This window comes from Vulpes lagopus, chromosome 10 (assembly GCF_018345385.1).
Source record: "Vulpes lagopus strain Blue_001 chromosome 10, ASM1834538v1, whole genome shotgun sequence".
In the NCBI taxonomy this organism is placed as follows: Eukaryota; Metazoa; Chordata; class Mammalia; order Carnivora; family Canidae; genus Vulpes; species Vulpes lagopus.
The window spans coordinates 91,792,758-91,932,960 of NC_054833.1; the positions used below are offsets into that span (position 1 = coordinate 91,792,758).

At 53.7% G+C, this 140,203-nt stretch overlaps 4 protein-coding genes across 11 annotated transcripts in view; all 4 read left to right on the forward strand.

Moving 5' to 3' along the window:
• The first annotated feature begins 4,120 nt into the window (after window positions 1-4,120).
• Window positions 4,121-38,118, forward strand: CA5A (carbonic anhydrase 5A). Of its 6 annotated transcripts, none has more exons than XM_041772112.1 (7): window positions 4,121-4,350; window positions 9,132-9,329; window positions 23,940-24,058; window positions 25,184-25,279; window positions 25,445-25,507; window positions 28,954-29,109; window positions 35,479-38,118. In XM_041772112.1, exons 1-7 carry the CDS (start codon window positions 4,194-4,196, stop codon window positions 35,503-35,505), a joined length of 816 nt encoding a protein of 271 aa, XP_041628046.1. In that variant the 5' UTR covers window positions 4,121-4,193; the 3' UTR covers window positions 35,506-38,118. The 6 variants fall into 6 exon arrangements, with proteins under 6 accessions (XP_041628046.1, XP_041628044.1, XP_041628042.1 ...); XM_041772110.1 differs by having other exon boundaries at window positions 37,666-38,118; XM_041772108.1 differs by lacking the exon at window positions 35,479-38,118 and adding an exon at window positions 31,277-32,247.
• Window positions 15,385-16,164, forward strand: LOC121500417 (ATP synthase subunit d, mitochondrial). Its single transcript, XM_041772114.1, has one exon. The coding sequence runs from the start codon at window positions 15,608-15,610 to the stop codon at window positions 16,091-16,093; it is 486 nt and encodes a 161-aa protein (XP_041628048.1). The 5' UTR covers window positions 15,385-15,607; the 3' UTR covers window positions 16,094-16,164.
• A 9,437-nt stretch (window positions 38,119-47,555) lies between the features above and the next one.
• SLC7A5 (solute carrier family 7 member 5) lies at window positions 47,556-80,484 on the forward strand. Its single transcript, XM_041772784.1, has 10 exons — window positions 47,556-48,114; window positions 60,176-60,301; window positions 70,920-71,025; window positions 71,542-71,586; window positions 72,008-72,131; window positions 73,057-73,160; window positions 73,557-73,653; window positions 74,905-75,054; window positions 76,784-76,961; window positions 78,034-80,484. Exons 1-10 carry the CDS (start codon window positions 47,571-47,573, stop codon window positions 78,087-78,089), a joined length of 1,530 nt encoding a protein of 509 aa, XP_041628718.1. The 5' UTR covers window positions 47,556-47,570; the 3' UTR covers window positions 78,090-80,484.
• A 41,116-nt stretch (window positions 80,485-121,600) lies between these two features.
• The window catches only part of KLHDC4 (kelch domain containing 4), a 56,671-nt gene continuing 38,068 nt past the window's right edge, over window positions 121,601-140,203 (forward strand). For all 3 annotated transcript variants that reach the window (XM_041771430.1, XM_041771431.1, XM_041771432.1), the window contains exons 1-5: window positions 121,601-121,760; window positions 123,709-123,800; window positions 127,820-127,898; window positions 128,615-128,713; window positions 139,568-139,704. In XM_041771430.1, coding sequence (XP_041627364.1) covers window positions 121,665-121,760; window positions 123,709-123,800; window positions 127,820-127,898; window positions 128,615-128,713; window positions 139,568-139,704 — 503 coding nt within the window. In that variant the 5' untranslated portion in view covers window positions 121,601-121,664. The remainder of the gene's footprint in view (window positions 121,761-123,708; window positions 123,801-127,819; window positions 127,899-128,614; window positions 128,714-139,567; window positions 139,705-140,203) is intronic.

The window sequence follows — 140,203 nt, forward strand, 5'->3', positions numbered from 1 at the left end:
TTCTCCAACCTTCTCATCCCTGGATTCAGTCTTCTCTCCATTCTTGGGCAAGATCTGAGGAAGGGTTCCCAGCAACTGCATACAGTGCATATCTTACCAGTTTAATGATCATCACGGAGAGATGGTGCCTCTTTCCCTATAATTGCAGCAAAACCCTCAGGGCTAATGCTCACTGGCAAGCTAAGCTTACCTGTAAATTCCTTTCTCTCTGATTGGTCAAACATGAGGTACATCAGGGACAGGGGTCAGCTTGAGCATGGACAGCCACTCAGGGAGGGCTAGTGTCCCAGGGAAAACTCTGGCGATTGTCAGGTGTTATTAGAGGAAAGTGGCCAGGTGTCAGGCAGGCATACACAGCATTTGCCCCCAGTGCGTGTGACACAGGGCTCTCACAAGACCCAAAAGAGACACCGAGCACATGTGAACAGTGATGTCAACGTTGATGTCTGACTAGTGGTGCAACTTTGTTCCCTGGAAGCTCTTGATTCATACTTTCTGAAGGAGAGGCTGAATATGTTTAAGCAAAGGAGAAAATGTTTCTTTTGGGCTCCCAGGCAGTCGTGATTCATTCTTTTCATCTGACTCAGAATATAGTGTAATTAAGCCAGGCAGGTGATGAATATCACAAAAGCACTGCTGGGTCTTAGCATCCTTATGAACAAGAGGTTTCCACTATAAAACATCCCCTTGGGCTCTTTGGGTCAGGGAAACAGGTTTATAAATCCATTAGATCAATAAAAGTGTGTGCCCAAAACTGTACTATGAAAAATCCATGGAGAACAAAAGAAATTGCTGCGAATGAAATGCACATTGAAACGTACATATATTTTCAATATTTTTGTCCAGAGTTTCTCCTATTTCCTCTTTTTTTTCTACTGGAATAGAATTTCTTTATGGACAGTGTCTGTATCATTTGGAGATCTTAAATTACTTTGGAGAGCATTCAGTTGCATTTAGGAATGGATTTGAATTTCTATCATATAAGAATAAAGCCCCATTTGGCAAGAGTGATGCCAAGAAATCTGAGGGGTCTCACAGAACAGTGAGCTCCACACTCTGATCACACACTCAGTTCAGTAAAAAACTTTTGGCATGCCCTTGCAACACATGTATACTTATGAATAAATCATACTTTCGTATTAGGTATGACACTGTGTGCTCTATGAAACATGTAAAATAGACACTATAACTGGTGTGAGAGAGAATAAAGATAGAAATCCCTACCTTTTCTTCCTCCATCTTGAAGGACAGTCTGGAATTGGCTCATGTGGCTGGAGGCTTTACAAGTCCAAAATCTGAGGGGGTGGGGGGTGGGGAGATCGACAGGTTAGAGACCTAAGGGAGACCTGCAAAGCCCAGAGGCAGAGTGCTGACAGAACTACCTATTGCTCAGGGGAGGTCAGTCTTTGTTCTAGCCAGCCCTTCAGCTGATTTGGTGAGGCCCACCCACATGTGGAGGATGATCTGCTTTACTTACAGTCCACTGATTTAAGTATTAATCACATCCAAAAACACCTACACTGAAACATCCAGAATAATGTTTGACCAAACATCTTGCACTGTGGCTCGGCCAAATTGACACAAAATTAACCATCATGACTCCCGTGAAAAATGTTCAGTTCTAGCAGATAATTACAGATCATATGGAGCCCACTGATTGGTATTTCATGTGCAAGGGAGATACTAAGGAATTAGAAGGTGTTGGGTTGAATAAACGTGAGGCTCTTTGGCTCAAAATACAAGAAGCATGGGCAAGAATAGAATAGAACATGGTACACTGTCTCAAGAGAGCAAGTTGGCACATGTATCCTCTATTCCAATACGTGTATCCATTAACCCATAGATGTCAGACCTGGGAATTCCATTCAAAGATGCTCAGTACAGTGTTATTTATGAGATAAAAAAAAAGAGGCCATCTGTAAAGGGAGTGATTTGATAAATTATGGTATATCTTTTAATGGAATATTCTAAAGTTCAAAAAAAAGAGCAAGAAACACTGATGTAGGGGTTCCTGGGTGGCTCAGTTGGTTGAGCATCTTCACGAAGCCCAAGTGATCTCAGGGTCCTGGATCGAGCCCTGCATCATGCTCCCTGCTCAGCAGGGACCCTGCTTCCCCCTCTGCCGCTCCCCCTGCTTGTACTCTGTCGCCCTCGCTCTGTTAAATAAATAAATAAGGTATTTTTTAAAAAACACTGATGTAAAAACTTCTTCATCATAATTATTAAGTGACTATACGTATATACATATATAAATATATATACCCTTTACATGATATATGATTATTTCCTGTATTCAATTAATGAAATATATATGTAGGATTATTTGTCATGGAAATTTCCAGAAAGAGCCACAAGAAACTGCTATCAGCAGTTCACTCTAAGATACTCACTTTTCACCTCAGACCTGCTTCAAGTATTTTCCATAACTTGCATATAGATGGCTTTTTAATTTCTTTTAATGGCAGAGATTTCAGTTTGTACATAAAGTGAAGCAATGTTTGTCAGCTGTGAGGTGTATGCTGGCAATATTCTCTAAATAAATCTCTAAAGAGCCCCGTCATGTGGCTGCGGGGGGTGATGGGGAGACCCTCAAACTGCAGGGCTGGCCAGCCAGGCAATCTCTGTAAAATAGGTGGAGAAGATGACAGAGCAGCCAAGGACTTGCCCTTGAGAGCACGGCGGGGCAGGAGGCCACCTGCAGGGTGTCACCAACTGGCCCACTGATGCCAGGAATCTGCGTGCATCCAGGGCTCAGCCAGGGCTTGGAACGCTGAGCTGGGCGTGCGGTGATGGAAATGCCTCTATCCTAAGAGCTTCATTGGCATCAGGGCATTGAACACTGACAACAATACACAGAGCTGGAGCTCTTGTTCTCCTACCTTACAGATGAGGAGACTGAGGCAAAAGTCAACAAATGAATGAATGAATGAGTGAACAAATGAATGAATGAGTGGATGAAGCTACCCCAGGGTGGATCCATCTAACATAACTCTGGGGAAGACAAGCACGTATACTCCAGAGTTGGTCTCGGATGCTTGTAGGTGAGGCAGCCAAACCCTCAGGCCATCAGAGAATTGGCTCCGGCTCCCGAGCAATCTGAGCATGGGACCCACAGGGTCCTCGGAGCCCACACGTGGACCCAAGGTTCATGACCCCTCTTCTGAGGACGGGGTGGGGGGCTGCTTCCCAGATCTAAGATTCCAGGATTCTATGATAAGTCATGACATCCCTGACCCTTTGAAGTATATAAGCTTAAACCTCACAAACACACACACACACACACACACACACACACACACACACACAAAAAAAATTAAAATCATTCTGTATGAACCGTCCAGTGTCCATTTCACAAAAAAAAGTGCATCTGGAACAATAAACTACTGCTTGGTGCAAAGTAGGGTGTTTTTGTTATCTGGCACTTGGGAGTATTGCCAGTTGTATAGTCAGGGTGACCACGTGATTCTTTGTCCAAATGTGGACACTTTGGGCATGAAAGGAGCATCGTCAATACTTACGATGAGGCAAGAGCCGCCTCCTGGTCATGCCCCAGGCCAGCCGGGACTTCTCATGTCAGGCACAATGAATTTGTATCAAATCACGTCTGTTTGTGGCAAGCGGGCAGTGGCTGCTATTCCAGGAGCCCCGGGGCAGAGAAGGGCCACCTGATCATCCGCCCCTCCATCCCAGCAGCGCTTTGGCTAATTCCTGTCCCTGCACTTTTGAACCTGCAGTGCATTTCCTGTGTGCATACACAGTGTAGTTTTGTGCCTGGCCTTGGGTGGCCTGAGGCCAGAGAACAGCTCGGCTCCAGACTAGTGGTCAATACCCATCAACAGGCACTCTGCTCTCTTTTTTGCCTCTCACCTTCTTTCCAGTCCTGGCCCTGGGCTCTCCATAAGGTCCTCCTAACCCCCTGGCACTCTCTGCTGTTTACCAGATCAAAGCTCAGAGATCCCAAGGGGTGGCCACAGTGAAGGTCACTGAAGGCACCCACCCCTCAGCCAGACTGAACATCATCCAGGATGCTGGGGCGGGCATGAGTTGAAATTTAACCATCTAGATCAGGGGGTTGGGTGAGTTTCTACAAAAAGAGGTGAGCCAAGCCAAGCATGGTCAGCCCCATCAAAGTGAGAGCAGATAGCCAGAAAATCACCCTCTTTTTATTGGGATCTGTGGGGAACATATCCAAGATGTTAAGGACCCCGGGGTTGGGCAAGAGCCTTTGGAAGTCCACTGGTTTCTCCACCTCTTCCAAGCAGACATGGGGGACCCTCCACAGTCATCTGCTAAGGCTGGAGCGATGGTGCTCACAAGGTCCCTGTGCACAGAGACCTCGGAATGATGCCTGTAAGTAGACCTTCAGTTTTTCCCAGATGCGGCTTGACTCTTGGCTGATTCTGTAGTGTCTTCCAAAATGGGAGGCAGTCAGACCAGAGTGCTTGGGTTCAGGTTTCCACTTGTCTCTTTTCCCGTGGATGATCTTGAGCATTCTGTGGGTGACCTTGAACAATTCCTTTAACCTCAGTTCCATGGGGCCATCAAGAGGGGGAGATCCTCAGAAGAAGGTAAGTAGCAAGTGCCCCCCAAGATGAGCTGCTCTTAGGAACCTGCAGCCTGGCTGCAAGACTCCTCCAACAGAGAATATATTCAGCAAACATGCAATAAATAGATGATCCGACCAACTCCGTCCAAAGACTGCCCCAGGTCAGCCAGTCACACTGTGGCAGCACCCATCCTCAGCGCCCTGTGACCTTGGACTCATGCCTCTCTCTTTCCGAGTCTCAGATTTCTCCTCTGTCGAAAAAGAAAAAAGACTGGCTGATAAGGCCACTCCTGGTTTTCATTTCTGAAGTATCTGCACTTTCCAGGTTTGGGTGGTGGAAAGAGCATGGGCTTCAGAACCAGTGGCTCCTGAGTGTGGGCACTTGGGACAAGTGACTTGTCAGAGGTGAGAGCGGGGCCAGCGGCTTTACCTCCCTGAGCCTCAGTCTCTTCATCTGTAAAGAGAAGGACTAGATGTCGCACGGGGTCACATGGAGATGGAATGGCATGTATAGAAAGCCGGCTCTCAATGAACATTATGGACTCTGAGAGCAGGTCCCCAGACATGCTGACAACAGCATCACCCCCAGGAGCCTGCTAGAAATGCAAATCCTTGTGCCCTACCCTAGACCCACCTGCAAATTTCAAAGCACACAGTCACTCAGAAAGGCCCTCCCATCTGTACCCCCTCCTGCCCCAGGTCCCAGAGGCCATGCTACATCGAGCTGAGCTCTCAGCCTTCTGACACATTCCTCCGTGCACAGAGAATGTGTCTACACATTCACAAGACTCTTCAAGAAATAAAAAGTGACCCCACTGATACATGTTGGTCTACATCTTGGCTTTCTCTACTCTCAACTGGGGATCTGGGGATATCCTTGTAAGTGTCCTCGGCACCTATCCCCTCTTTTATACTTGGTGCGACCGTGAAGAGCATCAGACCCCCTAGACTGGGATCCTGGCCTTACCACTATGGGGCTGTGTGCCCTTTGGCACGTATCTTAACCTCTCTGAGACCCAGTCTCATCGCCTATAGCAGGTGGGTAATCACAGTACTTATCCTACAAAGCTGTTGGAAGTAGAAATGAGGTCAGGGATGGAAAAGCTGAGAACAGCGCCTGGCACCTTGCAGACAACTGCCACGTGCTAATTGTTGTTATTATCACCTCGGGCCACCATGTGGGTGTCTCTGTATTTAACCATTGCCCTGTTGGAGAACATCAGGTGGTATCCAATTTTTGAATATTACCAACCACATTCTCACACATCCTCACACACGTGTATGGGACCGAGCAACATTCTGTGCTGGGCGCCTAAATCAGTTCCCGCCGCCATCTCCCAGCTACGTTCAGGGAAGCCAAGGGCTCTGCAGTTCCTTCAGAGCTCCATGACACACAGAGCTCCATGACACACATCTCTATCTGCCAAACAGGGAAGGCTGGAGCTTCCTGAAACATCGATGCCTCCAGGTTAGTGTTTTGTTTATTGGTGTCCAGCAGTGCATTTCCCTTGGGGGAAAAAGAAATTTTGTTCCTAAATACAATGCACCCCCTTAGCCCTCGGGGATCTGTTCCAGGACCCCCAGCAGGTGCAGGAAAGCATAGATGGTGTCAAACTTTATACCAACTGTTTTCTCGTATTCACACATACCTAAAACTAGTTTGGTTTATAAATCCAGCACCGGAAGAGATTGACAGCACAACTTACACAAAATAGAGCAATTGTAACACAGACTGTAGTAATGTTATGTCACTGTGGCCTGTGTCTCAAAATATCTTAGTGTTCACCTTTCTGGCACTGATGTGAGATGATAAAATGCCCACATGTTGAGATGAAGCGAGGTGAATGGGGTGACCTAGTGTTGGGGTGACCTAGCGTTAGGCTGTCAGTGACTGGACAGTGACCCAACAGTGTGGCAGGAGGAAGATCACCTGCTTCAGGTCTGCGGTGGACCACCAGCCACAGAAAGTACAGATAGTGACCCTTTGGGGAAGCAGGGCCTTCTGTGTCTCTGGAAATCACTGCGGCTTGGCCTAGAGAGACAGGCCACGATGCTTGAGGAGGCTCCAAAATCATCCTGGTCAGGTGTTCTTCGGCCATGCTCCAGGACATGCAGGGGCTCCCTGCCACCAGTGATGTGCGTCTCTTCTTAAGCCTGTGATTGGTAGCAGCCACCCTGGCAGCTGGCTGCTGGCCATGGCAGGAGCATTTACACCATGGCAATGGCAGACGCCACCTGTGGGGACGTGCTATTCCTCGAGAGAGCTGGTTGTTGCACCACTGTGTGTCCCTGGACAGTCCCATGGGTGCTTCTCTCTTGTGCATCTGCCAGGAGGCTTGGCTCAGCCCGGCCACAAGGTGGCCCCGGGTCTGCCCAACATGGCTCTCATCCTCCCCTGCATTTGGGCCAGTACCTGACCCACAGAAGGAGCCTTAAGTATGTGTTGAGTGATCAACAAGAGGATACTATTGATTTGGTTAAGTTAATTTAATATCTCCTGGATACGTGTACGTGATCACTTTTATCACTTCCCCCAGAGACCTGAGATGGTTGAGGCATAGACTTTGTGGCACAGAGGCATCACTGTGGAGGTCCGCAGCCCCCATGAGCAAGCGTGGGAAGCCTTTTCAGGATTCGAGCAGCCTCTCCTCACTGCATGCAGTGATGAACAACATGCTTTTACTCAGGGGCAGAGACTATGTTCAAGGCTGTTGGCAGCCCCTTGGCGCAGCTCAACACATGTAGCCTAACATATGCCCTCCTCCACACCACGCACCTCTGTGTTGGGGGCCGAGGTCAGCCTCCGCATAAGACCAGAGCCACCTCCATGACATCCAGTGGCTCCTGAGTTCTGTGTCCACGTCAGGCCCTGTTCCATCCCAGTTCCCCACAGTGAGGCTGGAGGCTGGGGGTTTGTGAAGCTGTACCATGTGTTAAAAGTCACTTTGCATCAGATGTGGTCATGACCTGTGCCAGCTCAGTGGGGCTTTGCGGGAGGACAGACCCACAAGACCCAGAGCTTCTGGTACAACATTGATTTAGAGCAGAAGGAGCTGGGACAGAGGACATGCAGCCCCGAGTTTGTTGTCATCCATGCATCCATCATGAGAAAGAGGCAGCAGGAGTGCAGGATGTGCCTGCAGAGCACAATGAGGCATCATTTTGGGGTATGGGAAGGGCCCTGCATGACAGGTGGCAGCATCTGTGCCCAGTGGGCGGATGCTAGTCGGGAGCCTACAGTCAGTCTGTGCGCTATCTTGTCGGGTCTTGGCCAACCTGGCTTTGCTGCACATCGTATTCTTATGTTTACTGATGCAGCAGCTAGGGGTGGGCGGGGAGAAGAAACGAACCTGCCCCGTAGCTCAGAGAGTGAGGAGGGAGCATGAACACGTCTTCCCTGTGTGGACTATCTGGCTCCACTTTAACATCAAGAAACGTCACGTGAGAATCTGTATTCTTATCACCTCTTGGAAGATGTCAAGATCCCATAAGAGCGCTTACACTCCCTCCATATGTGTCTCCCCGCTGCCCCCCCCAGCCCTGAGGCAAGAGTCATGTGGCTACGTGGCCTGAGCATCCCTAGTCTGCACCCCAGGTCTGGAGGGACACGGCCAAGCCCGATATCCCAGAATAGCCCCCCACTTCCCTGATCCCCAGAGAGCCTGGGCTCTCCCTGGTGGGTGTTTCTCGCCCACCATTCGCCCAGGTGGTCACCTCCCCATTGTGCACAGTGGGCGCCCCTTCACCCAATGCTCTGGCTCCTGGCTCTGCCCGCCCCCCCAGCTCACCCTCAGATCCATGTATCACTTATCTTTCCTTAATGGTCCCACATATGAAATGTTCTCTAACAACACATCCACTTTACTAGGGAAGCCAGACACACCAGTGTAATGGTGGCATCTCAGGCCTTGGGCGGCCGATGGCAGAAGGGTTGGGGGGGGCGGTCCTCATCCTGGGTCTAAAAGGAACAAAGAGAAACAAAACCCTGCCAGGCCGGGAGGCAGCCCAAGGAGCAGGAACCTTAAGGAAAGGGCAGGTAGCCACTCTGGCTTAATTTTCTGGCCCCTGGAGTGGTTTCTCCTTCCTCTTTGTGGGAGAGGCTGAAGGAGGAGGTGTGCATTGGCCTCAGCATCAGGTGCATGTGAGGCACGGGGGAGAGGTCCCAAGCTGCCCCACACCACCGGTCCTGCCGCCCACTGGCCTCCTCACCTGCAGCCGCATCATCCACAGAAACCACGCTGCCCAGCTTCAGCTTCCCATCCTGACCCTGGAGCCCAGTGGGATGCAGCCTGGTGGGGGGCAGGCGGCACAGGCTTCCTGTGACCACGCCGTGATAATGACTGTGGATCAAAACCAGATCAGATGGCGCCAGAAAGTCGGTGTTGGGGGACGCTCCAGAGGGGAGATGGAGCAAGGGCCCCGCCTGCATGGACAGATCTGCTGGGCGGCCTGGGGCCCCAGGCTCCAGGTGGGGCTGTCTCCAGGAGGGCTGTCTCCTCTGGGGGCTCATTTGCGAGGGTCGCTGCCTCCCCATGAGGTGCCAATACCAGGTCAGTGAAGGCCTCCTCTTCCCTCTCTGCCCCAGCGCACCCACTCTGGAAGGGCCTGGCCTCTGTGCCGGGGGGTACCCGGCAGTCCCCCATCAACATCCGCTGGAGGGACAGTGTCTACGACCCGCGGCTGAAGCCTCTCCAAGTGTCCTACGCCGCGGCCAGCTGCCTGCATGTCTGGAATACCGGCTACTTCTTCCAGGTGGAATTCGACGACTCCACTGAGGGGTCAGGTGAGCCTGGGCCGGGCACAGCCTGAGAGTGGGCTATGGGGCGAGCAGAGAAGGGGCCAGGGCTTTACTGACACACAGTGTTCAGGGGGCAGGGAGGTGCCACTGAGTTGAAGGATGATAATACCCACCACCGACATTTGCACAGCTTTACTGGATATTCCAAGGGCTGGAGGCGGGTACCTGGTTTCCTTCGGACTGTGTTGCCTGCACCGTTTCCCTTTGCAGATCTGCTGGTGTCATTTCACTGTAATAAATCTTAGCCACACGTACGGCTGTGCACTGAGTCTTGCAAGTCCTCCCAGGGAATCTTGGAGCCTGGGGACCTCCGACCCAGCCCCCAGTGCCAGGTCCTTTCTGGGCCAGCCCTCAGCCCATCCCCTTCGTACACCCAGTTGTCTTACTCTCTCACCCGCTGCTCCGCGAGGATGCCCTGCAAGGATGCAAACCCCACGAGGCCAGGACCATTATTTTACACTGAGCATCACAGGTGGTTAGTCAATTGATGGATGAAAATCAATGAAACGTTAAAAGAGCAAAGGAGTCTCCGTTTCTTCCCCTGGGAGTGGAGAGCAAGACGCCCATCTCAAAGGCTGTTAGGAAGAAGTGAGACCACCCCAGGGAAGCGCCCTGCATCCCACAGCATCACCTGGATCAGTTCCCAACATGGGGTGCTGACCCGGAGCCCACCTTTCTATGTTGTCAACAACAGGACACTGGAACAGGAACTCGCGTTCAGCCTTGCTCTTGTGCCCGTCACTGGGGCAGATGCAGAGTCTCTGAACACACGCTGCAGGGCTTTCAATCTGCTTCTCCCGTCCAGGGAAGGTCCACCCAGCCCTGCATCTTGGCTTTGTCAACATGACCCTGACACCCATGCTTGCACGTCCGCCCATCAAAACTGCACTGTCCTAGTGGACACTCGGTGTCCCCCAGCCTGGAAGACATCTGAGCAGGTGCAGCGCCCACTTCGGGCACCCTGAACCACATGCAGGCCACGTACCAGCCTTCTTGGAGTCCAGGGAGAGGCTGGATGGTGAGCAGAGACCCAGCCACAAGCGCCCTGCCTTGGATGGATGGGAACGACAGCGGGGTAGAGGCTTCTCCCTGTGCCAGGCCCTGCAAAGCACTTCTCAGACAGCAGGGCTCACTATTCCAGGGGACTCTCCCCTTGTCCCACAGGTAAAAAGGAGCCACCTTTCCTGAGCAGCTGCCTACGTGCCCAGAGCTGCTCATAGCTGCTCCAGGTTGGTCTTCACAGAGACCCTCAGGGATGCTGCTCACACAGGGCTCACTGAGCGCCAGGGACCAGAGCGCCAGCTCTAGCAGACGTTTGCACAGAGGAACTTCTTTGAGGGATAAAAGAGCACAACTGCATACCCAGATCCTGGAAAGTGCAAGGACCAGCCCAGTGCAGGGATACACATACTTATTTACTCAATGTGCCTGCCAACTTTTCTTCTGCCCTTGTTGGTCTGTTCCAAATTCAAATTCCCAAGGAGCAAACTAAAATTAGGTTTTCAGGTTTGATGTGGTTTGTATCATTTTTTAGAATTTTATGCAGCAATTTTATAAGATTGAATAAAAAAATAATAGCTCCTGGGGCACCTGGATGGCTCCATAGTCCAGTTGAGCATCCGACTCTTGATTTCAGCCCAGGTCATGATTTCAGGGTCATGAGTGAGTTCCAGCCTATAGGAGAGCTTGCCAGCTCCATGTTTAGGGGAGAGCGGAGAGTGTGGAGCATGCAGGGGATGCTCCCTCCCCTCTGTTCCTCCCCCACCCCCCAGACACACACTCTCTCTCCCCCTCCCTCTCTCAAAAAAAATTATACTTCCTGAACTTTTATTTTTTTTATTTATTTTTTATTTTTTTTTATTTTTTTGTTTTTTTTACTTCCTGAACTTTTAATTGCTTAGTTAATAGTTATTGAATATATAATAATTTTGAAAAAAGCAGATATGGTTGGGGATGAGTTACCATAGAATTCATGCTCCTCCCATAGGATTATTATGTGTCATTATGGGTCTTACTGATAACTATGTAATGGATTTATTTTCCCTTAAGTTATAAAATATGGAAATCTTTGAATTTTACTTTGGACTTCTGTATTGTGTATTGTTGAGATACATTTGACAGAATAATCGACATTCCCGGGGAATGGGTCTGGGGCTGAGCATGGCATTCATCCCATCCTCCATCAGGGGAGCCCCTGGAATGCTGACCAACGTCCATGCTCTGGGCACTGGTGGTCACGGGACATGGTGATGCTGTTGCTAGAAGGTGGGAGGTTCTCGGGACAGACAAGTGAACACCATCTTTAAAAGGTACCTCCATCTCGTGAATAACAGCACAGCACCAAACAGATACCATCGAGAGGCTCGGCGTCCTCCCTCCACTCAAGGATAGACCAAGACTGGGAGAAGCAGCTCACTCAAGGTCAAGTGGCAGCATGTGAAGGGTCAGGTTCAAGCCCGGTTTCTGCCATGGAAAGCTCCCATCGTGTCACCACATCCACCCTTTACCACCAGCCCCTTCTCCTATCTACACTTTGTTCGCAATAACTTGAGCCATCCTGGCAACAATTGTGTGAGATGGGTGTTAGCTCCCATTTTACCAATTAAGGAAAATGACAACGGGATTCTCTGCCCTCTAAAGAAGGAAATTTTAGGAGCGTGAACTTACTCTGGAAAAAATCTGCACCCAATATCTGCAGAGACCAGGTGTGAAGCCTTAGGCGCTGACCCTGCATAAAGGGAGGAATGCACTAGCTAGCACATGGGGAGAAAGTTCTGGGCTTATGGTCAGGTCCCCAGAGAGCCAGCAAGCTGCTTGGGGTAGTAGCCAAGCCCATGTCCGGTGAGCGCACCCCAGCGGAAGAGCCAGGGGACAGTGGGATCAGCCTGGGACACCCATCCCTAACCCACCAGCAAGAAGCCCACACCCAACTTTCCTGACAGGTGGAGCAGAGACATATCTGTGGTGCTTCCAGGGTGAAATAGCTGCTGTCATGTTTGCAAGGGCATCTTAGAACATGTGTGTCTTGGACTCTAGATGTTTCCATATCCCATGGGGGCTCAATGTCAGATCTGCAGGTCATAGTTATCCCTAGAATCACAGAGCAAAGCCTCCTTTTGGTTAAGAATTTCAGCCTCTTGAATTTTTACCCAAAGTATAGCTCATAGAATTGGGCATGGCCAGTCCAAGCAGCCCCCTCTGCTTCAGTGACCGGTCCAGGGGTAGGCATGCAACTGCAGTCAGACCACTGAGAGCAGGCATTCTCCTGGGACACATTGGAAAATAATCCCTTCCTGTCTGTGTTGCGCCGTAGTCAGCTACAAGCCTGGGCCCCTGGTCTTCAGGGAAGAGCAGAGCCAAGAGGTGGAGAAAAATTAAGGCCTGAAGCCATTGTTGGAGCCTCTAAATGCAGCTGTGCCTAAGGCCAAACCGTCCCTGGATCAATAAATCTCACTTTTTAGCCTTCATCAGTTTGATTAATGATTCCATCCCCTGTTTACAAGAGCCCTAGAACAGAAGACCAAAAACAGTGGCTGAGTTGAGAGAGAAGTAGAAAGGATGCACCTGGAGGATTGGCAGCCTCGTCCTTGTGCTTTCTGCCCAAAGGCAATAAATAGGGCTGGGTCTGGGAGGCCCAGGATGGAGGGGACACTGCGCCTGACCCCCAGAGGTGGAACCTCGGAGCGCGGTTCTGGAAGACTCCAGGTCTGTCCTCCAGGAAGCCAAGCCCACGGGAGCCTGGCCCTTCCAAGACTGGCTAGTAGACGACTGGTAAATATCAGGAAACTGGCCTCCAAGGACTTGGGAGAGGGACAGGAAGCCACTTGTAGCATTTGCCACTTTCCCTGGTGTAAATACTCCCACACAGCCGGCGTCAGTCTCCCAACACCATCACAGATCCCCAGGGACACGTTCTCTGTACTGGGTAAGACTTCTCTCTGACTTGCGTGTGGCAGAGGCTCAGCTCAAGCTGGCTTAAGCAAAGAAGAGGGTGAGATCCTGAGAAGTCCTGAGTGTGGCTGGGTCAGGTAGTGGAGGAGCCACCGAAGGAATGGAAGGAGACAAACACAAAGCAGGGGATCTGGATCCTCCCTGTGGGCTCTGCTTGCCCCTGCTGGAATCATCCTGGGCTGGCAAATCCCAAATGGGAGCAAAGTTGGGGCCTGCTGCTCTGGTTCACTGTCCTGATCAAGTGGCTCAGACAGACAGCGCCTCTGCCCCGACAATGGAAGCTCGGGCCTCAGAGCGGATCCACAAACCACAGCGTGGCCCCGGCAGCCCATCATGGTGACTGGGGACAAGCCCGCCCTGGAGCAAAGTGCCTGCCCAGAAGTGAGGGTGGTCGGGGCTGGGAGGCACACTCAGCGCTTTCGCCACCAGGCCTGAGGTGCACGCTGCTGACCCCGGGTTGACCGCGGCCCACCCCGGACACAAGTGGCTTTCAGAGTTCAAGACTTTTGCGCCCTGCTGCAGCCAGGCCTCTGTGTTGACCCGGTCCCGACCCCCACTTTTTGGCTTCTCCACCACCTTCTCAATCTGGTTCAAAGAGACCCGCCCCCAGCCCCGCCCAGCCACAGACCGAAAGAATTATCTGGGTGTCTCTCCCTGGCCATATAAATTACTAGATAATTCCCCCAGTGGCTCTCGTCCACACAGGCCAATCTGGTTTTACTTTACTTGTCATTCTCCCAAAACCCCAGTTTCCTCTCTCCCTCTCTCCTATCCGACTTCACACACCCCAAGCCTCCAACCCCAGCTCGATTCCCAACCTCTCACTCTGTTTCCACATCTCCTGTCTTCATGCACCTCCACTGGAAATTGGGGACCGCCAGGAGCAAAGGAAATTAAAAACGCAGCTCAGCAATGGAGCAAGCAAAACACATTTGCAGTAAGAAATTGAGAATAAGGAGACACACCCATAACCCCAAAAAACCCCTGGATAGCCAGCAGCCAAGGCCGCGCCTCATGAGCAAGAAGGGAAGTGAGCGAGGAGGGTACACAGGGTAGACTACAGAATCTGGGATCACACAGGTCAGGTTACTCCGACAGGTGACTGCCAGGAACTCAGAGCGAAACAGGAGGCCGAGGACATTTTCCATCAGCGTGGAAGCTTCCAGCAGTTTTTCCAGCGGGCGAGGGATACGAGTACTCAGAGATTAGAGCCAGCCAGCCAGCGATGATGAATAACAGAGGTGGAGACAGTGGGGCATTCCAAGGAATTCGAGAAAGTGGTGCTGAAGGCCAGGGAAGAGGGGGCTGGCGCAGGGGCAGGAGGGAGAGAGCTTCCTAGGAGGAAACTATGGAAAGGCAGCCTCCACCATCAGACTCCCCTCCCTGCGCACACACCATCTCCCCCGGGAAGCCCCATCGCCCCAGCCCGGCAGGGTGCTCCTCCTGGAAGGGGTGACAGGCCCACCTGCACTTGGAGGCTGCCAGGAGGTCCCGTTTCAGGAGGCACGTGTTCCATGGCCCTGATCCTGCCCTGCCGCTGGACCTGCTGGGCAAATCAGCATGCTGGGTGGGGTGCAGGTTTTATCTTATTCGATCCTCACAACTACCCCACGAAACAGAAGAATCTCCCACTCTGGGAAAGGAGACACCCTTATCAGCCCAGCGTTGTTTCCAAACCCTGTGCCCCGCTCACCATCCACAGAAAAAGAGCCAGTGCTCTGTAGCCCTGTAGGTGTACAGCCTGATGCCAGGGAGCCAAGGGGCCCTGCTGCCCTGCCCCTGACCCCATCCACCTGTGTAGGGGAATGCAGAGGGCAGACCGCCTCTGTCCTGCATGCTGGACCCATCTCCTGGTCTCCTGTGGGGTCAGGACCCTGCACTGCACCTCTGCACCCAGGGGCTGCTCCACTGGAGGTCCCGGGAGAGTACTGCATGGGGATGAGGGTCCCACTCTGGGGGAGACAGGGAGAGGGAGGGGAGAGAGAAAGCAGGAGGGGGAACGGAGGGGAGGGAAGGGAGAGAGAAGGAGGGGGAGAGGGAAAAAGGGTGTGAAGCCTGTCATCAGCTCTAGCAAGTCACCTAAACTCTCTGACCCTCGGTCTCCTCCTCTGTAAGGGGAAGATGTGACCCTGGGTCAGGGGATGTAAAGAGGGCGCTGGGAGGCTGAGCACCCTGAGCTAACACTTGGATGACAGCTTTGCCCAGTTTTAGCAAAAAAAGAAAAAAAAAAAAAACGGTCTCAGGGAGGCCTGGTCATGCGCGCTTCTAAAATCCTCCACTAGGGGCCGCCGGGGTCGGTGAAGGATCTCAAGATGGCTGGGCGAAAACTTGCTCTAAAAACCATTGACTGGGTAGCTTTTGGGGAGATCATACCCCGAAACCAGAAGGCCATTGCCAACTCCCTGAAATCCTGGAATGAGATGCCTACCTCCAGGTTGGCTACTCTTCCTGAGAAACCACCTGCTATCGACTGGGCTTACTACAAGGCCAATGTGGCAAAGGCTGGCTTGGTAGATGACTTTGAGAAGAAGTTTAATGCCCTGGAGGTTCCTGTGCCAGAGGATAAATACACTGTCCAGGTGGATGCTGAGGAAAAAGAAGATGTGAAAAGCTGTGCTGAGTTTTTGTCCCTCTCAAAGGCCAGGATTGAAGAATATGAAAAAGAGCTGGAGAAGATGAAGAACATAATTCCATTTGATCAGATGACTATTGAGGACCTGAATGAAGTCTTCCCAGAAACCAAATTAGACAAGAAGAAGTATCCCTATTGGCCTCACAAGCCAATTGAAAATTTATAAACTTGAGTTGAGGAGAAAGCAGCCCCGGCCCTCATATTGTAAACATTGGACATTAAAAATAATGATACGGTGTTGTGTGTCTCGAGGCTCCTTTGCAGTTGAGATAATTACAACTCTGAGATGCCCTCACTAGAAGTGGACTTTTTGTTAAAATGGAAAGATGAGCCTACAGGTATGTGCTGGTGTAGTTACCTAATGGTTAGGGTATGTAGGAGCCAGTTAGCCCTCAGGGCTGCTTATATCTTAACAACAATAGGGCTGATGACAGTGCATTTCGCTGAACTATGTTAAAAAGGAATCCTCTACTCTCTTGAGCTTCCTCTTTGCTTTCAAACCACTGGTTTCTAAGCACTGCTTCCTTGTACTTGTCTCTAAGTAAGTCACAACACAAGGACAGACAGATGGTCCAACTTGCAGATGTAACAGCAGGGTGAGTGGCAAGCAGGGATCTCCTTTTCTGTGCTTCAGTTCCTCAGCATAAATGTGGTATGAAAGGACATTTTGTTGCAGAGTTAAAACATTACAGTTTTGTATTCGAACATTGAAAAAATAAATAAAAAATAAAAAAAATAAAATCCTCCACTAGAGGGAGCAGGGTGGCCAGAGAGGCCGCCACAGGCCTGGCCAGGAGGACTCCTGATGGAGGAGGACTCTGCACGTTTGCGTGGCCCACTCAAATGGCTGAGGGAGAAAAGGTGGGGACTGCAGATGAGAAGGCTCCTCCTGACCTGTGAGCAGCCCCCTGGACGGTCACTCACTCGCAGGGACAGTACTGGACAGCTGAGGCGTCGGGCACTAAGGCCGCAGGTGCACTCGCGCTCCCTCCCACGTCTAAGCGAGTTCTAAGTCACTTGTAAAGTGGGGCCAATGACAGCTGGTCACCACCCCAAACGCCAAGAGGTGCCGAGGAGGGCTGGTTGCTGCGAGCCCAAGTCCATGGGCGTTCAGCCCGTGACCAGCACCCAGTGCACCCAGCAGGAGCTCAGTCCATGCTTGCCCCTGCCGTGGAGGCAGACTTGCAGACCAGCATGATGGTGAAGTCTGCAGGGTCACTTCCATCGGACTGGGGAGGGGGGGCCTTCAGGTGCCAGCCCACATGGAACTCCCGAAAGAATCTACAGGCTCCCTCCTGGAAAGGTAGGCTGGAAGTGGGGCCCGGGGATGGGTCACGGACACGGCAGCAGGAACAGCCCTGCCATTTCTCTGTCCACTCAGGACCCACATCCCAGGGCATCCTTCCACCTGCCACGTTAGGCCGGGTGCCTGCAGGGAGGCGTGAACCACTACTTCCTCTGAGCTTCCGTGCTGGGGGATGAGGGGGCTCTAGGAAGGGGGTTCCGTGCAGTCATGAAGAGGCCTGCGGCGGCTACGCTGGCTGACTGCTGACCGATGTCCGCCTTGACTGCGGGGAGAGAATGTGATCATCACCCTGTTGTCCCAGGGCAGTTCTTTTCTACCACAAATCTGTAAATGGTCAGTCCAGTTTCTATAACTGTATCTCTCCACCTTCGTTCCTGATTTCTGCTGACTCTTCCCCCAGGTCCCAGGCATGGGCATTCTGGGGGCAGAGGCATTAATGTGGAGGTGAGGTGGATGTGTGGCTCTCCGGGCCTATCCCTGGCCCCTCAGTGGGAATAAAATCCCCCGCCTGGAAAGATCCTCTGCCCAGGAGGCCCCCAAACCCACAGCCACCCCCCTGCCTACTCGTCCACTCCTCCTCCTTCCTCTGAGACCCTAATCCCAGGCTCCCACCCCACCCTACCAGCCAGTGTCCCTGTGATAACTCCCCCTGTGATGCTGCTGCTCAGAGACACACAGTCATCTACACGGTGCTAGGGCAGGCCTCCTTTCTCCTCCTCCTCCTCCTCCTCCTCCTCCTCCTCCAGCCCCTCCTCCCTCCTTGCATCTCTCCAGATGGCCTGATCCTTGGGGGGACTGGACCGAGTGCCCAGGGGCCCAGGGGAGCTCCCGGGCTAGGAGGTAAGACTGAGCCCCATCTGGTCCAGCACTGCCTCCACCACCCCCATGGGTCCATCAGGGCCTCTCCCTTAGTGTCGAAAATGGTCCACGTGACCAGGGTCGACTTAGAAATGGGAGGTGGATCGCCTGAGGGCCCTCGGAAGACGCCGCCACATGGTGACGCCCAGCATGGTAGCCGTCCTCCCTGTCTCGGGCGCCTTCCTTCTGAGGGCTACCCAGGAATGAATCACTCTGCTCCATCGAGGATCTGCAGGATCACAGCTTGTGCTGCTTTCCCGGCAAGTTTTAGGAGGCTCTCTGTGCCTGAGACGCACTCCCTGCTCACAAGCAGATCGCAAGTCGGGACACACAGGGAGGGAAAGCAGAAGGTAACTGACATTGGGGTGAATGCCAGCCTGGTGTCCATGCCCCCACCTCCCAGCCCCACTCGTCCTGCTGGCACCCCAGTCTGCAACCCTGCGTGGCCTTGGGAGCATCAAAGGAAGAAGGGCCCACTAAGCACAGTGTGTAGAACACGGTAGGCTTGTCAAGGTGGAGGAGGGTCTGCGGGAGGAGGAGGACGCGAGACCATCTGGGGTGGGGACAGGCCCATGGGGAGTGGGGAAGAAGAGGAGAGATTGGAAGGAGCGGTGGTCGAGGCCTTGGGAGGATGAATCTGAGGACCTCTGCAGGAGACACTGGTGGACTCACACTCAGGAGAGCCTGCCACAGACAGCGTTATTCCTCGGGGCTTTTAGTGTAGGCCTTGCACATGGAAAAACCTCAGCGGGCAACGCACTTCTCTGGCCTCCCTGTCCTAGCCGTGCCCAGGTCCCGGGTGCTCCTTGGTGGCAGAGCTGTCCCAGAGGGGTGCCACGGCCTCACACGGCGTTTCCTCCCTGCGCACCTGCCCACAAGTGGGCTTTGGGGTCAGGCCGGGGCTGCTGAGGGTGGCATGGGGTGAGCCTCATGTGACACATTCATTTTTAAAGACGAGGATATTTGGTCTGTTGACCAAGGCTCCGCTGCTTGGCCATGGCTGGCACCTGCGCCTTTTTGCCCTGCATGAACCCCTCGGACTTTCCATCTGTGGCATCGTGGTGGCCTGCTCGCCCTGCCTCCAGGCCTCTATGTTCAGTGGCTTTCTGCCTAGAACCATCTTTCTCTCCATCCACAGGGCGGAAGCCCCCCTCCTCAGGGAGGCCCCCGTGGCACTCAGTGTGGGTCCCGAAGAGCACCCCCTCCATGCCCCCGTGACACCCCCTGCTCACGCTCACCACCTGTGCGCTGCCTTGCCCGTCCCTCTGAGTCCACGCTCCCAGAGGGCAGGACTGCATCGGTCTCATTCTCTCTCCACCCCCAATGCTTAGGTGAAAGTGTGGCACATTCTAGGAGCTCACTGCATGTACCTGCAGAGTGAGTGAATGATTTTTCCTCTTTGACGCTATGTGGTCGGCCGCGCCCCTTCTGCAGACACTTTCTTCAGCTGTGTCTGTTCACACAGGTCCTGCCCTGGCTGTGGTATCGGCAGCTTCGGGTCTCTGCAGATCTCTGCTTTGATGATGTTGACGATGATGACGGTGATCATTTTAGTAAGGACGAGAACCAGTAATAGTAACAGAAATCGCAATCACTAGGGGGCCGTTCTGCATCCCAGGGGCTGTGCCAGGGAGTGTTTTGTAAGCGTGGCTGTATTTGACCCTCACCGTGTTCTGAAGACAAACGTGTCGTCGTCTTGAGATGAAGAGCTAAAAGGGCCCATGCAAAGCTAAGCTACATGGAATCAATGAGTCTGAATCCACCTGGCTTTCAAACTGAAGCTGACGTGGGATGATCTTAGAGCATAACTACCAGGGAGTGGGTGCACGTGTGGGAGAGGAGGGTGGCCTGGGCTGCTGGAGCACTGAGAGTGCGCTGACCATCAACTGAGGCCCTGGCGTTCCTGGGAGAATGAGAGAGAGCTTCCTGGTGCAGGGAGCACATGCAAACCCTTTGTCCTTGTGTGTCACAGCTTCAGGATGTTCATCAGCTCCCAGGGTGGCCCCAAGAACAGGCTGGAGACTTGGCTGCGCTGTGCTATTTGCAGTTTTAACTAATTAGAGCATCTCAAACTTCTCATGTATTTATTTTAAGCCTTAAAACCACCATGCCTGCCAAAAGCCTGCTCCATCTTGGTGAAAGCACTGAACTCACAAATAGATGGCCGTTAACAGTGGCTGTTGTAAGTCCAGACACAGTGGTATCGGGCACAGCACCTTTCAGCGTGGAGTCAGCCTCCTCGGCCTATCTGGAGGGTCTGGCCGTGGCTCGGGCACGTCCCCAGTTATGCTTCGATGCGCCGGCTCAGGGAGACAGCCAGCTGAGACACTTGCAGGAGCCCTCCTCGGCGGGTTGGGGCCTGGTCTGCCAAAGGCCCCCTTCTACCAAATCAGACTTGCCTTTTTAAATCGTTTTGAAAGAGGATTACACTGATGCTGCACTGTCATTATGACAAGTCACCCTGAGATTATCTTATCCCGGGGCCGCAGCCGCGAGTGGAGTTCCTACCTGTCCCGGGGAGAAGGCTGCCCAAGTCTGGCTGGAACTGCTGCACAAGCCCACGGCCTGGATCTTCAAGCAGGTCTAGGGTGGGGTTGCCAGCTGACCTAGGGCATTCCCAAATGTAGACGTTGTGCTTTCTGACCTGCTCTTGCACTCTTCCTGGGCTGCACTTAAAGGCTGAAAGGGAGACCACCAAACAGCTCAATTCTGAGCGTCTGCACCACTGACCTGCCCCACAGCACTGTTCCAGCCCAGCCCAGGCTATAAACTATCCTCCTTCCTCCTCATTTAGCCTCCTAGGAAGCTCACGTTTTGCTGATCTCCTTGTTTGTGTTTGCGTATGCCAAGGCTAGTCAGGTGCAGCAGCCTTCTGGGGGAGGGGAGTGGTGTTAGGAGCTCCCGTGGTCCCCAGCCCAGGATAACATTGTTTGTTTACAGAGGACCAGATGTCAGCGTGAAGGAGATATGAGTCCTGGAGGGCCCCACTGAGGTGGGCCAGAGCCCCAGGGTTCCAAAGGATGGGCTTCCATTCTTCATTCTCTCATGGAAGCAGATAGGCAGGAGTCTGGCTGGCCAGAGGCTGCTTCGTGAGCATGGATGGGGCTGTGTCCGTGGGCTCCAGTCCGGTGCAGAGGGTGACCTTGAAAAGGTCTTGTGACCTTGAAGCTCTACACCTGCAAAGGTAGGAGTAGTGGACGTGCCCACAAGCCCCTCCCATCCCAGCAGGTTCCCATCCCTGGCTCTGTTGTTGGCCACACCAGTAATAAAATAAATGCCTTTATACAAGGGCATTTTTGGCAGGGCTCTAGCAAGCATCCAGCTAGGGATGCATTTATGCTTCATACAGTTGGTATCATTCTTTTGGAGACCTTACCTACATAGAATTCTAAGGTGCTTGAGCAGGAAGGGAGCACAAGAACATTATAGCCGGTGATTTTTTTTTTTTAATAGATGAAGGGGCAGAGTCCTTGATAGTTTACATGAGGTAGAGTCACCAGCATCATCATGGTCATGACAGCCCTCCACCAGGCACCTCTGTTTATCCCACCAACACTCCCTACACAGGTGGGGAGATGGAGGCTCAGAGAGGCCGAGCAGCTCGCTCAGGGTCACACAGCTAGTTCGAGCCAGAGGTAAGCTGCAAATCCAAGGTCCACTCGTTGTTCCTGCCTCCTGGCGCTCTCATTCTAGAAAAGATGATGTTGGCCTGCGTGGGTGAGCACGCTGCCATCTCTGCCTTGGTGCCCAGGGCACCTCCTGCAGGAAAGTTGCTCAGACAAGCTGTGCACTCACCCCTTGGGCTTACCTCTTGATCACTAATGAGTGCATTTTGGTGGCACCAGGTCTCTGGTTGGCCAGTGTTACAAAGCCCCTTAGAATCATGGATACAAGCTGCCAGGTGGGAGGGAGCACAAAGATTTCCACTACCTGGGTTCATGGTCCTGTAATTTCCTGAGATTGTGTTTTCTGCTTGAAAGGATAAAGTGGAAAAGGCGTGGGTTTTGGTGTCAGATCTGGGTTTAAATCCTAGCTGCCCTTGCTGGGATTACCAGTAACCTGCCCAACCCCTCCTGGTAAGTCACAATGCAATGCAAAACTACAAAGGTCAGTGGGCTCAAGGATCATCTCCTCTCCAGGGAAAAAAATCATCCCCCTTTGTCATTTTAGCCACAGAAAATCTCCATTAAAGCCTTGTAATTGGAACTCCCTGGAGGTTCTCTTCTCTATCCTGCTTTCCCATCTGCGAGCATCTCCTGGCCCCTCACAGATTGAGGCTTTGTGACTTAACAATGCTTTTATATGCTTCTCTCTGTGTATTTTTAAAAATTGAGATATAAATGGGCAGCCTGGGTGGCTCAGCGGTTTAGCACCGTCTTCAGTCCAGGGTGTGGTCCTGGAGACCCAGGATCGAGTCCCATGTCGGGCTCCCTGCATGGAGCCTACTTCTCCCTCTGCCTGTGTCTGTGCCTCCCTCTCTCTCTCTCTCTGTGTGTGTGTGTGTCTCTCTCATGAATAAATAAATAAAATCTTTTAAAAAATGGAGATATAATTCATGAGTGTGTGCTCAGGGAAGTTGATTACCCCCATAAAACCATCGGAGTCTAGAGAACCTAGTGAGGTCTAGACCAACCACACTCATTTCCAAGTGAAGAAAGGCGGCGAGAGAGGAGCTCTGTGAGCTGGTCGAGCTCAGAATTGTGAACTAAATTTGTTTCCTATTTTACCATTCAGCACTTTCTGCTCCTTATACTTTTTATGGCAAATCCAGAACAGAGAATACTACCAGCCAGTAGCCTCTGATGTTGTCAATAGCATCCATCACACCGAGGAGTCCGTGTGGACTTGGCCACCCTGGGATCTCCGGGAGTAGGAGGGTGCCTCCAGACCTGCCCCCCAGCCCAGCAGCAGCGTGCTCACTTCAGTTCCAAGCAAGATGCATGAGAGTTACCGTTCTATCTGTAGCAATGTGGATGGAGATCTGTTAGCAAAGTGCAGCTGGAGATAGGCTGGCCTGTGTGCATGCGATTCTCAGCCTTTGCCCTGGACTTGCCCAGATCGCCACGGTTCAGAGTCAGAGCCCCCGTGACGGACGCTCCTGTCCGCTAACAGTGCTGGAGGAGGCCATGCTGGGTACTTAGGGTCACTTAGAAGAGATTCCACCAATCAAACCTGGTCATACAGTGAGATGACACCGAGCAGGGGCTGCACACAGGGCAGCACCCCTGGAGAAGGTAGGGTGTTGTTTCTCAGAATTTGTTTGTGTGAACGTCTCACTCATTACATACTAGTTCGTGAAATTCTTTGATGGTATAATTTAAGCTGCCACTTTTTCATTCAAAAGACATCATTTTATTATTTTTTAAAAGATTTTATTTATTCATGACAGAGAGGCAGAGATACAGGCAGAGGGAGAAGCAGACCCATGCAGGGAGCCCAGGATCACGCCCTGAGCCAAAGGCAGACACTCAACCACTGAGCCACCCAAGCGTCCTGAGGACATCATTTTTTTAAATTAAAGTCTGGAAGCCTCTAGGACCAGCATTCATCTCAGAAAGTTTTCTTTGCCTTCCTGCTGCACGGAAGAGGATGAGGTCCCTGTCGCCACCTGGTGGCCACACTGATCCCTGCAGTGGCTCTGGCCACTGGGACCTGCTGATGGGGACAGAGGTGGACAAAGGACAGGGTCCCACCTCTCACGGGGCCCACCTTGCAGTTTGTCATCTCAGCAGGGTGTCAATCTCTCAAGAGGGAAACTGTGTGACCTCAGGGTAGACAGATGCTGTCACAGCAAAACCCAGTCCAACAAATAGACTAACAACCCAGTTCCGCTGGTTTTGTTTTCCAGGAATCAGTGGTGGCCCCTTGGACAACCACTACAGGCTAAAGCAGTTCCACTTCCACTGGGGAGCGGCGAATGCGTGGGGCTCAGAGCACACAGTGGATGACCGTGCGTACCCGGCAGAGGTTGGTAGATGCCATCCCAGCAGCAAATGTGTGGGATCTTGCTACACCCCGGGCCCGCCTGTAGGGCGACTGGCCAGCCGGCTGCCCAGAAAAGGAGCATTCCAGGGGGTGGCTGGAAGGCAAATCCGGTTCCAAGGTGGGGCCCCTGAAGAAAGCAGCCAGCCTGCAGATGGGGCCTGGGGCCCGGCTATCTATTTCTGTGTGACCCACAGGGACAGCGGGTAGGGGATTCCAGGGGAGTCATGCATAGTGGGGAGACGCCGTGCCACCCTCACTGGTCCCCAGTGCCCATGGCTGGGAGCACTGGGGCTAACTGGCAGTCAGGCGCCACATGGAGTGTACGTGGACCCTGCACCCTAGGCAGAGTCCTCACGGTGCTGGCACCAGCAGCTGCATGGGAAGGTCTTGCTGACCATGAGAGGTTGGGGGGCTTTCTGGACTCTGTTGGTATGGACGTGGGGCTTGGGCGCCACTCAGAAAGGCCTCTAGCACAGCTCATGCCTGCAGAAGGACGCATGTGCCAACTCCCCGGCCCCTTCTCGGGTCTGGGCCAAGCTCAGCATCGACAGAATCAGGTGCCCCCGTCACACAGAACCCAAGCCAGGCCCGTGGCCCTGCCTCCCCTGCTTCCTTACCTTGTCCTCTGCCCCTTATTTAAATCCTCGTCAGCTGGCCAGTCCTGATGCCGAGGTTGGGCTCGGGAAAACGCAAGGAGGGACATGAAATGGGGACATAGATGAGGTTCAAAGGAGGGAGGCAGAAATAGGGGAAAAATGCAATTTGGGCATCGTGCTCACATTAAAAATGGTGCTTTGTTTATCTGAAATTCCAACGTAACTGAGCGTCCCATAGCAGGCCTGGCAGCCCTGCTCCGGGGTCTCTCATACACACGAACTATCCAGCCGCCGATTCCTATTTTACACCGTGAAGCCCCCTTCCCTCCCGCGGGAGGTGCCGAGGCCCCCACTTTCTGCGGCTCTCGCTCCCCCTGGGCAGGCAGCACCGCTCGGCTGCACCTCCATCCAGCGAAACCACGCAGTGGGCGGCCCGGCCAGGGGAGGAGGAGCCGCCGCCGTCCTTGGGGCATCGTGCGGACAAACCTGAGTCCTTTTTCCTCTCTTTCAGCTGCATTTAGTTCACTGGAATTCTGTGAAATACCAAAATTACAAAGAAGCCATCATGGGGGAGAACGGTGTGGCCGTGATAGGGGTGTTTCTACAGGTAGTCTTGCTTAGGCACGACTCCCCCAGGGAAGCGGGTGAACCGTGTCTGCAGGGTGCGGGGTGTGGGGTGCAGGGCGCGGGACATGGGGCGCAGGGCATGGGGCACGCTCGCCATCCTGCCGGCCGCCTTTTCCAACGGGCCTTTCTCGTCTATGCTGGGCAGCTGGGGGCCCATCATGAGGGGCTGCAGAAGCTGGTGGAAGTCTTGCCGGAAATAAAGCACAAGGTAAGCTGTGTAGCTTGAAGTTGAAGCACCTTTACTTATATTAATGACTCGTTTGCAAGGATAAGAGACCAATGGGGTGGAAGGGTATGGCTGAGGGGGCCTGAGTCCAGTTCAGGAACGGGTCTCCCTGTGGCTCACTCTCTGATGACCATGGGTCCCTGCTCCCCGTGGACCCCTCCCTCCCTAGTATAGTGGGTGTGCCAGACTCCATCCAAGTTTCCCAACATTCAGCCACTCGGGCAGCATCCTGAAGGTTTTGGCCACCTGTCACTGGTTGCTATCAGTCCCCTAGTAATTTTCCTTACACTGATCAGCTTTAAAAAATCCTTAGCCTGGACCCAGGCAACAACATCCACCAGAGATGATGCTTGTTTTAAAACTGACTGCAATAAACACCTAACTACCTTTAGGGGTGTCCACCCCCACGCTACCTGGCATGCTGCTGGAGCAGGGTCTCAGGGTCCCCCATCCCAGGAGAACAGAGAAGCTGAGGGCAGGGGGAAAGGCCTGCCAGCCTGTGAATGCACCCGCAGCGAGGGGATCATCGCTCAGCTCCCTTTGTGCACCTTGCTGCTTTGAGCTCGGCTCAAAAAGACGAGGACACCAAAGTAGGTTTTCTCCAACATCAGCCAAGAGAAGACTTTGATGGACAAATGGAAATTCCAAAGAAATGTAGTTTATTTGTTCAGTACCAAACAAAAGAGTTCCAGGACTCGAGGAGGCCTGGGGGTCCCTGGACATGGGAACCTGTCCCAACAATGGCCAGAGCGGCTCCAGATGAAAGCAGGGGCCTGCCCTTCCTTTGCTGCTCCACAGGGTCTGTTTGATGTGTGCCGTGTGCTCGCTTGATGTTGACCTTGAGGTTGGCCCCATGGGACCAGGACCACCTCACCCGCCACTGTCCCATCCGCCAGCGCAGGAACTCCTCAGGGTCAAGGTGCTGGGAGCATCCTCTTCCTTGCTGGTCCGCAGCCAGAGTAAACCCAGGATGTTTTCCCTGTGTGCACCCACCTCCCACGTGGCATGGCCTCCACCTCTTGGTGGGAAGGGAAGGACCTGGCCGTGAGGTGCTGTTTACTCTGGGGTCTGTTTTCCTCCAGCAGAAGCTCTGGAGCACGTCTGGGTAGCCCAGGGCCACCTGGGAGAGCCACGCGGGAGGGACTGTCAGCGAGGGTGGCGGAGGAGGCTGCCTGGGGCTCGCTGCTGCTCCTGACGCTCCTCTCTGGCCTCAGATTCCTAACCTGGAAAACAAGAGCGAGAGCCTAGGAGACGAAAGGCCCAGCCCTGCAGAGCAGGTGTCTGTGCCTCACAGGTTGGGAGGTGTGACCCAGTGGCCCCAATCTGTGCCTCATGCGGGTGCCCTCAACCTCTGGAGCCATTCTTTAAATGTGCCATGTCAGACACCATCTCCGTGGCCTACAGTTCTGTGGGTTTGACAATGCATAGTCGTGGATCCTCCCAAAACTTTAGTTGATGGAAACTGGTGGTGCATGCATCCAGCCACCCCTCCACATGGCTGCGGCCTTGACCCCACTCCTGCAGCCTCAGGGAAGGAGGGACAGCTGGCTTTAGGGTGGAGAGGCTTCCCGCAGCATCTGGGTTCTGCCGCTAGTCACGTGGCTTTGGGCCAGTCTCTTGTATCTAACCTACTTTCCTCTTCAATAAATAGAAATTCCTCTCGCAGGTGGATCTGGAGAACTTCATGGTAACAGCCTCGGATGGTATCGGGCACATCAGCCCCTCCCGGGCTGCAGTCTCAGGGACCAGGGGGGCACTGGTGCTCCCACTGGTGCTCCTTGCATTTTGTCCCAAGTGGGTGCATGACCCGCCTCCTCCAAGAATTCACTAGATCACAAGAGGTGGCGTTTCCAGCCATGGGAGGGAACAGGAGCTCCAACTTCCACCACTCAGGTGAACCTTGAAGGCACGACCCCGAAGGACATGCCACATCCCGTGGGATTCTGTGTAGGCAAAGCAGAGGAGACAGAAAGCAGGTCGGGGGTGGGGGGGCGGGGGAGGCTGGGCAGCAGGGTGGCTTAAAGAGCCATTCCGGGGGCTCTCTGCGAGGTGCTGAGTCCCTGAAACGGACGGTGTGGGCAGCGGCGGGCACCCATCTGTGCCTATGCCGAGAGCAGAGCCCTGGGTGCTCTAGACCAGTGGGTGCCGGGCTACGTGAACATATTGCCGTTCGGCTGTTTCTGAACCGTTAAGGAGACACGAATCACGCAGTGCATCGTCTGGCGCCGCGGGCAGTGGTGGCGGTGATGGCAGCGACCACGGGAAGCGGTTCCCGGCCTTGGGTCCTCCAGCTTGCCTCCGGACCGTGCGTCTAACTGGGGGGAGTCAGCAGTTAGGGGACAGCTGGGCCGCGGGCCCCCAGCTCCTGCGTCTGCAGGTGGCGCAGAGTCCAGGCGAACAGGGAGGCCTCCTTCCCCAGTCGAGCGTGTCCGCGCCGTGCCTGGACACCCTCCCGCCGTGCTGCCCGGGGCCGCTCCGCAGCTTAGGTACCTCGGCACTGGTGCGTGCAACATTGCTCCCAGGTCTCCACACCTGGAGAGACCCCAAGAGACCCTTTCACCACTGAGTGAAAGCCCTGCTGGAGAGCCTCTGGCTGGAGAACCAATAGGTTCTCTTTGCACCTCTACCTTGCCCTGCACTGTGATGAGCCCCAGTTTCCTGGCCCTGCTGCTGGACCTCTTCAGGGGTCCCCAGTACTGGGCAGAAGCAGGGGTGCCCCCCCATATCCTCCTTACTGCTTCGATTTCTCGCTCACTCCTTCCCACCACGTGGCCTCTGTGCTATTCCTCAAGCGCTTTGGGGCACACCATGCCTCAGGTCCTTTGCACTAGCTCTGCCCACTTCCTGGAAGGATCTTCCCCCAGAAACCTGCAGGCCTCTTCCTTCACCTCTTCCAAGTCTTTGCTCAAATGTCTCCTTCTCTATGAGGCCTTCGGGACCACCCCTCTTAAAACATCAGGCCCTACCCTCAGCATTTCTGACCTCACCGTCCTACTTAAATTTCCCTCCATCATGCTTAACCATGGTGAGAACTACTAGATATTTCACTTACTTATTCTGCTGTGGTCTGCTTTTCTCTGGTAAAAGGTAAGTTCCATGAATGTGGGTAATTTGTCCTCTCTGTCTGCTACTGCACCTCCACAATGTGGAGTTACACACCACACAGCTGCGGGCGAGTGGATGAAGGTGGCACCCCACCTGTGCCCCTGGCTCTCAGACAGGCAGCTTTCCCCCACCCTTTGGTGAAGCCTGCAAAGCAAGGAAACACGAATTCTGAACAGAGGCTCCCAAGCAGGGGAGGTGCAGGCACGATCCCCCCTCAGTGGCGGCACAGGGAGCTTGGCACATGAGGGGTGCCGTTCCCTCTCTTCCTGCATGCCCCCATCGCTACCTGAGACCTGACACCACCTGTGGTCTTGGTCTCTCAGGGTGCACGGGCCACTGTGGGCCCCTTCCAGCCCTCCTGCCTCCTGCCCACCTGCCGGGACTACTGGACCTACCCGGGTTCCCTCACCACCCCTCCACTCACTGAGTCGGTCACCTGGATCATCCAGAAGCAGCCCATCGAAGTGGCTCCAAACCAGGTAAGCTGCCCCTGAATCAGTGTGGCAGGATGGTACGGGAGCCATGTGTCTTGTCAGGGCAGCTGAGGTCCTGTGAGCAGGTGTCACGGGTTTTATTTTCTGGTGTGGTTTGGATGCTCCTGAGCAAGAAGCATTTCTTGAGCTAGGGACTTGAGAAATACACTCTGGTGGCCTCTAACATTCTGTGGCTTCAAATTGAGACCTTGCAGGTATCCCTAATGACAAACGCCTGCACACTGGTCAGTGCTTGCTCTGCAGTGTGTGTTGGACAAAAGTGACTTTAAAAGAAACAGAAGTGACATTATAACTGGGACACGGATGCCTGCCTAGGGTGGGACCTCAGTAGGTATTTGTAGGTGAACAAATTAACCGAGAAAAGAACATCATCGATGAATTTTAGAAAGCCATTAAGGAAGTGGGGTAATTGATGGAGACGAGAAGACTTTTAGCATTTGTCCCACTTCTTTAGATGATGGAATGGTAAGCAGTTGAGACTGAAGAGGTTTCTCTCATGTGCTGTCTTCAGAAGTTATGCATGCTGAGAGAAAATTTCAGAAGGATTGTGTCAGTCAGCTATTGCTACGATAATGCTGCGTAACAAACCACCCCAAAACTCAACGGCTCCTAACAAGCATTTATTGTTCTTGCTTTTGGGTCTGTGGGTTGCCTGTGGGTGGTAGGGTGGCTGGGGTTTGGGTCGGGCCCTGTGTGTCTCATGCTTCTTGGACTACTGTCTAACCCAGAGCTGGTTTCCATGGTGTACAACAGATATGCAACAGTCAAGTAAACCCCACATGCACACTGACAGCCTCTGCTCACAGGCCACCAGCCACAGCAGGCCCCAGTGGCCGAGGTCGGGGGGCAGGGAGGAGGTGAGTGAGTGCTCCCAGAGCCGTGCCCTCATCTCACACACAGACTTACACCAGAAGCTAGTACCTGGCTGTCCAGGGTTTTTGCATCGGTTCTAATTTCCTTCCTCTTCCTTTTCTAAATAGTCTTTTTCTCCCTGTAAAGTAAGTAGCTATTACTTGTTTACATTTTAAAGACTTAGAGTCTCTTTTTCCTGGAAATGTCAAGAATGTCGAGACATCTTGTGTGTGTCAGGCATTCAGAGCCCAGGGATGACAGACATGTGGCAAGTGCACTGCCATGGCCCTGATCCCTGCGCAGGCTGGACCTTCCTGGCCGGTCACACGTACACTTTCTGAGGCTCCAGCCTCACGATTCTGGGAATAGCTTCTCATGACAAAGTTGTGGAATGACACTGTTTGCTCTGGAAGGCAGAGCTATCTGCTCTTCTCCTGAACCAGAGTTGTCAGACACACTGATGGAAGACCCGGGTCGAGAAATGGGCCCCGGTCCCTGATACCCCTCCTGTCCCTCAGCACACAAGCACCTGTACATGTCAGGTGCAGTGGCCGAAGAGCAGGGGAGAGACTGGTGGCCGCAGACGGCGTGATGAGACCTATGAGGACAGTCTGCACACGGCTGTGCTCCATGCCCTCCATGCCCTGGGGGAGCCGCCAGCCATGCAGCTCTAGTTTGTGCAACACGTGGTCACTGTGTAGACACAATCCCAGCTCCACAGGTGGCTAAACATGTGAGCGACCCTCACAAGCTCCTCAATAAAATCTGAGGACAAACGAGGTGATTTAAAAATGTACTTTCAGCTCCTTCAGTGGGAAGTGAATCAAACATTATGTTATATTGTATGTGTTTATTTAGCTTTTATGTTACATATGTTCCTTACCTTGCTGTGGGGAAGCATACGAGGTGGTTCTGGCTTGGGGCCGCTGATGGTGTTACAGCCAGGTGTCCCCTGGGACTCTGAACGCTTGAGCCGGGCCACAGGCCCCTTCCCAGAGTAGCTCAGTGAAGCGACTGGCAAGGTGGTGCTGGCTGTTAACTCTGCTGGCTGGGGCTGCTAGCGTGTCCTCACAGCACTGCAGCTGGCTTCTCCAGAGCGGGGGATGCCAGAGACCAAGGCGGAAGCTGCAATGCCTCCTGTGGCCTAGCTCGGGCATCCCCTCTGCCACCCTATGCCGGTCATGCACGGCTGTCCCTGATTCACTGTGTCCGGGCAGGGACAGGGGGCACGACTGCACGAGGCAGGAGCTGGTTGACTCCGAACCGGCACCCCGCATACTCTGGTTGCTCTCCATTCCAGCTGGCCGCCTTTCGCACACTCCTGTTTTCTGCTCTTGGTGAAGAAGAGCAGATGATGGTGAACAACAACCGCCCAGTTCAGCCTTTGATGAACCGGGAGATCCGTTCATCCTTCCAGGCTGTGGAAGAGGGCTCAGAGGTTGGAAGCAACCTCTGAAATTAAAAAAAAAGAAAGAAAGAAAGATAGAAAGAAAGAGATCGTTGTTTCAGTCTCTGTGCTTTCCAGTTGCGAGGAAAAGAAACCACTTCAAAGAAGCTTTGGAATGGTAGGGAACGGAAGTGTGGGACGCACGGGGTATCTCAGGGCCCCCGGCGGGTGCCTGTCCAGCCCCGTGCACCCGCGCCTCCTCGTCTCAGACAGGCGCCCTCTGATTCTCCACGCGCATGGCCACCCCGTGCTTGCCAGACAACTCAGGGCCTGGGACCCACGTGCACCGTCTCCACCTCCAGACTTCTGGGTGCAGCAGTGTCCTGAGGCTGCTGGGATGAATGACCACTAACCAGAGGGGCGAAAGCAACAGAAATGTGTTTCCTTGTGGTTCTGGAGGCTAGAGGCCTGGTTTGCAGGTGTCAGCCGTGCTGGTTCCCTATGGAGGCTCCTGCAGATATGGTCAAGTGCTTTTCCAGTGGCTGCTCAGGACACGGTGCCCCGTTTAGTTGTGGTCATTCTGGAGGGCGTGGAATGGCTTCTCCCTGTGGGGTTTTGTTTTTTTGTTTAATTGTGGTGGAACACACATTACATGATACCCTCTCACCCACTTTTAAGTGAATGGGTATGTGGTGTTGATTGCATTCCCAGCATCATGCCACCGTCCCCACCAGCCAGCCCTGGAGCATTCCTTGTCTGGTGATGGAACCCTCCCCCCAGTCCGTGCTCATTGCCCATGCCCACCCCCGCCCATGGCGGCCACCATCCTGGTGTCTGCCTCTATGACTTTGACCACGCTAGAGTAAAATATAAGTGGAGCCCTATACAGTGTTTGTCTTTTTGTGACTGGCTTTTTGCACTGGGCATCACGTCCTCCACATTCATCCATCTTAGAGCATGTGTTGGAGAGCTTTCCTCCTTTTCAAGGCCCAGGGACATCCTAATTGAAAATGGCATTTTTATTCTTATAGCAACACGGATATTGCATCCTCTCTGGTGGGGGTGCAGCGCATGGACAACACAATCGTGTCATCTTCCGACTTACCCTGCTGTCAGGTGCACAGCAGGACACAGCATGGAGTCATAAGCATTGCATATTTTCTTCCTCTTCCTTTTCTAAATAGTCCTTTTCTCCCTGTAATGTAAGTAGCTGTTGTTTATGTTTTAAAAAGCTAAGATATCTTTTTTCCCTGGGAATGCCAGGAATGTGGAGACTGCCTGTCAATGTTGGGCATTCAGAGCCCAGGGATGACAGACATGCAGCAAGCATGTGGCCACGGTGCCCCCCCACCCTGCTCCTGAGCAGAAAATATGCTATTCACTGGGGTGCAGCAAAAAAACTCCATTTCATTTTGGGGAGATAAAGAATAAATAGACTTATTACAGCCCACAAGTAGCATTTCAAATCAGAGAGAACGTATGATATGGAGGTGGTTTGTTTTGGCGGAGCGCTCAGAGCCACCGCAGGTTACAGTCTGGCTTTGGGGGACTGGAGGTTCTGGATGCAGAGCTGCAGAGAAAGCAGTCCTGCACCTCCTCACGCACCCTCTTCCCTGGGAAAGAGCATGGTCATGGCGCCCACCCCACCGTGTCACAACGCCTCATCCGAACGCAGCACATCAGGCCCTCCAGGAGGCTGGAGCCACAGAGGCACCTCTGTTCTGCCAAGTGAGCGTGAGTTAGCCAGTGATGGGGTGATGGGTGCATGGCCTGGCCGTTAGCCTGAGGGTGGAGCTGCGGGAGGATGGTCAAGGAGGAGAGGGTACTTTAAAGTTTGGCTCGGACCAAGACTATTTCTTGTCTTCTGGGGCAAGGTCACCACTCCTGAGTCTTTAGTGAGGTGGGCTTTCGTGCACAGGGAGAGCGTCCTGTGGCGGAGAGGGTGAAGGTGCTGCAAACTCAGTGGCTTCCCACAATATGCATTTGCTGCCTTGGGGTCTGGAGGGGCGGTCAATATGTGGGCGGGCTGGTTCCTGCTGGAGGCTCCAGGACCAAGTGGTTTCCTGGCTTCCCCAACTGCTGAAGGCACCCGCAACCCCTGGCTCGGGGCCCCTCCTCCACTGTCCAGGCACATCACGCCCCCAGCCTCTGCCTCCATCACCACACTGTCCATCTGACTCAGACCCTCCACTTCCCTCTTACAAGGGCCTTGTGGATCCACGGGGCTCCCTTGCATCATCCAGGCTCATCTCCTCACCTCCAGATCCTTAACTTAATCCCACCTGCAAAGTCTCTTTGCCATGTGAGGTCACATACCCACAGGTCCCAAGGACGAGGACAAGGATGTCCTGGGCCATTACTCAGCCGTCCACACTGTGTGTGCAAAACTACATTGTGGCAACTTCAGGCTAGCAGCCCAGGGCTTCCTTGAGACTGGTCTCCCCTGGAGATGGGGGGAGGGGCAGATTGGGAAAGGTGCTGGGGAGACGCAGGGGTAGGAGGGAGACACCAGAGTTGCACTGTCCAATAACCCTTTCTCTAATGGTGGAATGTTCTAGAACTGTGCTGTCCTATAGCACTTTCTGGGATGATGGAATATTTCAGAATTGCATTGTCCTATACGGCAGCTCTTGGATACACATGACCACTGAGCACTTTAAATGTGTTCAGTGCAACTGGGGGACTGAATTTTAATTGTGTGTAATTTTAATTACTTGAATTCTAATGCCACACATGCCCGGCCAGTGGCCACCATGTTGGACAGCACAGCTCTTGAACTCAACCTGGGCAGGTGTATCATCAGTGAGCCCAGGTTTCTGAGGCCCTGTGGACAGGACGTGAGGCTGCCTGGGATTTCCATGCCAGTATCTCTGGGAGTAAGTAGAGCAGGGCAGGAAGGGGGAAGTGCCATGGGGCAGACAGCCCGCCCCCATGTTGAGGGCATCAAAAAACTCACTGCTGGTAGGTGACTGGTGCCACTAAGGGAAGACAGCTCTGGGTGCTGATAGGGATACAGGTAACTCATTTGCAATAAAATAACTTAAAATAAATGTGAGGTTTTTTGGGTTTTTCTTTCTTTTCTTTTCTTTTTTTTTTTTTTTTTTACTTTAAAAGGGCTGAGTTTGGTGGTGACACTGGGTGAGAGAGGATTGGCTTGAAGTTGTCAAAATGGATATGTTTCTGTACCACGTCTAAGCTGCTATCCCTGGTCACTTAATTCACAATGAACAGCAGGTCCCGCCACTGCCAGCAACTGGCACAGTGCAGGTGGCATTCCCGTCCAGCCCCTGGGCTGCTTTCACACCTGCTCAGCGATCCTCACCCACACCGTGTGTCAGACCACGTGGGGCCCAGCACTCACCCCAAAGCCTGCCATTCTCTTGGTTTGAGGAATGGTGTTTTGGAAAGCTCCCCTGGAGCCTGCGTGGCCGGGGACGAGACCCTTTTAATCCCATTAGCCTTCTTTTTTTCCATTAGCCTTCTTAACACGTTCCATGGGAGTTCTGTGAAATGACCCCCCCAGGTTTTAATGGGGAAATTGAGGCTCCTTGGAGAGATTGTGGCTCTTGCCCAGTTAGAGGCCAAGGCGGGAGAAAGAGCCATGCTCCAACGGGAGGGCCCAGGAAGCGTTTTGCTCTTGCATCCTCTGATGTGTGCAGGTCAGCAGGAGAAGAGGGCAGTCTCCCATCAGAAAAAGAAAGTCCTGAACTGTACTGTTCCGTGAAAGGTCCCATCCATGCTCTCGTGCCCTACAGGCGCATTCTGATGGGCACTTGCATTCAAACCGGCACCTGCTCAGACCTCCCACAGTTTCTGAGAATTATACTTATAGATAATGAAGGCATGTCGGTAATTGGAGATGGGGTCTCTGCACCGGAACTTGGAGTGGGGGTGGGGGGGTCCCTCTGCACTGGGGCAGAGACAGACCCAGGTGTGCAGAGTGGCCTTGCAAGAGGAAGACAGAGCCCCGGCGCCCGGGCTCGGTTCCACGTCACACGATAACATTGTGTCCCAACCAGAATTCCAAGAACAGGTAGGAGAACTTTCATCCTCATTTTTCATGTTGATGTAAATCTGCCCTTTGAGTGAACGGACATGTCTTGGTCTCCTGGTAGGTGTTCTCTTTTGTCAGTTATTTTTAAAAGCCGGCGGGAACCCTGGGACACCACGACTCTCCCGGGAACCACGCCGCGTCTGGATGCACTGCACTGAGACCACAAACAGCCTGAGAGGAAAGACGTGGATCTCAGCCCTCAAAGCAATGGTACAAAAAACAAACACAGACGCTCCCACTCCCTGTCCTGAGCGGCCGCCAGACACGGAGGTCAAGGTCCACGGGTTTGCGGGACGGGCTCTCAGTGTGGCGCAATTGTGGCTGAGGACCGTATTGTGGAAACTCTGGCCCAGACTTGAAAGCTCAAAGACTCCTCCCTGTGCTTTTATGTTATTTTCTCATTTTTTAGAATACAAATGTGTAAGAAGTACCGGTTCCTGGCATGCTGCCGTCCCTCCCTCCCCTCCCCTTCCTGACCCCAGAACCAGAGAGGCTGGGCTCCTGGTGGGCCACAGGCCAGGCTGAACCCCCTCCATGCTGCTGCCCCCGCTGCTCCCCAGGACGAGGCCCACTGCAGATCCTCTGCGCAGGCCCCTGCCCCCTCCCCCGCCACTCTGCACCAGCCAGGAGTCTGGGGCTCCTCTCATCCTGTGTTTCTGGCCTGGATACTCTGCTCTCCCACCCCCTAACCTCTGCTCCTGCTTCTCCTCCCTGAAGACACACCCAGAACACAGAGGCACACCTGGCCCTCAGCCTGCACCTGGGGTTCCTCGTCCTGCGTGCCTGTCCTCCTGCCAAAAGGCGCCTACTGACTCCCTCTCAGTAAACGATACCTCCGACACCTCCACCCCACAGCATTCAGACCGGCCTTGAGGAGGCCCCAGAGCTCCGGCTGTGGATCCTTGCTTCAGATCCTCTTCCCATCCCCCATGCTCGGTGCTGCTGCACCTGGACTGCCTCACTCCAGGCCAGAATTGCACCACTTGCCTCTTGATGCCACTCCTTCCTTCTAGGTCTCCCTGCTACCCCTGAGTGTGGGGTCCTCTCTGCTTGGACTGCTGTCCCACGACCGTTTGCATGGGTCCTCCTCTTCTTGCTCAGCCTCTGCCCTGACTGCGGGCCTCTCTGCAGTCCTCCACCCCTGTGCTCGGATGGGGCGCTCGGATGAGGTGTGCTCATGTGTGTCAGCTGGTCCGCAGCTGGCTTCCCTGAGAGGGTGGTATCCTCACCTACCTGTTGACTTGCAGTGCAGAATAAACACTCTTCATGGAGGCTAAATGAGGAGCTCCAACCCATAAAGCTCAGGTGCTGCCTGCTATCTCCATGGAAGCCACACATGCTCTTGCCTCAGTGCCTTGGGTCATGCTGTTCCCTCTCCTGGGAATACGCTTCCCCTCCCAGTTCTGCTCATAAACTTCCATCAAGCAAGGCTCAGCCCCAGTGCCTCTTCTGCAGTGACTCTTTCCTTGGCACCTCCCAAGAGAACTGTCTCCTCTGTGCCTACAGCATGTCCAATTGATGTGGGAGAAAGTGGGGGTGGGACATGGAGCAGCATGGAGAAGACATGGAGCAGCATGGAGCAGTTGGAGAAGACATGGAACAGGATAGAGCAGCATGGAGCAGCATGGAAAAAACACGGAGCAGCATGGAGAAGACATAGAGCAGCATGGAGAAGACATGGAGCAGCATGCAGCAGCATGGAGCACCATGGAGAAGACATGCAGCAGCATGGAGAAGCATGGAATACCATAGGGCAACATGAAGCAGCATGGAGAAGACATGAAGCAGCATGGAATAGCATGAAAGAGCATCGAGAAAACATGGAACAGCATGGAGCATATGGAACAGAATGGAGCAGAATGGAGAAAAGACTAAGGGCAGCATGGAGAAGACATGGCGCAGCATGGAGCAGCATGGGGCAGTATGGGGCCGTATGGAGAAGACATGTAGCACAATGGAGAAGACATGGAGCAGCGTGGAGCAGGATAGAGTAGCATGGAGCAGAATGGAGCAGCATGAAAGAACACGGAGAATACACGGAACAGCATAGAGCAGCATGGAGCAGAATGGATAGCATGGAGGAGACAGGGAGCAGCATGGAGCAGCATGGAGCAGCAGGGACAGCATGAAGTAGCCTAGGTTTTTGGCTCTCACCATAGAAAGCATTGTGTAGGGTGGTGAACAATATCTTTCTGGAGACTTCTGAAGTACAGAATTGAATTCTCACCTCCCCAAATCTATCTTTCAGCTCGGAGTCCTTTACCTGACCTGGTGTGTGTGGCATCTGCCCAGTGGCCTCTGTGCCCAAAACACAGAGGAAGAGCTAAGCAGCCTGAGTGAGCCTCTCTGAGAACCATGGCTCCCAAGAGTGTCAATCCCTCCAGACTCTGCAGAGTTATAAGAGCTACGTGCAAGGCACACATCTAGCCCTTGTACTGCTTAGTACCAGGTTATAGGATGCAGGATGAGTTCTCCCCACAATCCAGGGCAAGGTGGGAGCAGGTGAATGTGAGAGTCCGCTTGTCCGCACATTGACTAACACACAGGGTCAGCTGGCACGCCTGCTGCTGAGCAGTAGGGATGCCTGGCCCCAAGTCCATGGAAGTGTCAGAATGTATGTCAACAGGAAGAAAGCTCTTCTGTTTCCGCCATACTTAAGATATGTTCACCGACTGTTGCACTGAAGATTAAAGCTGTGTGTTTTTTCAATGTCAAGGTGATACTTTGTCAGAATTTCCTGTCAGTTCGGGATTTTTTTTTTTTTTTTTAGTAGCATTGAAACGGGGAAACTTTTTAAGTAAAGTGAAATCTTCTGATCCTTTTACTGAATTCTGGGAATTCAGAGGGACCACCCTACAGGTGTTCAAGGTCCCCGAACACATAAACACAAATCAAAGGTATAGACATCAAACAGCAAGCATACAGCTCAGGCTGCACACACATATCCGCAACTCCAAACACGCAGTTTCTCCAACCATTTACTGAACCCCTCCTGCCAGCGTGTACCAGTCAGTGAGCAAGACAGTAGGGATACGTCAGTGAACAAAACAAGAAAGCACACCGGGCCCAGCCCCTGCGGAGCGTGCATCGGTGGGAAGGCAGCACAGAGGCAGGGGATGTGAGAAGCAAGTGTGGAATACACTAGAGTTGGACCAGGGCTCCAGAAAGTGCAGGGTGGAGGTAGGAAGTCGGATGCCCAGTCAGGGTGGGCCTCATGGAGGAGGTGACATCTGAGCAAAGATTTGCAGGAGGTGAAGAGGTGAGCCTTGCAAATCCTGAAGGATGGTTCTGGAAAGTTCTAGAGGAGCAGAGATCAGCATGTCTGGATGCTGTAAACAAGGGGCAAAGTAGCAGCTGGGGAGGGCAGCGATCCGATGAAGGGGACCAGACCCAGAGGGACCTTGGGGGGGCATGCAAAGGTGCAGTTCATCCCCAAGGGGAGAGAGAGGAGAGGAACAGAGTGGGGTGCATGTCACACATGCTCCAGATGTATGCCTTGCGGTGACCCACGCCACAACGGGGGCAGGAAGCCCTGGATGCTGCAGATGTTCTCGCTGTGGCTTCCACCACCCTGGCTGTAAGAGCCAGAAAACGTGGGGTGTTGAGGATATGGTCAAGGCAATGATACACAGCTCAGAGGACAGGGTTTGCTCAGCTGGCCTGGAAGTTCGGGGCAGAGGTCAAGGGAAGAAGGTGGAGGGACCCCCACCCCTTGCAGCTCCGACTGTGCCTCCATGGCCTCAAGGTGTGAGAGCAACACTTTCAATTGACTTTTCCCTTTTTCTACTCACTTCTACAATCTTGGAAGGGCCGAGGGCAGTGACATGGACGCATGTGTGCACAGCACTGCTGCATGGGGAGGGTGAAAATGTCTGGGGTGAGACTCCCAGCAGGCAGGTCCAGCCCCAGGGGCCCAACCTTGGGGAACTGGGGCGGCATTGGGGCCCAGCAGGCAGGGCCTCATCCTAAGGCCGCCTGAGTCCTCCTAAGCTGCTCTGGTGTGGGGGCCAGAAGCAGCCCAGACCCTCCTGCCACTGTCCATGTCCACTTGGCTGGGAGCAGCAATGGGAACAGGATGGCCCTCCTTGCCACTTCCTGCTTGTGGGCCTGAGCTGGCTGCTGGAGGTGGGCTGACCACTGGGAGCTACCTCCTCCCCCCATTGCACTCCACAATCAAGGAAAATTCAGGGTGTGTGATGGCCTGCAGGTGGCCAGTCTGAGGAGGGTGGAGACCCTGCAAGCTCACATCTGTGTCCCCAGCAGGACCTCCCTGCCCGCACAGGGCAGCACAGCCTCCGTGCATCTGTCCCTCCTTCTACCAGAAGATGATTCTGCATGGAACTGCTCTCCCAGCTGCTGGCACTGTTGGTGTCCACAGGGAAGGCCAGCCCCCGCAGAGCTGGGCCCATGGGGACCGATGGGCGCTCCGTGAGTCAGGGACCCCGTGGGGATGCCATGTGGATGGATTAGGGCTGGATCTCCCTACACCCTTGACAGACTAGCATCACCGACCAGGTCAGAGAGGGGGCCCATGCACAGGTGCCCACCCTTTCTAAAATATTTCAGAAACCAAGAAGGACCCATCCGGCCTCTTCTGCCTCTGGTGTCAGCAGTGGTCCTCAGCCATCCTCATTATCACTGTGTCTGGTCTTCATAGGCTGGGACACCAGTCACACTGGGTCAGAGCCAGCCTGCTCTATCACAATCACACCTTCCCATACCTCTGCAATAACCTATTTCCAAATGAGATCACATTCTGAGGTCCTGGTGGGTAGGATTTCTGTCTATTGTTCTAGGAAGATATAACTCAACTGGTGTCAGTGAAAGAAGGTGGGGGGCCATGTCCCAAATGAGCCCGTGCAAGGACGTGCAGGATAGATGCCCAGCACTAGTTGCATATTATCCACGTGAAGAAATCAGACTACGACCCAAATGTCCAGTCAGTGTTCTGACTTGTCAACCCAGACCTTTGGGATAAACCCCCAAGAGAAGCCCAGAATCCCAAACCCAGACCCCTTGGAGGGGGGGGAAGACCTGAGTGGTTGGGTGGTCAAGGGTTTGGGGGATTAATTGTGCCAGAGACCTGTGGGGCTGTTGACACCAGCTGGTTATAGGCCATCAGGTCACTGGCAAGTGTAAAGGGTCTCCTTTAATTGTCAGTGGTCACAGGAGGGGAAACACGTTGCAGCGAGCAAGAGAGGTGCGTTTCCAGAGGCTCATCACCTGCCTGACATGGACATTCCTGCAGCTGAGACCACACCTGGACAAGGAGCTGTAGCCAGGCAAGTGACCACACCCAGACGAGTGACCACATCAGAAGATGCGTGAGTGTAGAACCACTTCTTTCCACATTTCCTCTGACACACATTCCAGCCCAGCACATGCTGGGAAAGAATCAGTCTGGAGGCTCAGCACCCCAACAGCCGGCCCGCCGCAAGGCCCTGGAGGCACACCTTTCTAGTGTGACGCTGATCCTCGCTGCCTCTGCTGCTCTGCGGGGATGCAGGATGCGGGGCTTCACCATCGGCTCCTCCCACCCGGCCTGCTTCACAAAGAGAAACGGAATCTCCAAAGTTGGGTGCAGCATTAACCACAGTGGCAGAGGCCACATCTGAACCCAGGGCCCCCAAGTCCAGGCTGGTACTCTTTTCTCTTGTAGGTAAAAAAAATACATAACATAAAGTTGGCCATTAGCTAGTTTAAAGTAGACAGCTCGGTGGCATTTAGCACATTCACATCGTCACGCAACCAGCACGTCTATCTGGTTCCAGGACATTTCGTATCCCCAAAGAGCACCCCAATCAGCAGTCACTGCCGTCCCCTGCCCCCCCCCCCCACAGCCGCGAGTGTACCTTCTGTGTCTGTACATTTGCCTTCCCTGCACATCTCACACACACAGAACCATACAAGCCCGTGAGCCTGCTGCTTTCCCTGAGCACGAGGCTTTCACCGTCCATGTGTTGGCGGCTGACTTTTTCCCCCATCTATCTGCTGACGGGTGGGCCCGAACTCATCCTCCCTGATCCCTGCTATGGCCTCCTGCGTGATCCTCAAGAGCAGGCGCTCTTTCCGAGCGCATCCACAGGGCCAAGCTCAGGAACAAAGCTGAGAAGTGACTTATGCATGAGCCCAGTGGCCAATGGGAAGACCGATGCCTGAAACACAGGCAAACTTTTTATTTTTTCACTGGGTTGTGCCCTAAATGAAAACCCAGCCCTATGATCTCTAACTTTGATGCTGTTACTCAGAAATTCCCCGGGGACTTTGGATGCCATCTGGAGCTACAAAGACTGGGACCAGCTCCACATCTACAAACTTGAGGAAGTTGGGTGGCCTTGCTGAGCATTCCAATGAAGCCAAAAGGATTCTGGGAAGGGAGGTCAGGAGAGTGCGGGATGATTCCACCTGAGGACAACGGAGCTGCAGGCAGCCACCAGGAGCAGCAGAAATAATGCTGCCCATAAACTGGAAGTATCTGTGTGCTTGTCCGTCTGGCACTGGAGTGCAGGTGGTAGGGCTGCCCGTGTAAGAGGTAGAGTTAGTGTGGCCACAGAGGCCTAGCTAGCACCCAAGACCCACCTTGTGGTGGCTGAAGCTGGGTTCGGCCACTTACTGAACTCACTGGGCCTTATTTCTCTAGCCACACACAGGGTCTCGTGATGTTGCAGAACTTAAATAACATACAACGTCTACAAGTCCTGGCCCGGGCCAGGCACTCAATATGCGGCTGCTGCGCACACACACATCCATTCAGAAACAGAACCTCGTTTCAGATATTACTGAGGGCAGTCCTGCCTTTTCAAGCGTGTAGACAGGAAAAATGAACAGCTGAGCGCAACAAAAGCATGGCTTTTAAAAACAAATTTCCAGAAGAAAGGACACTTACCTTGTGAAAAGGACACAAATATTTCTCGTGGGATTGAGAATACACAGACTGGGCAGCTGCACAACGGGGGCAAGTTTCCATATCAATGTAGGATTTTTGGATCCGCTTTTTCCTGGGAAAAAGAATGAGTTCAAAAGGAGAGCAAGGATCTGATAGAAGTGTAAATGCCCAGGCCCACCTCGCTGTGCGTGCGACTGAAAGCACAACCCTGGAGCAGCAAGCAAACTCTCATGGCACTAGCAAAGGATCACCTAATTTCCTCTGCTTCCAACTTTCTTCGGGCTTGCCATCCCACTGCTGTGGCTTCGAAGCAGGCAGCATCGTAATGCAGGTTAACCTATCGGGGCAGGCGGCTACTGAGCTGCATTCTGGCGCTCTGTGACCTGCTGTATACGCCTGATCTCATTTATACCCCCAAACAAGTGCTACTGCTTCCCCAGTTTTACAGATGTGTAAGCTGATCCCCTGGGGAATACCCAGGCACACCGCTGGAGGCTCCTTTTATTTATTTATTTATTTATTTATTTATTTATTTATTTATTTATTTTTAAAGATTTTATGTTTTATTTTTTATTTATTCATGATAGACAGAGAGAGAGAGAGAGAGAGAGAGGCAGAGACACAGGCTCAGGGAGAAGCAAGCTCCATGCCAGGAGCCCGACGCAGGACTCGATCCCCAGACTCCAGGATAGCACCCTGGGTCAAAGGCAGGCGCCAAACCACTGAGCCACCCAGGGAACCCCTGGAGGCTCCTTTTAAAGCCAGGCCCCTGGCCACGCTGCATGCGGTGAAACAAGTGTCATCTGAGTCAGCTAAAAGCAGGGGCACCGATGAGAACCACCCAGGGTGGCAAGTAAGCATTTTAAATCCTGTAGACAAAGTGAGCCGCTTGTCCATCGGAGCAAAGATTCCGTCTGCAAGGCAGAAAATCACCCTATGTGTCTGTTTTGCAAGTCTTATTTACCCTGAAGGGACAATAGGCTGGCTTTCAGTGAAGCACACCTGGCGATGACTTTGCTGGGAATATTTGTGAAAGACACTGAATCCACTTCTGGTGATTGAAGATTTATAAGGCCATTCAACTCTCCCTGGCCATTCAAGGGGGCCAAACCTTTCCCAAGACCAAAAGCATCAGGAGTGTGCCCGCAAACCAGCAATTTGGAGATGAAGCCCGGTGAGTGGGAGAGAGACTTCCCATAGATTCCCATCTCCCCCAGGGAGGAGTCGCAAGTCAGGCGTGGCAGAGTGGCATGCAGCTGGATTTGCAAGGGAGCCAGAACTCGGAAGTTGCTCATGTGTGTGCCGTGGGAAGTTTTCTTTCAACCTGGCGCTCTGTGAAATGAGGCCTTTAAAAAGATTGAGAACGTGAAGAAGTATATGCTTACTGTAGAAAGTTTAGAAACAACAGGGAAATATAAAGAAATTGTTGTTCATAACAACCCCCTGACCCCTACACGTGCACGCCTGCCAGGATATGGCTGCTGTCACCATGTCAGGGTTTAAGTGATCAAATTAGCCATTGTGCAGACCCATCACCACTACTGGTGGCTACTACTTACGGAGTTGCTCTTCTGTAACGACACTGTTCTTAGTGCTCGATGTAGATTAGCTCATTTGTAGTAGGAGCTCTGATCCCCACTGGGAGCATGGGAAACCCAGGCCCAGGGAGGGGCCAGATTTGCCCAGCTCCCTGAGCTGGTGACCCAGCAGACATGGGGCGCAGGGGTGAGCTCAGGAGCCTGAGCCCAAAGCCCAAGGATCACACAGCTGCTGTGAAATCCCCCACCCCCTCCCCACCCCCCAGGTTTGTGGAGATAGGATTGGCAGGTATACTGTATTAGTTTCAGGTGCACAGTGTAAGGAATCGACATGTGTATAAACTGCAGAGTGACCGCATGGCAAATCTACCTCGCACCTGTCACCTCACATAGTTACCAGTCTTGTTAACTGCAGTTCCTTGCTGACCCCCATCTTTGCCAGTTTCTACTGCTCCGAGTTTGTGCCTTCTGACTCCCCTCACCCATTCCCCCGCCCCTTCCCACTTCCCATTTCCTACACCCCTGCATCTTGCCACCAGGGCAGCTTTGGAGATGCCAAGAGCAGGCAGGAAGAGTATGCAGAGTGGCTACGATCTTGGCCCAACGTCCAGTCAGTCTTCCAGCAGCCAGGGGGCTTGCAATGGGTTCTCTCCTCCCAACATTGGCCCTAGTGCCTCTGAGACTCCAAACAGGACAGAGAGGCCACCCAAAAGGGATCATAATAACATGCAGCTCTGCCCTACCCAAGCACAGCGTATGCTTTCTTCAAGGCCAATTCTCCCTGTTCCAAGAGGCCCTAGGAAATGTTCCTCCCCAGAAGAAGCAGTAGCCTTGAGGCCTGGTTACACCCTATACCTGAGAAACAGGAACTGCTCTTCTTCCAAAATGGCAGGTTCCCAGATCTCGAAAAAATAGAAGTGAAGCCTCAGTTTAGCCAGACCACATCAAGAGTCCCCCAAATGGGGCTTTGGAGAGTGTCATATCCCATCCTCCTCTTCAGTAAATCAAGACTAGATTGTGCCAGGAAAAGGCTTTCTTTTTTTCTTTCTTTCTTTCTTCCTTTTAAAAAAGATTTTATTTATTCATGAAAGACAGAGAGAGGCAGAGACACAAGCAGAGGGAGAAGCAGACTCCCTATAGGGGAGCCTGATATGAAACTCAATCCCAAGACCCCAGGATCACAACCTGAGCCGAAGGCAGATGCTCAACCGCTGAGCCACCCAGGCGTCCCAGAAAAAGACTCCTTCACATCCTTATATTTAATGGTTCCCCTCTATTCCACCATGTGGTTAACAGCAACATCTACCAAAGCAAGTCTGTTGGATGTTTGGTTTATTTCCAATATTGGTGATTATGTTTTAAAGCTATAATAAACCACCGTGTAGCCAAGATATAGCTTACTCTTTACTTCCTTAGAGAAATTCCCAGAAGTGGAATTACTAGGTAGAGGGCACAGGGCTTTAAGGCTTTTGGCAGAAACTCCCGCAAACTTTCCTCTGTAGAAACGGTCCAGATATTCCACCCCCCCCCCCCCCCCCCCCCCCCCCCCCCCCGCAGCCTTCCTGAGAAATAACAACACAGCTTTTAATAAATTAGCTCTTTAATCGGGCCACCAGTAGATGGCACTCTTTGCTAAGATTTTAGAGTCAGATTTCAGGGTAATGGATTTTAAGGCCTTTCAACTTGCTAGAGAACTCTGAGACTCATCATACACGTGGGAGCAGATTTGCAGGAAGAAATCACGGACGTTATCGAATGAAAACCAGTCGGCAGTGTTGCGTAACCGTGGGATCCTGGGATCCCAGAGGATCTTGAAAGCACTGCTGGGGTGTTATAACTCAACTTACGAAGTCATGTCTCCTCTTCTCAGGAGCCCTACACGCAAGACACCAGTGCACCTGTGGGTCCCTCGGCCTCCCTTGTTAATTCTCATCCCTGGAAAGCTGAACCGGACCCGTCTGGTTCCTCCTGACCAGCTCTCCAGGTCCTGGCAGCACCACTGGCTTATCACAGCCGTAGTTTTGCAGTTCCACGTGTGATTATCGACCGGCTCTTTGGTTGTTGTTGGAGACCCGCCCCATCGTGTGCCTGGAGTCCAGTGCAGCGCTGGCCCAGGGGACAAATCCTGAAAGGCCTGCTATGTGGATGTAGGCGAGGTTATTTGGGACCTTGCCTTAGAGCTCGGCCACATGATCGCCTTCCTAGAGAACTTCTAGCCCATTTGGACACGGTCAAGTTTTAGCTACTATGGGTGACAGAAACAGAAATTTAGCAACAGTCTAGAGATGAATAAACCACAGGATGGAGGGCGACATAAGAGCTAGAAGTCCACACAGGCTCAGGGGTCCTCCAAGGACAGGTCCCAGCCCACTTACTGGTCAGACAAGCTGCATTGCCCAGCCTGCCCTGTTTCTCAGCTACAAAATGGCTCTAATCAGTATGTGTACGTTGGAGCCTCCACACAGCACCTGGGGCCTCACACGGGCTCAGTGAGTTTGCTGGGTCATTGGCAATCCGCGTTCAGGCCCGCCCACTCTGAAAGGACTGCAGGGAGAGCAAGAGCGGAGAGATTTTTCTTTCCCGTAAGCCACCACTTTACGGGCCTTGCCAGGGAACGTTTGTGTTGTGTGACCCTTCAGCTGCTGGGATTTCATTTAGTTACAACGCTGTGGATGTTCGGCCACCGTGTTGGGGATCCGCTGGCGGTCCGGGGGAGGAAAGTCCAGGGTGATGTGCCCTGACTAAACTCCCCAGGGATGATGGGACTCTGGTCTTTCCCTGTGCACACGTCAGCGTCATCAGCAAGTACTGAGGATCCTGTCGTGCTTCCAGGCCCAGGATAAATGGTGACCCGGGACCCTGCAGCCATTTTCATCTTGAGGAAACAAAGAGTAAGGACGCTTCACCCTACAGTCTGCTTTTGAACTTCTGCTAGATTTGGGAGCAGGGTCCTCAGGGTGCTGCTTCCAGGAACCCCTGCCCCTTCAAGTCAATAGAATCGAGCTCCATTTCTGGTTTCCCAGAGTCTAGGTCGCTGCTTCTAAAGCTGCATGGCCTGAACTCTGCTCCTTGGCAGGGAGAGTCCCCTTAGGATCACACGGTAATTGGCGCAGGAAGGAGCTCAGGCTGTGGCCTTGGCCCTCCCCTCTCCCGGGCGCTGCGCTCCATGGTGCTGTGTGTAACGAGCACCCCGGGGCCCCGCCGGGACAGCTCCAGCTCCCCCCGGGAGGGGCGGTTCTCCACGCTCACAGTTCCCAGGTCTGCGACAGGAGTGGGCCGGGGGCGGGGAGCCCATTACCGCGGCTCAGCGCGCCCCAGGGGCCTGGGCGCCGGGGCAAGGGGCAGGCAGGGGCAAGGGCTTGGGCAGGCGGGCCCGGCCTCGCGGGAGCCTGGGGGGGGGGCGCGCACACACCTCCTGTAGCCCCCCCGCCCCGCCCCGCCCCGCCCCGCCCCGCCAGCAGGTGTAAGTTGGCGCCACACTGCAGCAGGCGAGAGGAGACCTCGCGGAGCCGAACGGCGGGTACCAGGGGAGGCCGGGGGCGGGGCCGGGCCGGGGGCGGGGCGTGGCCGGGCCGGGGGCGGGGCCGGGGGCGGGGCCTGCGGCGGCGTATAAAGGCGCGGCGGCCGTACGGCCTGACGCAGCGGCCGGCAGCCGCGCGGGCAGCGGGTCCTCGCTGGGCGGCGGCGCGCGTGCGGAGGTGCGGCCCGGCGGGCGGGCGGGCGGGCGGCATGGCAGGCAGCGGCCCGAAGCGGCGCGCGTCCGCGGCCCCCGCGGCCGCCGAGGAGGAGGAGCGGCAGGCGCGGGAGCGGATGCTGGCGGCCAAGCGCGCGGACGGCGCGGAGGGCGCGGAGGGCGCGGAGGGCGTGACCCTGCAGCGGAGCATCACGCTCTTCAACGGCGTGGCCATCATCGTGGGCACCATCATCGGCTCGGGCATCTTCGTGACGCCCACCGGCGTGCTCAAGGAGGCGGGCTCGCCGGGGCTGGCGCTGGTCGTGTGGGCCGTGTGCGGGGTCTTCTCCATCGTGGGCGCGCTGTGCTACGCCGAGCTGGGGACCACCATCACCAAGTCGGGGGGCGACTACGCCTACATGCTCGAGGTGTACGGCTCGCTGCCCGCCTTCCTCAAGCTCTGGATCGAGCTGCTCATCATCCGGCCGTCCTCGCAGTACATCGTGGCGCTCGTCTTCGCCACCTACCTGCTCAAGCCGCTCTTCCCCACCTGCCCCGTGCCCGAGAGCGCCGCCAAGCTGGTGGCCTGCCTCTGCGTGCGTGAGTACCGGCCGCGGTGGGGCGTGGGGGCCCTCGGGGTGGGGGGCCGCGCCGCCGGCGGCCGCCTCCCCGCACGGCCCAGCCCACGTGGCGCCCATTCATCGGCGTGCGCCTCCTCTGGGGAGCGGGCGGTGAGTCAGCAGGGTCCCTGCCCCAGTCCGGGGACGGGGGTGGGGTGGGGTGGGGTGAGGGGTGGGGGGTGCTCCGCTCCCTCACCCTCTCCATTCACGTGTAGACGGGGAGGCTGAGCTCACGTCGCCTGCCTTCTGGGAGCCTCCGTGCCCGGTATGAACAGCGCATTTCCTGCCCGAGAGTCCCAGTGCCCGACTGCTCAGACCGAAATTGTAGTTTCAAAAAAAAAAAAAAAAATCATTCATTTCTGGCCCTGCAAAAGGGCTTATCAGGGATCAGCAGAGGCTGGCTGGTACAAAACCAATAGTGCCAGAATTCGGGGGTGCTCTTTTAGGCAGCGGTGTCAGAGTAAGCAGTAAAAGATGGGGTGTGGTTGGCTGCAGATTAAATTTGAGTGTTGGGGGTGGAGGGTGGGTTTCAGGGGGAGGTCCCACATTGTACTAAAAACAGCCCCTCGTCCTGTTGCTAGTGATGGGCATGGTCTGGGTGTGTTGGTGGATACCGTCCTGGTGAACTGTCTGTCAGTGGTTTGCAAAAACAGTTTGCTTCTGGAATTTCAGGGGGAAAAAAAAATCTTTTGTACCAAACGTCGTGTGATTTTCTTCTCTTTTTTGGCTGTTGGCACTGTTTACACCGACCCCTTGGCCAACCTCTAAGGAATCTTGCAAGATGGAAGTGTCCTGCTTTCAGAGCTGCCACCTGATGTGAGGATTTGCCTGAATGTTAATAGTGCATATAGGTCCAGAGCTAGCGGGGCTACATGTAGGGTTGGGGTCCCAGCCCAAAACTCAGGGACCATGTAGTTATTAGGAGTGGTTTCTGATCGGCAGTGCCTGCTGGCGCTGTGGGGATTTGGGCGTGTGTGGACCGAGTTTCCCACACGAGCCACATGGTAGTGTGGGGGCACGCACACTTGATGAAGTGGTGAAAGTCAGTGCAGCTCTGCTTGACTGCCTCACATCACACGCTTTTCCGAGACCCTGAACAGAGCAGCCACGCCGGTGAAGGAGCATTATTTGCCTTTTTTGGGTCGGTCTCAGTGATGTGGATCTCAGCTTTAGAAAAAACATTTGTCCAAACCTAGGAGGTTGATCTGCTTTCTGGTGGGGCTTGGGGATGAGGGTTTTATGGGCCGACATGTTGAACTGAGAAAGGAAAAGCCCCTCTAAGGGGAAAATAACTCATTAGGATACTATTGTGTTATAATATGATTTAATGTTTGTGTCCAGTATGTAGTGAAACAGATAAAGTCTTTAAAGCGCTGTTCTTTAGTCTGTAAAAATAAGTTCCTTTAGGAGCGGTGGGGAAAAAAAAGTTCCTTTTTTAAACTTTGGGGTTTAAGTAGACAGATTGCAGGGGCACTGCAGTAAGTACAGCCTTCCCCCGCCCCCCCCCCCACATGTCACTGTGTCACTCCTGGGCCTGGCCAGGAGCATGTTGGCAGTACCCCTGCCAGTTTAAGTTGTGAATGAGGGTGAGGTTTTCCATGTGCTGATCAGCCTTTGTGGCTGTTTTTTCCCTGAACCACCTTATGAGTGTGTGATGTGGGTTATGGGTGGCTTTCTCTGATGGAAAGATTTTCAGGTACCGAAAGGGACTCGGTGTCTGCAAGGGTAAGCGCTTGTCTAGGGCCTCACTCTCTGGGGAACAGAGGCTGGTCCAAGGTTCACAGAACTCAGAGCTGTTCTGAACTGGGCACGGGGAGAGGTTATGATGCCCAGGGAGGTAGGCCCACACTTGTTGGGGTGCCTGAGAAGGCAGTGAGGAGCCACAGAAGAGTTTCCGAGTGTCCTCTAAGTATGGCACAAAAGCTGGCTTCTAGGATTTCTACTTAAGAGGAAGGGCATTCTACCCCCTCTCCTGGGAGCCCATCCCCGCAATGGTACAGGCCCCGGGCTCCACAGCTCCCCATGGGAGGGCCTGGTGGCCCACGCCTTCCTGTGTCCAGTCACAGGGATGCTAGAGCAAAGTTCTCAATTGCTCGTTGGTCTTTTCAGTGCCCTGGACACAACCCACCAGTTTCTGCTTCTTAAGAACTGGTGCTCTGAAACAGGTATGGTCCTGCTGGTAAAACAAATGGGAATGAAAGCCTTGTCCTTTTTTTTTTTTTTTTTTTTAAGATTGTATTTATTTATTCATGAGAGAGACAGAGACATAGGCAGAGGGAGAAGCAGGCTCCCTGCAGGGAACCCGATGTGGGACTCGATCCCGGGACCCCAGGATCACGCCCTGAGCCAAAGGCAGACGCTCACCCACTGAGCCACCCAGGTGTCCCAAAAGCCCTGTTCTTGTAGGTCTGATGGCAATGAGGCTCTCGTGTTTCTCAGTCCACCAGGAAGATGAGAAAAACTTGTTCCGGGAGTCTTGATGGCTGTATGGGACTGGGCATGGGATAGCTTACGTTATCGCTGAACAAAAACTTGGTAGCATTTGCTTGAAACTGATGATGCTGGCTTTTATTTTGGGGCAAAAGTCCCTCAGACTGGAATCGAGATTCTCGCCAGCCTCAGTGTATCCAACCTTCCTGGGCCAGCTTTCTCCATAAAATGGGTCCCGCAGTAGGAGCACACAGTGCCAGCTGGCTGGCCCAAGTCCAGAAACCTGCTTGGGTCCTTTATGTCAAGAGAGAGGCCCTTACAAGGGTCAGAAAGGGCCATGTCCCTCATGGTCACTCCCTATCCTAGACACAGAGGGGTCAGGCAGGTGGCTGCAGATGGCTGGGCGCCTGCCCTCCTGTCCCCTCTCCCTGTTGGGTGTATGTGGGGTGCGACTGGGACAGTCACGGCTCAGACTAGCCAGGTGCTTGTAGAACTTGGGTTGTTCTCCTGGTGGCTCTTGGTCCCCTTCAGGGTGGAGGCCCTTTGTGGGGTCTGGAAAGCACATTCATCTGCCTTCTCATGGGAGACAGATGGGGTTGCCAAGGCTCCCCTCAAGTGGGTAGGACCCCACCATGCCCCCGGTTCGGGCAGATCCTTGTGTGGTGGGGGTGGAGGTTCCTCTGGGGACATATGACCTTAGATGCTTTCCACCTGGTGTCAGGTAGAGCCTGTGCTCTGCATGTGAACAGACCTGTGTTCTGCTCCCAGAAATTCGCGTGGACCTCTCAGCATAGTTTCCACATCCATGAAGTGGGAATTGGTCACAGCTCTGCCTGGGTGACTGCGAGGACTCTCGACCACAATGTGCTTGAGGACATGGCACGTGGGGGGCCCTGGCCACACAGTGGCTGCGATTTATTCTAAACACCACCCTCTGCTGTCCACTTCTCACATCTTGAGCTGCTCTAGAACTTGTTCTTCTCTGGTTTAGCAAAAAGAAGGAGGGAGAGAGAATGGAGAGAGGGCAGGAACGAGCCACAGGTGAATGCCAGGGTCTCCCTCTGGGGCTGGGGTCTGAGCTGCGAAATGCCTGTCACACAAGAAGTCGTCCCTTCCCACCTCGGGGCAGGAGCTTGGCTGTCCTGTAGGTGAGGGGCACAGATAGGGGTGGCTTTGGCTGGTTGTGGGTTGGGGCCAGCCCATGTGAGGCTCAGTCCGATGTGAGGCTCAGTCCGTTGGGGTGATGACCAGAGGGGGAGGGGAGGCCAGGACTGTACCCTCCCCTGCCAAGTCCTCTCCATCAGCTAGCTAGCTCTTCTCCATCAGCACCAGGTGGTCCTCTACTCCTAGGGGTGTGGGGCACTTGCACAATGTTACCACCCCTGGGCCTCCTGGTTCAGGGAGTCTGAATGCCTGCCAGCCGCCAGGGCTGGGCCCCTCTCTGCACGAGGCAAAGGCTTCGGGTGTTTCCAAGTTGTTGGCGACCCCAGAGTCACAAGCTGTGAGCTAAGTGCAGACGACAGCCCACTCATTAGTACTGAAATCCAACTTTCCCAGCCAGACGAGAACGTGCTCTGGCCACCGGGCAGGTCACGCTGATCACAGGACTAGGGCTCAGGCCTGGGGCGACTTCACAAAAGCACGTGACCTCAAAGGAAGCGGGACGTGCTGGGTGGGCATGTCTAACCCTTTTCTCCCTGGGTCACAGACCCTTGGTAATCCGATGGAATGTGCAGACTCGGCCCAGAAATGTGTGCCAGGCATATTAACTCCACAGTGTACATGGCCAAGGGGATCTCACGCCCGTACCCCCCAAGGGTTGCAGAAGTGGATCTGGCATCTCCCAGCTGGCGTGTGTGCCTGGACTCACACCTCTCCTCACATGCTCCCGCCCCAGCCTTTGAAACTAGTGCTATCATCCCTTTTCTGTGGCCAGGGCAACTGAGGCAGTGGTGGGATAAGGGCCCGGAGTTGGGACTGTGCTTGCTGAACTGCCTATTGTCATCACACGTGTGGGGACTCATGGTTGCATCTTTGGCGGGAGTGGCCCATGCCAGGGTCCTGGGGTGTCCTGGACACGCCTGGATACCACGTCCAGGCATCCCATCAGTCAAGGTAAGGAGACGTGGGGATCTGAGGTTTGTCCCATCCAAGACTTTTTGGGAAGAGTGTAGGCTTGTCCCCCGGACGGGGGTGCCAGACCCCTTATGCACAGCTGGCTGGAGAGCCTTTCGTCTTTCCTTTTTCTTTCCATCTAGATCTTTACCTTGCAGAGGAGCTCCTGGGGCAGGGTAGGGCCACAGCTGCCTGTTGGCACACCCCTTCTGTGCCCAGGCTGACCTCCAGCTCCGTTGGCCTTCTGTGACCCACAGCAGGTGCTGGGAACCAGGGGGCTGTGTGATTCTGCACCCCTAGGGTACGTGACCTGCCTGGGCCCTCTCTGGATTACTGGCCTACAGTGCTGCCCAGAGAACACTTGTCCCCACCCCGGGCTTTAGCCCGCTCACAGAACTACCCTGCCCTTTCCCGGACCACTGTCCAGTCCAGCAGCTTTTTGGCTCCTGGCACATGGTGAATTCTTGCTTGGAGGATGGCTATCCCGGGAGGCCCTCCAGTGCCCATGTGCCATAGGGAGGCATCTTCCCCCCCCCACCCCCCCGTCCCCGCACACCTCCCTCCCTGCAGGGCTGTTTTTGGGGCCACACCCGCCCTTCGCGCCATGTGAGGAATTGGCACCACCTCCCCTCTGGGCTCTTGGAGGGAGCACGGTATTCGCAACCTGATCTGTGCTCTAAGTTACCCTGACCTTGGTTGCTGGCCGACAACTGTCGCTGCTGAGACCAGCTGATTGTTTCTGATTGTCAGTTATTCAAAATGTAGCCGGTATAGGACTGAGGCACTGCAGGGAAACAGGGGCCTGAGGCCCACTGTGACCTTATGGCCAGCCTCGCGTGTCATCCATGCCACGTCCCAGGGCTGGCACGGGATTCAGCCTTCAGCACAGACTCACATCCTGCAGGGGCCTGGGTGGGGCTCTGTCCCGGGCCTTGTCCCCAGCCCTCAGGTTCTGTAAGTCCCTGGGGCTGTGTGACTTTCAGCGAGTCAGACAACTCTGAGCTCCATTTACCCAACTAGCAGATGAGGATCTGAGACTGGATGCTCCATGGTTCCCTCAAGCCGCAGGTACTGTGACCACAGCAGGTTTTCCTTCCTCCTTCTTCAGTAAAACTGCTGGAGGAGCAGAGGGAGTGGGGTGGGAGTCTCCAGGCCACAGGGGAGAGCCCGAAGCACCGAGTCTCTGAGCAACAGCCTGGTCTGTCCTGAGCAGATCTTCACGCTTGGCAGTGACTGGTCGGTTTATCAGGAGCCCTTGGTGGGGTGCTGGACAGTGCGTTCATGTGCTCATTCACTCCTCCAGCAGCTATGCAGAGGCACAATGTGTCCACCCCTGGGCCTCCTGGTTCAGGGAGTCTGAATGCCTCCCTGCCCAGTAACCTGCCCAGCGTCACACAGCATGTCAGGATTCGAGGTGACTTCAGAGCCAAGGAGGGGGCTCACTCTCCGGTGTGTCCTGGCCGTTCTTGGGGCAGGTGATCCCTGATCCCTGCTCTCCAGGACTGGTGCCTCAGAAAAGCCTGATGAAGCAGATGCCACTCTACGCGGGGTCTCCTGCTGCCCTAGGACTCGGGTGGCTGGCTGGTGGCTTTCTGAGCTGATGAAATCTACCCCTTGCTGGTGTGTTTGAATGTGTCAGCCCCTTGAATGTGAAAGCCTCCGGGCCTGGTGAGCTCCATGGTCACATTAAAAATGGGAAAAAATATGGAGACACATGTTCCAGGGCTGGTGGTGGGGAATTTGAAAATGTGACGCTGGCCTACCAGTAATTTGCACAGAGAAGCAGTGAATCCACAAGACTGGGGGCAGGGGGCTCGAGAGCCAGTGTTCCTGCTCGGCCTCTCCCACAGGCAGTGACCTCTTGGCTGAGGGAGCTTGGGCCCTGTCTGTACAACTTCCTGCCCCTGGGTGGGTCTGGAGCAGGGCCGTCGACCTGACCTGGCTCCGTGTTCTAACACGTTCTAGGGGGGAGGTTGGCCTGTCAGGTGCTCTGGGGTACCGTCAGGTCATGGACATTTGTTTCCTTGCAGCCAGCAAAGGTGAAGTCACCCTCCGGTTCTCCAAATGGGCTCTCTGGGCCAGCAGCACGGGTGTCCCTGGAGGCAGTTAGGAATGCAGACGCTCAGGCCCCACCCAGGCCTGCCAATCAGAAGCTATGGGGTGGGGCCCCACCAACGGTCCTGCAAGGCCCTCAGGGACTCTGGAATGCCAGGGAGTGTGAGAGATCCTATCTGTTCCTGGAATGGTGTGCTCGGTGAGGGAGGCCCAGATGATCATGGCTGTCTGGCTGCCTGTGCGGAGGGGGCTCATGGTGAGCCCAGTGGACCTCCAGGGGCAGGAAGGTGGTGCTGATGACTGGGCACCCACACACTCCGGGCCCCTGCGTGTGCTGGGTGGGTTTGCATAAGGAAGGGGAAGACAGGACAAGATCCTGCGGAGCAGCCAAGCACCCCCCGTTGGAGGCTGCCCTGCCAGCTGCCTGGGCCGTGCCAGCCTTTGCTCGGTGCCTGAGCAAGCCCACAGCCCCTGGCTGCTGCCCTAGGAGCCTGCCCACCTGCCACCAAGGCTTTGGGTCTAGACATAGAGTGAGCGCTGTGATGTTGACCTGGGGCAGCGTGGGGGACAGGCTCCAGGTCGTTAGGCTGCCTGGTTGCCTGGGCCTGGGTCTCGGGTCCTCTTGGACCCCGCTTAGGTCACAGCCGTCAGCTGGCATTGCTTTCTGGGGGACCAGGCTGGTGGAGTCTCCTGGAATCATGCTGCTGGGGGGCCACTTCCTCTCCCTGCTGGCGAAGCTCTAGGTCAGACAGCACTCATTTGCCTGTTGTTGCCATCTCAGCCCCATCTGGCCATCTTCTGCCCTGTGTGAGGTGGCATCGCTCACACGCCCGATTGTCTTTGCCCTAAAATCATACGCAGAAAGCACCCTTTTTAGAGAGACCCATTCCAGTGGCTCCTAAGCAGGACTCCGGCAGTGAGGTTCTAGGCCTGGGGTCTCTGACCCTTGGGCTCTTCCATCAGGGTGGGGGTGGCGAGGTGGACAGTCCCTGCAGAGCCCAGAGCCTTGGGATGGGGTGGGCTCCATCACTGCAGCCCCCTGGGAGGGGGGCATTGGACTGATTTCCCGACCAGTAAGAACCAGCCAGCACCTGGATGCTGTGTGTTGGGTGGTTCTGTCGGGCTTACTCGTGACCTTTCCCCTGGTGTGCTTGACCTCAAGTCAGCAGAGGGGGTAGGGTCAGCCTTCCACCCAGGCTGTGCCGAAGGCACTGAATGATAGAATGAGTCTGTGTCAGGTGCTCATACACTGCTCTTGTTATCAAGATCCTTGCTGATTTGGGTACCAGCATCCACAAAGTCCTGAGGAAGCACAGCCCTGGTTACAGGGTCTGATACATCCATCAGCATTTCACCCTCACTTGGTGTGGTTTTTGTGTTTTGTTTTGGTACTTTTAAATGAAAACAGGCTCCCCTTGCCTGTCAGCCCTGCCCCCATGGGTGAGTACATTCAACACGAGGCTGCTGTCTGGGGAGGCTGCTGTCTGGGAGAAGTCGGGTCTGTGGTGGATGATTGGGGTACCTGGCAGTGCTCGGGGGTGAGAGATCAGGTGCGGCCAGGCCAGGGAGGGAGCCTTCGAGTCCTGCTCAGAAAACTGCCTTCCCAGAGGCAGAGGCCAGGGCCCAGAAGTGGCTGGTGCCCCGTGTGCGGGTGTTGAGTGTGCCCTCCCTGCTCAGCACCTTGCTCTGTGCCCTGCTGTGCCCTTGTGAAGTCTGCAGCATGGGGGCCCTGCCTGGGATGGGGAAGCCACTGTGAGGGGTGTCCTGAGTCACGTATGTCAAGCACCACCCGTGGCAGCACCGCCGGGCACCCCACGCTTGGGGCTGGGGAAGGCATCTTGTCAAGGTCCACACCACGGTGGTGGGTGTTGCTGAGGCTACGCAGGGTGCTCCTCTAGCCGCGAGGTGTTCCGGGTCACAGCAGGATGGGGATGGGACACACACAAACCTAAAGGGCAGTGAGGCAAGCCCCAGGCCAGCCTGCTCCTGTGGTCCGCAGGCAGCCCAGCGCCAGCTTATCGACCTGGCCCCAGCTGTCACCACATGGGAACACAGTGAGCTTATCTGGGGGTGCCAGTGTGGGGAGCCTTCCCAACAGCACCTCTGCCTCTGTCAGTCAGAGGGCCCGTGCCCCGCTGTTACCTGTCCACCCCACCCCACTCATGCGGCATAGGAACTTTCTCCTTGTCCCTCGGGCGTGGAGGGCCCATGACAATACCGCTCACCCTCAGCACCGCCTGTCCTTACCCTCAGGATGCCAGTGTCCCCATCAGAAACAAGAGAGAGCCTCCCCTCCTGAAGGCATCTTGTCAAGGTCTGGGAGCTGCAGGCCAGGCAGCCAAGATGCACAACCAGCTTCTGTTGAGGCCAGAAGACAGTGGGTTCCTGATGAATGCATTTATTTACTTAAGATTATATTTCAATTTGAAACTTTTTGAGAAAGGAATACCGTGGAGGATACTAAAGCGTTTGTTTATTCATTGGCCAAAGTCAGTGAACATTAAAGTTTCATCAAATGTTTCAGTTCTTCTTTTTATAAAAGAAAAAAAGTGTTACAGGGTCCTCCCCGCCTTGTTCCGTGGCCGGGTCCCTGCCCCACCTTGCCTGTCTGTGACTTGGTTATTTTGAATGTGCCGGAGCTGCGTCAGAATGAACAGAGGCTCCCTGCCACCTGCTGGGCAGGGCCCAGGGTGCTTTAAGGGGAACAGCGGGTCAGGTCTGGGCATGGGCGGGGTGTGCACCACTTGTTGGACGGCAGTGGTGTGGAAAAGGAGGGACCCTGGGCCTCTGTCCTGGCCCATGACCACTAGGACGAGCGCAGCATTTGTGGGCACCACAGTAGGACAGACCATGCGCTGGGGGTTCTGGGCAAGCTTGCTCCCCTTCCAGGAACCTGAATTGTCCTCTGTGAAATGGGAGAAGGGGTGGAAAGACCCCAGAGGAGCACGTGGACCGGAGGTGGCAGGCAGAGCTGGCTGCGCAGGGCTGACAGTGCTGTTCCTGGAGCCTGTGGCAGTGGCAGTGGCAGTGGCAGCAGCAGCGTGCCGCCAGGAGACCAGCCTGCCGGAAGCCACGTTGGGCAGAGTGGCCAGCAGGCGGGGCGGGGGAGAGCTGCCTCCCAGCGCACAGGCAACGCCTCCCCGCCCGCCCTGCCTCCCTGAGGCATGAATGGGGGACTGATGCAATGAGCAGGCCTCTTGCCAGAGGCGCATCTGCGTCCAGAGTGCTAGCCACCTGTGCCTGGTGAGGAAGGGCCAGAGGCATCTGTGCCCCTGTGGTCGTGCTCACCCATAAGGAAGTTTGAGGCTGTCCCAGAAAGCCCCCAGCCTTGCCCTCTTGCTGTGCTGCAGCTCCTTGGGATCAGGTGGCAGGAAGGAACAGGCCCCCCGAGGCCCTTCCATCCCGATCCCAGCCAACGGCAGGTTGGACCAGTAGCACTGGACTGCAAGCATTCCCCTGGAAGCCTAGGAAAAGGAATTCTGCTACTTCTCTGCCTGCCCTGCACTTCGATCACTGTGGGGATGTCAGAGGGACCCCAGAGGCCTCCATCTCAGTCCAGGGTCTGCCCCTAACACCCTGGGACAGGGGGCCACTCTGAGCCTCCGTTTTCTCTTCTGTGCTGAGAGTGGCAGTGCTGACATGGTTTATACAGGACAGCCATGTCGCCGTTGGTTCTGAGGGCCTGGACTGAGCATGTGTCCCCTCCCTGGGGGCCACACAGTGACGGTCCCCCGTGCTGTTTGCCCTGCGCGCACATCAGCCCCTCATCCGAGCCTTTCCTGGCCAGGCTTGCTCCTATTTCTGGAGCCCCACCTCCCCAAGGCAGCTCATTTTACTGCACACCTGGCAGGTGCATATCACAGCCTTGGAGCCCCAGGGGCGCAGCTGGGGTCCAGGCAGCCGGGGTCCAGGCCGGCCCATGTGCTGTCACTCCCACTGCAGGGAACCCCTGAGTATTTCACCTCTGGCGTGGCAGCTGGAAGCCACTACTATCAGGGCAGAATGCAGTCATGGTCAGCCGTTGCATCAGCCAGAGCCTGGAGCCGCCGGGGAGCATGGCACGGGGGAGGGGTGCTGTTAAGGTGTCAGTCCGTTTCCTGGAGCAATAAGCAGGTGGCAGGGTGAGCACTCTGGGAGACTTCCTGCTTTTCTTCTACCTGCCTCTCCTACCGCCGGGTCTTAACCAGTTCATCAGTGCAGATTGATTTCTTTGGGTCTTACTCCTCAAATTATAAAATTACATTTATTTAGGTGGGGAAAGAAGCCACCTGGCGTCTGCCGGTCCTGGGTCGGTTCTGCGTGAAAAGAGAAGAGACGTGCAGACTTTCCCAGTTTCTTATGTTAAGGGTGGCCCTTGGAGAAGTGGCAGGTGTGGGGGGCCCGTGGACAGGTCCTTCCCAGGTCCACGGCCTGCCGGTTAGGGTCAGTCCCAGCCTCCCAGAAAGGCAGGTCTCCTGGTGTGAGCACTCCCCTGATGGCGGGCACCTGCCTTCCAGCAGCAGAGAGCACCTGAGAGCGCTCCAGGCAGAAACAGTGAATGGAAGGTCTGGGTGTCATGTACCTGTTGCCTTTGCTTTTGTACAGAATTGCTTCACTGTAAGTGGCTGTGACAGTCCCTGCTCACCTGACACATCAGCACGTGGATGGCTCTGCTCTGGCTCAGGGCCTGGGGGTTTCACAGGGGGCCTGCCTGTGCGTGTCCGGGCATGCGTGGAGCTCGGCTTAGTGGCCCACTGTGCCCCCTTGCACCCCCAGCCCCATGTCCACCCCCTACCCCCCCACCCCCCTGTCTGTGATTGGTTGGTAGCATTTGCTGTTCAAATAGCCCTGGGGAAAAAAAAAATAGCCCTGGGATTGGAGCTGGCCCAGGGAGCTGGCCGTTGTCCTGTACCTGCTGGGCCCACCTCACCCCCACCCCGGGCTCAGCCTCCCCTGCAGTCCCTGTTTCATGTGTCACGATTGCCCCCACGGTCCCCCCTCTTGGCTCATGCAATGGGTTCATGCTACACAGTACCTTCCTCACCGGTCTCCCCTGTGGGACTCTAGAAGGTTCTCTATACCAAAAGGAACCTGGTGGGCTGTGTGGACAGTTAAGCTGTGCTGAAATGGTGAGAGGTGCCCGCCTGGTGAGCACAGCTCTGTCCAGTGGCTCTGAGGTGCAGTAGGTGGGGTAGGGGTGGGGCGGGGGGTGGCTGGGGTCAGTGGGAGGCTCACATTCCTTCACTAAAACTCTTCATAGCAGCCAGGGGCATGTGGGATCATAGCTTTTTTGAGCCAAGAAGTGTGGTTCTCAGCCTCTGACCTTGAGCATGGAGAGCCATCGGTTATAGCAGAACAAGGCCCAGAAGGGAGAGCCGCTAGAGGGGCTGCCCCCCACCAGCCTGCCTGCATACCCTGTGGCCGCCTGTCCCACGGAGCTTACTGCTGCCCTCTCTCCACAGTGCTGCTCACGGCCGTGAACTGTTACAGCGTGAAGGCCGCCACCCGGGTCCAGGATGCCTTCGCTGCCGCCAAGCTCCTGGCACTGGCCTTGATCATTCTGCTTGGCTTCATCCAGATCGGGAAGGGTGAGTGCAAGCTCTGGGCGCCCTGACAGGTGTCCTGCGCGGCCCTGCTGGGCTGGGGGAGGCAGGTGGTCCCCGTGCCCCAATGCCCCTGGCCAAAAGTCTGCCGTGCCAGCAGGCGGAGTTTCACACAAGCCAGTGACACTGTCCGGTGAGAGGTGCTGACATCACAGAGGCTAAACATCACCCAGAAATTTAAATCCCACCCTGTCCCCAACAAACACCACTCCTACCCACACAGGAGGGCAGGGGTAGGATGGTGACACGGCGGTTCACAGAGGGACCTCAGGGCTGCATCCTGCACGTGGAGAGCAAGGCAGGATGGGACTGTTCCTGAGGCAGATCTCACACATGGGAGCACAAATCTCAGTGCCTGTTGGGCGAAGTGTGGCCGTCCCTGGGGAGGATGGAGGATATCCCAGCCCCAGCATTGGGCCATGCTGACCCTTCCCCCATGGTCCACCACTTTGTCTTATCCGTGTGGGTCACCCATGCTGTGGCACTTGGTGGCAGCACGTCCTCTCGGTGCTGGGAATGGAAGTATGGTTTCTCCAGCAGGGTGGGCGTCTGCTTGGCCTTCACAGACCAGCGATCCCACAGGGGCTGGTACCAGGCGACCTTCTGAGGGCCCCTTCACAGAGGGTCACCATGAGGATGTGCCACCGTGTGTGTGTGTGTGGGGGGGGACATGCAGAGGCACGGCCTCGTTCTGTGTCCCTTAGTGCTCTCAGAGCCCTGGGGTATGGGAAGGCTACATACTTTCCCATATCCTGTGCCCCCAGCTCGGCAGTGGCACCGCTAGCTGCTTCACCCTGTTTCAGGGGCAGCTCAGAGCAGCTCCCGTGGAAAGAGCCAGGACGTGGGCTGGGTCTGCATCCTCCAAGATCCCCTGCCAACACAGGGCTGCGTGCCCCTCTTGTGCTGGGGACCCCACACGGGCCTCTGTGGGCATCCTCACCCCAGCCACCCTCTTCCCGTGCTTCAGTGCTGGCTTGCTATGAATTGAGTGGGCGCAAAACCCGTGATGGCCTGTATCTGCGGTGTCCTCCAGGCATCTGCCTCTGGTACCCAGAAATCTGCTCTGTGGTTCCAGGCTCTCTCCTCCCTTTGCTGTAATGGCCACGCAGGGCCCCACACTTTGTATGAACCCAGCATCCACAGGCCGTGGGCCTCGATGCGGGGGTACTCATGATGCAGGAGCATACAGGCCCTCTGGGCCAGAGAGAAGCCCACTTGCAGGTCTACACTGACCTAGTAACATGGAAGCAAGAATCCAGATAACTCGGGCAGACGGTCTCTGTTGATTATTTAAACATGTGAAGCTTTGGCTCTGGCACCTAACGAGAACCCAGCACCCATGAGCCATGATCATCATCAGCATCGAGGGGGGAGTTCCACCTGATTTCTAGACCACTTTCCGTGGCAGATGGGTCACTGCTTCAGGAGCTGACCTTCAGCCTGGGAGCATGTTAGATTACTTTCCTGCCCCGGGTGAGCTGACCCTAGGGCTAAGAGGGGTGGGATCTGGCCTGAGTCTGTGACTTTGTTGCTCCGGGTGCTCCCCCAGCACCCGAAGGGCCTTTTACGGCTCCAGGGTCCAGCGTCCTCTGGAGACAAGACTTTGTCTTCCTGCTTATCTCTCGAGTCTTGAGGACCCTGGTCAGGCTAAGTAACCCTGCAGCACCGTGAAGAGGTTGGCCCGGCAGGACCTGGCAGACAAGACTGTGCAGCCAGGAAGCATGTCATCTGATAGAAAGTTTGCTTGGGAAGGTATTTGCTCGGCGAGTACGATTAGCTACAGACTGATGAGGAATGTGCAGGGGGTGACCTGACTTTTGTAAAAACAAATTTTGCTGGGAAGAGCAAAGAGCTTTTGTTCAACTAGAATACCTAATATGTTTATCATTCTGTTGCTGTCGAAAACATCCTCCCCTGAAGCAGTTCCTCTCTGAACATGGGATATGGCTCCTGGTTTTCTTGGGGAGATTTGTGTTGATCTCAGATGAATGCCTTCCCTTCTGGGGACACACCGTGGACCTCCTTCCCCAATAGAATCTGTGGTCTGACTCTTCTCCCCTTGGGCAGCTGCCCATTGCTATATCCCTGGGGCAGGAAGGCCCGGACCCTTGGGATGCAGGTGCGGCTCAGTGCTGCTCAGACTACCCTCCGCCTATGCCACATCATTGCACAGACCCTGGCTGCCCCGCTCCACCAGGCACTGAGGGGGAGAGTCTTCCTCCCCCACCGAGCACCCGTGGGCCCCGAGGGCTGCAGGGGGGTTTGAGCCCAGCTGGCCATCAGTCAGCCACCGGGCCTCTGCCGGGCTCATTCCCTTGAGACCCATGAGCAATCTGCATTTGTCCTTCCCACAATCTTTCACCAGAACCTTCTGAGGCCCTGAGTGTAATGCTATACTGAGCCCCAACTAGTACTTGGCCTTGTTGGCCAGAGCTCAGCTGTGGGGTGGGGATACCAGACGGCACATGAACAGGAGAATTTCAGACAGGCGGATGGGGTGCCAGCCCAGACCAGGACTTGAGGTGGGAGGGAGCAGCTCGATGAAGGCACAGAGTCGGGGACAAAGGGACTGCTCTGCATGGCCCTAGGCTGGGATCTTGGTGTGGGAGCAGCTCAGCAGCCCTGTGGCTGGGGGTGGGGGTGCCCACGGTGTCGGGCATGCAGGCCTGGCGCCATGTGAGGTGTTTAGATTTGCTCTCAGCATTTTCGGAAAGGGAGACAGAGCTCAGGTCAGCATTTCAGATCTGTGGGTGGGGTGGCCGGGCCAGGGAGGCTGCAGACAAGCAGGCAGAGAGAGTGGGAGGCTTGTACTTGCCAGCTGCCTCCCCCAGCTTTGTCCCTTTACATCTATTACCTCTTTACTTAGGATATCCCACAGGGGCCACAGCCTATGGTCAGGCTGTTCCCAAGACCAGAGATGGGAGTGGGGTGTGGAAGGTGCGTCCCTCTGCCTAGGTCTTTCCCAGAGGACACACAATGGCACCCTTGTGGCTTTGCTTCGCTGCAGCATCGGTGGGAGAGTGGTTACATGTGGACTGCCCAGTTGTACAGATAAAAACGGCCTATAGAGCGCTTCCTTCCTCCCACACTGCATCTCAGCAGGATATCCTCTGCGGAAGGAGGCCGTGGGAGGCCAGGTCTCTGTGCATCAAGCAGTCCTGCCCCCCAGATCCCTGCCCCCGAGCCATGCACAGCTCCCATGAGATCACCCTGCTGCTGGAACATTGGCCCCAATCGCCAGGAGACATGTGTGTGCTTTGCACTGCAAGAGGAGGCTCCTGAACCCCCTGTTGATTATATCCTATGTCCCAAAGTGACAGGGTCATCTCAGAATTGGGAGAGCACAGGAGACAGCCCAGCAGGAAGGGGCAAGCCCTTGCAGCAGGCAACCCTGTGAAGTGGACTCTGTGAGGGAGGGGACAGGCATCTTAGGTCTCCCCTTGCAGAGGACTTCAGAGCCCATTTCACAGGGGCTTGGGGTCATGTTGGGACTGCAGGGCACTCTAGCAGGAGGCCACGTAGGGCCAGGATTTGATTCTCCACACTGGTCACCTGTGTCCCAGGAGCAGGGATGGGGCCGTGGGGTAGGGTAGGGTCGTCACCTGGTGGCTGGTGCCCCGTGGCCTATCTGCTCCTCACTGAGTGTCCATCCAGAACAGCAGATCACAGGGCCACCGTGGGAAGACATCAAGGCAGGTTTGGTTGTTTCTTCCCCTGGATATTCTTTGGTAATTTTTTTTAAAGATTTATTTGAGAAAGAGAAAATGTGAGTGGGGGAAGGAGCAGAGGGAGAGGGAGAGAGCATCCCAAGCAGACTCCCCCCACCCGCCCGCCGCCCAAGCACAGAGCCTGACGGGGGGGCTCCATTCCACCACCCTGAGACCATGACCTGAGCCAAGATCACGAGTCAGATACTCAACTGCCTGAACCATCCAGGCGCCTCTGTTCTTTGATAATTTTTAATTGAGGCTTTTTTGTTGGGCCTGTGCACGCCTCTGCACTAATTCAGCATCCAGAATCATAACAGATTTGAGATCACATGCTTTGCTTGTGCTTCCCTGTGGCATGAAATCAGTCAGGAGAGTTGGGCTCTTTCCCACTGTGGCCCTCGGCTCAGCCCTGCAGCCAGCCAGGCGGACGGAAGTGCAGGGGGAATGGTGGGTGGTGGCCAGAGCCCTGCACTGGGCACGGTTAGGTCTCAGGGGTCTCCTGTAGCCTTCCCGGGGAAAGAAGGCCCTTTCCAATTGAATTGGAAGTTTGCTGGCTTCCATGGGGCCAGCTCCTCCAGGGACAGGTGTTGGACAGGTGAGCATACACTGACCTCCCATCAACCTCTCCAAACCCAGATTCTTACCCCATTACCATTGGCAGACATCAGGCAGAGCCAGAGGACGGGCAGCGAGCAGACACCTAGTGTTCCACCCGGGGTAGGCAGATGGGAAAGAGGAGCATCCTCTCTGAGGACAGAACCAGACACCCGTCGCCATGCTGGCTGCCTAAGCCTGTTAGAGCACCAGTCACACAGAGCTCACTCGCCAGGTGGGACTCAGAGCCCCAAAGCCTGTGGTCCCACACATGACAGCCCATTCTACAGAGCAGGAGCCTGAGGCCAAACACCTCCTCCCTTGGCTGGTGATTGCAAAGCAGGATCCAGGCCACACCTTGTCCTGGCCACATCCACACACAGTGGAAACCATGAAGTCTGACCTGGTGAGTAAGGCCCGGGGGTCTGTCTGCAAACAAAGTCCTGTTGTATCCTCATGGTTCTGGGGGACGAAAGTCCAATGTCAGGGCTGTACTCCTCTGAAATTCGTTGGGGGAATCTCTCCTTGTCAGCCCAGCTCCTGATGGTCCCCAGGCTTGTGCTACACCTCTCGGACCTCTCTGGCTCATCCCTGTGGCCCCTTCCTGTATCCTGTAAGGACAGTCATGGGCTTCAGGGCCCTCTCCTCATCTGTGATCTCATCTCCACATCCTGACGTTAACTCCATCTTCAAAGACCTGTTTCCAAACCAGGCCACATTCAGAGGTTCCAGGTTGACACGAGTTCTTGGGGGGACCCTGTTCACATCTCATGACGTAAATGAGCGTCCCATGGAACCCCAGAGGGATAGAGTGGGACCACGAGCAGAAGGTTCCAGCATGGTGGATATTCCCCCGTTTGGGGCTGACTTTCTCACAGTGTTCCTGTCCCAGGAGGGGTGCCCCAGGGCTGCTCTGGCTATGGGAAAGCAGTGGGTGGGTTGGGGCCTCGCCAGCCCCAAGGTTCTGGGATTTGCTGCTGCTGCCTCTACTGCCTGTCTCCAGATCGGGACGTTGACAGGCTCCAGGGGCCCTGGAGAAGCCCTGATGAGCATCAGACCAGGCCTTTTCCCCATGTAGAGAGGCCAGGCAGGCCATGTTGAGGAGGCAGGCCCTGTGGGGAGCATTGGTCCTCCCAGTTAGCAGCCATGGGGCTAGCACGCTCCCTGGGCAGGAAGAAGGCCCACTCCTGTCCCCACGTGCTCGGAGCTGCTGGACACCCGTTGATGGTTCCTGGGGCTGTGTCTGGGTGACACAGGAATTTGGGCTGGCTTCCCCGAGACGGTCCTCTGGGGCCTTGGAGCATTCCCACCCCAATTACCCCAGTTCTCTTTTTTTTTTTTTTTTTAAGATTTTATTTATTCATAGAAACACAGAGAGAGAATGAGAGGCAGAGACACAGGCAGAGGGAGAAGCAGGCTCCACGCAGAGAGCCTGACGTGGGACTCGATCCAGGGTCTCCAGGATCACGCCCTGGGCTGCAGGCAGCGCCAAACCGCTGTGCCGCAGGGCTGCCCTACCCCAGTTCTCAAAGGGGTCCCAGTGGGCAGGAAGCAGGCCCTGCTGTGACATTGCAGTTTGCCAACAGGCCCAGCATCTGGTAGTGTACTGGCATTCCCTTTCCCACAGCCCTTCTGGGAGAGTACTGTCAGTGGCTGCATTCTAGGGCTGGAAGAGGCAGACTTGAAGGTACAGAGGCTGCGGGGCACTTGCCTGCAATGCAGGTGAGCAGAGGGTCAGAACCCACCCTGAGCTGACCTCCCTTTTCTTTGGACAGCAGGTTAGAGGTAGCTTTGAGGTCTGCAGAGAAGCCCCAGACAAGGGGTGATGGCACAGGGGACTCCGTTAAACTGTGGGGTCCTGGGGTGCTTATCCCCCACTCTTGAAGCCAGCAGGAGGACCTGAACTTCTCTCTGCCCATCACGATCATATTCTTGCCTGCTCTCGGAGTGACATAGAGCTGCAGGGTAGCTTGGAGCACGGTGGCCTTCGGGGGGACTTGTCATTCATCTGTGTCCGATGCACCCCAACTGTGGGAGCCGTGGCCTGTAGGCCAAGCAACAGCCATCCCTCTGCATGGAATGTCTCTGACCCACATGTGCACACACGTGAATATACGGTACATACATGTGCACACACAGTGTCACTACTTCAGGTGGGAGCCAGTTTTAACAGTCATTACCCTCCAGAGCTGCAGAGCCCTGCCCTGTGTTGCTGCCATCCGGGTTAGCTGCCCTCTGCATCCCAGAGAGTGGAGCAGCACTGCTTGCCTCCATGCACCAGCGCACCCCCACCCCAGCCCTGACAATCCCAGGTGTCTCCAGGTATCGCCAAATGCCCCCTGGTTGCAGAGGACAGGTGGGTGGTTGGGACTACACGTGGATTCTAGAACCTGCCCTCCCCCAGGAGGGCTCCACGTCTCCTCTGCACCCTTGCTCACCACCTCAGTGACCCTGGGCACGGCGCAGCTGCTAACCAGAGGTGTGGCTGCCTCACCCGCTTCTCGCTGGAGCCAGCCTGGAGATGAGTGGGCCCTCCTGCCAATTCTGCAAACCTCCTTAAAGCCCCCCTGCAGTTAGGGCTCCAGCCCCAGCAGGACACCAGGGCAGCAAGGGCAGGCATGGCCCCTGTCTCTTAGCGGCCACCCAGACCCAGTGCCTGCTCCCTGGTGCCTTCCCTCCTCGAGAAGGAGGGGCAGCATGCTTGGCCGGCATTTGGTCTGGAGCCTGGAGAAGCTATGGTCCTCCCTTCTGGGCCGGTGTCCAACACAGACAGGCTAGTCTGAACAAACCCAGGAGCCCTGCAGGGGCGCATGTGTGCCTCCCCCTCTGGACGGTTGACTTGCAGATCCCTCCCTTGTCTCTAGGGTGCGGCATGCTGCGTTTATGGGAGATGATCCGGTGAGTGACAGCCCAGAGGAACTTGGCAGAGGGTTGATTGGCAGCCACATCCTTGGCAGAGCTTTGCGTGCTCCCTCACCCCACGCCAGGGGAGAAACTGGGTCTACCAGTCACACTCAGTGCTGCAGGGTCTGGGAGTGTGGTCCCTCTGTGCACCTGGCTGCCTGCTTTCCTCCAAAGGACTTGGGGCACCTCGCAGGCAGGTAATGGGCTCTCAGATGACCAGGGAGGGTCCCAGCAGATGGCCCAGCCACACTTGTCCTAGGAGTAGAAGTCTCTGTGGGCTGTTTGGGAGGGGACTGGCTGAGGCCCCCAGGGAGATCCTTCCATCTGTGTTTGGTCAGGGCAGCTAGTATTTTCTTGGAGTTTTAGATGCTGTAAAATCAGGCTGTAAATGTAGACAGTACTGTTGTACATCAGGAATTCCACCCGCAGCATGACCGTCTCAGGGAGATGACTGTGTATGTCCCAGCTCTGAGCTGGTAGCCACAGTGGGAGTAGCGCCTGAGGGAAACTGAGGCTGCACAGGCCTTCTCGAGGCTGAAAGCACCTGCTTCTTACACGCCTTGAATTTCATCCCTGCCCCAGCACTGTACCCCTGGTAGCCAGGGACCCTCTGGGCACCCACGTTTTACATCTCCTGTACCAGGCTTTGGTGGAACCCCAAGGCCACAAAAGCAACAGCCATCCCTCTGCATGGAATGTCTCTGACCCACATGTGCACACATGTGAATATACGGTACACACATGTGCACACACAGTGTCACTACTTCAGGTGGGAGCCAGTTTTAACAGCTGCACCAAAATCTATATCACTACATATGGGGAAAAAAACTTTACTTTGAATAACAGACAGGATACATAGAGGTGTACTTCAGTAGGAAATGGAGTAGATCAATGAGAAAGTATAGGCTCCAGACACCCGTGTAGTACGTGGAGGGGCCTTTTTCGTGGAAAGCCTCCCATGCTCCAGAAGTGGCTGTGGGACTCGGACCTGCAGTCCTCAGCAGGTCTGGGGGAGTGGGAGCCGTCTCAGCGGGTTCCTCCAGGACTCTTAGGAGCAGCCGGGCCATTCTGGGAGGAGTAAGGTGGTGTAGACTTGGGCTCAAGCACAAGGTGAGTCTCCAGTCGTGGTCCTGGATCCCATGCACGTGGGCGCTTGCCTAGCCCCAGGGCAGATAGCCTGAGCCTCCGTTTCTCTAGCTGTTGGATAGTAGACGTACGTGGACAAGGCCAGGGGAAGTGGCAGTGCTCTGCAGGTGTGAGGGAGTGCACATTCCAGCCCATTTCCATGGGGGAGCCACCAGGAGGGAGCCCAGAGGGGCTCTGGGTGCTGTTAGATGAAGGGTATGTTGTCCTGAGCCAGCTCTCTGCACCGCCCCCGGCCACCCAGGCTGCTGACTATCCTGTGACCAGGCAGTCCCAGGACCTGGGCCTCCTAGACAGGTCCCATGCGCCTGGGTGAGGTGCCGGCCACCCCGGGGGCCTGTGCATCTCATCATGAGACCATGGCCTCAGGGCAGTTGGGGGCTGGGCGCCTCTCAGGTCCCATGTCCATCTCCCAGCTCAGATTTGAGATCAAAGGCATAAGCTGACCTGTGGTGGCCGGGCAAACAAGCTCGGGGCGGGGGCGGGAATGCCACAGGAAGGCAGATCCAGAAACAAGAATTCTGGGGTCCGTCCTGCCCCTCCCCACTGCACTGTGTGCTGGAGACCTGAGCTGCTTTGCAAGTGCAGGCTTCTACTGCATAAGATGACAGGGCTTATGGGAAGCTCCCTTCCATGCTCCCCTCGGCAAACCTCCTCCCATATTGCCACCGGGTCCTGTTCTGGGTTAACAGGAGGCTGTCACCTTGTGGGAGAAGTGGGAGGCCTTGGGCTCCCCAGGGTCCTACAGACCCACCCACCATGGGTGACAATGACCCGTGTGGGGTCCCCGAGCCCCAGCCCAGCCTGGGCCCATGGCTTCTCAGCTGGACAGGGACACAGACCTTCACATCCAGAGCCCTGAAGAATTTGTGGCGTGACCTTTTTGCAGTGCTCTAGTGATCCGCACCCGACCAAGCATGCAGCCCCTCCAGGTTTGTGTGTGCCTGGAAGGCTGGCCACTAGCAGGTGGGCTGAGGGGCTGGGCTGGCTGTGTCCCTGGGCACCCGCTATCTCAGGTACATGTCCCTGCTGCAGCCATCCCAAGCAGGGGAGCCAGGTGTTGAAAAGCTGTGGGGCTGGCCCCTCACTATGGAGCCAGGGCTTCTGGGCCTGAGCGTCCAGAGCCATGTTATGGACAGTGTCGCTGAGCCACAGAAAGAACCCCCGTAGCCAGAGTCCCTCCCAACACCCACATTTCCCATCGCGTGTGCCAGGTCGGGTGTGAACACACACCCATTTCCCAGGGACTTGTGACTGTGCCCTTATTTGGAGAAAGGGTCTTTGCAGATGTCTTTGTGAGAAGAATCAGGGTGGGCCCTAAATCCAGTGTCACGTGTTCTGATAGACACAAAGGGGAGACACAGCAGAGAGGCCACGAGAGGGCGGGGGCAGAGATGGGGGCACCTGAGCCACTCCTGGCTGAAACGGTCAGCAGAGTGCTGGGCGGAGCTGTGCAGGGCCCTGGTGCCGTCTGCCCAGGAAGAGGACTGAGGCTGCGATGCCCCCAGGGACAGCTGTCTGGGAGGTGCTTGCGCTGAATGTCCCTGCAGACCCCACGCTTCCCAGAGGCACATCCCTGTGTCACCTCAGGCCACTGCAGTCTCTCAGGAGCAGCGTGTCCAGGGACAGATCTGAGTCAGTTTCAGGAAGTTCCGTGCTGACCCTTGCGGATGGGTCACACTCTGAGCTCTGTTACATAAGCGGGGAGCCTGGGTTTGGGGTTAGCAGCCCAAGATTCTCCCAGCACTAAGGGGAAGCAAAGACTCGAGCCCGGGTGCCTCTGAGCTGGGACACATGCCACGGGTTCTGCAGGGAGTGTGACCAAGGCTGATCAGCCCCTGCTCCTGCCTGCATGAACCACAGGTGGACGCATACATGCCCCTGCACTGGCCCATCGGGGCATCCCATCCCCCAGCTCTTGGGTGGTCGGCTAGCACTTGGAATGGCCGAGGGTCTGCGGAGCTGCCTCCCTGTGTTGGGTGAGCTAGGGGCCTCTTGGGGGTCATGTCCCCTGGGTCACAGCAGAATCCTGCTCACCTGCGTCTGCTTGCTCCTGACCCCGGGTAAGTCTGGGAATGCTGTGGCTAGCTGGCTCAGCAGGTGCATTCAATTTGTTGCCGTGGAAAGCCTTCACCCTGGCATTTTTGTTTGTGACTGTATTTTGCTCCAGGAACATTCCAGAATTTGTGGTGTGACCTTTTCGCAGTGCTCTCTAACCCGGCATTCCTTTCTGTCTGTTTGGCCTTTGCCAGGTGACGTGTCCAATCTGGATCCTAAGTTTTCGTTTGAGGGCACCAAGCTGGACGTGGGAAACATTGTACTGGCGTTGTACAGTGGCCTCTTTGCTTATGGGGGATGGTAAGTTCTAGAATGTCTGGGTCTCTGGCCCTCGGGACATACATGGTGCGTGGGCCCTGAAGTATCCCAAAATCCGGTCTCTTGGCCATCTGTGGGCAGTTTCGGAGCGTGGTGGGAAAGCCTCTCGGAGCTACTGCTAGCCACTTGCAACCCAGAAGAGCATGGAAGGCGTGCGGGGCAGCCCTGGGCACCGTTCGCAGCGCACCTGGGCCCCTGAGAAGCTGTCCCTATAGACAGACCTCTGTTGATGTGCATAAAGCATTTAGACGCGAAGTCCTGGGCTTGGAGATTCTTGACGTCTCCTCCCCAGGAGCGAGGGGCCTGTCTGCAGCCCTTGCTGTGATGCCTCCTGTCCCCTGTGTCCCCAGCTGCTCCCCGAGGGGCTTCTGGAGGTGGGTGCAGGGATCCCCATCCATGAGCCCAGAACAGCCAGGAGGAGCCCCCGTGGGATCTGTGTTCTTTCCCCCAATGATGATGGGAGGGACGTATAATTAAATTCTGCTTTCTCAATTCCAGGAATTACTTGAATTTTGTCACAGAGGAGATGATCAATCCCTACAGGTATGAGTACGAACAGAGACTTTTCTGAGGGAGGGAGGGAGCCTGGTTCGGTCTCCAGGCCACCCAGGGGCCCTGCCTCAGACGAGCGCAAGGCCTTCCGGGGGCTCTGGGGTTAGGATCCATGCTAGGGCAGGGCGCTGGTTTCTGTCCCCACACTGGCCACACAGTGGCCGCGTGACCTGAAACAAGGCTCCCCTGCAAGATCAGGGCACAAGGCTGGAGGGCTTGAGTTGCTGGCCCAGGGTCACCCAGCCACCCACCTGTCAGCTTCCAGCCACTCACCCAGGCTGGGAACAGTCTCGCCACTCACCACCTTCCCCACGCGGTGAGGCTCAGGACCCAGCCACCGTGTGTTAGAGGCATCTGGTCCAGCTGCATGCCGAGCTGCCTTCTGATAATGTGTCCCTCCTGTGCCTTCCAGAAACCTGCCCCTGGCCATCATCATCTCCCTCCCCATCGTCACCCTGGTGTACGTGCTGACGAACCTGGCCTACTTCACCACATTGTCCACAGAGCAGATGCTGACGTCAGAGGCTGTGGCTGTGGTAAGATGCCACCTGCCAGCCCAGCCAGGTCACTGAGGCCCACCTGCCCCCTCTGAGCCTGCGATGCTGATCAGACCCGGCCCCTCCCATCCACGAACCACACCCTACTCGGAGGGGTCGAACTGTATTTTGCCAACCCCCAGAAAGAGTAGGGTGTTCGTTCCTCACCCTGGCTCATGTGAGACTCATGGGGTCTTTGAGAGTGTTGGTGTGCAGCCTCCCCAGGCCAGATTTAGGTCAGCATGTGCGGTGGTCCTGCCCTGAACACAGCTGGGCCTAGAGTGAATCCAGGCAAGCGAGGTCTCCAGCCCTGAGCATGGGAAGGGCAGCGGGGTGGCCTTGCCCCATCCGCGGCCTGGGTGCATCCTGAGCCTCCTCTGCTGGACACTCTGGACACTGGCTTCAGCGGCGGGGTGCAGCATACCTAGGCCCCATGGAGGCAGCTGGCTGGGTGCCTTGTCAGCCCTCAGACCAAGCCAGGTGGCCCCAGAGCTGGTGGACTCAGCTCTTGGAGCATCAGCCATTCCATCTTATGGATAAACACCAAGCCCTGCTCTGGGGGGGCACCAGGAGCTCAGCCAGGGACAGCAGTGTGCCCCTTTCCCTCTGGAGCAGATGTGCTGATAGGGGGAGACCGTGGCCAGCCTGGCATATAGCAGGGTGAGGAGCACCCAAGAGTGTAGACAGGGAGTGAGGCGCAGGGCCCTGTGCTAATACACAAAGTCCCGTCTCTGGGGCTGCTCCCTAAAGTCCAGACCCCCAGGGGTCACTCCATGTGTAGAAGTCTCATGATGAGCATGTAGGAAGCCATGCAGATGGAAATGTGCCAGGGCTAGGCTATGAGGACACCTGTTGTCCAGGTGAAGGTGGAGCCCTGTGCTGGGGAGCCCCAGGGCCATGGGACTCATGCTCAGTGTTTGCCTAGGACTTCGGGACCTATCACCTGGGAGTCATGTCCTGGATCATCCCTGTCTTCGTGGGCCTGTCCTGCTTCGGCTCTGTCAATGGGTCCCTCTTCACGTCCTCTAGGTGAGCTGTCACCCAGGCTCTGGGAGGTGGGAGGCTCCACTGTCGCAGTGGGTAGCCAGTGCACACACACTGCCTTCGCATGTGTGCTCTGGATTTGGTTTTGTCATGTTTGAGTAATACAGAAATAAGGGAACCATGAACTCTACTCTGACCCCCGGACCCTGCCCAGAGGTGACACAGCTGTGTCCTTCTGGACTCTTTCATGGGTTCATTTCAAAACCCTGCCCAGGGGGATTGGAGGTAAGGAAGGCTGAGTCTCCCCCCTTGCCAGCCGAGGCCATCAGGGATGCCAGGAAGCCCCCGGAGGGAGCCCAGCCCTTGGGCCTGGGCCCTCTCCACTCCCTGCCCTGCCTGGGGTGCATGGTGACAAGGCTGAATGCCCACTCCTGTTCACAGGCTGTTCTTCGTGGGGTCCAGGGAGGGCCACCTGCCCTCCATCCTCTCCATGATCCACCCACAGCTGCTGACACCCATGCCTTCCCTTGTGTTTACGGTAAGCGAGCAGTACTGTCCGGCATCCTGTCCTCTGTCCCCGGGGGAATGGCAAGCAGGTTGAAACGGGAGACGGGCATGTCCCTCAGGACCTGTCTGAGGGGCTCCCCTGCAGGAGACCGGGGGAGGGAGGCTGCACATTCTCCCCATGAAGCCTGTCCCCTACTGTCCACCTGAGGCCAGCACAGATAGACAGATAATTAGTGTGAGCATTTCCTCACCTTGTGCTTCATGGATTTTTTTTTTCTTTTTAATTCCAAAAACTACGCGCAGTGGTTGTAAAACAAAAGACCTCTAAACAGTCTGGAAGTGTGTGAAGCAAAAGCTGTCTGAAGAGACATATCAGAGCTTTGTGGGCATGTTCATGGTGTGCACAGCACACCCAGCCTCCGCTTTTGTGTGAGATCACGTTACAACGTGCCTTCCTTCTGCCCGTCTTCGTCTGTCTGTGTGGGTATACGCAGTGTTAGGAGCTCTCTGCCGCTGCAGCACAGCACCCCACACACAGGGGAAAGGGGAATCACGTGTTATCTGATTCTGAGAGTCCTGCCCCGGTGCAGGGATCCCCATGAGGTGGAGATCCAGATGGCAGTCAGGATGCTGTCCCAACTGAAGGCTCGATTGTGGCTGGAGGTGCCTCTTCCCATATGGCTCCCCACACAGCCACAAGCAGGAGGCCACAGTTCCTCTGCTGCAGGATGTGGCTCCATGGGTACTGTGTAAGCGTCCTCACGACACGGTGCTAGGCGCCCCAGAGCATGCCAGCTGATGGTGGCAAAAGGAGAAAGCCACCACACTTTCTGTGACCTGGCCTCAGAAGTCACGCTCCATCACTACTGTGTTTTTCTGTGTTAGGAGCGCAAGTCCACAGATACAGTCCAACTTAGGGACAGAGGGCTTTGGCCCACCTCTTGAAGAGAGAAGGATCCAGTGATTTTTGGTTGAGTTTTAAGGTGCTGCAGAGTTCGATGTTAGTTTTGAAACCGCTGCATGGTGTGCAGTGCCTGAATGTGCCACAGCTCGTGGTGTCACAGTAACGCTGCAGCCAGCGTGCGGTTGGGTGTTCCCTTTCTGCACTGTCCAGGCACCGACTGAATCCTGTTTGCGGGGCTGTGCTCTCTGAGAGCCCAAGTGTTGCTCAGACCAGGCCTCCCCTTCAGAATAAGAGTGAGCAAGTGTGGTTTCCCTGCCTCAAGGCTGCCCTGCTCCTGGGCCCACCTAGGCCTCACCTGGCCCCTCTCTCATCTTGCAGTGCATCATGACCCTGCTTTACGCCTTCTCCAGAGACATCTTCTCCGTCATCAACTTCTTCAGCTTCTTCAACTGGCTCTGTGTGGCCCTGGCCATCGCCGGAATGCTGTGGCTTCGCTACAAGAAGCCTGAGCTAGAGCGGCCCATCAAGGTGAGGGGTGGGCTGATCCGGGGCAGCACAGGCTACGGCACACCAAGGGCCGGTCAAGGGTTCGGCAGAGTTGTGCACCCCAGAAACAGAGTCTGAGTGTCCACCAGAGTCCTGGGTTGGCACTGTCCTCCTCTGAGCCCGCATCTTCCCGGTGCAAACCAGCGGTCAGGGTACTTTCTCCAGAATGTCCTGGTAAGGATCCAGCAAGATACACATGAACACACTTGTGTTCGAACTAGACAGAGGGATACCTAGTTCACCTGATGGCTATTATCGAGAACTTCTTAAGTGCTGGGGGTCATCAAAGAACAAATTAGATCCCTATGTCCCTGGCCCCCTTGAGCTCCTATTCCAAGGAGGGGAGAAGACATGAGTAAGAAAGTGCCAGGTGGATGCATGATGAGCACCGCAGGGCAGGGGGGTGGGCAGGCGCCAGGGCAAGAGGGAGAACAGGTGGGCGGAGGTGGAACTGGCCTCAGTGCCCACCCTGGCCTCGGCCAGCCCAGAAGAAAGAAGGGTGCTGGCCCTTGTCTGCTCCATACTGGGGCCCAGCTCCCTAGGCCCTAGGGTGACCTTGTTTCTCTGAGAAGGGGCATTGGTGAAGCCTGCACTCCTGCTGAGAGGTCAGCTACAGCCCCACGTGCACACCATGGCCGGCAAGTGGCCACTGGCCAACAGCCCCTGTCCCTTGTCCAGTTCTGGTGCCATGGCTCCTTGCAGTTGACACCTGTCCACAAGCCTCCTCTCTGGCTCTCCCCCCAGCTGTCTCAACAGAGACCAGTGGGGTCCAGCAGGGGTTCTTCTGGGGAGACCGAGGCAGCCTCAGTGGCCTGGGTCATTGTGGCCCTTGCTTGTGGTGGGCTCTGTCTCTCTCTCAGCCTGGACACAAGCTGGGCACTGTCCCCTTGTTAGCAAGGGCTGTGGTGGGTGTTGTCCCAGTAGGGCCAGGTGGGGCATGCCCTGTGGGCTGACCTCGGAGAACCCTTGCTCATCCTTCATCCCCTGGGCTTTCTGCCGGTATGTAGACACCAGCGTGTAGACAGACTGATTGCATGTGGAGATGAGCCTGCCCGGCAGAAGGCATGAGGAAGCAGACGCCGCTCCTCTGCCTTGAACTCTGTGGGTGGGCCGTGTGCCTGTGGTGTGCAGACTGCGGCCCCGCCTGTCCACACAAGGGCTCTGAGGAGGCGGGTGCTGCTGTGTTATTAGCGGGTGCCCACGGTCTTCCCAGCAATGCTGGGCCCCTCCTTTGGGTGACTGTGGGTTGGGTGCTGGGCAAACGTCTCCACCCTGGGATGGAACCAGGGAGGCTGACCTTCCCTGACCTTGGGAAGCCTCAGGGACTGAGCTGGGTGTTTCCCTCATGCATCAGCACCCTCCCTCTGTGTTTTGAGTAGTTACTGCCCGGCTCCAAGTGCTCAGGGCACATGCTGGGAGAACGAGGTGAGGTCCACTCGGAAAACCAGGCCGGCTGGAGCCAGCAAAGGCTGGAACAGGCCCTGGAGGTCAGAGCCCTTCCTAGGTCGGCCAGGAAGTAGGAGTGGCTCAGAGCAGGGGGTACACCCTGTATCCCGAGGGTCCCAAGGGAGAAGATGCTTCCGGCGAGGGCACAGGAGATGTAGAGCTTTCAGCAGGGTGGACAGGACTTGTGACCACAGACAGTGGGAGGTGTGGGCATGGGGTGCCGGGCTGCCTGGCATCAGCTCCAACCTCACCCCCCCATCCCCAGGTGAACCTGGCCCTCCCAGTATTCTTCATCCTGGCCTGCCTGTTCCTCATCGCCGTCTCCTTCTGGAAGACCCCCGTGGAGTGTGGCATTGGCTTCACCATAATCCTCAGTGGCCTGCCGGTCTACTTCTTGGGAGTCTGGTGGAAAAACAAGCCCAAGTGGCTCCTCCAGGGCATCTGTGAGTACCTGCTGGAGCCTCCCTCCGTTCCTGCTCTGGGACCCTCCATGCCATGCCCCAGAGCAGGGCTCTCTGCAGCTCTGATCTATCCCCTCCATTGAGGAGCAGCGCAGGTCCCAGGGTCAGCCAGGGTCACCGAGAGGTGGCTGAGGCCCTGGCCAAGGGGCCGGCGGTGAAGCTGAGCCTTTGGAATTGGGTAGCAGGCATTGACTGTGCTGACTGAGGTTTAGGGCGCTGTGGTGTGTTTGGCAGTGACGTCTGGCCCGCGTATTTCAGGGATAAGACGCTCAGCTTGGCACCAGCTAATCTCAAAACAAGGGATTCCAGAGAACCAGGCTGCTCTTGCCAAGTAATGAAACCCCACCGTCTGTCGCCAGCTTAAACACAGCCGGCTGACCTAGAAAGGCAGAGAAGGACAGTGAAGGATCCTGGTAGTGCAGTCCTGGGCTCCGTTGACAAGTCCCATTTAAGACCCTTTCCTGCAATCGATGTCTGAAGTGAAAGGCTCTTAGGCAAGTCCAGGGTCTGTGGGCTGCGCCCCAGTCAGTGCACACCAGGTGGCCACCCCGCATTCTCATGGGCACCTGCCTGTCGGTCATCTTAGAGTACGCCACAGCAAGGAACCCCCTCCCTCCTGAAATCGCCCACAGTGAGCACTTGCAGTCTGTGCATGACAGGTGTTTGTTGGGCCCTGGGACTCGCGCACCTGCTCTAGCCCCTCTGCAGGACCATGGGCGAGTGTTTGCCAGCTGCCCGACCTGGTGTCTGCCCAGACCCTTAGAAGGGCCCTGGGCTCTGAAACAGCTCGGGGATGGGCCTGAGCCTGCTTGTTGCTAGGTTCCTTGGCCACACCAGCTGGGTGACTTGCACAGTCGGGGCAGATGTGCAGGCTGGCACCCAGCGGCAGGGAAGCCCACGGGCCGTGGGCACATGTGCGCTTCAGTAGCTTTCACATACAGCCCTGGGTTTCTGGCCGCACCTGCAGCCCTGGACGATGTGGCCATGGGGATGGGGTGAGCTACAGCCCACATCCCCACTGGTGCCCCTGACCTAACTCACTGTCCCCCCACAGTTTCCACGACGGTCCTGTGCCAGAAGCTCATGCAGGTGGTGCCTCAGGAGACATAAGCAAGAAGGGCCAGGAAGCTGCCAGAAAGAGAACGCGCAAAGATCCTGTTAAAACATCTCATACCCCCTTGAAAAGAGACTCTGGTCCTGTCATCCAGGCAGCTCAGCTGAGCGCCCCTCATTGTCCCTCCACCAGGTCAGGGGGCTGGGGCCACAGTGAACACTGGTACGAGTTCAGTCCTAGAAAGCTAACTTCCATCCTTACCTCCATGAGCATAAGAAGAGGCCAGGCCCCCGACCCTCCACAGACTGACTGTTCGCCATGTTGGGCCCTCTTCCTTCCCACCTTTATTTGTATTATTTTTTTAACTTAAATTTTGGGTCAAGTTGATGCTACCAAGAGATTATTTTCTAAAGAAATGAGAAGGAGTAGGGGGAGTTTTGTCCCCCCCGCACCCCCTGCAGTGTGTGATATGTGTCAAGGGACCAGGTGCTGGTGCAGAGCACCGTGCCCGGCCCAGCACGTCACCCAGGGAGTGAGGGCTTCTGAGCACCAAACACTCCGGTCCCACGAGCAGAGCAACCAGGACTCCGGCCTTGCTGTGCGGACCTCAGAGATGCACTGACAAGACAGCAGCCCAGACCAAGCGCTTGGCTTTCTTTTGTTGTTGTAGACGTAGTGACTTTAGTGAAACTAATCTCGGGACTTAGATCTCTTTGCCTTAAAGACCCAGGGGTAGACCCTTCCCCGACCCCCAGAAGAGAGAAGAGAAAGTCACCAGAACAGCTGCCTTCAGAGAGTGACACTGGCCCCCAGCTCAGCAGACGGAGGCTTTCTGCGCCTGGTGTCTACGCAGGTGGGGGCCCTGAACAGAGGTCACGGGCAGCTGGATCGTCCTGAGCTCCCACCCATGTGTGCCACCGGACCACAGAGCAGAACCAGCTCCCAGGCTAGCCCTGGGTCACCCAGGACACACCAGGCTTCTGACCTCATGCATCCCACTCTGGATGCCATTGTGTGCAAGGGCACAACTGCAGGAAGACTCGGGCAACCCCTGTGCCCACTGGGTGTGGGCTGTGGGTAGCACTGCTTCTGGACTGTTCTCCGTCCGGTATTGGGACTGACCTATGGTTCTTCCAGGCAGAGACTCAACACTCAAAATCTTCTATGACAAACCAGATAAGAAAGGCAGCCACCATGACCCCTAATGGACTTCCCTGGCCTTGCCAGCTGGCCGGCAGCCCAACAAACCACCAGGAACTGGTTCCGGCTCCTGGTGGGGGTGCTGCCCTCACTGCACGGCCCTCCGCAGGCCTGACTCCATTGCTGGGAAGCTGGGGCCACTAACTATACCTGCTTTGGAGGCTGTTGTGATTCCTCAGGCTTGTCTTTGTCGTTCCCATTCCTTCCGGGGGTGGGCAGCTGAGGCCAGTGTACCCTGCCAGGCCCCGATCTTTGGTGCTGGGTGGCTCTGTCCTGTCCTCTGACCGCTGAGCTGAGCCCTTGGACATCAGGCTACCACCAGAGAGGCTGCTGTCCCCAGGGCCACGTGAGCGTTGGCATGGCCTGTGGCACTCCTTCTGGGCTCCAGGACCCCCATGTGACCTGCCGGGCCCAGAGAAACCTGAAAGCAGCTCAGGAGGCTGAGAAGCCGGCCAGCTGTCCCTCCTGCTTTGTGCCAGAGCACAGGGCTGGCTCTAGGAAGAATGCAGGGAGCCCCGTGGCCTCGGCCGGACCATGGCAGCCTTCCTGTGGCGGTCCGTCCCAGCCTCCTGTAGGCGGGTGTGGGGAAGTGGGGCATCATCAGTCTTGCAGGGATGGGCGGGGGTCCCTTCTCACCAGGTGGGGGCACTGAGGGCTCACGGGCACTTCTGCAGCATGCTGTGAAGGCGGGTTGGCGGTCCAGGCTGCAGTTCCTGGAGCCGCTGCCCCCCACCCAGCCCAGGGCCCCTTGGAAGGCGCTGTGCAGACACCGGGCGACACTTCCATGGTGGCAATCTGGGCAAGGTGGAGACTCCACTCCTCTGACCGCTCTCTACTGACAGGGGTCCCGAGTACTCAACGTTTGTCGGGCATAGTTTTTTTTTTTTTTTAAAGCAAACCACCATAACCAGCAAGCGTTTGTTAGTGGTTCTGCTGTCTCATCCTGACCTGATATGTCACTGACTTAAGGCTTCTGTTGGCACCGTGTATATTTATTTGCAGAATTGGCGTCCATCCTTGCTGCTACACAGTGTCCCGTGGTCCTGGCGTCCCCATGCGTCCCTGTGCTTCCTGGCTATAGCAGCATGGCCAGGACACCTGCTGCATAAAGGCGTGTGTGGCATAACGTCTCTCTTTTCCCATCCGTGGCTAACTTGTTGCACTTAGCTGGTGCAGGGTGGGGAGTTCAGGGGTTTTTTTGTGTGTGTAGAGTTTTCGTTTGTTTTTCAAGAAAAACAATCAGAATTTTAAGTCCTGCTGGTGGTCTTTTGTGTCCTTTTTTAAGCGCCAAATTCCAGGTGCAGGAACCATCTGGATATTCTCCCCACAGAAGCATTGATGTGCACCTTTTGGCTTACCTGTTCCTTCACTGACGTGGCCTTGGGGTGGGCAGCGTGGGAGGCCCAACACGGTGGCCTGTGGCCACAGCCCCTGCCTGGGGATGGGTGGTGATGACCAGGAGGAAGCAGGGGCTGAGCCAGAGTTGGGATCTGCCTCTTGCAAGGACGTTGAAGTCAAGATGGAGGAGGAGGAGCGCGTGGCCTTGGGTCTGCGGGCAGCGCACTGTGGCTGCTGCTGGGGACCAGCCATGGGAGGGCAGGGAAGGCACATGCCAGCTTGGGGTTGGCAGGGACGGCCAAGCCCCTTCCCTCACTTCCACAACATCCGTGAGCATCTCCCGGCCCCGGAGTGGAGCAGGGCTGAGGGCCACGCGAGCCTTATGCAGACCAACAGACGACACTCCCTTAACTCTGGCACAGTCTGTCCTGAGCTAGAACAGGGCCTTGAGGACAGGCGGGATGGGTCTGTGGGGGAAGGCATTGTGGGGTGGCCACAGCCTGAACCTTGGCGAGGGTAGGACCATCCGCTCCATGCCTCAGGCAGGAGAGCCTGCGGACAGGCTTGGCGGGGACTGCCACCCGCAGCTGCCACAGAGTGTAGGTCCCCAGGACTGCTGCCTTTGAGAGCACCAGGGCCTACCATGTCATGACCCGGGTGCGCACCCCTAGGTATCGATCCCGTCCCCGCATGCGCACCCCTACACACCAACCCTGGCCCCACATGTGCACCCTACACACCAACCCTGCATGCACACCCCTAAGTACTGGTCCCAGCCCTGCATGTGCACCCCTACACACCGATCCCCACCCCATGTGTGCACCCTACACACGGATCCCCACCCCACGTGCGCACCCCTACGTGCTGATCCTGACCCTGTGTGTGCACCCCTATGCACTGACCCTGGCCCCACATGTGCATCCCTACATACTGAACCCCAAAACATGGGCTGGGGGAAGTAGGGGTAGAGCTAACCAGTGGGAGAAGGGATTGCCAAGTGGAGCCGGCAGGGGGGCCGCTGCCCCCCACACCCCACACCCTGCCCCTGGGGCCAGGTGCCTACGACCACCCACACTCCCACCAAGCACGGTACCCCCCCGCCCCGTCTGCTCCAGGGAGCCCATGATACGTCCAAGAGGGCTCAGAAATCCTACCTCCCTTCCCAGGGAAGCAGAAAAGAGGAAAGGCAAGAAGTGGAGAAAGAAACCTCGCTGTGCCTGTTCTGTGGCCCTGGCTCCAGGACGAGGGGTCCTTTCCCTGCTGCCGATGAAGTGGTCTTGACACCACCAAGGATAGTTCTCAACCCAGCCACAGCCAACTGGGGGCCGCTCCTCCTGTGATGGGTGGGCAGAGACTCAAGTGGGGAGCGGGGCATTGAGGCAGGAGCCAGAAGAGCCAGAGGCCCACGAGCCTGGGACTGGGGCACGTCCATGCCACAGCCGACAACCCCTTGGCCGCTGTGCGAGGGGAGGAACGTGTTTGCATTTGGAGGAGCAGCGGGGAAGCGAGGAGACTCCTTAAGGTCCCCCACTTCCTAGGATGTCCTGCCGACTCACCAGATCACCACGAGCTCGCTCGCATGGATTGCTGGTGAGGGAGTTGGGGCAGGGATGAGGCCAGCAGCGACGAGCCTGGAACCCTTGCCCGTGGAATTTGGCAGAACCAGAGTGTGGGTTTTGGCCTGCTGTAGGAAGAGAGGTTAGCCAAGTGGGGATTCTGTGCCGAGTGGGAGGCAATCGGTGACCCCTGGGCCAGGTGGGAGAGCTCGGGAACCCCGGGGTCTCACGAGGACCCCAGGGAGGGGGCGGCACTTCCACCTTGTGCTCCTGGGCATGTGTGCTCCTGGGCGTGTGCCTGGCTCCAGACAAGACCCTTCCTAGGCATCCCCAATACAGCACACTTTGCACTTCGGTGGCCCCCAGAGTTTGTGAGTCTTTGCCCCCCCCGCCGACAACGGCCTCCAGGGATGATGAAGATGGAAGGGGCCGAGGCCACGTCCTTTGGAGCAGACCCCATGGAATCAGGCGGACACACGGGCTGCCCACACCGAGGTATCCCTGGGGCCCGGGCACCCTTCACCCGGCAGCCAGAGAGTTCTGAATTCCTGCATGCCAAGCAGGCAGAGTGCTGCCCTCTGTACCTCTCGGGATCCAGTTCAGGCAAGACCCAGATCCTTCTCTCTTAGCCGGAGGGTGGCTTAATCCTGCAAGCAGGAGCTCAACTGTGTGATTCAAGTCAAAGGCTTAAGAGCACACATGCAATGCGCCGGGTGAGCAGATCGCTCACAGAACAAGTCTCTACCAGTTTCCCCAGGAGATGAATCCAGCCTGGGTCAGAGAGGGCATGGAAGGTTCCAGAAGGTTCCTTTACCTCAGCAGCCTCTTTGCAGGCTGGCTGGACAGTGGCACGTGGCCCTGGGAAGGCTCTTCCCCCTCGAAGGAGGGCTTGGGACCTGAAGTTGAGGCGTGGGTCTGTGCCTGGCCATCCTGTGGTCCCCACACTTCTGAGCAGGTAGCGAGGCGCCCGGTGCTCCAGTGGGCCCCAGCCAGGCTTGCCTGTCCCTCCCGGGGGAGGCCACCGTATCCAGCCCTGCACAGCTCCCAGTTGAGGCTGGGAAAGTTGGTGTGTGGGTGAGGCCAGGCCCCGAGGTCAGCCCTGCCACTCCAGTTCCTGAGCCACCTCCACGTCGTTACACAAGCAGGCGGCTGACTTCTGTGGCCGCGAACACTCGCCCAGGCTTCCCGGGGGCTGAGCTTGGTCCTCCTGGGCATCCAGGACAGCGGGAGGGTGTCCCCAGATGTGACTGCCCCCCCCCCACCCCGTCCTGTTCCTCTCCACGGAAATGGCTGTGGCGACATCTCTCGGGCTCTGGCACCCAGGTGGACAGCTCTGTCCTGCGCTCACAGAGTCGTGTTGGGGGGTGAGGCTGAGCCCAGACTTCTCCCATGGAAGCCGCTACTGTTTGGTTTCTGGGCTGCGAATCCCACGGGGAGGAACTCGTCCAGTAAAACCCATGTCTGGCCTAAGTAAGGAGACACTGTATTTGGAAGGGCTGGGCTGCGGCAGTTGGAAGAGAGCCCTGCTCCAGCTCGGGGGACAGGCCAGGGTTTCTCTCCTGGAGGGACCCAGGTGGGTGTGGGCAGAGGGCAGCGGAGTTGTGGGGGCCAGGAAAGCAGGTTCCCCACCTGGACGCTGTCTGCTGGCTCGCCCTGAGGGGGCCCAGGGCCGGGGTCTGGGGAGGAAGGGAGGCCAAGCCACAGTCTGGTTAAGGGCCATCTAGGGGATCCCTGGGTGGCTCAGGTTGAGCATCTGCCTTCAGCTCAGGGCGTGATCCTGGGATCTGGGACCCGGGATGGAGTCCCACGTCAGGCTCCCTGCATGGAGCCTGCTTCTCCCTCTGCCTGTGTCTCTGCCTCTCTCTCTCTCTCTCTGTCTCTCATGAATAAATAAATAAAATCTTTTATTTAAAAAAAAAGGGGGGCCATCTAGCTCCTGTGGACCGTGGGGGGGACGTGTCAAGCCGTTCTGCTCATCAGTGCCAAGGCACAGAGGGAGTTCAAGGACCAGTGTCCATCCTCGTCACTGCTGAGTGTCCTCTAGTCGTAGGCGAGGCAGTCCCTGGCCAGGAGCTGTTTCTAGAACATAGAGGGAGAGAGCCTGGCAGCATCAGCCTCTGTCCAGGGTGGGAGGCTCCCTGCAGTTCAGCAGCGTCCAGATGAGGACAGGGTTGTCCTGCTCTGTACCTGGGCATGTGACCCCTCCCCAGCCACCTGTAGCCTCTCCCGTGGTGCCCCACTGCCAACCCCCTTCACGGGGCCGCACACACGGAGGCCCCGACCTTGCCTTCCTCCTCACGGGCTCCCGCTGGCTACAGAACACACGGATGCAGCGAGTGGACGTAGTGGCCGCTCGCCATCCCCCATCATCCAGTAGCCCACGCATGAGCAGAGTTCCCAGCGTAATGAGCGTTTGGGGTTGAAATTAGACACACACACCCCAGGGAAGCAGGAAATGGGTGTCAAGGCCACCCCATCTCTCCTGGGTGTGTTGAAAGTGCTGGTGGGTCCATAGGAAGCCAGTGTGGGAAGAGCTCAAGCGCTCCGTGGGGTATGATGCCGCCGTGACAGCAGACTGCAGGGAGCAGCATGTTCTCACCTCCACGGTGGCAGTGGTGGCACGACCCTCGTGAGTGCGCAGAAACCGCTGAGTCGTGCTCTTCACGTGGTGAGTTGTACAGCCTGTGAGCAGTACGTATCATGAAGCAGACCAGCAAGATGTGCAACGGCGGACAAGGTGTGCCAGCATTATTATTGAAAAGGTGAGAAGAGGGGCATCTGGGTGACTCCGTCGGTGAAGCATCTGCCTTTGGCTCAGGTCACAACCCCAGGGATCTGGGATCGAGCCCCACACTCCCTCTCCTCCCCCCCGCCACCACCCTGAATCGTGCTCTGTCAAATAAATACTTTAAAAAAAAAAAAAAAGAAAGAAAGAGAAGGTGTAAAGCGTATACAAATGTATCTCCCTGAGGATGGAAGAATCAGCAACTGCGGGATCCTCCAGCTGGGGAACTGGAGGTCCTGGGGATGCGGCAGGAAGATGGGTTTTTGCCCTGTGCCCTTTGGCTCCTTGCGGGTCTTGAATCTCATGGATGCTTTGCTAATTCACATAAACAAGACTTTCTAAATGAGCGTCTACAAACCAGCAGCCTCTCTAGATGCCTGCACTGTTCTGTACTTGATCTGGCAAATTCATCATGCGGTGAAGGGTCGTGCACTTCCCAGAGTTTTTTTTTTTTTTAAGATTTTATTTATTTATTCATCAGAGACACACACACAGAGAGAGAGAGAGAGAGAGAGAGAGAGAGAGAGAGAGGCAGAGACATAGGCAGAGGGAGAAGCAGGCTCCACGCAGGGAGCCCGATGTGGGACTCGATCCCGGGACTCTAGGATCACGCCCTGGGCCAAAGGCAGGTGCTAAACCACTGAGCCACCCAGGGATCCCTCCAGACAATTTTTAAAGTGTGCACCAGACACGTTGCTGCCGGGCTTCTGCCTTGATTTCACTGTGCATGCCCGATGTCCCCCAAAGACCACAGGACCCCCCCCACCCACTGCCATGTGAGGACAGGGTGTTGGCATCCCTTTCTCTCCAGCCCCAGCCGGGAACTCCTCGATCATCAGGTGCTGGATGTGAGGCTCAGGGGGCCCCAGAGTGATGGGGGAAGCAGGGGACAGGGACTCATTTGTATTGGTGGACCCCAGACTGACGGGAATCAGGATCAGCATCCACGTATGCGCACTGCCCTGGAGTCACCTGCTGCCTTGAGCCTTTACCCTGACTCCCGAGGTTTGACTCCTCCAGCCGAGGCTCTGAGAACCCGTCAGGGACCAGATGCGTCTGAGACATTGGCAAGCCCACTTTCGTTGATTCTGCACCTCTGCTTCCACCATGACGAGGTCTTCTGGGGCAGGCAGGTCAGGACCTCTTGGGGACCTGCCTAGCACCCCAGGAGAGGGTTGTGGAGCTCCAGCTGGGGTTACCTCCAGAGGTCCACACAGGAGACCCCACCTCGCTGTCCCGGGCAGTCACCCTGAGCTGACTCCTCCACCTTCTCCCCAAGTGGCTCTCAGCCCTGACATGGCTTGCTCGTGTGCGGCTGACTCATTGTGATTTGATACGCTTGGCGATAGGACAAAGACGGTTCCAGAAACTGGCCACATCTCCAAGGCTACCGTGAGTTAGAGTGACAGACTCAGAAAGTCAAAGGGCTGCACCGCGACCGTTTTACAGATGGAGAAACTGAGGCAGAGAGCGAGAGAGTGAGAGAGTGGGAAACCCTCAGTTTGGTTAAGAGTGAAGCCCTGCTAGGATTTCATCCTCTCCACCAGACACAAAAATCTGATTGTTTTTGCTAATTGCACAGTTTTGAATAGCTAATGTATGCAAGAGCCTCAGATATGTGTGGAGAGCAGGTTTCCAGCCCCATCCCAGGTCTCTTCCCAGGCTTCCTGAGTCCTGCGGCCTATTCAGCAGGACACAGAGCACACGGGGGCCCCTGAGGAAGGCAGGCTCGCATGGGTGCATCCTAGGGTACGCGCAGAAGAAACCTCTTGGAGAGGCTGGGAGGAGCAGAGCTGGAGCCCCTGAGCTGCCCTTACAGAGGGAACGGGGAGGCTGGACAAACCACCACATGTGGGTCTTTCAGGCCAGGAGACACCCAGAGCCGATTCACAGGACAGTGTGTGAGCTCCTACAAAGGAGGCGATCTGACCATGAGGGCCAGACCTGGATTTTTCAGGGGGGTCTGGGGGGTGGGATTTGCTAGACTGGCAGGCACATGGGTTGCAGGTTTCATGGATCCTCAATCCCCCAAAGACACACAGACCTGCAGCAGGATACTACATTCAGGCTGGACTGCCATCCCTGGAGGAGCTAGTGAGTTCACATCTGTCCATCTGTGGGCTGTGGGATGCTTGGGGTGCAGCCAGTTTCTGCCTGAGCCCTGTTTGCCACTTCTACCCCTGCCTCGGGTAAACATGTGGGAGGTGCCAGCATCAAACGGGTAAAGAACATAATGCTGGGGCAGCCCAGGTGGCTCAGGGGTTTAGCGCCACCTTCGGCCCAGGGCTTGATCCTGGAGGCCGGGGATCAAGTCCCGCATCGGGCTCTCTGCGTGGAGCCTGCTTCTCCCTCTACCTGTGTCTCTGCCTATCTCTCTCTCTGTGTCTCTCATGAATGAATAGATAAATAAAATCTTAAAAAAAAAAAAAAGAACATAATGCTGGGCCTATGACACATATCTGACGCCTTAAATGTTCCCAGGGCCTTGCACATCAGCCACCTGCCTACTTTTCTAAACATTGGTCAACCACCTCCCCCTCCCTCTGCATTCCAGTCCACCATGGCCTTCTTTTAATGCTAGAACATTCTGTGCCTGGGACACACCTCAGGGCCTTTGCACATGCTGTTTCCATACTGAGCTGCTCTTCCCCGCCTCCTCACCTATGAAGTCCTACTCTCGTCCCACCTACAGGGCACACCGCTGCTGCTCCCTGGATGCAGAGCCTTCTCTCTACTGCTCCAGTTTTATTGGGATGTTGTGAATTGCCTTTGGTTTCTTTTCATTGCTCGTGTGTAAGAACGTGTTGGATATTGGAGATTCTGGAGACCCTAAGATGTAAACTCCAGAATAGAGCAGGGTGGTCCTCCCAGGATCCCAGAGGGGCCAAGCACACCACTCTCCAGCTATGCAACTGTGGGCACGTTGCTTCTCCCAGAGGCTCAGTTTCTCCACGTGTCATCTCCTGGGTGATAAGGGTTGAGACAAGTGGCCTATGCCTCCTACTTCCTCCCCCTTTCCACTCTAGGAAATGCCTTGCCTTCCAGGACCCTGAACTGCCCACCCCAGGAGACAGAGAGGCCTGTGGGCAAGACACACCACTTCCCAGCACCCACTTCATGAGCAAGGGGCACATGGTTCAGGGAGCCCCGAGAGGGATGTGCGGCCTTCCTGGGGAAGGCTCCCTTCCTCGGACATGGGGAGCACAGCATGAGGAGGACCACCTGCACTCAGGGCAGGGCCCAGAAGGGCAGTCGCCAGAAGCACCCCTCCTTCTGGACTCCCGTTACAGCAGAGACCAGCTGAGCTCCTGCGGCTTCCCTGCTAGATGCTGAGGAGTCCTGAAGCCAGGGCTCCCGGTGTGGCTCCAAGCACAACAGTCACACCGAGGACACTGAGGTAGGTACCATCAACATGGCCATGAAAGCTCCCACCACCTCTGGGAGCTGCCCAGCGTGATGGTGCTGTCGCCTGGAGTGGTTCAAGCTGCGGGAGTGGACGCAGTCTGGCGTGGCACAGATGTCCTGTCGGGACTGGCCCCCGCCTCTGCAAGTGGTTACTGACCCTCCCAGACTTGCCCTTGGCCAGAAGGTCCACTCACCTCTCTGCAGGCAGCCGGCATGCACTGTGGCTGGACATGTTCCGCAGCCCCTCCACCCCAATTTGGGAAGATTCCTGCAACTATATCAGCCCCAAGCTCCTGTGGGGTCAGCTGAGGATTCCGTCATGATCATGTGCAGCTCAGCATCTCCCTCTGCCCAGCGAGGCCACCCCAGCAGCCCTCACCTCACATCCCTGCATCAGACCCTGCCTCCTGGGAACCCATGGGAGAGGGGCCACACGGGCCATGGTCAGGACTGCGGGAGAAAGAGGAGTTGGTCTATCCGCCTTGCACTGGTCCCTGCTCTCTGCCTTCACTAGAAAACCAATCCCATGTGTACACGAGACGTCTGAGGAAGGCCTGGGAGTCTGAGAAAATGGGGTGCATGATACCACCCCGGGGCACAGCAAGAGCACCACGAGGTCCTGGCTTCTCGGACACGGGAGCCGGTGTCCAGCTCCCCCACCTTGTTGCCATCTGCTGGTTCTTGCTTCCCTTCTTCGACTCCAGAGAAAAATCTGCATCTCTCACTGAACTTTGAGGAGCTCGGGACCATCACTGGGAACGTTGCAGATGACAGAGCTTGCTTCTGCGGACGTCCTGATGTTCCTTCTGTTCAGCTGCAGGCGGGGGCACAGTGCAAATCACTAACTCTTCTAAGAGTCAATCTGGACCACTTCTGTCCAGTTCTGAACATGCCTCTTAGGGCATTGTGGGCGGTAAAAACCCCATTCGGATAGATCTCCCCTGGGTCCCCACCAATGCTTCCTGACCCCTGCCCTCCCGCAGTGTACTTTCTGCGTGGGATGCTCCTGGCTCTCGGCTAAGAGGACGGGCAATGTCCGGTATCACCTGTGTCCCTCATTTCCATACCTTGCTTTATGAAGGCATGTAAATGAGTTCAAACCTTCTGTTGAAACGTGTAGGTGGTGTTTGCTCTCACCTGTGACTCAGCAGCCCTACTTCTGGGTACTCATGTACCACAGGGCATGTGTGAGACTGTTTGCGGTCATTCCGGGCCCAGCAACCCAAACCGGGAACTGTCCTCAAGACTGTGAATCCCAGAAAGGAGACATCATGGTCACATGTCGGGACAATAAACATTGACAAGGGGCTATGGGCTGTAGCTAAGCATGGCCCACGTGAAGGAGTGCCACGTGAAGGAGTCTGCCCTGAGAGCTGCCTACTGCACCATCCTGTTCCCAGAAAGTCTGAAATTTGGGGCAGGATCAGTGAATCTGTGTGGAAGGTGGTAGTGGTGCTTTGTGTCAGGGTCCTGGGGCCACTGGGACAGATCAGCAGAGGCAGGGCCTTCAGCATCAGACATTTACCCCTCGCTGTCCTGGAGGCTGGGGCATCTGCAGGGCTGGGCTCCCCCGGGGCCCTAGGGGAGGGACATTCCTGTCTCTCGAAGCTCCTGGGGGCTCCCAGAGTCCTGTGGTTGGAGGCTGTGTCCCTCTGGAGTCTGTCTTCCTGAGGTCTCTCCTCTGTGTCTGTGTCCAAACTTCCCTGTCCCTATGAGGACGTCCGTCCTTGGATCCATGGCCGACCCGACTGCAGCAGGACCTCAGTGTATCTTAATTACATCTGCAAAGACCCTGCTTCCAAATACGGTCCCATTCTGTGGTTCCAGGTGGGCGTGAGCTTGGGGGGCTACTCTTCACCCCAGGACCTGCCTGAGGAGGGCCAGGACAGGGGAGGTCCTGAGGGTGCTTCCACTTGTAGGTCACGTGCTGGTTCTGGTTCCAGGGCAGCAACCTCGTGGATCCCATCAAACCTTGAACTCCAAGGGTACGAGCTGCGTGCAGAGCGTGCACAACACATCGATGACACATTTACATGACAGAAGAGGGTGGCAGAAAATCAACCCCAAAGGAAATATGCACCTGCTCATTCCACAGATAGGTATTCACATTGTCACTTTTCCAGGGCTGCTGAAACAAATTACCACAAATTGGTGGCTTAGACAGAAATTCACTACTTGTGGTTCTGGAGGCCAGAAGTCTGACTCAGGGGTGGTCAGGTGTCCATAGAGCTGGTTCCTTCTAGAAGCCCTGGGAAGGACCCGTCTTTGCCTTCTCCAGCGTCTAGAAGCCACCTACATGTCTTGGCTTATAGCCCCTCTTCCAAATGCAAAGTTGGTGGCATGGCAGGTGGCTCCTCTGTGACTTCCTATCTCTAGAAGGAACTGTGATGACATTGAGCCCACGTGGATATCCCAGGACCATCTCCTCCTGTCAAGGTCCTAAACTTAATCACATACGTAAAGTTCCTTTTCCTCTGTAACATGTTCTACAGGTTCCAGGGATTGGGACACGGCGTCCTGGGGGCTGTTATACAGCCGACCTCTTACCTACCTGTGGCATCTGAGAGAGAAGGGCAGTCTGGACAGATGAGCTGTACCTAAGCCTGACCTGCCCTCTGCCCCCTGGGGGGGTTCTGAGGGATGAAGATACATCACCGCACAGTAGACTGAAAGGGTGGAGCCACCAGGGGCTCTAAGAGCCAGGAGGCAGATGGCACTTGGTGGGACCATTACAGAACAGATGCAAATGTTGGACGCAGCCAGGAGTTTCTGTTAAAAGTCTGAGCGACGCGGGGTAGGGTTGGCAGGATGGGTGCTGTTCAAGATCTCCAGCTCCAGGAAACTCTGACCAGTGCCTTCCACAGCAACATGGCTCAAGCCTGGGATTTCATCAGGGACTCTGTGTTTCCCACCCCAGATGGGGCCCGGGGACATGGGGCACTGTTAGCACACGGAGACTGGGCACTGATGGCACTGAAAGTCTGGATTGAAGCCACTACAAAGTGTTTAGTTTAAACACTCCCTAGGAGAAGATGTGAAGATAGGCAGTGTTTGCTGTGACGGAGAGAACGTTCAGTATCTCCCGCTCGTAAATAACTCTCTGGATTGGAACAGGGCCTTGGACTCATCTTGCTCCAGGATGTCCGGCCTCCCACTCAGCACGACTGTGGGTGAAGTTGGCCTGCTGGACAGTCCCGCCCGATGAATCCATTATAAACAGATTCTGCGTGGAAAGGGAGGCTGAGAAGGGGCGGCATGCTTCCTCGTGTGCAGCGGACCCTCCGGGGACGGGCTCTGGGCAGACGAAACCTTGTCCCCAAGAAAAATCGCTTCTTTCAGGAGCTGCATCCAGGGGTGGCCTACGTGGTCAGTCGCTCACACAGACCACAGGAGAAGCTTCTTTGCTCACAGTGGGGAGAACACATAGGCCCCCAATGGTCTCGGCCTTCGTGTCCTGCTGTAACGAAGCAGCACACACAGCGTGCTCAGCCACAGACACGACCTCGCTCGGGCTCTGGAGGCAGAGGTCTGACATCAAAGTGTCCACAGGCTGCTATGCTCCCTCGGGAGGCTCCGGCGCAGCCCTTCCTGTCCCCGGCAACTGGGGTGGCTCTGCACCTCGTGGCTCATGGCCGCCTCCCTCTGATTATGGCCTCCATCCTCACGTGGCCGGTCCTGTGTTTCTGTGTTTGCGTTTCTGGTTTCTCTTAGAAGGACACCGTCCTTGGATTCAGGGCCCATCTGAGATCCATACCTCAATTACATCTGCAATATCCTTCTTTCCAAATATTGGTCACATTCTGAGGTTCTGGCTGGATGTGAACTTTTTCCTGGGGACAGTGGCACCATTTAACCAGCACACACTCCAGGGGACTGCTGGCCTGCACTGACCTTGACCTCTCTCCCAGAGTGAATACTTCCAATCTTGTCCATGCAGACATCCCTGGCATTTGGTAAAATGTCCACCAATGGGAGATGGGGCCCACCCAGGAATCGAACCAGACGGGGGTGGGTGTGTGTGTGTTGGGGGCAGAGGTGAGGCTAGGATCTCAGGAAACGTGACCACGAACGCCATCGAGAGCAGAGACTTTAAACTTTGGAGCCAAACGACCCTTCCTGCAAACAACAGCTGACGGGCAAGTGGCGAATAAAGCACGCGGATCCGGGGGCCCTCCTTCTCCGCTCCCCCACCCACCAGCCCAGAGCAACCAATCTGGACAGAGGACAGCAAGGAAGAGGAGGCCAGGGCAGGGGTTCTTGGAGGCTTCTGTGCCCCAAACATGAGGGTGGCGCCCTGGGGCTGCTGAGGGGATTGAGTGACATGGGCCTGCCCGAGAGGTGACATGTGTGGAAGCTTTGAGGTGTCCTGTGGGGCTGTGCTGTGCTAACGCTGCTGCCCAAGTGATTTCCAGCAGCTTCCATTTCGAGACCAACATCAATTAGGTGACTTAATTACCGAGCCGCAGACCCAGACAGACACCATGGCCCCGGCTGCCGGCAGGGTGGGACTGGTCCATCCAGATTACCTCAAGCCATCGGAGTGTCGGGTCCCACAGGTCCCACAGCTGGCAGGGCTGGCCCACTCTTAGGACCAGGCACATCCAGTCACATGTGCAGCTTCCTGTGGCTCTTGAAATAACCCCCACAGAAGCAAGGCCCCGGGCGGCACCCAGGCCCTTCCCCTCCCCAGTTTCCAGGCCAGCTGCTCCCCATCCCATGAGCTCCAGCAGGTGGGGGCTGCTCCGCCCCACAGCTCCCTGCCCACACCTGCCATCTCTCCTCCACTCAGGGTCGGCCACACGGCAGGTGCGCACCGAGGTCTTCCTAAATGGACTCCTAACCCCACAGAGTGGGCCTCACCGCTGTTTCCCCGGAGCGAAGTTATCTTGTCAGGTGTATTTCCCCTGCAATAAGCCCCCGGTGCAGAGCTCCGTGAGAGACAGAAGCCCTGACGTTTCTTAGCCCAGGCCCGGCGCAAATCCCAGGCGGTCACACCGCTGGGTTCCCAGCCTTGGGATCCCCCATGACAGGAGCCTATCCACCTCACCCCGTACTCTGTCCCGGTTTGTCCTGGTGTGGGACAGACCGTACCTGTCACCCCTGAAGAATCACATCCTTTCTCGGGCAGCCTTGTCTCAGACCATTAGGGAACTCAGATGCTTTGCCCTGGTCAGGCCAGTCAGAGATGAGGGCTCTGGCTCGGAGAAGGTGGCTGAGCCTCGCTGGGAGCCACTGGTATCAAGCCTCTTCAGGACCAGCCTAGAAGGACAGATCCAGCTCATTGTGGTTCAACAGGCACTGGCTGGCATGAGGGGGCATAGTTGCCTCCTTCCCTTCGTGGATGCTGGGCTCCCAGCCCCTGGTCCACGGCTCTGTTTGCCCGGCTAGGATCCCCTTGGCTGAACCCACACACTGCTCTGCTGTGGCTCCCATGCAGGGTCACCAGTGGGAGGCCCCACAGGCAGAAGAGAACCTCAGGGGTTTGGTTCGCAGCCCACAGCCCACGGCCCTGTCTGCAGCTTGGAGTGGCTGGGCACCTCTATAGCAGCTGTGGGCTGAGTGGTGTCCCCCCACCCCCCAAAAGATCTAGCCACGTCCTAACCCCTGTACCTATGGATGGGGCCTTAATCAGAATTAGGGTCTTTGCAGGTGTGATCAAGTTACAATGAGGTCATGCTGGAGTAGAGTGCGAGCGCTGACAGACCCAGAGGGGATGCCATGTGAGGATGAGGCAGAGGTGGAGGGACGTGGCCACAGTCAAGGGACACCTGGCGCCCCCAGGAGCTGGAAGACACAGGAAGGACCCTCTCCCGGAGCCTGCAGAGGAACGCAGCCCTGTAACCCCTGAATTTCGGACTCTGGGCTCCAGACTGAGAGAGCGTAGGTCTCTGCTGTTCTGAGCTACCCCATCTATGGCGCTTTGATGCAGTGTCCTTAAGACCCTCCTGCAACAGCCCTCACTAAGTTGCCCCCTGGCCCTGGTAGCCCTACTGCTCGGAGGGCACCTCCCCCTGCCTGCCTGTGGTCTAACAGCTCCAAGCAGGGTGTCCTGGGAGATGCTGTGCTTGGAACGGGCCTGCCCTCGGCTGCTCCCCAACCCTGAGAGACCTCATCATAGTCCTGGTCAGTGCCCCGTGGCCTTGGACAAGCTCCAGCTGCCTCCACGAGGAGAGACGGTGAGAACCACGTTTCTTACAGTTAATAAGTCACTGCTTGGTGGGGACCTGGGGTCTCAGGCTGCAGCCACTTGGGGGCTGGGGCAGCACCTGCTACTCCCACGTGGATGTGACACCCAGGCTGAGCCTAGAGCTGGCCTCACATCAGCTTAGAGGTCTGGGAATGACGCCATTCCCTGAGACCATGTGTCCTTGAGGCCAGAGGATGGAGGAGCTGTGTCAGGGTCCTGGGGCTGCCGCAGAAGACACAGGCTGAGGGCACAACAACAGAAATCTGGCCTATCCCAGCTCTGGGGCCAGAGTCCACAAACCAGGAGTCACAGGGCAATGCTCCCTCCAAAGGCTCCGGGGGAGGGTCCTTCCTGCTGCTCTCAGGTCCTGGGGGCCCCAGGTGGCCCTCAGCTGGTGGCTGTGTCCCTCCAATCTCTGTGTTTGTATCTCAAATGTAATGAACCCAGTCATTGGATATAGGGCCACCCAAACCCAGAAACCTTGTCTCAACTAATTCCATCGGCAAAGACCCAATTTCCAAATGAGGTTGCATCTAAGCTTCCTGGTGGACATACATTATGTGTGTGTGTGTGGGGGGCTGTCACTGTGTCACCCACAACAGGAGACTACAAGTCACATTTGTAACCAGCTCTTGGCATATCTGGCCAAGGTGGTCTGGACCATTCACGGGTGAGCACCAAGTCGGGCTTGAGCCCTGCAAGCCTGTCAGGACCAGCATTATGGGGCCACCCCCTGATCTTGCAGGGCCTGGACCACTCCTCATTTCCACACAGCTGACTTTTTCCAATGGGGATAATACTTCCGTCCGGCAGGAGGATTAAATGAGCTTCTGTGATTCACATGAGACAGCAGATGGCTGGTCACTTCATTGATATCAGTGGCTTTTGTCAGCGTCCATGAGTATGTAGAAAGGGGATGATATCAGACACGTCTCTCTTTCGGCTGGAGATGTGCTGACCTCAGCCTGTGGTTCTTTGGGACGTGCCACTGCTCAGAGGAGAGCATGGGTTGTGGCAAAGATTGCCTGGTCCCAGGGCTCTCTCCCACGTCCCTGGGTCCTGACAAGAGTGAGACAGGAGGCTTTTCTCCATGCATGCCGAGCCCCACATCCCGGGGACCCCCTCTGTTCTTGTCCTGGGAAGGGACCGGGACACCTAATGCTCAGAGTCTCAGCTTTGTGCCACTCCATGTTCTGAGCTCAGCCTCACACAAGCCATCCCTGCCCCCCTGTTCTCTAGTTTCTTTTTTAAAATCATGGGTCAGGTCATGATCCAGGGGTCCTGGGATCAAGCCCTACATTGGACTTCCTGCTCAGCAGGGAGTCTGCTTCTTCCTCTGCCCCTCCTCCAGCTCATTCTTGCTCTCTCTCAGATAAATAAATCTTAAAAAAAAAAAAAAAGTTTTTAGAAAACAGATTCCTGGTCAAATCTGCACAATTTTGGTATGACAAGGTTTAGGCAGGTACAAGGGGTTCCCAGAAGGGTGCCGTGGGGAAGCCAGCTGGGAGGTGCTGGTTTGGGGTCGGGGGTCCCAAGCAGGGACTCATTCCTGGGTCCTGGCTGTCCGTCCTTCCATGCCGTGTTGTCTTCCACCTCTCGGCCCTCACATGTGCGTCCTTGCACAGATGACGTCACAATCTGTCGGACTGAGCACATGGGGTGCTGTCACTGTGACTTGGAAGCTGGGCCCTGCCCAACAAGCCTCAGGCTACACGAGGGGCTGATGAGGCCCCAACAACTCTGTTCTCCCCCCACACGTGGTATTTTCAAACAATTTGCGTTCACATTTAAAGATGGGAAAAGTGGAATGCCTGGGTAGCTCAGCGGTTGTGCATCTGTTTGGTCTGTTTGGCTCGGGGTGTGATCCTGGAGTCCCGGGATCAAGTCCTGCATCAGGCTCCCTGCAGGGAGCCTGCTTCTCTCTCTGCCTGTGTCTCTGACTCTCTCTCTGTGTCTCTCATGAATAATTTTTTTTAAAAAAATGGAAAAGGTTCACATTAAAAAAAAACAACAACAAATTTCTGACTTCTCTTTAAAAAAAAAAAAAACCTCAGAAATCTAGCAATTAAAGACTCTCAGTCTGTGGACACCAGAGGTGGCTGGCATGACCTAGCAGTGACCGGGTCTCTCGGCGGGCCTGGGTGCTGAACTCTGGCCTCCACCTGCCTGTCCCACTCATTCTTTTCCAGGTCTGTCCCCGGAGGCATCTGAGATTTCAACTCCTGCCCATATAAGAACCAGCCCCAAGAAAACAGCAATCCATATAAGGCCAGCAGGTTGCAGAAACCCTGGGTTATGTAACACGTGGCCTGGGTCTGAGCCTCTATTGGCGCCCCAGGGCCCTTCTGGAGTGAGCGGTGCGGAGTCTGCCAGAGAGAGACAGGCAGGAAGCAACACGGATTAGCCACTTTCACTCATGACAGTTTGCCAGGTGGGTCCAGGATCACAGCTCAACAGCAGGTGTGTCACTGCTTACCTCCTGTGCCAAAGGCAAACATAAGCCACAGACTGCAGCTCCTTTTGTCTCCAAGCCACTTGCTTACTGGGGGCTGTTTTGGGGCCGGATCATTCTCTGTGGATGTGTGTGTTGGGGAGTCCTCTGTGCATTGAAGGATACGGAGCAGCATCTCTGCCTGGACTCACTAGATGCCAGTGGCACCCCTCCCCGAGCCACGGCCCCCAGAACAGCTCCAGACCCTGCCAGGCATCCCTTGCTTGAGAACTAAGCCCGGATGCCACATGGGGGCCCAGCCAGGGTCAGCTGGCCGGCTGGGCGGGGGTTTGGGGGGGAGCCTCGCTGCCCTCCCTCCCCTTCCTCGCAGGAGTCGTGACTCACAGACCCAGGTGAGGGCAGGCGTGTGTCACAGCAACTGCAAGGAGCATCTGGCCCGACCACAACCGCCATCTCCAGTTACACAAGTGCCGGCCTGTACAGAAAGGCGCAGCGTGTTCTGTTGGGAAAGAAACCCCCGGGGGCACGTTGGTTTCAATGCCTCGGTGAACCGGGGAGCCAGGTGGAGGCTTCAACGGCCTCTTTGTCCTCACCCCTCCCCTCATGCGAAAGGATGGCTGATGCAAGAGGCCCCAGGATTGCCGGTTCCCCGGAACTGCCGCTCTGCGGCGGGGAGCGTGAGCGCAGATCGCGGGGCTCCGGGGCTCCGGGGCTCCGTGCTCAGTGGCGGGAGGCAGCCACATCCTGCAGCAGCTGCCTGCGTGTGGCCAGCAGTTCGCGTCAGAGGGGACTTGCCGGGGCTCTGCCGAGGGGGAACGGAGCAGAAATGAGACAAATGCCGTGGGCACAGAAGGCGGGAAGGAAAACGTGCCCACGCAGCCAGCATCTCCCCAGGTGGAGCCTGCCAGTAGGGATGGCGGCCGCAGGAGGGACAGAAATGGCATCTCCAGTCTTCAGCAGGACTGAGCAAAGGGAATCCTGCCCGTGAACTCCCAGGAGGCTCTGAGGTCCCTGCTAGGCGGGCGCTGTCGTCACCACCACCAGGAGAGGGAGGAAGCAGCAGCTGTGCCCTCCACCGCAGGGTTTCACGCCCACCACACAAATGACATTTGTGGCTGCTCGTCCTCGGGGTGGGGCTGTCCTTTGCCTCACAGGATGTTGAGCGGCTTCTCTGGCTGGCCCACCCACAGGTGCCATGGCACTAGCCCGCCCCCCCACTCCCCGTGTTGACAGAATGTCACCAAACATCACCAAGTATCCGTGGGAGGCACAATGGCCCCTGAGGGTGTGCCAGCCCCCCGGGGAATGAGCCAAGCAAGTCCCCAGGACCGGTCCCTCCCACCTCTGCTCAGCAGGAACGTCCTGTCCCTCCAGTCCCCAGCTCTGACATCCGCCTGCCACACCCACATCTCCATGTCCCTTGGCCAGCCCTGCCACCCTCTGTTACCCTCTGCGGGCTTGGGCTCCGGGGAAGGATTCCTGCCAACACGTCCACAGGAGCAAGGAGGCCCCATCCCACTGGTCCGATGTGAAGATAGCATCCCAAAACTGCAGGTTCATGTGGGTCCTTCAGGGGTCAGCTGAGAGGCCCTACAGCCAGGGGATCCAGAGCAGGGGTCTCCACCGAGGACACGGGGGCCGTCCGCAGCAGGTGCCATGCGGGATCGGCTGGGCGTCAAGACTGCAGGAGCATCACACTTGTCACGGGGGCGAGGCTGACTCCGTTCATGGCAGAGGGGCCAGCGCAGGGGGGTCTGCAGGATGGGAGACAGATGTTCGTTCCCAACATGGTGCGGGCAAGCAGGGATGTACAGCCATGGGCACTGTGGCCAGGGGCTGCCAATCAGAGGCGACCAGATAGCCAATAAGTGGCTAAACGGACTTAGCAGGGTTTGCGCTAATGCCGCACTCTCGAGGACGAGCCTGGGGATGAGGCCTCGTTAACACAGTGCCCAGAGGAACACTGTGATCAAGGAGTGTTTGTCACAGCACGGGGACATTACGTTGGTGGTCTCTTCCTATTACACAGGAGGACCCGGGAGCGTAGAGAGGCCTGGTCACTTGCCTGAGGCCCTCAGTGCATGGTCGGGGGGTGGGGGTGCATCAGGGGCCAGCACAGCCACGCAGGGCCTAGACATGTCACCCTGAAACATGGGAGTCTGGTGAGAGAAGGTGAGGGGCAGGTTTCCCTCTCCTGTAGCATGTGCTGCCCCTGCCCCCGTTGGACCCCAAAGACATGGGGTCAAGTGTACGACTGTCTTTGGGGCAGTGCCTTCTTGAGGCCCCTTCTTTCAAGGTTTTTCTGAGTCAGAGGGAGGACGGAGGCCTTCTAACCAGCTGGTTTTCCCATTCACTCCATGCCAGCGGCGTCCCAGGAACTAGTCACCAAGATGAGGGCTGCGGGGCTGGCAAGATTCGCTGCTGGGACCACCCAGGTCAGGGGCACCTGGAGATTCCTGTGGCTGCTCTCTGGGGGCATGTAGCCCCCACCCTGCAGAAAGGGACTGGGAGCGTGTCTTTCCCAGGCCTCACTGTCTCTCCAACACAGGCCTCTGGGCAACGTCCCTGTCGGCCAAATCCTGCTGGGAGCCAGGGGGCAACAGAGTGGGCAGCTGCCCATCCAGGGCAGTCTCGGAGCCCAGGACAGCAGGGCACAGCAGAGGGAGGGCCTGGAGGGGCCCTGGGCAGTGACGGCGGCAGCAGCAGAGGCGGCACTGGTCATTTCAGGCCTGGGCAGAGCAAGCTGGATTACACTGCCAGGTGGCTCCAGGCAGGCTGGGGTCAGTGGGGAAGAGGTAGGAGAGGCACATCCGCTTCCAGCAGAGGCAGCCAAGGATTAGAGGGGCGGGGGTGGGTGCTCCGTTCCGGATCAGGGCCCCTGTGATCATCCCCAGCAACCCACTTCAAAAGAGCTCTTGTCAGGCTGCTTAGGGCTGGACAAGCAGCAAGTACAGACCGTGCCCAGGAGGTGGGGTCAAGACCCAATCCTAGAGCTGCAGAGCCTTGCTGGCACCTCTGCTGGCACCTCCTCTGTGCGCTCCTGGCCCCTGGGGCTGCTTCTGTCAGAGCATTCCTCCAGGTTCCCACTTGGCCGAGTTCCCCAGCAGCCCAAATAGGCTGGCACAAGGAAGAGGCCCACTGTGACTGAGCGATGAACAGCAAGGGAGACGTGATGAGGAACAGTGACAGAGCACCCCTCTGAAACAGACTCTTCCAACCTCCTTCTGTTGGTAGTGAGGTTTCCATGCAGGGTTGTCACATACAGTTGCACGGTTTGTTTACTGCACAAAGGCACATGGCACATGCATTGCTCCATGTGCACCCCATGTACCCTCACCCGGGCCTGCTCCAGCGCAAAGACCGGGCATCTGCTTCTTTGCACAGAATTCCATTCAATAGCCAAGGCATCCACCGTGCCCCTCCAAGGAAGTACTTTCTAACCATGTGCCCCACCCTCCCCAAGGGGAAGACTTTTTCCCTTCTTGCCAAGCCACCTGCTCCAGCAATTGCCATGTAACAAATCAGCCCAAGAGTTAGGGGCTCAAGACAATTCATTATGAGGCCTATGGCTCTGGGCAGTCGGGCTCAATCGTGTGGCTCTTGCAGGGTCTTGCGTACAGCCAGGAGCATAGGACAGAGGTCTAGGGTCATGTCACAGCCTCTTGGTCCCCACGTCTGGCCCTGGGCTGGGACGGCCAGTGCTCCAAGAGCTGGTCAGGCATCTCTCTCCGTGCAGCCTCTCTGTGGACTGGCGTGGGGAGTCCCACAGCCTGCCGGTCTCTCTGTGGTCGGACTTCTGGCAATTGTGTTGAGTTTGCTGGAACATTCTCAGACTGAGAGGGAACAGTCAGGAGAATGTAGACTTCTGTCTTGTTAGGTATCTGGGTGTCCTGGAGGGGATCCCAGGCCACCCGGAGAGTGGGGGTGTGGGGCTCTGACTCCTTAGCTAGGGTAGCTCTCATCCGTCGTTGGCCCTGGGTACTTGCCCACGGAGCCCTGCCGACCCCAGGAAAAGGGGATCCATGCCCTGACAACCCGCTAAGGTGTGACCTCCTGAGTCATACCTGTGGAAACCCCCAGGTGTCCTCCTACTTCTCCTGCTCTCTATTCCAGGCCCACCTGGAGCAGGTAACCCAAGCATGCTGCCGCCATCTTCCTGGCTGGGCATCGCTCACCATCAGGGGTGCCTACTGCAGCCAGGGGATTCCGGGGGGAGGGGGGTGCTCCTTGCTCAGGGCTCTCATTTGAAAGACAGAGATAGGCCCAGAGCCTCCCCTCCCTTTGGGTGTGAGTGGTGGCAAGAACCTCCTGGAGACAGCTGAGGCTGTTAGATCTGTGAATGGTATAGAGAACGTCTAGAGATGGTCAGTCTTCTCCCCTCAGAGGTAGATCCATTATGTCCCTCCCAGCATCTCCCCTGCAGCTCGGGGTGAGACAAGCCCAGAGAAGGTGGCCTTCTGCAGGGCAGGGCCAGCCGTGGGCTTAGACTCCTCCACGCTGAGGGGCGCCAGGGCTTGTGGGTAAGTCTGCGTTTCAAAGGAAGAGTGAGGTTCTGGAAATGAGGTCTCTAGAGGGCTAGGTGTAGCCTCTCCTTCAAGTTTGGTTTGGTCTTTTGAGAGTGTCTTGGGGGCCTTCGTATGACATAAATGTGGAGGCCCAGAGGCCAGAGGCTGAAGTCGAGGTGTAGGCCAGGCCATGCTCGCCCCCGGCGCTGCGGGCTGCATCCTTCTGTATGAGGCAGGCTTCTTGGGAGAAACAGAAGCAGTAGGACACGTGCATCTATGGAGGAGATCTATCGTAAAGAAACAGCTCGTGGGGTTGTGGAGGCTGACAAGTGCCAAGAGCACAGGGGAGCGGGCAGCCAGAGACTGGGAAGAACCCATGTGTCATCCTGAGTTCAAAGGAAGGACAAAGTGCTGTCCCAGCTCAGAGGCCACCAAGCAGGACAAAATCTCTCTTGTTCAGAGGAAGGTTGACCTTTGTTCTCTGCAGGGCTTCGACTGATTGCATGAGGCCCACCATAGTTACAGAGGACAATTTGCTTTACTAGGCCTATTTTTTTTTTTTAAGATTTTATTTATTTATTCATGAGAGACACAGAGAAGAGAGGCAGAGCAGGGACACAGGCAGAGGGAGGAGCAGGCTCCATGCAGGGAGGCCAATCCGGGACTCCAGAATCACAGCCTGAGCTGAAGGCAGGTGCTCAAACGCTGAGCCACCCGGGCGTCCCTACTCAGCCTATTGATGTAAACGTTAATCTCATCTAAAACAATCTCACAGAAACACTCAGAATAACGTTTTACCAAATATCAGGGCACCCTATGACCCAGTCAAGTTGACACATAAACTCCATCATGCACATCTTGCCTCAACTAGGTTCTGGTGGCTCCAGGGATCTCTAGGCTTGTGGCCACATGCCTCCACTCTCTGCCTCTATTCTCACGTTGCTCCTCCCTGTGTCCCTATGATCCAGATCTCCCTCTCCTGTCTCTTTCAAGGAGATTCTGCATTGATTTCGTAACCCGATCCCATCTGCAAAGACCATATTTCCAAATAAGGTCACATCCACAGGGTACAGGGGTTAGGACTGGGACATATCTTTTGCAGGGATGCCTTTGAACTCATACTAGATAAAGGTGGCCCTAAGTCCAACCACTGGTGTCTTTGTATGAAGACACATGAAGACACAGAGAGAAGTCCATGTGAAGACAAGCAGAGCCTGGCATGAAGCTGCCACAGGCCAAGGAACATCAGGAATCACTGGCTGCCACAGAGTTGAGAAAGGATCCCCCCAGAGCCTTCAGGGGAGGAGGCACAGCCCCACCAACATCTAGATTTTGGACTTTTGGCCTCCAGATGTGTTTCAACTCCCCCCCCCCCCCCACTTTGTGGCCATTTGTTACCGTGGCCTCAGGACACTTGCACACCCTATTGGTTCCTATTTCTAATACATTGAAGCTATTCACCCACTTTGTTCTATATTTTCTTTACCGTTTGTTTCTGTCTTGATTTGTCACAAAATCAGGCTACTAGGAAAGTCTCTGACTCTTTGACCAAAAGAACTGGAATCACCTTTTTTTCTGAGTATTTATATACATGGACAGAAGTGCATATGGGCCAATGGAGGGCAGACAGGGTGAAGGCAGAGGGAAGACACAGAGGAGAGCACATCACAGGCTTCCTGGGCCTTAGCCATCTGCCTGGGCCTCCCTCCTCTCCCTCAGCCTCCTGTCCCACCTGTCGCAGACTCCAGTCCAGAACGCCCCCTCCAGCGCAGGAGGCCAAGAGCTACCGATGCAGAGACCCCGATCCCCTCCCGTACCAGCTGGTCACATCACCTACCTGCCCTGGTGGCCGTCGGTGACCTTCCGTCTCTGTGTGCTGCAGAGCGGACATGTCAGCACACCTGGGTACCTGGGCACTCACCTTTCTCACCTGGGCCACTCCAATGGCCTCTTACATCTGTATTCATTTCCTTTTGTTGTAATTACTACAAATTTAGTGTCTCAAAACATACACATTTATTCTCTCATCGTTCTGGATGTCAGGCAAACAGACTGGGTCTCTCCGGGGCTAACTGAAATCAAGGTGTCAGCAGAGCCAGATCCTCTGTCCTCCCCATCCACATCCAGATCCAGCTGCCAGGGGCCTTCCCAGCTCCCTCTGACTCCACTCCTACCTCTGCTGTAAGACCCCTAGTGAGGACATTAGGCCTAGTGTGACAGCCCAGGATGGTCTCCCACCTCAGGATCCTCCCTTACTGCCATCTTCAAGTCCCCTGTGCCCCCACACAAGGTCACATATCCACAGAGTCCTTCTGGGGATCGGCACGTGGTTACCCTGCTGCCCTCATCATGCTGACCAGTGGCTATGGTGCTCCTGTTCCAAACGGTGGGTCCCTTCATGTCACTGCCCTGTTTACTACCCGCCAGCAGCTCCCGTGGTGCTTACAACAAAATCCAAACCCCCTCTCCACGTTGGCAGCCCTGGAGAAGGGAGCCCTACCTCTCCACCCACCCTCCACCCACACCATAGCAGCTCCCAAACACCCTGTCACTCTGTTGCCAGGCCCCCTCCTCAAGAGTCTTCCTGCCCTCACCTGAGGGAACCCACTCCTCTGCACCATGTCATCCTGTTTAATTTATGTATCTCTATCCAAACCCATCTGTGATTCTGTTCACTTGTTTCCTGTTCACTATGTTGCCTCTAGAATCTGATTCCCCAGCAGAGGGTCCAGTGAGCCTAGAACAGGCCCAGCACATGGCAGGCCCTCGACAAATATTTGTAAAATGAAAGAGGCATTCCAGCAGAGGCAAATGAGTTAAAGCCAGCCCTGTCGTCTGTTTCTTGGCACAGGTTTGTTGTCCAGTCCTGGCCAGTTATTCAGACACACAAAGCGCTCTTGGCCTTGGCTAGGGGAAACAGAGGGCACAGTGTACTGCAGGGACGCCCAAGTCTCTGAGCTCTGGGTGCTCATTGTGGCACTGAAGCAGATGAAGTTCCCTCCGAGTGTAATGAGGTGACACAGTGGGTCGGGGAACTGTGCTCCTCTGCTGAGTCTTCTCCACTCGTGGTCTGAGAGTCTTGCTTCTGCGACCCACCACTTCCAAATCCCAGTTTGGCCTTGGCTATCGGTAGCACAGAATACTCTTCATTGGCAGGATGCCTCTGCTTGGCTGAGCTTTGCAACCACAAGATAAATGATGCCCTGCATCTTGGCAGCAGGGGATGGCTTGTTCCTTCTGGGCAGGAGAGCCTCGGGGAGCCAGGAAGGTGGTGATGCTCAAGACAAACAGCAGCCAAGCCCGGGAGGCAGAAGCAGAGCCGAGCCTCAGCATATCCACCGTCCCTGCCCCACATGGCAGGGTCCTTCACTCAGTTCTGGCATGTTTGCTAATTACAGAGAGATCTACAATTATCTCTGGAGAATTAGAGCATTGCATGATTTTGCCCAGGGCTAGAAAGATGTGTCCACTAGCCAAGCAGAAAGAAGGCCAATGAAGCAAGAGTCTTCTCTGGGTTAATACAAATGGTAAACCTAATGTGAGTTTGTTTCCATTTGCTCCCCAGGAAGGAGTCCTCCAGAGGCCTTGGAGACCCCCAAAGAGCAAAGCAAAAAGGCCAAAAGCAAACACCCAAGGAGGGATCATTGGCCCTCTTTCCACCGAAAAGGGTCCAAGGTGTCCACAGGGTCACAGAGGGCCTCTGCAGCTGCAGCCATGGGTTGGGGTCTGCTTTGGGGAGCTTGCCATCAGAAGCTTCCTAACCTACGACGCCATTCACAGCAGCCATGCTGAGTCACATTTTGTCCAGTGAGTTTCTGCATCCTTGCTAAGCCTGCCTTAGTATCAGGCCACACAACATACACTCCAACCAATTGCTGACCATCTCATGGATGGAGGAACCCAGCATAGTTGCTTGAGCCTTGTGTGCAAAGAGCAGCACTCCCTTGCCCAATCCCTGGGACCTGGCCCCAGATGCTAACGGCATATCCCGTCCACTTCTTATGGATTTGTTTGTTGAAACCTGCAGGATCCTGTGTGTTAACTCCCAAGGAATGAAAGAGCTGGAAGGACCCAAGAATTGCTCGGCTCTTACTCCAGCAGATTAATGGCTTCCCTAACACGATCCAACAAGTCTGGGGAGCTGCTTCTTCACCAACCTGATGTTTGTCCTGGCCTTTTGTTCTTCCTGTCATTTTTCAATAGTTTGCCAAAGATTTCAGGCAGTGCCTGACTCTTGGTTCAGAGAGAAGGGAACCTGCCAAATGCAGGCTTGTGGGCCATTTCAACAGTACCTCCCCTGAGCAAAGAACACCAGGAGCTCCAGATATTGCTCTGTGGTCCAGAGATTCATTAGTCCTTCATTTTCTCAAGTGAAAATGACAAAGAAGAGCTAGTTTGGCTTTGCACTTTGCTTTGTCCTTCTCAGTCCTTTGCATTTGCACTTAAATTTTAGGATCAGCTTGTCATTTTGTGAGTATGTACATGCACGGGTACACAGAAAGCCCTCAGGATTTTAATGAAGTGGTGTTGAATCTATGGGTCATTTTGGGAAGATTGAAGCCTTTCTAGTAGTGAGTCTTCAGTGTAGAGGATTCGCTCCGTCTATTCCTAGGTATCTGTTGGTTTTTGATGCTCTTACAATCAGTAACTTCTAAAGATTTTTATTATAGATGTATCTGTTGCCAGTATATATAAAATAACAACAACCAGTTTTTGTATGCTGATCTTATATCCAGCAACCTAGCTAAGCTTACCTTTTAATTTGAATAGATTATTTGCAAATTCCTTTGGAATTGTTTACACTATGTGTAAATAATGACAATTTAGAGTCCCCTTTCTCAAACCTTATGCTTTTATTTCTTTTCTCCTACTTTTTTGCACCGGTTAGCCTACCTTTGCCATGTTAAATATATGTGGTGAGAGAGGATGCTATGACTTTACCTATTTCTTACTTCTATTCCCCATCAAAAAGCCTCTGAAGGATTTTGGGGAGATGGCAGTGGCAGCACAGTTTTTGGATATTTCAAAGTGCCACATAAAATAGTACAACTAAAAAGTCCCACCTAGATAGTGCAGCTAAAAAGAGGAGTAAAAATTCCAGGGACTCTCATGAGTGTACAGTGGACTTTCCCAGAGGCCAGAAACATGCTATCACCCAAAAGATTAAATGCAGATAGCATATATAAGAATTCTATCAGTTGTCTATAAAGCCAGACATTAAGACATTTGCAGAAACATAAAATCATACTCATCTTTTCATCTAAATGCTGTTACTTTTTATTAAAAAGAGATATCTTCATTAAAAATATGTGGTTTATGTTAACAATGTAATTGGGTTATTATTGTTATTTTAAATGAATTGATAAATAAATGCTTATTTTATTTTTTTAGAGATTTTATTTATTTACTCATGAGAGACACAGAAAGAGAGAGAGGCAGAGACACAGACAGAGGGAGAAGCAGTCTCCATGCAGGAAGCCCGACGTGGGACTCAATCCTGGATCCCCAGGATCACACCCCAGGCTGAAGGCGGCACTAAACCGCTGAGCCACTGGGGTTTCCCTAAATAAATTTTTAAAATAAGAAATATTCACGGACAACATCTACAACAAAACTAGGAGCTAAGCTCTGCACATAGGCCAGAGCACCAGTGGATGGGGTTGAGCCCCTGCCAGGCACAGACTGTGGGGTATTGGGTCTGCGTAGGGAGGGCAGAGGGCAGTGACATGCCTGAGTGTCTGGGGGCACGAGCACCTACAGGTGTGCCCCGGACAGTGTGGTGGCTGGCCAGTCTGATAGCAGCCAGCGAAGACAGCAGAATTGCCACAATAGGAGCGAGTGCAGGGTGACCTGGTCATGCCTCCTGGGGATGGAGTGGTCCAGCCCCTGGTAGCCAGGGCCTCCTTTCAGGACAGAGTTCCACACAGAGGGGAAACTGCTAGAAGTGGAATCAGAGCCGAGGGGAGAGGGATAAGAGACCAGCGAGGGAGAGAAGTGGAGAAAAACAGATGGGTTCAGGTCCAGCCTCAGAAGAGCAAAAGAGAGGTCCATCTGGGAGATGGGGAAAGCTGGAACAGGTCTTCTTCAAGAGCCTCAGGAGCCTTAAATTCACATAAAGCAACAGAAATGCATCAAGGGCAAGTCCCATACAAAGTTACCACAAGAAAAATGAGAATATGCAGTGGGATGACATTCCTTACGGAGAAGAAAGAATTTCAGAAGGATATGCTAAAAAAAGGAAATATCAAAATTGTAACATGCTTGTTTCAGAATAAACTAAAAATATTTGAGGAAATGACACAAAATGGGAGAGGGGAGGATCCTAGCACCATAAGATAATTTTTAAAACTTGGAAATGAGGTGAGAGACTCAGGCAAAGAATTAAAAATAAGAGAACAATTATTTCATAAATGTAGACTAAATAGGGGAGTAATGTAACAGTGAAACAACCAACATAAGGATATAAAGCCTTCAGAAGACTAGAAGATGAGAAGGCAAAACGGTTTAAAATTCAAAAGAAAACAAAAACCACAATTCAAAGGATCTGAAAGAAACTTGGAAATTGTGAAAATTGGCAAAAAAGATCCAACACACAGATAACAGGGCTCTTTGAGGAAGGTGCCAATGTAAGAGAGCAGAACAAATCCTGAGAACTGTATTCAAGGAAAGTTGCCTGAAATCCAGCCCAGAATGACCAATGCCAAAGACATACTTTAGCAAAATGACTGGTATTTAAAGAAGAAGAAAAAAAAAATCCTTCAGGCCTCTAGGTAACAAGAGCACTGGCTTAGAAGAGACAGAAATCAAATTATCATCGAACTCTTCCACCTCAACACAAAACTGGAGCCAGAGACTTAATACCCAGCAAAATGGATCTTCCCATAAGAGGTGCTGCCACCACACAAGAACCCACTGTTCTTAGGCTTCATACCACCACACAGCAGAATGCCGCCATCAGGATGCTGGTGAGTGTGGACTGTCTAGTGACTTGAAGTTTTAGGGCTGAGGGAGGGGCTGTGAGATCCCACGGCATCTATTGTACAGATAATCCTGGGGATCATACCCCAAGCCGGAGGCAGACACTCAACCACTGAGCCACCCAGGTGCCCCTAGACTGTGGTCTTAAGATACCATTTTGACTCCAGACCTCGGGGCTTGGGGAAATCCTGCATTCCAGGTCTGGGCATAGGTGAGTCTGAAACGTCTTACATGCCAGCTACTGGGGCCTCAGAGACTGCAGGCCCTGGTGGGGGTGCTCCTGCTGGCTGAAGATGGGATGAACTGATGTTCCTTAAGGTTAAGAATTGCACTGATCTAGAAGCCCCCAGAATGTGCCTGAATCTTGTGTAAGAGGCAAACAGGCAAACAGATTGATCACGCGTTGAGGATGACACAGGTCCAACCCTCTATCTTGCAAACCAGGTAAATGAAAGAAAGAACTGAGAATTTATTCTGCGTTCCAACCAATAGTATATGTGGCCTTACAGAGAGGTCCGTTTGCAGGGCTCTTCCAACTTCCTGATGAAAGCGAAGTGATGCAATTAGTGGAGACTGCATAAAGGCACTGAGCGTCATCGGCCCCCAACCTCACAGGAAGAGAGACCACGTGTCTCCCAAGCCAAGAATTGTGTCTCCACTGGGGCCCGTGGGTGGCTCAGTGGTTGAGCATCTGCCTTTGGCTCAGATTGTGATCTCATGGTCCTGGGATTGAGTCCTGTATCTGGCTCCCCTCAGGGAGCCTGCTTCTCCCTCTGCCTATGTCTTCCTCTCTCTGTGTGTCTCTCATGAATAAATACATAAATAAAATCTTAAAAAAAAAAAAAAAAGAATTGCGTCTCTGCAAAATTTATGTATCCAAGACCTCAGTCCTGGTTCCTCAGCAAGTTATCGTATTTGGAGATGGGGCCTCTAAAAAGGTGATTGGTTAAAATGTCATTATGCGTAGCCCCTAATCCAAAATCTCATTAATGTCCTTGTAAGAAGAGGAAATCTGTACCACAGAGACCCTGGGACATGTATCCACAGAGGAAAGACCCTGGGAGGCCTCAGGGGAGAGGAACCCACCCCTGCCCACAGCCTAGGGGCCCAGAAGATCATGAACATCTGTGGGCTGAAGCCCCATGTTGAGGCCGTTGCTCATGGCAGCCTGAGCAGATGAATATGGGGTGGGAAGTAGGGGTGCTCTCAAGGCCCGGACGGCTGCCTAGGCCCTGCCTGCATATGGGGGCTACAGGACCCCAGCCCACCCTGTAAACCACATCCCTGCCTAGGGGAGCCGTGCCATGGATGGAGAGGAGAGCAAGGCCAGGACATGAGCCCAAGGGCACAGAAACCAGAGCCCACAGTGCGAACAGCAGCTATAGAGGAAAAGCTATAGAGGTTTGCTTTTTTGTTGTTTTTAATAGACTTCATTTTTGGAGCTGTTTTAGGTTCACAGCAAAATACAACAGCAGGTACTGAGACTTCCCATGCAGCCCTGCCCCCTCGCACCCAAGGCCTCCCTTGCACAGCTATGGTACACCTGCTATGGTCAGAGCCTGCATTGACGTGTCACCATGACCCAGCTGCTGGTGTGCTGCTTCTTTTTTTTTTTTTTAAGATTTTATTTATTTATTCATGAGAGACACACAGAGAGAGGCAGAGACATGGGCAGAGGGAGAAGCAGGCTCCCTGCAGGGAGCCCGATGGGGAACTGGATCCAGAGAGTTCTGGGATCGCGCCCTAAGCCAAAGGCAGAAGCTCAACCGCTGAGCCTGCCAGGCGTCCCTGCCGGGTGTGCTTCTGAGAACAAGTTTATTCTCTCTGGGTTGAGTGCCGAACTTCTCATAGCAGGAAGGTGTTTGTTCTGGTCTCTCTGTCCAGAGGCGATGGAGGCATGATGGACGTGGAGCGTTAGCCATGGGGAGAGCCCGCTGGGGCCGAGGGTGCCGGGGCCAGGTTCAGAATCTTGCTGGGCTGCTGGGACCCAGGGAGTTGGGCTCTCTCAGGGGCTGGGAGGAGGCAGCAGACCCTGGTTCTGGCTGCTTGGCTGCATCCACAGGCCAGAGCTTAGTTTCTTTGTGCTTTGTTCCCTGATTTGCAAAATAAAGCGGGGGTATTCTGCAAGCCCAGCGTGCGCGGGGCATGGGGGTGGGGGGAGGGAGACCTAAGGCGCTCAGTCTAGAATTAACTGTGTCTCGGCAGAATGGGGGAGAGAGGGGAGCCGGCCTAGCCCGGGCCTGGGCAGGGATGGGGATGCCAGCTCCTATTGCCCTGGTGCCCCATCAGGACCTCAAGAGCTCACGCTGGCAGCAGGTACCCTGTGCCCAGCTCTCCCGGCAGTGCCTCAGCCTTGTCACCTGCCCCAAGTGCTGCTCTCAAATGGGCTCGGCAGTGACCCCATGACCCTGGTGCCTGGGGCACAGGAATCCCCTGCTTCCCCACCCGGAGCACAGGGAACACAGCCCAAAGGCCTAGGGACACTGGGTGAGTGGCTCAGAGGTGGGCTCACGGTTCTGCCCACGGATGGTCCCGTTGGTCCCTGACTCAGAGAAGCAGAGCTCCTCAGCTCAGAACCCCCCATGCTCTGGCCCCATTTTGCTGGCAGGAAGAAATACAGTGATCTAGCGAATGAGGTCACAGATGATCTGGTTCCCTTGTGCCCAGTGACCCTGGGACAGGAGACATGAATGCTCTGTGACCTCCTTGGTGCTCTCCTGGGAGACATTTTAATTTCTGCACCTTACCATGTTTTGATGTTTTGAGTCGAACCTGATGATTTGGAGGTGTTTGGGCAAAGTCATTGAGGTTGCTAGCAGACAGGCCTTAAGGAGGGTCCGGCTGCAGTAAGATATATATATATTTTTTCAGTAAGATATTCTTATACAGAGATGCTCCTTTGTTTCCTGGAGCCAAGAACTCATCCTGCCAGCCTCTATCTGCTGCATGGAAGGGAGTTTCCAATGATGTCCTGTGTCAGCACTTTGGCTGTGGGGCTTGGGGAAGCATCTGGAGGGTGGGCATCAGGGAAACTTAGCTAGCACAAAGGTTCCGGAAGTAGACGCTTGGAAATGCTACTCTGAGCATTGTGAGGCCCCCAAAGGGGCACAGTCACAGGAGTGAGGGGGACTCTCACAGAGGCTTTAATCCCTACCTCCACCCTGGATTCTAGATGATTCCCATCTGAGAGGACTCTGCATCTGCACATCTCGGCAACGTACAGCATAACAGCCTGTGGTTTATACTAAGTAGTGAATGACCGATACTTTAAGAATCTTGAAAGCAAGGCGACTGGAGTGATAAGGACACCAGTGTTTCCCTAAAAGGTTAGAGGAAGGTTAGTGTGTGTGTGTGTGTGTGTGTGTGTGTGTGTGTGTGTGTGTGTGCCCAAAGTGGGGGTGTAGGGAGAATGTCAAATGAATGCCCCCAGTTGCCTTCACCCACAGCCAGATGTCGCCTAAGAGATGCTGGGAATTCCTGAGAGAGGCAGATGGCGCCTCCAGGCTCAGGACCTAAGCTGGGTGGGATAGTTTAGGGTCTGCACTCTGAGAAGTGAGCTGTGTCTAAATGCGGTGTCGTATCCTGCTTGGGATCCTGAATGAGACCAGACAAAGGACATTAGTGGATAGGCCAGCAAAATCCAAATGATGTCTGGAGTGTAGCCAATAGCCATGCCCCACTGTGGCCTTCTCTGTTTCGATCAAGTCGCCATGGTCATGCAGGATGAACACACAAGAACTCTCGGAACTATCTTGGCAGCTTTCCAGCAAATCTAAAATTATTTCAAGACAACACACACGTATCCGATTAAAAACAAACCCCAATTGAGCCGCAGGTGAAAGTGCTGGGAGGCTGGGGCAAGTGGAAGGGGCAGGCAGGTGTGCAGAGGGCGGAAGCCGCCAGAAAGCCCCTTGCGAGCCCAGTGCAGAAGGGCGTGTGGTCGTCTGCAGGAAGCTGCGAGGCTACCTCTCTGGAGCACGGCACTTCGATGACAGAGATTCTAATGTTGACAGTCAGGGTCATGAGGAAGCCAACAGCCTTTGCCCTGAGCCCTTGGCCTTCGCATACCTCTCCTGTCAGGATCCTTTCTGCACCATCTGTCTTCAGAGCATTTGAGCAAACAAACTCGCAGTTTTCCACGAACACTAGGCTATGGTAATGCCGGGGATGGCAAACATCCTGGGATCTGGCTGGAGCCCTCTCCCCCGATTCTGTCCGTGTTACAGGGCTGCAGCCAAGCCCACCCCCCCCTCCAATCTATGATCTGCTTTGGGGAGTGTGAACACCTGCAGGCTCAACTCCTCTCAATCAGTCCCGTGAAACTATTGCTAAGTCTGCGCTCAAGCCCCTCTGGAAACACAAAGGGAAAACATAGATGTGGCTTCTAACACATTCTTCGTTTGGGAGGTGAGAGCGAACGGGGAAAAGCTCCTTTTCCCAGCCGTCTCCCACGCGGGTGCCCTGGCGGCCGGCCTGCCCTGAGGCCCCCATCCACCCCGGGACCGGGCTTGCCCGCGGAGGCTGCATTTCCTAGGGCCAGACTGTCTCTCGGCTCCGGCAGCACGTGGAGATGATGCAAGGTTTGCCAGAATTGGGGCTCGCTGAGCCGGCCGTGTTGCCCAGCTGCCCTCTACTGGCCAGCCCTGGCCTTGCAGGCTGATGACTCTCATGACCAAATTTTGAAGGGGTGTTGCATCAGAAACCAGAGCCAGGGGAAACTAAGGCCATGCCGGCTCCAGGCATGTGTGACCCAGGCCACTGCCACCTGCAAGTGCCTCTAAAGGCTACTTGGCTGTGAGGTGGGGGTGGTGGGGTGATGCTCACCTCCCGGGCTCCTTTCTCATTGTGAGCACTGCGTCCACAGTCCCATAGCCCTGGGCCTGGCTTGGGGGCCCACCAGGACCAGGGCCTGTTCCTCACCTCTAAGGAAGCTCTACCTGCTGTTGCTGCTCTATCTGCGCTGACGTCCCGTCCCTTGACCCTTTGTGCCCAAGTTCTTGGCCCACAACAGGGTCAGGCTGTCTCTGTCCAATGGCCACCCCGGAGCCGCAGACCAGAGTGGTCTAATGCCAAGAGGAAATGAGACACCCCACCTTTTCCTTTCAAGAACATTGGTGCAAGAAATGCAGACCCCTGTGACTTCCCAGTGAGGAGGGGGGGGATCAGGCAGGGTCAAGGGTCAGAAATGGGGAGGTGTCGGGGGCAGGGAGAAGATGCCCAGGTCACATACTCCCTGGTAATTTTATTTATTAGTTTTTTAAAAGAATTTTTATGTATTCATTCATGAGAGACAGAGAGGCAGAGACACAGGTAGAGGGAGAAGCAGGCTCCCTGCCCAATGGGGGACATGATCCCAGAACCCCGGATCATGACCTGAGCCAAAGGCAGATAGATGCTCAACCACTGAGCTGCCCTGGTGTCCCAGTCCCTGGTAATTTTATTTTAAGACTTTTATTTATCTGAGAGAGACAGAGCGTGAACACAGGAGCACAGGTAGGGGGGAGGGACAGAGGGAGAAGTAGACCCCTCACTGAGCAGGTAGCTGACCTCACCAGCCATAGGGCTCCATCCCAGGACCCCGGGGATCACGACCTGAGCTGAAGGCAGACACTTAACCGAGCCACCCAGATGCTCCGGTCCCTGGTAATTTTAAAGTGTGGTAATGCTTTTCTCACTTTTGCTAGTTTTTTAATTTATTTTTTGTTATGTTTATTAATATATATATTTCTCAGGTTTTATTTTTAAGAAATCTCTACGCCCAACGTAGGGCTTGAGCTCACAACCCCAAGATCAAAAGTCATACGTTCTCCCCACCGAGCCAACCCGGCACCCCTATGTTTATCAAATATAAATGTGGGGCAGCCTGGGTGGCTTAGCGCCGCCTTCAGCCCAGGGCATGATCCTGCCTTCAGCCCAAGGCATGATCCTGGAGAACGGGGATCGAGTCCCACATCGGGCTCCCTGCATGGAGCCTGCTTCTCCCTCTGCCTATGTCTCTGCCTCTCTCTCATGAATAAATAAATAAAATCTTAAAAAAAAAAAAAATATATATATATATATATATAAAAATGTGAAGGTGGCCGGGCTGCCTGTGGGCAAAGCCCCTTCTCCCTGGGAGGGGTCACGTTCGCCCCCTGCAGGCCGCACAGCCTGGCAGTGGGCGTTTCCTAGTCCCTGTGGGACCCTCAGCCACATCCGGAAGACCGGCTTGCCTGCCAGGAAGCCACCTTTAAGACACATGAGTCACAGTCATGGAGCAGCTTGTGATGGCACCAGGGGCTTGGCGGGCTGGCCCTGTGAGACTGTGGTGTTAGTGTGTCCACTAAGCCTACTGTCCTGGAGGAGGTGGGCTTTGGCAGCTATAAGCTGACTCCCAGCACTGGTCATAAAGGCTTGCTACTTTTTTGAAAGTATTGAGGGTGACACTATATACACACTGATGTGAAAAGGTGCATTGGTGTTATCACTATGCTGGATTTTGACTTTTTAAGATTTTATTTATGTATTCATGAGAGACACAGAGAGAGGCAGAAACATAGGCAAATGGAGAAGCAGGCTCCCTGCAGGGAGCCCAATGGGGTACTCGATTCCAAGATCTCGGATCATCTGAGCCAAAGGTAGATGCTCAACCACTGAGCTGCCCAGGTGTCCCTGAATTTTGGCTGTTCTAATAGGTACGAGATGGTGTCTTCTTGTTTTACTTTGCATTTCTCCAAGGACATAGGACATGGGGCAATCTACATCATCATAAAATCATTAGCTGTCCCTTGGCAGAGAGAGGATAGTTGAGAGACTAGGACATCAGACACACTTTGAGGGGATGTCAGGGGCCGGGATCAGAGGCCTCTGTGGGAGGGTCCCGGCAACAGAGTCAGAGCGTGAGGCCCTCACAGGACTTCACAAAATATCCCTGGCAGATTTTGCCTTGGGTCAGCCTCCACACATTTTCCGGAAGGACCTACATTGTAGTTTTGTTTTCACTGTTATAACTGTCTCCTCCTGCTGCCAATTTCTCTGCCTTCCTTCTCAGACTAGGGCAAAAAAATAAACAGGGAAGTGGGGCAGAAACGAAGGAAGGAAAATGTGAGATGTGGTTCAGAGTGGGAGGGGACAGCAGATCTCTTAAAGGATTGGAATTAAATGAAACCATCAAGCCTCATGGGGTCAAAAGTCCATTCCTAGGGAAGACGGGATTTGCATCTTCTCAAAATTCGCCTGTGAATTCATTCATCTGTCCTGTGTTCCTCCACTGGACTTATTTTCACCTGCATCTCACTTGAGTTTTTTTTTTTTTTTAAGATTTTATTTATTTATTCATGAGAAACAGAAAGAGACAGAGACAGAGACATAGGCAGAGAGAAGCAGGCTCCATGCAGGGAGCCTGATGTGGGACTCGATCACAGGAGTCCAGGACCACACCCTGGGCCAAAGGCAGGCGCTAAACCGCTGAGCCATCCAGGGATCCCTCACTTGAGTTTTCAAATATGTGTGGGTCTTAACTCTTTGGAAACCAATGATTCGTGTATAGGGCAGTTTGCTGTACTCAAGCATCTGAGCGCTGAGATACTCCCTTTGTCTGACCGTGCTGGACAAGACTTGCTGAAGCCCTTGTCGGCCATTAGGGGACTTCGTGCATTCACTGTTTACTCATAACTTTTCTCTAACATTTTATTTATTCATGAGAGACACAGAGAGAGAGGCAGAGACACAGGCAGAAGGAGAAGCAGGCTCCCTACGGAGAGCCTGATGTGGGACTCAATCCCAGGACCCAGGAGCAGGATCTTAGCCAAAGGCAGACCGTCAACCACTGAGCCATCCAGGTATCCCTGTTTACTCATAATTTGTTAACATTCAACAAACAACCTGACTTGTCTGGGGATACAAAACTGAACAAGACACAGTGGAAGGGAGATTACCAACTAGGGGAAGAGAGCTGCTGCACGTAGGTCCTTCCGACACAAAGGGTCTCTAGTACTCTCAGGATCATTAGAGGAAGTGCATTAGGGGGAACATCTTGACTTACCTAGAAATCATATCCTATGACTGTTATTCCTGGCATGTCATAGAAAAGCTAGGCAACAATGCACTGATTCATTCAGGAGAAACAAAATTACAACAGTCTCTGGATGGTCTTACAATGAACCAGCTCTCAAGAGTCTATTTTTTTTTAATCTTTTAAAAAAAATTTTTTTTAAATCTTTTAATTTTTTTTTTATTTATGATAGTCAGAGAGAGAGAGAGAGAGGCAGAGACACAGGCAGAGGGAGAAGCAGGCTCCATGCACTGGGAGCCCGACATGGGATTCGATCCCAGGTCTCCAGGGTCGTGCCCTGGGCCAAAGGCAGGTGCCAAACCGCTGCACCACCCAGGGATCCCCAGCTCTCAAGAGTCTAATGGAGAAGTTCTTTGTTCAACTGGTCATCTTTTATATGAATTGCATCATTCATTAGTGTGCCCAAGGAGAGGAGGATGTGGTGAGCTCTGTTCCCAGAATGGAGGTTTCACAACTGTGCTTCTGTAAAGGGTTAACACCTGCCTCCACCAGATGGGCTGAGATCAGAGCCCCATGGATGAAGTGACAGAGAAGCCCTTCTTGAGAGCAAGGTTTTAGTGGGTGCAATTTAACTTCCTAGCCAGGCGGCTGAAATTTAAGGGGATACCATGGATAGCCCTCAGTGTATGTTCATGATGAGGTGATGGAGCTTAGAAACAGACCTAGTTCTGGGGATTCAAGAGCCAGACACTCAAAATAGTGATATTACGGGGATTTTTAAAAATCAGGTTACTTCAAGAATCATCAACGTCTCTAACAACCTGGCAAAGGAGCTTACCTTTTTAAAAACAGATTTAGCCTTAGGGACTGATTTGCACTGTTCCTTCTACTGCATTTTCTCCCATCTAGTGCCTCTGAGTGCTGCATACAGAAAAGCTGCCTCTGGGCTGTGTTGGGAATGTTGATGTGACAGTCACCACAAAATGGGCATGAACTTGCAGGCTCACATGGGTAGCATGCACAGGCCATGGCTTTACTGCAACTTGCTCACCAACTCACTACTGTCCACGTGATGTTAATGGTTGCTCTCCTGCACAGTTCATGTCTGTTCCATCTTCTGTGCTATTGCCCAGATTTTGGGATTTCCTTCTCCCGTTTTTGCATCTAACAACTCACAAACTGTCCTTGATCTTCGTGTGATACTCTGGGACCCAGTGAAAAAGAAGACAGGGAGAGAGAAGGGTGAAGAAGGACCTGAAACATGGGAGCAGGTGAGGGAAAGACAGCTCAGATCATTGCTTATCATTAGTCAGCGGGGCAGTCCCATAAATGCTGAGTGGAAGGGAAGCCTATGGGTGACTTTGAGGTTTCCTTCTTAGACTTGTCTCTATTTTCCAAATTTTAAAGATTAGTATGTGCTAATTACATAGTGAAAGATATCATTTTTTAAAAAATGGAAGTAAGGCTGTAACACGGCAGACTGGGTTATGTGGGCCAATCCTCCCACTCAAAGCAACTAAAATGCTGGATAAATGTTGAAGTGAGCTTCTTAAAGGCATTTAGAAACTGAGGAGTAAAGCATCACCACATCAGAACCCAACAAAAAGGAGAAGCAAAAATATTGGGTTGAAACTAGGTACTGCAAATGGCTTTTGTTTCCAGGCATGAGCATGTGTTGCTATGCTTGACTTTGGTTTTGACAGCCTCAAAGGGCAAGGAAAACATTTATAAAGGCCAAGGCTGCCCAGGTGGGATCTAAGAGGATTAAGAGGACTTCAGATTAAGCTAAGGTCCTATGAGCTGTGCCTGCAGGTGAGCACGGAGCAGAAGAAACCCTGCCCCCCAGTACTTGGGGGGCACAAGAACACCATCTCGGTGGGAAGGAAAGATCTGGGGTACTGTAACCACATCCCAGCCCTTCCTCGGATTTTTAGCCTAAATTTACTTTGCCCGGGCTGCCAAAAAGACAGATATGATGGGGTTGAGCAAAGGACCCATGAACTAGTAAATAAATCAGAAAGAATTATCCAGAATGCAGCGACAAACACATGGAAAATGGAGATTAGTTAAGAGGCCTGAAACAGAGACCGAGAAAAAAGATGTTATGTATTTAACTGGAGCTCCAGAAGAGGAAAGAACAGCATCCTCTGAAGAGAAAATGGGTAGAGCCGTCTCCAGCTTCATGAAGCCTGCCAAACCCAAGCAGGATAAAAAGTAATATCTAAATATATCTTAGTAAAGCTGAAGGCAACAAGAATGAAGATAAAATCATAAAAGCAGTTAAAGGGGGGCAGCCCCGTGGCCCAGCGGTTTAGCGTCGCCTTCGGCCCAGGATGTGATCTTGGAGATCTGAAATCGAGTCCCACGTCAGGCTCCCTGCATGGTAGCCTGCTTCTCCTTCTGCCTGTGTCTCTGCCTCTCTCTCTCTGTGTCTCTCATAAATAAATAAATAACATCTTTAAAAAAAAAAAAAAAGGCAGTTAAAGGAAAAGTGAAACTTTTCAGAAAGGCTTTTGGAAAATCTCCAGATATCTGGAAACAAAAGAATACACTTCGAAGTAAACCCGGGGACATAAAAAGAAATCAAAAAGGAAATTAGGACATATCTTGAACTGAATGAAAAAAATCACAACACATATTAAAATTCGTAAGATGCCCCTGAAACAGCATTTAAAAGATGGAGAGCGGTAAACCCTTAGACATCTCAAATCAAGGAATTAGAAAAAGATAACAGAAAGGTCCCCAGATATTTGGAAATTACACAGCACACTCCAGAGAGGAAAGAATTTTGCTGTCAGCCTTGATGGGGCAATGAAACTGGATTTTCCCTTTTCCCTCAGACGTCCAGAACACTGGACGAATGTGTGAAACAATCATTTGATTTCCCTCCCTCTCCTTCCCTCTTCCTCCCTTCATTCAAAAAGCATATGAGGAGCGTCATGTTTATCTGTCTTGTTAGAACCGAAGCTCCTGGAAGCTGGCGGCTGAGTTCCGTGTCGTATCTCGTGTTTTGGCACAATGGTCACATGCTGCCGTGTCCACTTCATGTGTGACATGAGGGGATTGCCAGCCAGCCCAAAACCATGACTTCACAGCACACGGAACCATCTTAAGTTTGTATTTTGCCAAACTTTTTAAAGTTTTTTCGTTATTTTGCTTGATTCTCCCAAGAATTTTGTGTAGTAGGTGGGCTGGCTAAATATTCTCCCTTTCCCAGATGGTAAACATCATCTATACCACACTTGGGAGGATTTTCCAATTACACGGATTATTTGTGGCGAGGGTAATGAGTTAGTTCCATCAGTACTTTTTCTCCTCTGGGTTTCAACTGGAAGACAGCAGAGGGCGCCTCACCACCCAAAAGATACACTAACAGTTCAGGATGGATCTAAGACAATCCATTAAAGTTTCAAAAATATGATTTCACTAAAATAGGACCATGTAGTTAATCTTTTTACTATTCTGGGATTCTGATCTCATTTTAAATGTCCTAGCCTCTCTGTGTCTGGGTAATGAGAATTTCAACATCATGTAAATCACCATGACTCATATCCAAGGGCCTTCCAGCTCAGCCTCAAGCTCTTTCCGATAATAAAAGCATTAAACCCTGAACCTACGAGGCCCTTCTAAATCCTAGTAGGGAATGTGCTCTCCCGTTCTCAGCCTTGAGAGGGGACCACTGTAATGTATTTCCCAAAGATGCTCTGTGGCTCAAGGGCCATTTGGCTTCAAGTGCATTGCCTCACGGTGATCTAATATTCTCAGAAAAGTACAAAAGGATTAGGTACGTTCTTAAAATCATGTTGCACTAGAAGGAAAGCGGGGCAATATTAAGGACTTGGCCTTTTGTAGCTCACTGAGATAATCACATCTGGAGGCTCTGGAGCCTGCTGAGCATAAAATTCTGTAGCTTTCCTTCTTTTCTTTTTCTTTTTTTTTTTTTTTAAGATTTTATTTATTTATTCACTAGAGACACAGGCAGAGGGAGGAGCAGGCTCAATGTGGGATTCGACCCCAGGATCACCACCCGAGCCACCCAGGCGCACCTGTCGCTCCTCTCATAAACCTCTAACTGGTTACTTCCCCCATCATCACACATGGTCTTCTCATCTCCTACGAGCAGCGTTGGACAAAGAGGCAGCCTGAAGCCTCCTCTTCCCATAATTTCCCCCAAACTTCATAATTCTTTTTAAATAACTTGGTTTACGGACGAGGGTTGGAGTTGGGTGAAGTATTATACACTTTGGGGGGATGAGCAGTTGATTGGATCTGTCAACCTTAAAAATAAAAGTTATTGGAGATCCCCGGGGGGCTCAGCGGTTGAGCGCTCGCCTTCGGCCCAGGGCGCGACCCTGGGGTCCCGGAATCGAGTCCCACGTCGGGCTCCCTGCATGGAGCCTGCTTCTCCCTCTGCCTGTGTCTCATGAATAAATAAAACTTAAAAAAAAATAAAAATAAAAGTCATTCTATCATACACGTGGGCTCGCCCGGCCACGGCGGCGGAGCTGCAGCAGCACAGGGCGGGCCGGCGAGGCCGCAGCAAGGGCGGCGGAGAGCAGCGCTGCTCTGTGCGGCGGGGGGTGGGGGGTGGGGGTCGCTGCGGGCCGGGGCCGAGGCCCCAGGGCAGCCGGGGTCCCCCCGCGGCGGGCTCCTCCTTGCAGCGCGCGCATCTGTCCGCTGGGGTCCCCGACGGCCGCCTCGCCGGGTCCGTGACCCTCCAGGCCAGCCCCCCACCGCCCCCTCGGTCGGGGGGGGCTCCGTTTCACCAGCTGTCCCAGCTCCGAGGCCAGGCCTGCAGGCTGAGCGCGCCGTGGCGACCGCACAGGCCCGCCTGACCTGGTCGTCAGTCCGCTCGGCTTCCCGGCGACCCTGCCTAATAACGGCTGACAACGGTCGTTCACTCCGCCCACGTCCTACACGCGGCCTTCCCGCTCTAAGGCTGCTCCGGCGAGATCCCAGAGCGCAGCGGGCCGCCTGGGGCCCCCGGGCTCGGGGGGGCTGACCCTTCGCCCGGGTCAACCCTGCGCGGGGGACCAAGCAACCTACCAGCTCCGCGGCCAACCCCGGGGCCCGCGGTCCGGAAGCGCGGGCGGCGAGCGGGCCGGAAGTGACGCGTTTCCGCGCGCCGGCTTCCGGCCCCGGCCCCCGCGAGCGCGTATTTCCGGCGCGCCGCTTCGCCGCTCTGCGCCGTGCGCCCCTCTGGGAGTCCCGGTGTTTCGTCGGACGGGCGCGATGGGCAAGAAGGGCAAAAAGGAGAAGGGTCGCGGGGCGGAGAAGACGGCCGCCAAGATGGAGAGAAAGGTGTCCAAGCGCTCGCGGAAGGAGGAGGTGAGCGGGGCCGGCGCCACGCGGTGCGCGGAGCTGGGGTCCCGGTGGGCTTCCCTCGGCCGCGAGGCGAGAGGGCCCGGGTGCAGCGGCGCGCCTCGGCGTCTGGGTGTCTGGAGCGAGGCCCTTCGCCTCCCAGCTCTCTGCGCATCTTTACACGGAGGCTGACGACCCTCGCTGCCGCCCTGAGCCTCAGTGGGACCAGGCGCAGCGGTGGGGGTCCCGGAGCTCCCGGGTGACCCCGCCGCCTTCTCTCTCCAGCCCCCCAGGTGAAGTAGGGATCGTGACTGTGTTGCCTGGGGGGTGGGGGGGGTGGCACAGAGGCAGGGTTAATTTGTGGGGCATTTTAGAACAGTGCTCGGCACATCGTAAGCACTCAGTAACTTAGCTGGTTTTCACTCGCGTTCCCATCTCTCTGCAACTCCTGGTCCTTAGGAGATGCCAGTGGCTGCTCTGTGGAAAGGGCCTGTCAGGCCTGAGACTTTGCTTGTTGCTTTCATTAGTCCTCAAAACAAACCCTCCGGATCACTGGTCATCTCATTAGGCCATACCCACAGAGGATACTCTCCCCTTCTCAAAGCTGTTTCGTGTAAAGTCATCAGGAGAGTGCATATTGGGGAAATGTGGAAACTGCCACAATGTGGTTACACATGTGAAGGCTTACCTTGGACAAACTCCCAGCTACACAAAGACATTTTTTTGTGGAACAAAAAAGTTGCAAGAGAATGCACAGTATGATCCTGGTGACATGAAATTGAAAAACGTGAATAATTAACATGTATCACTTAGAGATATGTTTAGCTGTACTAAAAGTATGAAGAAATGCATGAGGGTAAGGAGCACTTCATTCCAAATATAGTGGCTGCTTCCTGGGGGCTCACGGGTTCACACATGGGAGGTGGCAGGGTGCAGGTATCTGTTCAGGCTGAGGAATGTGGCGTTCTGATGAAAGGAACTGAGGAAGCCCATGCAGCTTGCAGTCAGCAGATGGGGTGGGAAATAGGCAGTATGGTCTGGAAGTGTTCTTAGGTGCAGGAAGGACATCTGCCTCCATTGTGGAATGTGGAACTGGGGAGTGAGGGCTCTGGGGTTGGGGAGAGAGGCGAAGCAGCGAAGAAGGAGGTGGGAACACATCTCAGATCCCAGCATGAGCACAGGGAAGAGAGTAAGCATTCCAGAGGAAAATGAGGTTGGAAGTGATGCACAGGTCCTGCATCCCTGTGTGTGTGTGTGTGTGTGTGTGTGTGTGTGTATGATCGTTAGTAGATGCAGGCCCCACATCCCTAGGGGTGTGTGTGTGATCACTAGTGGATGCAGGGCTATGGCTCTGGACTGGGAGGAGGAAGAAGACCACGTTCCAGTGCTGCCCAGCTGGACAGGTTAATTGGCACCTTCTAAATTTGTTTCTGCAGTTGTAAAAATAGAGCCCTTATCCGGAATGGCTGCCGCTCATAAGTGCTGAGCTCTAACTGTGTGGCGCAGTTCTAAATAGACAGGTCTTGCTTGGAACTCACCTGTTGTTATTTTGATGGAGGGAGGTGGAAACAACATGAGCAGGGGAAGTCTCAGACACTGTGATGCAAACAACAAAACGTGTGGTGGGGTGGCTAGGGCTGGCCTGGTGAGAAGTGGTTGAAGGTGCTGCCAGGAAGTCAGGCAGGGCTTGTCTAAATGGAAGGCTCTTTATGCGCACTGTGAGCATTTGGGTGAGATGGTCCAGGCAGTGTGCGTGCATCTATGTGTACTTCTGAGAAAACTGCCTATAGCGTCGGTCTCAATATTTTTGCACGTGTCAGAGTCTGTATCCCTGAAATGGGAGGAGCATGTCATCACCCCCAGATCTGACTGGACCCTGGGTAGGTCAGACAGGGTGGGAAGGGTGACCTAGGTTTTTGACTGTGTGAGAGGGTTTAAGAACATGTCTCAGGTGTGACTTTTTGTTTGCCTGTAGGAAGATCTTGAAGCTCTGATAGCCCATTTCCAGACGTTAGATGCCACCAGGACTCAGATCGTGGAAACACCATGCCCCCCACCTTCACCAAGGTAAGTGAGCCAGGGCTCTTTGTTCTAGCTTCTGACGAATTTCTTGTGTATGTTGGAAAACCACTTTAAATGGGCTCCGTTTTTCTTAAGTAGACAGACACATGGAATGTTTTCCTCATTAAAACCCATTCCCGGGGATCCCTGGGTGGCTCAGTGGTTTAGCACCCGCCTTCGGCCTGGAGCCTGATCCTGGAGTACTGGGATGGAGTCCCACATCAGGCCCCCTGCATGGAGCCTGCTTTTCCCTTTGTGTCTGTGCCCCCCCGCCATGTATAAATAAAATCTTTAAAAAATATGTTAAAAAAAAATAACCATTCCCATTGTAGATAAACTCCCTCAAACTCCCCTTTCTTCTGAAGAGTGGGAGTGAGGCTTTTGAGGTCTCTTCTCACGAGAAACACAGTCGCCCCACTCAGTTGCTCAGCAGGGATGCGCCATTTGAAAGTTGTCTAGCTGATCACAGTTCCTGGACTAGGACGTTGCCCCAGTGAGCTCTTCGGTTTTTTTTTTTTTTTTTTTTTTAGCTCTTCGGTTTTTAAAATGTTTCAGAAGCGTGTGTCACAGGCATAGTTTCGTGTTGCTCTTTGTAATGACAAGTGTGATTTTGAAACATAAATATGTTAAGCCATCTTGAATGTATTTGTAAATTAGGTAAAGAATTCGAGAGTCTTCTGTAGGATTTCAGGTACTTGTGGGATGAGCTAAAATGAGCAGGCTTTGGTTTTCCTCTCTGACGATTCCTGTTCTCTCAGCTTCTGTATTCCAGCTCTGTTATCAATTGATTAGGGCCCTGTAATTCTTGTATTTTCCACTGCAGGGTAGAGGGAAAACCCTGAATGCACTGAGTTAGGAAACAGGAAAGGCCAAATGACCCAAGAAAAGATCCCATGTTCTTTAGAGAAGGGGAAATGCATTAACTTCACAAGCAAATGAGATTGGTTTGGTTGAAAAAGTATTTGCTTCCTTTCTCTCAGAATACAAATTACTAGTGTTGTCATAAAGGAGGTTGATCTTACTAGAGCTGCTGCCAGTCTGAGTGGAGGCTGGGGTCTAGCACTTCAGGAAGGGGGGCTGGTTGCGGCTCCCATGCCCCAATCCCACCTGTCAAGAGGTGGTGGATGACAAGGTGGCCCCTGGGCAGAATAGAGTTGCAGGTTGTCCCTGTATTCACGTAAAAAGTGTCAGGAAATGGGGTATACTTTCCCCCGTACTTGACATGTTACCACAGGGGCCACATAGAAGTTACACGTGCTGTAGATGCACGTTATTCTTGCAGTTGTTTCAGCAGGTAAGTCTTTGAAATCGTGATGGCTTCGTACCCTACGGCACCCCTGAGGGCAGCCATTCTGAATGTGGATTGATTTCCACTGCCCCGCCCCCCTTTGGTGACATTTTAAAACTTTTCCTGAAGTAGTGGTGCTCACAAAGCCAGGTTCAATGTTAGGATGTAATTAGGATTGCTGGTGCTTCCATAGTCAGCTGGGAATGTGTTTTGATGGAGCTGAGAAATGATGAGATCATTCAGTTGGTAACCTGAGTAACCTCTCGCCTCCTCCTCCTCCATCATGTTATAGGAGAAACCATGAAAATTACTGAGTTTTGTGAGTGTGCGTATCCCCAGGTATTGGCTGTGATCTAACTTAATGGCGAAGTAAGGCCCGTACACCCAGGTGCATCAGTGCCTCAGGGCGCCTGTGTGTGGGATAGAGGTGGTGTGGGCTGTGGGGACCTTGCAGGGGACTCTGGTGGCTCTGGGCCTGATCTGGATTGCTGTTTCCTGGCTGTGCTTATTACTTTCCCACAGAAAATTTTAATAGGTGTTAAGTGAAAATAAGATTGGAGAGGGGGACGCCTGGGTGGCTCAGTGGTTGAGTGCCTGCCTTCGGCTCAGTGCATGATCCCGGAGTGCCAGGATCGAGTCCCACATCAGGCTCCCTGCATGGAGCCTGCTTCTCTCTCTGCCTGTCTACCTCTCTCTGTGTGTCTCTCATGATTAAATAAATAAAATCTTAAAAAAAAAAAAAAAAAAAGATTGGGGGTTAAAGAACTTTGGGAAACAACTGGTTTCCCTTTGATATTTATTTAAAAATTGTAGTAAAATATATCTTTTTTTAAAAGATTTTATCCATTTATTCAATCTTTAAAAAATCTTTTTTTTAAAGATTTTATCCATTTATTCGTGAGAGACAGAGAGAGAGGCAGAGACACAGGCAGAGGGAGAAGCAGGCTCCATGCAGGGAGCCCGACATGGGACTTGATCCCCGGTCTCCAGGATCACCCCCTGGGCTGAAGGCGGCGCTAAACCGCTGAACCACTGGAGCTGCCCAGTAAAATATATCTAATTTAGATTTTCCTATTTTAACCATTTTTAATAGTGCAGCTCACTGGGGTTCCTTATGTTCATGGTGCTTTGTAACAATTTATTAACAGAAATTTTAATCACCCCACATAAGAGCTCTGGGCTCATGAGCTATCACTCCCCATTCCCCTCCTAATAGCCTCTGGTGACCTCTGCTCTCTAGTTTTTTTATTTGCCTGTTTGTTTGTTTTTTTTTACTTTTTTTTTTTAAGATTTTATTTGTTCATGAGAGACACAGAGAGATAGAGAGGCAGAGACACAGGCAGAGGGAGAAGCAGGCTCCATTTGGGGAGCCCGGTGTGGGACTCCATCCCAGGTCTCCAGGATCATGCCCTGGGCCAAAGGCTGGCACTAAACAGATGAGCCACCCAGGGATCCCCATGATTTGGCTGTTTTAGATATTTCATATAAGTAGAGTCACACAGCAGCTGTCCTTTTGTGTCTGGCTTCTTTCACTTAATGTAATGTCCTTATGGCTCATCCGTGTCGTAGCATGAATCGGAACTCCATTCCTTTTTAAGACTGAATAATATTCAATCGTATGGATGCACCACATTCATCTGTTGATGGACTCTTGGGTTGTTTCCACCTTGGGGCCTGTGTAAGTAACGCTGTCACAAATGTTGGCATGCAGGTGTCTATTCCAGTCCCTGTTTTCACATTTCTTTGGCATGTACCTAGAAGCAGAATTGCTGGTTTATGTGCTAATTCTGTGTTTAACTGTGGACTGTTTTCCACAGCGTAGTCCTATTTTTTTTTTAATTAAAAAAATTTTTTTTTTATTTTTTTAAAGTAGGGAGAGGGGGAAAGAATCTCAAGCAGACTCCCCGCTGAGCATGGGGCTCAGTCTCACAATCTTAAGATCATAACCTGAGATACAATCAGGAGTCAGGCACTCAACCCACTGAGCCAGCCAGGCGCCCCAGCTTAGTCCTGTTTTATCACACTGGTTTCTTTCCTGCAAACTTTCTAAACCTATAGAATGTTTTTGTGTACAGTAAATGCCCAAGAGAAAAATAGAGTTGTCTGATTTCTCAGACTTACCTGACTTTGAAGCTTTTGTCTTCCTTTATGAAATATCTTTTGGAATTACTTTTAGCCTATACTCCCTGGGGAAGGCTGCTTGAGGGGATTTTAAATCCACCAATTGCTTGTCCTACCCTCCCACCCCCTTCACTGTCTTACTTTCTCCAGAGATGATTCACATGTATTTATAGTTTTCTTGTTCTTATATTTGGTGTAAGTAGAACGTTATTTGCATTTTTTAGGTGTAAGCTATCTGGATACAGATAGAAATGCTTAAGAACTGGTCTTTTTAGAACAGTCTTGATTGTGATTTAAGTGGATCAACCTGTAAAATAGATCAGCTCTGGGAAATCTGGCATTTAAGTTAGGAGCACCTAGACACATCACTGCCTGATGGTTTTTAGCCAAACACTGTGTGAGTCACCCAGATCCAGGGCCCTCCTGAGAGACTAGTATTTTGGCCATGAGGTTGACTTAAAGGGTTGGAGGCCTTAGCTTCTGTTCCCAGTGCCAGGTTTCCCTTTCACAGAAGTTTGGGGATGTGATACAGCACCCTGGTGGAAGGGAGGCCGGCTCTCAGCTGGGCATCACATGGCTGGATTGCGTGTTGAATTGCTGCTTCTGTCTCTTGTAGGTTACATGCCTCACTCTCTGCTCATCCTGAGAAAGATGAGTTAATCCTTTTCGGAGGTGAATATTTCAATGGCCAAAAAGTAAAGTATATATTTTTTTCTTTTCCCTTCAAATTTCCATGGGTCTTATTTTGAGTAAAATTAGTTTAAAGCAGTGATAACAAATATGCATTGGACCACCTCCTGAGCTTTCAGACTGGTATCCCACTTAGTCCTTGAGAAGTCACCAGGATCCTTTAGTGACCTTAAGGGTCACTCTTAATGCTTGCTTGAGATTGACCAGCATGTTGCTCATTTGTGTTGATTGTTCATGCTCATGGTGGGTTTCAAAGTTGTTTTGAATCAGGTCAGAAAGTGCTGATAAATTGTAGAGCTAATTTTCATTTTTGAGCAGGCTAGAAAGACTTGTATTTCAGAATTATGTATGAAACACTTATAAAAGCATGAGTTCACCTTCCCTCCATGCTCAAGATCCCTGTGAGTTTGACTTCATGTGTTTGTCTTCCACTCTGAGTTTTCATGCATTTAAAAACCAGGCTTGACTTTGAGCAATGATTTGCCGAGCAGCAAAGGCCTTGGTATCTTAAGTGCTAATAGGTATGGCGGGCAGGTAGCTTTTTTTATCTCAAAGGATCCAAGGGGCCCAGCTGCAGGCTTCTGGCATGGGTATATATGGCTTTAGGAAACCTGTTTCCTGGGGAAAGCTATTTCCCAAGTGATTGAGATCCCGCTTCCCACTTATTGTCACCTGCGTGGAGGTGTCATTCATGACCTAAAGTCCCTCTTCCTTTTTGCAGACATTTGTATATAATGAACTGTACGTTTACAATATCAAGAAGGACACCTGGACCAAAGTAGAGATCCCCAACCCACCTCCAAGGCGCTGTGCTCATCAGGTATGTGTCAGTGTTGACCACCCCCTCTTCACCTGTGAGGGTTCTATTAGCTGCTTGTGGAGTTTGTAGACAAGAGGTGGCCTAGTACAGAAGGTGGGGACTTACACATGGCCGCACTTGCTGTCACTGACCTGGATGCAGTGCTAAGCTTCTTGCTCTTCAGTATCTTCACTTTGAGACAGGGATGAACACCTTCTCCAGGTGGCCTGAATCCAGGTAAATATACCTCATGTGGTGCCTTGCATGCAGCAGCCATACAGCAGAACCCTCCTCCGTAGGGGTGAGAGGCTCCCGCAGGCTGCAAACCTGGTGGCTGGAGAGAGGACTTCCTTGGGAGAAACGGAATGTTCAAAGGGGGTTCTTGAGGAACGAAATGGGTCATAACCAAAGATAGTGAAGGGTGAGGACATCAGCATGTTGTCGACTGGTGTCTGCTCACCCCGGGGAGCTCAGTCAGAGCTGCTACTCCTATCCTGTTCTGTAACTCCACGAAGACGGGCCCTTGGTCTGTCTTGCTCATTATCCTAACCTCTTACTTGGAACGCTGTCAGGGCACAAAAAATAATTTGAATGAGTGATAACTTTTCAGTGTGGAGAAAGAGGATCATATGAGCCTGCCATGGTGTGAGTAAGGCTTCCCTCCATGGTATGTGGGAGTCCTTTCTCTAATCCTCTGCTCACGGGTAGCCTGCTGATCTGAAATTGGGTCTGAGAGTGGGACCTGTCTGCCTGGATTGTATGAATGTATTGTGCACATAGAGACTTGCAGGCATTTGGATTGCTTTTTTTTTTTTTTAAGATTTTATTTATTCATAGAGACACAGAGAGAGAGAGAGAGAGAGGCAGAGACACAGGTAGAGGGAGAAGCAGGCTCCATGCAGGGAGCCCGACATGGGACTTGATCCTGGGTCTCCAGGATTACACCCCAGGCTGCAGGTGGCGCTAAACCGCTGCGCCACGGGGGCTGCCCTGGATTGCTTCTTGTAGAAAAGAAGGATGTACTTTCAGGTTTAGCAGTCAGATCTTAGTAAAGCTTGGATTTTAATAAATAATGGATCTTGAGAAGTTTGATCCATTCACCAGAGACTGCCCCAGTTCTTGAGAATGTGTGACCTGTCCTAGGCTTCCAGGCTGAGGACAAGCTTGACCTGTCCCAGCTGTGATCTCTCCATGTACCCAGCCCTCCAGATGCCTCACTGATTCCTGGACCCCAAGAATTGCTCATGTTTCGATGGAGAGTCCCGCTCTGTGCCCACGTCACGTGATATGGGCTCAGGAACTTCTTTTGAGTTTATTTTCTTAACCGTCTTAATCACAGTCTTTAACTGTGTCCTTGAGGAATTAGTGTCATGATTTTTAAACGCAGTTATTTTGCCAGGGTGTTCAGGAGGCTCTGATTCATATGCATGCCTTAGGAGGACTTTGCTAGTCTGGGACTTAATAATATCTTTGTAGTTAAGGTTGGTTCGCTGTTTTCGCTGAATTTCACAATGAATCAGAGCCACAGGAAACAGAAAATTAGTTATAAAGTCTTTTGTCTGAAAGTCATTACAGTCCAGATTCTATGACATTGAATTCTGAGACCTAAAACCTTCCTTCTTATAGACTGGTTCAGTGTGACATCAGAGGTCATGTTCTATATCTTCTCTTTAACTGGGGCACAGCGGGGTGGAAAGAGGAAGCCTACTTGTACACCATTCTTTCTTTCCCCCTAGATCCTGGAGTTTTAGGGGGTGAAGTTGATTTTAGTGTGTAATTGGAAAATTGAGATGGCTTTTCTTCAAGAACACAGCACAGTGGGAGAAAGGAAAGGGCTGTGGCGCCTGCTGAGTGTATGGCCGGATGTGTGGCCGGATGTGTGCAGGCCTCAGCAGCTTGCTCCTCTCTACCCGGTTTCCTGGGAGAGAGGCACATTCACAGGCCTCTGCCTGAACTGTGAGGATGCTGCCACCAGCAGGAGAAGAACTGGAATGAACAACTTTGAGAACTCCAGGATGGGTGATGAGGAGGCAATAGTCATGAGATCATATCTTCTTGATCCCTGGATGGTTTCCCCCAACATAGTAACTAAAATATGAAAAAAAAAATTTCTCTCCTATAGTAGAAAACAGTTGATGTTTAAAAACATGTCTTCTGTGTTCTTGTCAGCCTGGTGCATTACTGAGCAGTAAATAGTTTCTGGAGACAGGTTAATATATAGGAAGTCTTTATTCGTGAGATATGCAGAATCCCATGATAGTCCATTGGTGCTATGGAAAGTGTCAGCCTCCAGGACACCTGGGTAGCTCAGCGGTTGAGCGTCTGCCTTTGGCTCAGGGCGTGATCCTGGGGTCCTGGGATTGAGGTCCACATCAGGGTCCCGCGTGGAGCCTGCTTTTCCCTCTGTCTGTGTCTCTGCCTCTGTGTCTCTCATGAATAAATAAATCAAATCTTTAAAAAAAAAGAAAAGTGTCAGCCTCTGTTTGAATAATGGCTACATCTCGGTCCACCTGAGCAGGGTTAGCATGGGTCCTGGGTTGCTCCCTTAGGAAACACGAGGCATCTTTTACATTTGTGGCCCCCTTCTGGGGCTGGGACATGGTGACAAAAAAGACAAATTTGCCTTTCCTGATGAGATCCCGTAGTTTGTATTTTTTCCAGTTCTGATGGCATCATGTGTTTTTCGGATTCCACTTACACAGGGCTGAAGCTGCTGTCAGATCTGTTCAGAGTCTATTACTTTAGATTCTGATGGGCTTTTTTTGGCATTTGGAGGGAGAGTGGGGATCTTAGGGTTTTCCAGATGTGACTTTATTCCAGTTAATGCAACAGCAAGCAGACCCAGGTGCCTGGGAGGCCCACAGCCTCATGGGATAGGCCAGTCTCACCTCACCTCTGGAGTGGTGCTGCTGTGCCTTGTCCCCTGGTCACTGGGCCCTGCTATGTCTTCATTAGGTCTGCTTGTTGGTTCAACAGCTACTTTAAAACTGCTATGTGTGTATGCACGAATATATATATATATATATATATATATATATATATATATATATATAAAATATATATATAAATGTGTTTATATACTTATATATGTTTTACATATATTTGTATATTTTATATATATTATATATGTTTTATATATTTTTATATTTATGTATTTTACATATATTTTTTATATGTATATATATTACTTACTGTTTGCATTTTATTGCTTTATTTCCCGAGTATATGAGCCAGTCACTCAGGAGAGGGCCAGGGGTATAAACTCATAGAGTAGGGACTCTTCCAGCCTCCAGCCCAGTCACCTTGCTTTCCTGCCCAATCTGGCCAGACCTCTCCTGAGAAGCTACCGGATGATCCTGCCCATGCCTTGATAAATTGAAAAATCCTTATCTTAGGATATCATAGGGGGTCATTTTGTTAGTGCTTACAGACTTCTTTTTAAAAAGTAAACTCTTTAAGATCTCTTTATTGGACCATAACGTATTTTTGTGTTAGGTTTTGAAGTGAACGTGCATTTTATAGATATCTTTTAGCAAATAATTTTTTCTTCTGCAGCAGGATGTTTTAGAGTATTGTGTGTTTAGCCTGAGATCACCTTTAACTGACAGTGACCTTGATAAGTTCTTGGAGAAATTCGGCACAGATCCATGACCTGGATTAGATCTCTTTCTTACCACCTTCCTTTCCACTTGCTTTATAGTTACGGAATAGAGAAGTAATTGGAAATTTAACTTGGATGAGACTGAAACTTTTGAGTTGGAGTTGTAAGATCCTATTGCTAATTCCCAAATGAATCACTTCATTCCTTATTCTTTCCATAGCCAAGAAGCTTTTCTTTTTTCATTTTTTTCTTAATTACTTTGATACAGAGCTGTATGTTGCTTTTTACTCACAGATAGTTGGTTAAAAATATTTGGGGCAGGTGACTTGAAATGACTTGTAAAACATCACCTTGTTGAGGGTGTATTTCTACTGTAGTATGACTTCTTTGCCGTGCATTTCAGTACAGGCAAACTAGTTTCCCAGAGAATATACTATTAAAGGTGTTTCAGTTTAAGCAGCATCAATAATGCTACAAAGCAGAGTGCCATCAGAAGTGAAATTCATGTGCTTTCTTTTGCAGAAGGGGGAAAAAGATGAATTTAGTTTACTCTAAAATCATTTTCTTCATCTTTTTGGAAGGCAAGTAAAGGGAGATTTTCTTTTTTTTATAGATTTCTTTAAGAACCTAAAAAAAATAATTTAGCAGGACGTATAGGTGTAACTTATCATAATTCATCTTTGGTACATTCGAAAGACTTCTCTCTGGGGCATTGCTTTGTATTGATGTGAATGGGAGGTAAAGGACCCCTGGGTGTGTCTGATGTTGCTGTGTGAGCAGCACACTTGTGGCTTGCCCTTTGCTTGATTTCTTTGACTTGAATTTCCTAATTTTATTGGATGACTGGGGTTGTGTTAGGTGGTTAAAATGCCTTCTAATCTTTGAAAAATGGGTGTGGTTTGAAGTTGACAGGAAAGTAATTTGCCTAGTACTTCTCATGTAGTAGTTTAAAAATCATTCTTAAAAGGTGAAAAAAGGTCTGTGTGACTCAAAAATCTCAACACTGGATCCCAAACGGAAGTTGTGTTTAATTCAAGTATTTCTATATAATTTTTCCTATTTTCTTGACATTGGGTTCACTGATTTTTTTTCTATTTATACATTTATCTAAATGTTTATACATTTTTTTTTAATTTCTATTTATTGTTTCCTTTCATTTTGGGCTTAATTTGCCTTTTCTAGCTTCTTAAGGTGGAAATGTAGATATTTTATTTATTTATTATTATTATTTTTTAAAGATTCCATCCATGTATTCATGAGAGACAGAGAGAGAGAGAGAGAGAGAGAGAGAGAGAGAGAGAGAGAGGGAGAGACACAGGCAGAGGGAGAAGCAGGCTCCATGCAGGGAGCCCAGCATGGAACTTGATCCTGGGTCTCCAGCATGGGGCCCTGGGCTGAAGGCGGCGCTAAACCACTGAGCCACCCAGGCTGCCCTGATCATTTATTTTAAATCTTCTTTTCTAATACAAGCAATTCAAGCATCTAATACAAACATTTCCCTCTAGACTGTACTTGAGCTGCACCCCACAAATTTTGTTGTATTTTATTATTCAGATTGAAGTGATCTGATTTGCTTGTGGCTGTCTTATTTGACCCATGTGTTACATGTGTTAGAAGGGTGTTAATTTACAAATATTTGGGGATTTCCTGGGTTTCTTTTTGTTCATCATTTCTAATGCATGATTTCAGTCCTTTTAAAATTTTCGAGACTTGAGGATGCCTGAGTGGCTCAGCAGTTGGGCATCTGCCTTCTGCTCAGGCCATTATCCTGGGGTCCTGTGACCGAGTCCTGCATCACTCCCCTCAGGGAGCCTGTTTCTCCCTCTGCCTGTATCTCAGCCTCTCTCTATATATGTCTCATGAATAAATACATAAAATCTTAAATTTTTTTTTTTTTTTGAGACTAAAGCTGTGGCCTAACATACCTATCTTGGTACGTCTTTGGTGTGTTTTGTAGAACGTAGGGTCTCTAGTAGTTGGGTGTGGGGCACTGATTGGGTCAGGTTGGCAGATAGTGTTCACATCCTCCCTATCCTTGCTGAATTCATTTCTGCTAATCTCCTGACGTTTACTTTGTCTGCTTTTGCACAGCCACCTCATGTTTCTTAGGATTAGTGTTTACATGGTGTATCTTTTTTCATCCTCTTATGTTCATTTGTGTCTTTATGTTTAAAGTGTGCAACTTTTAGGAACACCACTTGAGTCGGGTCTTGTTTTTTTTAAAAGATTTTATTTATTTACTCACGAGAGAGCAAGAGAGAGACAGAGACACAGGCGGAGGGAGAAGCAGGTTCCCTACAGGGAGCCCAATGCGGGACTCAATCCTCAGACCTGGGATCACACCCTGAGCCAAAGGCAGACACTCAATTGCTGAGCCTTCCAGGTTTTCCTAGTCAGGTCTTGTTTTATTATCCAGTGTGACAGTTGTTGCTTTTAATTGGTGTATTTGTCTTACACTTATTCATTCATTCTTAAGTAGGCTCCATGCTGGGCGTAGGGCTTGAACTCATGAGCCTGCTATCGAGACCTGAGCTGAAATCAAGAGTCAGACACTTAAACAACGGAGCTTCCCAGGCCTTTGTCCATTATATATAATGTGATTATACAGAATTCCTGACTGACAGCACTTGAAAGATACTCCGTTTTCTGGCTTACACTGTTCTAGTGAGAGTTTACTGGTGATTTTTAATCTTTGTTCTGTATTTAATGTCTGTTTCCTCCTCTAAGGCTGCTTAAATGATTCTCTCTTTACCTTTGGCATTTTAGCATTGGTTTTGAGGTACCATTGTGGTTTTCTGGGAGTCCAGTTAGATGTATGTTAGACGGTCTAATATTGTCCAAAAGGCAATAAATCCTTTTTTTTTCCTTGCAGTCTTTTTCTTTTTTGGCTTCATTTTGGGTAGTTGTTATTGCCTTTCACAGTGGATGTATTGTGAACTTGTGCATTTTTCATTTTACAGATCATGTTTCTCACGCTAGAGGTTGTTTGATTTTTTTTTTTTTTTTAAGATTTTATTTACTTATTTATGAGAGACACAGAGAAAGGGGCAGAGACACAGGAAGAGTTGGAGAAGCAGGCTCCCCTGAGGAGCCTGATGCGGGACTCAATCCCAGACCCTGGGATCACGCTCTGAGCCAAAAGCAGACACTCAACCGCTGAGCCACCCAGGAGTCCCAAGTTGTTTGATTTTTGGTAGCCATTCCCATGTCTATTTATTATGTTCACGTTTTCCTTTAAATCTTTGGGCATATTTATAACTGTTCTCAAGTCCTCATATACTAATTCTCTCCTCTCATTTCTGGGTCTCTTTCTGCTCACTGACCTTTCTTCTTCTAATGGGTCATATTTTCCCCCTAGGAATGTATGATTAGATGCTGGTTAGATGCCAAATGGTGCTCCTGCCACTCAGCAGCACCTGGCTAGATTTGTGAATGCTGCCTGTTGATGGTCTGGATTTTTTTCTCATCTATCAATGAATGATGAGATTTGTCCTGGCAGGCATTTTAGTCACCTGCAGATCACCCTTGATTCTTTTGAGGCTTTCCCTCTGGATGGTTTAGCCCTATATGACCTCTCAGAGTTCTCCACCAAATGCCCTAGGTGTTCAGTAACACTTTTCAATCTGTCTAGTTGGTACTTGCTGGTCTCCAAGGCACTTGTAAGCTGGGGTTGTTGTTAGGCTTTCAGGTTTGCCCTGGCGGGTGTCAGCCCAGCCTCCTGTGGTCTTGCCCTGAAGTTGTGCAGCTCTGTGTTCAAAGGCTCTAGTGGGACCTCTGTGTGGATTTGCAGGGTGCTTTCTCTCTAGTACTCTGCCCTGCAAATTCCAGAATCCCTCAGCATCCCTGACCTCTGACCTTTGTCTTCTCAGCTCAGCAAGAACCCCCCCCCCCCCCCACCCCGCTCTGTTGGGCGCATTTCCCTGCATCAGGGTGCAGAAAGTGCCTCTAGAGTTGAAGGGCTTGTTCTTTTCATTTGCCACCTCTTGGGAGTATAGGCTCACACTTCCTGTTGTCTGATTGTAGCTGCTTCATGGATTCTGTCCAGTGTTCTCCTTGTTGATGGAGGGAGGGCTAGTGAGTTGCGGGTTATTCCCTCCTGGTCAGGAGTGCAGGGTTTATACCTGTCTTCTTACAGCTTTAGCCTTCTCAGGACTAGTATGGTAACTTTTTTGTTGGTGTTCAGTCTTTAAAGAGTAGGTTAGATGCAGTTCTGAGGTCACTGACTGTGGACCCACCTTCGTGCAGCCCCCACAGTTCTCCCCTCACTGGGCCTGCTGTTGCAATTAAGTGCAGGATGGTATGCTTTGCCTTACAGTCATCTTCTTGCCTGGAGTTTGACTTCATTTTTTAAGAATGACTGAAAAAACTGGAACGCCTACTTCTCATGGTCGGCTAAGTGTCTGACTCTTGGTTTTGGCTCTTGTCATGATCTCAGGGATGATGGGATCGAGCTCCACAATGGGCTCTGCTCAGCAGGCTGTCTGCTTAGGGTTTTTTTTCCCTCTACCGCATGCTCATGCACACTTTCTCAAATAGATCTTGGGGAAAAAAAAAGACTGAAAAACTGATTATGTAAGTAATAAATATTCATTATGAAAAAATGAAAAGAATTAAAAGGAAAGCAAGTCCATTGTCTTTTCCAGAACTACTAATTTGTATTTTTGCATCTCTGTCTAAACATGTAATCCCTATTTCTGCACAGTTGTATTTCATGTTAGTTGGATTACACACTGGTACATACACATGTACTATGTGTGCATGTATAACACTTAGCCTTCCATAATGTAGTATCTCAGAATGCCATTGTGTTGCATGGCATGAATGTACCACTTCACTGAACTCAGAAAATTGTTAGATATCAGCCTCAGCTAATCATCCCATCTGCTTTAATGATTTGAAACCATCAGTGTCTTCCCATAGATGGACTGGTGTTATAGAGTGATGGGAGACTGGCTTGTCTCTGTAGGTAGTCATTTGTGCTGAGACAGTGCATATGAAACTGACTATAAATGGGAGTGGATGGGGCCCCTGCCACCCTAACTATGCCACCAGGACCCCTCAGTTTAGTCTAGTGCAGGAGTGGCATCGGTGACAGCGCCATAGTTCTGCAGCATTCATAGGCGCCAGGCAGGAGTAAAGACATGCATTGTGACAGGAGCTCTGGGGTACTCCGCGGGTACCCTGGGAAAGAGCCTCCTGTGACCCACTGCCCGACCCACTCAGTACACACTTTCTCGGGATTTTGTGAGGGCCCAATGGCCCTGACCTAGTTCCCCTACCCAGCCACTCCACCTGCTTGCATGGCAACCACTTCTGATCTCCTGGGCAAGAGGGCCCTTCTGCTTTTCCTGTCTCCCACCCCTTTTGTGTAAAGTACATGCTTGTGTGGCTCCTTCATTGCTGCGTACCATAGCTGGTGATCCCAGGTAGACTGGCCTGGCATCTGCTCTGTGCTTGCTGTGATCTGGGTGAGCATCATAGCCTGGGTTTGCAGGGGGCTTGCAGAAATCATTTCTGTGAAGTCTGTCCCTTCAGACACATAGTTTACAGGTAAGCTCACCTCACTGTAAAACCGTCAAATCACAAATGACCTTGAAATCATGCTGCCTACCAGGTGGTGTGTCATCGAACAATATATCCAGTGATCAGGACTCTTACTGGGCAGCCAGTGGGATGCGTGGCTCTGATGGGTTCAGGTGGTCGTGGGTGCTTCCCATGTAGCCTTCAGCAAAATTACAAGAGAGGCCAGTCTTTCCGAAATGAGGTGTGGGCGCGGGATCTGAGTGTCCTCAGGGAAAAGGGGCGCAGGTTCTGGGCAGGGGTCTCCAGTTTCACTTTTACCACCTTTAGTCTACGCTTAAGCTTTTGTTTGGAGATGAGTTTACTCCACCAAAGTGTCCAACCCAAAGCTCCAAAGCCCTGGACCAGACTGTCTAGAAATTGCCTTTAAAATCCTCCAAATTGGGATCTCTGGATGGCTCAGCGGTTTAGCACCTGCCTTCGGCTCAGGGCGTGATCCTGGAGTCCCGGGATCGAGTCCCACGTCAGGCTCCCTGCATGGAGCCTGCTTCTCCCTCTTCCTATGTCTCTGCCTCTCTCTGTGTGTGTGTCTCTCGTGAATAAATAAATAAAATCTTTTAAAAAACAAAATTCTCCAAATCGATGTTTCTTGTATTTGCATCTGTATGGGTCGTTTTATACGGAGTAGCAGGCACTCTTATTTTGTCTATCTAAAATATATTCCCGTACACGAGATTTTCCCTTTTCTATGAAGGCCTTTTTAATCATATGCTTTGACTTTCTTCCCTCTTGTGGGGGACCTAGCACAGTGATTCCCAGTCTAGCATCCGGAGCATTGTCCTTACCCCCTGGAGACCATTTCCAGTGGTTGAAGGAGAACTCCACTGCATGGTCACTGTAGGCACCCCAGGTGGCCTGACCAAAGTTGTGTGTTTCTTGCTTGTATTTCTGGGGTTCTGGGTACTCTTGCTTCATTCTCATTGAGGTGGTAACCTAGGGCATGTGAAGTGAAGTGAGCCTGAGTTCCCCTCCTCACTTGCCTCCATCCTCAGCTGGGTGCATTGGCGTATGAGATGTGCCTGGGGACCATTGTTCTCTGAAAGCTTTGATGCTCTGCTGAGCCTAGTCATACTTTGAAATATGCCCATGTCAGTCTTAAAAGCCTGATTTTGCATGTGCCTGGTCAGCCTGGCCCCTGTGCTGCTCTGTTCTGTCCTGTCCCCATGGATGTGGGACTGCCAGAGACTCCAGGGTATGTGGCCCCAAGGGTGCTGTTTTCACTGCTTTTGCTTGCCTTTGCTGTTGTGCTTAAATCTTTTAAAGATAAATGTTATATAAGCATTGCATATTACACGCACGTTTTATTTGTTAGTGAGGTTTTAGGTGTGCTGTGCCAAACAACTAGGGAAGGGATTAATGCAAGCAGGCAAACAGCTGTATTATAAATATTTAATAAAAAGAAAGTACTTTGTCAGTTTGTGTTAGATCTAATTTGAGCTTTTGATACCACTGTGTCCATTTTAACAGGATCTGGGTTGTCTAAATCTATTTTGCAACTTAGGAATACCTGGATGTGTAGTAGGTGTTTGATTTGTAGGATTTTTGAGGAATCTTCTCCTCAGACACAGGGGTAGGTGATCACTGAGTGTGAGCGCCGGCTGCAGCCACCATGGGAGGTGGTCTGGTGGATCTTGTGGGTGTGGAGCTGGCTGAGAGGTGCATGGTTGCTCTGACCTGTCCCTTTCTTCTCACAGGCTGTGGTGGTGCCTCAGGGTGGAGGACAGCTGTGGGTCTTTGGAGGAGAGTTTGCTTCTCCTGATGGAGAGCAATTCTACCATTACAAGGATCTCTGGGTGCTGCATTTGGCCACCAAGACCTGGGAGCAAGTAAGGTAAGGTGCTAGGTAGTGAGACTCACCTCGGTGCTTGGCTCCTGTCCTGTGGCAGCATTCTGCATGCACAGTGATGCAGTCCTAGCTGTTTGAATTTCAGGGCCCCATGGAACACAAATGCAGGGCCTTGAGTGACCATTCTTGCTGGTCACTGAAGTCAGGGAAGAGCTCAACTTTTTCTCTAGACCCTTCAAGGAGAAGCCAGCCTGGCGATAGCTACCTGACCGCCTGACTTTGTCGAAGGCATTGCCTGGCTTGCTGGGAGCAGCTCAGTATCCCTGCCTGTTTTCCCATCCAACCTCATCACCTGCATGGAGCATCTGGAGTGCAGTTCTCCTCCCGGGCCTCTGTGTATCCCCTGGGCGGTGGCTCTGGGTTTCAACTTGCTGGCAATGGACCCTTGGTATTTACCAACAGGGAGTGCTCTCGCTAGGCCTAATTGACATAGAAAACAGGGCTGGTAAGAGGGAGGTGGGGTGGGGAAAGCTTTTATGTTTCT

What these genes read in the sequence shown, in the direction of transcription:
- SLC7A5 (XM_041772784.1), top strand. Translation starts at nt 47,571, where the DNA reads ATGGCAGGCAGCGGCCCGAAGCGGCGCGCGTCCGCGGCCCCCGCGGCC. An exon ending in CTCTTTGCTTATGGGGGATG is followed by an intron (nt 71,026 to 71,541) that starts GTAAGTTCTAGA and finishes TCTCAATTCCAG; the next exon opens with GAATTACTTGAATTTTGTCA. An exon ending in AGCTAGAGCGGCCCATCAAG is followed by an intron (nt 75,055 to 76,783) that starts GTGAGGGGTGGG and finishes CCCCATCCCCAG; the next exon opens with GTGAACCTGGCCCTCCCAGT.
- CA5A (XM_041772108.1), top strand. Translation starts at nt 4,194, where the DNA reads ATGTTAAGGACCCCGGGGTTGGGCAAGAGCCTTTGGAAGTCCACTGGT. An exon ending in GAGACCTCGGAATGATGCCT is followed by an intron (nt 4,351 to 9,131) that starts GTAAGTAGACCT and finishes TCTCTGCCCCAG; the next exon opens with CGCACCCACTCTGGAAGGGC. An exon ending in TGCCGGAAATAAAGCACAAG is followed by an intron (nt 25,508 to 28,953) that starts GTAAGCTGTGTA and finishes TTGGTCTCTCAG; the next exon opens with GGTGCACGGGCCACTGTGGG.
- LOC121500417 (XM_041772114.1), top strand. Translation starts at nt 15,608, where the DNA reads ATGGCTGGGCGAAAACTTGCTCTAAAAACCATTGACTGGGTAGCTTTT.